This window comes from Equus caballus, unplaced genomic scaffold, assembly GCF_041296265.1.
Source record: "Equus caballus isolate H_3958 breed thoroughbred unplaced genomic scaffold, TB-T2T haplotype2-0000448, whole genome shotgun sequence".
Taxonomy (NCBI): domain Eukaryota; kingdom Metazoa; phylum Chordata; class Mammalia; order Perissodactyla; family Equidae; genus Equus; species Equus caballus.
Window position 1 is genome coordinate 1 of NW_027221892.1, and position 114,583 is coordinate 114,583.

The 114,583-nt window shown below is 43.5% G+C and overlaps 3 protein-coding genes, 1 long non-coding RNA gene and 2 pseudogenes across 16 annotated transcripts; 3 read left to right on the forward strand and 3 right to left on the reverse strand.

Annotated features, from left to right (window-relative positions):
• Positions 1–17,467: 17,467 nt before the first annotated feature.
• Positions 17,468–76,936, reverse strand: LOC138922086 (uncharacterized). Of its 12 annotated transcripts, none has more exons than XR_011435170.1 (6): positions 76,686–76,936; positions 48,792–48,968; positions 20,337–20,397; positions 18,734–18,762; positions 18,305–18,410; positions 17,468–17,926 (listed from the first exon to the last, which is right to left on the reverse strand). XR_011435170.1 is itself a non-coding variant. In XM_070258917.1 (3 exons), exons 1-3 carry the CDS (start codon positions 76,934–76,936, stop codon positions 20,394–20,396), a joined length of 432 nt encoding a protein of 143 aa, XP_070115018.1. In that variant the 3' UTR covers positions 19,942–20,393. The 12 variants fall into 12 exon arrangements, 2 of the variants coding, with proteins under 2 accessions (XP_070115018.1, XP_070115017.1); XR_011435177.1 differs by lacking the exon at positions 48,792–48,968 and adding an exon at positions 73,680–73,867 and having other exon boundaries at positions 76,686–76,770; XR_011435175.1 differs by lacking the exon at positions 18,734–18,762 and adding an exon at positions 73,680–73,867 and having other exon boundaries at positions 76,686–76,770.
• LOC138922066 (ligand-dependent nuclear receptor corepressor-like protein pseudogene) lies at positions 25,269–30,338 on the forward strand (annotated as a pseudogene).
• On the forward strand, positions 31,514–39,804 carry LOC138922077 (large ribosomal subunit protein uL15m-like; annotated as a pseudogene).
• Positions 76,792–78,668, forward strand: LOC138922100 (uncharacterized). Its single transcript, XR_011435182.1, has 2 exons — positions 76,792–77,668; positions 77,783–78,668. It is a non-coding gene; the product is annotated as an uncharacterized lncRNA (long non-coding RNA).
• A 918-nt stretch (positions 78,669–79,586) lies between these two features.
• Positions 79,587–85,192, reverse strand: LOC138922092 (beta-Ala-His dipeptidase-like). Its single transcript, XM_070258927.1, has 4 exons — positions 85,025–85,192; positions 83,785–83,949; positions 80,017–80,171; positions 79,587–79,833 (listed from the first exon to the last, which is right to left on the reverse strand). Exons 1-3 carry the CDS (start codon positions 85,139–85,141, stop codon positions 80,148–80,150), a joined length of 306 nt encoding a protein of 101 aa, XP_070115028.1. The 5' UTR covers positions 85,142–85,192; the 3' UTR covers positions 79,587–79,833; positions 80,017–80,147.
• Positions 85,193–97,001: 11,809 nt separating this feature from the next.
• On the reverse strand, positions 97,002–99,971 carry LOC138922084 (ral guanine nucleotide dissociation stimulator-like). Of its 2 annotated transcripts, XM_070258912.1 has the most exons (7): positions 99,809–99,971; positions 99,542–99,595; positions 99,049–99,123; positions 98,452–98,484; positions 97,965–98,086; positions 97,655–97,758; positions 97,004–97,329 (listed from the first exon to the last, which is right to left on the reverse strand). In XM_070258912.1, exons 1-7 carry the CDS (start codon positions 99,869–99,871, stop codon positions 97,172–97,174), a joined length of 609 nt encoding a protein of 202 aa, XP_070115013.1. In that variant the 5' UTR covers positions 99,872–99,971; the 3' UTR covers positions 97,004–97,171. The 2 variants fall into 2 exon arrangements, with proteins under 2 accessions (XP_070115014.1, XP_070115013.1); XM_070258913.1 differs by lacking the exon at positions 98,452–98,484 and having other exon boundaries at positions 97,002–97,329.
• Between the last annotated feature and the right edge of the window lie 14,612 nt (positions 99,972–114,583).

Here is a 114,583-nt window from a genome sequence, read left to right on the forward strand (position 1 = left end):
GGCCAGACCTTCTGAAGTTTATCGTTCAATGGAGAAAGTTAAATGATATACACAGTCCTTAGGGAGTACAGTGTAAGATAGGGAAAGAAGCTGGTGAACAAAAGGCTTTAAAACACACACACACACACACACACACACACACTCACTCACACTCACTCCACTTTAATTCATAGATAACCAGAATGCAGTCGTACTGTTTTTTATCTTTCTTGTCTTGGATTTGAGTGCTGAGAATTTGGGGGGCTCTCCGAAATGTTAAATTGATGCTGATTTATTGAAAATGATAATGTGACATTTCACTTATGAGTCTACAATTATGTCAGGCTTTTAAGTACTTGGTTGTGATTTAAGTATTTGGTTGTGATGTTAATAGAGACTAAAACTATCTTTAGCTGTTATGTCAACCTAAATGAAGCTGGTCTGGGGGGCAAGCTCAAAAAATGAGTTTATTTGGGAATAGCCGAGGAATTGCAATTCTGGACGTGCAAACTATGGTGAACCATAGGCAAGTTGAAGAGACAAGGGAAAGTTAGTTTTTATTAGGTGTTAGGAGGAAATTAAGGAGGGTTATTTAGAATAAAAGTTCATTGGAGAAGAACAAGAGTGTAAGGTTGTGACAATGCGTTGTCGCTGCGGCAGGGACGGATCTTCCTTCCTTTTCTTAAAAGCAGGAGATGAAATTCCTAGGTGAAGATGTCCTCCGTTGCACCAGCAGAAAAGTTACATTCTTATCATCACGGATAAGAAGTTGGGACTGAGAGAATTTTATACAAATAGGCCTGGTTAAAATAATTCTTATCGTCCATCTTCTGCCAGTTAGGCAGGCAGCAGTGAGTGGTATGTACGTGAGAGGTCCCCCTTCAGGGTTTCATGACTCCATTTTAAAAGAGGTTTTCCTTTATTTTCACACTTACTATGAACAAAACATGTTCCAAGACACTACTAGTCTGAGTTTTTCTGTGATGTAATATGTAGAGTTCCAGGTGCCACCAGCGGTTCTATCAACTGACTTCCGTTAGTTGGGAGTAGGACAGCTCAATTTTATCTAGAGACATGCACAGCATAACAGCGTTTGGGTCAAGGACGGAGGGCATATAGGAGGGTGGTCCCGTAAGATTAGTACCATATAGCCTAGGTGTGTAGTAGTCTATACCATCTAGGTTTGTGTGAGTACACTCTATGATGAATTGTGTAAGTACGCTCAATGATGAAACTGCCTAACACATTTCTCAGAATGTATCCCCATCATTGAGCAATGCGTGGCTATATTTCTGTCATCCTCCCCTCTTAGCCAGTCCAATTGCTGCTATTCCTGCAAGATTCACCGAAGTCTTACATCCTCTAAGGAACCTTAGTGTTCTAATTAATCTCTTTGTCCCCAGATAAGAGAAAGAAAGAAATATAGTAATAGAAAAAAGACAAAATTAGCATTATTTTCAGAGGATGATGATGCTAAGGTGTTTTAAAGCAAAAGCCAACTGAGTAAATTTGAAGATTGAATTGGCTCTATTCAACAATTCATGAATTGAGCAGCATCCCAGCTAGCAAATAGAAGGGAGGTCCAAGGAGCTATGCAAAGTGGAAGGCTGTTATGGGCAGAAGGGACGGAATAAAGGAAGTTTCTAGCAAAGAGCAGATTCGGGCAAGATCACCTTCCTTTGGGGAAGAGTAGTGTGGGGATCTATGAGGCAGATTACTCACTCATGCCGACCAGGTAATTCCAGATTGACTAGTTAAAGGTCACATTCCTGTGAGAGACTGAAAGTGCAATTAAGTCTTGATTTATTGATGTGGGACTTAGCACAAGTGACACCATTTTGTTCCTGTTTTTTCTTTTTTAACAGTTCTCCCCCTTTGCATGAGACTCTTAGCATAACTTGAAAGATGTGATCAAAATTTAAGGCATTAGTGCCACTCTCAGCTACCGCTCTGTTGGTCTCACAGCTTTTACTGTTTCTCCGTGTTATAGTCACAGGTCATGAGGTTTTCTGCTGAATCCTGTGGTATTCACAGGTCACGACTTCACATTCATTTGCTTGATGGTTAGCAGCTGCAAACACGCATTTAAAGCTTTTGAGAGAATACAGTGCATCAGGGAGATTACTATGACTGTTACTGGTAGGATAATTCCCATGTCTGGAGTGCACTTCAGAGCCATGGTCCCCAAGACCCAAACCAATCAAAATCCAATAAGTGAAAGAAATACTCTGTTGAAGGAGTCACCTTTTTAAGCCAAGTGGCGCACTCAGTGATTTTATGTAACTAAATTTCAGCTTCCCCAGAAGTGTTAATCCAGGTGCAGCGGGTGGTGGCCACAGCACAGACACATCCTTGCTCAGCTAACAAATGATCAAGGGCTGTCATATTATCAAGAACTACTTTGAGCTGAGAGTCTAGAGATTTTCATTGGGCAGCTATTGCTTTAGCAGCGAATTCTGCAATACTTTCAAGAGTTAAGGAGGGATTTCTGATCACAGCCTCATTTGTACTCACTCCTAACAAAGGAAGTAGGGACCTGCCGAAAGAAGCACATCCTGAATCATGAAGGCCTCCTGGCAGGTCTTTCGAATTGGATGATTAGGGGAGTTGACCAATGAAGTGTCTTAGCTATTTGAGAACAGTTGAGTGGCACAGTTAGATAACCTAAGGGGCATTGCCCAGTTATGTGTTAGCCATCTAAGCATTTATAGGTCCAAGGAGAATGATCACCACCACCGATGAAATTAAATCCTGTTGGGGCGTAAACCATTACTGCTCAGGTGGCATTGTTCATGGGTTCCAGCATCATGAACAGATTGGAGTTTTTGATGATGAATCCAGCTGTCTGAAAGGTTGCTCTCCCTTAGTAATGCTTGGGAGATATGATGGTGGCATTATCTTGCCAGGCCAATGCCAGAGTAAAGGAAAGAAAGAGAGGAAGACAGTGTTTCATGTTTAGTTAAAATGGGAAATCTTGATCTGGTGTCTTGGGTGGAAGCAGTCTACGTCAATGTCAGCTGCTTCTCCTGCTCATCAGTTTGATTCAGAGGTCTTCAGTGTTTGTAAAGGACCAGAGGTCAGGAGGAGCTTTCTTCCACTGTGAGATGTGTAGCCAAGGTTTAAGTCCTGGAGGTTGGCTGCCATCTGGGTCGGGAGGAAGACCTAGTATATTCCTTTCCAAGGAGATTCAAGGACAGTCTTTGGTCTCAGTGATTCCAAATCAGAAGGATGGGAGGCAATAGGAAACATTCGGTTGGAGAGTGGTAGCCAGATATTTGAGAAAATTAGAAGAATTTAGGATCCAGTTCAGTTTACAGGTATATAACAAAACCTCAAAGACAATTAACAGGGTTAGAATCTAAATATCTACAAAGGTGCAAACATAATTTTTCTCTCTACAATTACCCCATTTTTTACCAAAGATAATCAGAGTAAAACTAATTTGTTTGTATTAAACTTGGCCTGATTATTTACATGAGTGTAGCAAGAATGGTGATTGACCACATAAGCTCTTTTAAGACTGCTTTGCTGGAACTTTTTATAAGGAATCTCAGATTTGACTCTTTCAAAGCCTCTGAGGCCAGGAAGCCGAGCCAAGTTTCAGGCAGTTCCTTACAGCTGTCTGGTCATGTCTGAATCTATGCATCTCTCTCTCAACTATGACATTCCAGTCAAAGCCTTGGTAACATAGCCAATGTTTTCAATTGTACCCTGTTAGAAGGAGAACAGATTCTTATTGAAATTATGCAAGTAACTTACTGTATTGCCATGAAAAGAACACTTGAGTTTCTAAATTCTGGAGGGATCATACAGGGAGAAAAAGTAAATGTTTCCTCTTTGTTTACAAAGGTATACTTTACCAATTGTAAATCATAGGTAGCTTAAGAGAAAAAGTTTCCTTAAATCTGGAAAAACAAAACACCAAAGAACCAGAAATGTTTCAAACAAGAAGTCGTAAAAATTGTAACTATCCTTCTCAGCTTATTCAGTCCCAGGTTATTAATTCTTGTTCTGCTTGAACCCAGTTGTTTCTTTTAGTTCTGGAAATTCTTTTAATCTTAAAAACTAATTCTAAAATTCATAAACATGTAGGAGTATCCAGGAATGTTAAAAAAGAAATAGAGTAATTGGCAGTTTATTGAAGGGGATTAGAATGCACCACCCAAAATATGCCATATGGATTATTTTGAGGTAAGGCCATTGAGAATCAACAGATACAGAAAGAAGCCTTCTTGGAGATTCTTTATCTGACTAAGAGCAGAAACTTCTAAAAGCTGAGGGCTGCCATAAGTCTCTTCTCCTAAGGGAGTTTTATGGCTATGAAGAAGACAGAAAATCGGCACCAACATGAGCCTGCACAAACAAATTTTAATAAATAACCTTTATCTTTCCTTAGTTTCCCCCTATATTTACCTCCTCACAATTTACCACCCTTAGAAGCTCAAACCTCTTTTCCTTTGTCTTGTCATTTCTTCACAAATTTATTTCCCTTTGTGAAAATGGTAACAGTCTGCCTCTTTAGGATTTTCATGTCATTTCTGAGGCCCCTCCACCATATGCATATGAAATAAACCTTTTTCTCCTGTTAATCTGTCTTTTGTCAGTTCAATTTGCAAGACCCCAGTTATTGAACCTGAGAAAGTAAAGGAAAAAATTTTTTTCCTCCTCATCAACATCATCTAGAATTACAAAAATTGCAAGAGTAAATTACCAATGTAGGAAAGGATAAGCAGATCAGGTCATTTACTGAATGCCCTTAGTTACTCAGATTTATTTCTAGAACAGAATTAAAACTCCAGGAAAAAAAAAAAGCACACGGGAGAAATAAGTACATATTAGAGGTGGCATTTCAAATCAGTGGAAAATGATAATTTTTCAGCAAATGATATTAAAGTAATTGGCTACATTTGGGAGAAAATTCAGGTGGTTCCTCCATTATTCCTCCCACCAAATTTTAGTCAGTATCCAGAAATTCAAATGACTAGCATTTACAAGGAAGTGCCCAACTTTTCTAATAATTAAAGAAGTACAAATTAAAACAATTTATTACTTTAGATCCATGATATTGGAAAGATTGGAACAAGCTTAAATTGCGTACACTGCTAATGGTGTGTGGTATAAAAGGGAATGACCCTGAAGAACAATTTGGGAAGATCCAGTAAAGTGGCAGATGTGCATAGCTATGACCCAGCAACTCTACTCTGGGGGCCTACTTTGGAAACCCTCACATGTACGTACACAGAGAGACATATAAGAATATTAACTGCAGCGCTCTTTCTAAATTGAAAACTGAGAACAACCTAGACACTCATCAACAAGAAAACGGATAAATTCATTTATATGTGAAAACACATTAAAGTACCATATATTGTTTCTTTCCGATGTTTTAAGATATGTGATGTACAATGAACTGCACATACCTAAAGTGTACAATTTGATAAGTTTTGTCTTGTTATATACTACTCAAACTATAACCACGATCAAAATAAGGAACATATCCATCACACACAAAACTTCTCTTGCTCCTTTGTAGTCTATCCCTGTCTCTTCCCTCTGTGCCCCATCCCCAGGAGACCTCTGATTATTTTGTCACAATAGATTTGTTTGCATTTTCTAACACTTCTTTCTCTCAGCATCACTGTTTAGAGATTCATCCATGTTGTTGTATCAGTTGTCATTTCTTTTATTGCTAAGTAGCACCCATTATATAGATATAACGCAATTTGTTTATCTGTTCCCCCGCTGATGGGCTTTTGAGTTGTTTGCGGTTTGGGGCTATTACAAATAAAGCTGCTATAAAGAATCTTGTACAAGTTTTCATGTGCATGTATGTTCACATTTCTCTAGAAGTGGGAGTACTGAATCAACTGGAAGGTGAAGTCTTGACTGTTTAAGAACCTGCCAAAATGTTTTCCAAAATAGTTAGTTTAAACATCTGATCAAATCTTTTGCCCATGTGATAAACTGGATTCTCTTATTATTATTGAGTTGTAAGAATTTTATGTCTATTCTAGATACAGTTACTTTGTCAGATACGTGTTTTGAAAACACTTTCTCTCAATCTGTGGCTGGATCGTCTATTTTCTTATGTGTCTTTTAAGGAACAAAAATTTTTAATTTTCATGAAGTCAAATTTATTGACTTTTCTTTTATAGTTTATGCCTTTTATTTTAGTTTATGCTTTATTTAAGAAATTTTTGCTTAACCCAACATCACTAAGATTTTCTCCTATATTTTCTTCTAGAAAATTTATAATTTTGGCTCTTATATTTAGACACTTATTATGATCCATTTTGAACTAATATTTCCATATGGTGTGAAACAACGATTAAGACTTTTTTTTGCGTATATGGCTCTCCAATTTCCTATCACCATTTATTGAAAAGATGATCATTTCCTCTTTGAATTCTCTTGGCTTCTTTGTCAAAAATCATTTGTCCACAGGATAGCCACATAAAAAGAATGAAGTTGTACAGCTATCTCATACCATATACAAAAATTTACTCAAATGGATCAAAGAGCTAAATGCAAGAGCTAAACCTATAAACTCTTACAAGACTACGTAGATTTAAATCTTTGTGACCTTGGATTAGGCAATGGTTTCTCAGATTTGAATAGACATTTCTCCAAAGAAGATATACAAATGGCCAATAAACACATGAAAAAATACTCAACATAATTAACTAATAGGGAAATGCAAATTAAAACCAAATGAGATACCACTTCACATCTGCTTGGATGGCCATAATCACCAAAGACAGGTAAGTGTTGGCTAGGGTGTAGAAAAATTGGAACATTCATGCTGTTGGGAATGTAAAATAGTGCAACTGCTTGGGATATTTTCCAAAGTCTGGCAGTTCTTCAAAAGGTTAAGCATAAAGTTACTCAGCAGTTTCACTCCCAAGTATATAACCAAGATAACTGAAAACGTATGTCCTCGCAAAAACTTGTAAACAAATGCTCATAGCAGAATGATTTGTAAAAGCCCCAAAGGGAAGCAAATGTCCATCAACTCATGAATAAATAACCAAAAAGGTGGTATATCCATACAATGAAATATTACTAAGCAAGGAAAAGAAATGATACATGCTACAACATTGAAAGCATTAAACTAAGTGAAGAATCCAGTCACAAAAGACCACATATTGTATGATACCATTTATGTGAAATGTCTAGAATAGGCGAGTCCATTGAAACAGAAAGTAGATTGGTGGCTGCCTAGGGCCAGGGTAGGAGGATTCAGGAGGAAATGGGGAGTGACTGCTAATTGATACAGGGTTTCTTTTGTGGGTGACCTAAATTTTCTAAAATTAAATAGTAATGATGGTTGCGCAACTCTCTGAATATACGAAAAACCGTTTAATCGTACATTTAAAATGCGTGAATTGTATTGTATGTGAATTATATCTTAATAAAACTGTTACTTTAAAAATCTATTGTCCATAAATTTGTGAGTCTACTTCTGAACTCTCTATGGTGTTCCGCTGGCCTGTGACTATTCCAATACCACGTTGTCTGGATTACTGTCTCTTTATGATAAGCTTGGAATCAAGTAGTTTTAGTCCTTCTACTTTGCTCTTCTATTTCCAAGTTGTTTTGGCTATTCTATATCCTTTGTAGTTCCATATTCATTTTAGGGTTGACTAATGTATTTCTTCAAAAGAACCTATTGAGATTTTCATTGAGATTCTCTCAAATCTACAGGTCAATTTGAGGAAAAATGACAACTGAGTCTTCCGATCCATGAACCAGTATCTCTCTCCATTTATTAAGGTAATCTTGGATTTCTGTCAGCAATGTTTTACACTTCTCAGTGTATAGTCCTGAATATCTTTTCTCAAATTTATTCCTAGAAAATCCATGTTTACGTTATTGAAAATGGTACTTTAAATTTCAGTTTGACCATTTCTTGCTAGACATAGAAATGTAACTAATTTTTGCATATTGACCTCGTATCTGCAATGTTGCTAGACTCACTTAAAAGTTCTAGTAGCTTTTATTTGTAGATTCCTCAGGGTTTTCTTAGACAATTATGCACTTGAAAATAAAGACAGTTTTACTTCTTTTCCAATCTGCATGTTTGATTTTTTCTTTTGCCTTACGGTACTGTCTAGGACCTCCAATAGAAGTGGTAGGTAAACATTGTTGCTTCATTCCAGATCTTAGGGTAAAAGCATTCAGTCTTGCATCCTGAAATATAATGTCAACTGTAGGGTTTTTGTAGATACTCTTTATCAGGTGGAAAGAATTCCCTTTTATTCCTTGTTTGTTGAGAGTTATTGTACTGAATGAATCTTTGTGCATCGAATGTTTTTATATATATATTAAAATGATTATTTTTTCTTTAGTTTGTTGATATGGTAAACTATATTAATTGATTTTAACATTAAGTCAACTTTGCATTCCTGGGTTAAACCCCACTTGGTCATGATATATTTTGTTTTTTCACTCAATTCATGATAAGTTGTTTGTTCAAAAATTGTGAAGAATTTTTCCATCTATTTTCATGAGGGATATTGGTTTATAGTTCTTTTTTCTTGTAATGTCTTTATCTGGTTTTGGTATCAGGATAATGTTGGCTACATAAAGTGAGTTGGACAGTATTCCTTCCTCTTTAAAAGTCTGGAAGATTTTGCGTAGAACTGGTGTACTCCCTCCTGGGATGTTTGGAAGAAGGTGGGGGGGGAATAGGGAAATGCTTGTCAAAGGGTACAAACTTGTAGTTATAAGACAAATAACCTTTGGGTCCTATTGTACAGCATAGTGATTATAGTTAATGATACTGTATTGTATACTTGAAATTTTTTAAGAGAGTAGTTTTGTTTGAGGAAGATTAGCTCTGAGCTATCATCTGCCACCAATCTTCCTCTTTTTGCTGAGGAAGATTGGCCCTTAGCTAACATATGTGCCCATCTTCCTCTACTTTACATGTGGGACGCCTGCCACAGCATGGCTTGATAAGTGGTTCCCATGTCCGTGCCCAGGATCCGAACCGGTGAACCCTGGGCCGCTAAAGCAGAGCACGCAAACTTAACTGCTATGCCACTGGGCCAGCCCCAAGACAGTAGATCTGAAGTGTTCTCACCACACACAACAAAAAAGTAACTGTGATGGATGTGTTAGTTAACTTGACTGTAATAATCATTTCACAATGTATGTGTATATCAACGGTTTGCATTGTACACCTTAAGTACATGCAATTTTTATTGTCAATTATACTTCTGTAAAGTTCGAAAAAAAATGTTTAGTAGAATTCAGCCATAAAGTCATCTAGGCCTGAAGTGGAAATCAATTTCCTTAGTAGGCATAAAGCTAGTTATGTTCTTTATATCTTTTTATTAAGGGTAAAAAACAGCTTTATTGAGATATAATTTACATACCATACCACTCACCCATTACAAGTGTACAATTCAGTGGGTTTCGATATATTACATTATTGATTTTTTAAAATTGTGGTAAAATATATTCAACATAAAATTTGTCATTTTAACCATTTTTAAGTGTACAATTCAGTAGCACTAATTCCATTCAAAATGTTGTGCAACCTTCACCACTGTTTTCAAAACTTTTTCATCACCCCCAACAGAAAGTCTGTAATTGTTAAGCAATAAGTCTCCACCCTACCCTCTCTCTAACCCCTGGTTATGTCTAATCTACTTTCTATTTCTATGAATTTGCCTATTCTAGATACTTCATATCAGTGGATTCATACAGTATTTGTCCATTTGCATGGCTTATTTCATTTAGCATAATGTTTTCAGTGTTCATCCATGTTGTGTCATGTATCAGATCTTTATTCCTTTTTATCATTGAATAATATACCTTTGTACATATACACTACGTTTTGCTTATCCTTTCATCTGTGGATGGACACTTGGATTGTTTTCACCTTTTGGTTTTAGTGAATAATGCTTCAATGAACATTGGCATAAAAATATCTGTTTGAGTCCCTGCTTTGAATTCCTTTGGATATATACTTTCAGCTTTCAACATCTGACCATGATGCGTCTTGGTGTAGCCCTCCTTTCATTTCTCCGACTTAGAGTTTGTTGAGCTTCAGGGATATATATTGTTTTTATCATATTTGGGAAGTTTTCGATCACTACATAGTCAATATTTTTCTGCTCTTTTCTCTCTCTCCTCTCCTTCTGTTACTTCCATTACACATAGGTTGGTGTGCCTAATGGTGTTCCACAATTCTCTAAGGCTCTGTTCATTTTTCCTCATTCTTTTTTCTCTCTGCTCCTCAGATTGCATAATCTCCATCAGTCTGTGTTTAAGTTTTCGGGTTTGTCCATCTTTCGGTTCAGATTTATTGTTGGGCTCCTTTAGTGAGTGATTGTCCAGCCACACCCTTGATGTTCTCTCCAGAACAGATTTTCTCATTTTTTTGTAATGTAGATAGGTTGAGAACTTTCAAATCTTCAATTTTGGTTTCTTTTTCTAACTTGCACCTCAGAACTCTTCCAGCCTCTACCCATTCCCCAGTTCTAAAGCCACTTCCACAATTTTAAGTATCTGTTACAGCAGCACCCTACATCCTGGTACCAAAATCTGTATTAGTTTGCTAGGGCTGCCTTAACAAATTACCACAGACTGGGGGGCTTAAACTACGGAAATTAATTTTTTCACAGTTCTGGAGGTGAGGAGTCCAAGATCAAGTTGTGGGCAGAGCTGTTTCTTCTGAGGCCTCTCTCCGTGGTTTGTAGGTTACCGTCTTCTCCCTGTGTCTTCACGAGGTCTTCCCTTTAGACGAGTCTTTGTCCAAATTTCTTCTTCTTGTTTGGACGCCAGTCATATTGGATTAGAGCCCATCCTAATGACCTCATTAAAGACCTTTTCTCCAAATACAATCACATTATGAGGTACTGGGAGTTAGGACTTCAACATACGAATTTTTCAGGAACACACTTCAGCCCGTGACATACTTCCTGGTATGGAACCTGCATCCTGTCAGCAAGCTGGGGTGTGGGTGCTCAGGGCCCAGTGTTTTCAACCTGCTCCTACCTGTGGTAGAGGTCCACCTTCCAAGTAGGGGCTACTTGGGGTAACAGAGCCCCAGTCCTCTTGGCTACATTTGCCTGGAATAGAACTTCTGCAACATGAAGCTGAGAACGTTAGAGACTGCAGCAGCCTGCTCTCCCAGGGAGAAACTCTCACCCTAGACTGCGAGCTAAGAGGAGAGAGAGGGTCTCATTTTCTTGTAAAGCTGGATCACTCCGACTTGTAGGAGGGGTGGAGGTAGGAGTGGGACATGGCTCAAATGGCACAGACTTGCTGTTCTTACCCAGATTTACTAGATTTTCCTGAGTAAATGTTTTTTAATTTGCTGTATGCCATTAGGACAATTTCCAGAAAATTTAAATTTAAAAATAATAATAATTTTTACCATTTTTTTTTTGAGGAAGATTAGCCCTGAGCTAACATCTGCTGCCAATCCTCCTCTTTTTTTGCTGAGGAAGACTGGCCCTGAGCTAACGTCTGTGCCCATCTTGCTCTACTTTATGTGTGGGATGCCTACCACAGCATGGCTTGCCAAGTGGTGCCATGTCCACACCCAGGATCCGAAGCGGCGAACCCCGGGCCGCCAAAGTGCAATGTGCGAACTTAACCACTGTGCCACAGGCTGGCTCCAATTTTGATCATTTAAATGATCGTTTCATGGGGAAATGTTCTGCCGAGCTCCTTATACCACCATTCTGGAAGTCCTGTCTCTATTACTTCTTGAGTCAACTTGGCTAGTTTGTGTCTTTCAAGGAATTTGTCTATTCAATCTAAGTCATTAGTTTGTTGGCGTAAAATTGTCTACTCTATTCCCATATCACTTTTAATGTTTGAAGGTTCTGTAGTGATGTCTTCTCTCTCTTTCCTGATATTATTTATTTGTGTCTTTTCTCTTTTTTATCCTTATTGGACTTGCTTGAGATTTGTCAGTTTTATTGATCTCAGACAAATCGTTTTTGGTTTAATTGGTTTTCTCTCTTTTTGTCATTTTTGGTTGTTTTTTATTTTTATTGATTTCTTCCTTTCATTTACTTTTTTCCTACTTATTTGGGTTTACTTTGCTCTTCTTTTTCTGGCTTCTTAAGCTTTAACCATAGTTTTGAGAATTTTCTTCTCTTCTCTTCTGAGTTTTTAATGCTATAAATTTTCCTCTAAGAACTGCCTGGGTATACCCCACAAATTTTGATATGTCATGCTTTCATTTCCATTCTATTCAAAATATTTTAAAATTTCTTCTGGGATTTCTTCTTTGATGCATGAGTTATTTAGAAATACGTTTAGATTCCATATATATGCGGATTTTTCAGTTATCTTTTTTAAGATTTTATTTTTTTCCTTTTTCTCCCCAAAGCCCCCTGGTACATAGTTGTATATTCTTCGTTGTGGGTCCTTCTAGTTGTGGCGTGTGGGACGCTGCCTCAGCGTGGTTTGATGAGCAGTGCCCAGTCCGCGCCCAGGATTCAAACCAACGAAACACTGGGCCGCCTGCAGCGGAGCGCGTGATCTTAACCACTCGGCCACGGGGCCAGCCCCTCAGTTCTCTTTCAAATACTGTTTTCTCTGAGTTTGAAAATTTTTGTAATTGAGGTCACGTTGGTTTTTAATATTGTGTAAATTTCAGGTGTACATCATTATATTTCAGCTTCTGTATAAGTTACATCATGTCCACCACCAAAAGTCTAGTTTCCGTCTGTCACCATATATATGTGCCCCTTTACCCCTTTTGGCCTTCCCCCACCCTCTTCCCCTTTGGTAACCACCAATCTGTTCTCTGTTTCTGTGTGTTTGTGTGTTTGTTTGTTTATATTCCACATGAGTGAAATCATACAGTATTTGTCCTTCTCTGTCTAACATTTCACTTAGCATAATACCCTCAAGGTCCATCCGTGTTGTCTCAAATGGCACAATTTCGTCTTTTTTATGGCTGGGTCGTATTCCATTGTGTGCATATACCACATCTTTATCCATCATCTGTTGATGGGCACTTAGGTTGCTTCCCGGTTGTGGCTATTGTGAATAATGCTGCAATGAACATAGGGGTACATGTATCTTTTCAAATTAGTGTTTTCGTCTTCTTTGGATATCTACCCCGAAGTGGAATAGCTGGATTGTATGGTAGTTCTATTCTTAATATTTTGAGAAATCCCCATACTGTTTTCCGTAGCGGCTGTAGCAGTTTGCATTCCCACGAGCAGTATATGAGGCTCCCCTTTTCTCCACATCCTCTGCAACTCTTGTTATTTCATGTCATTTTAGTAATAGCCATTCCAATGGATGTGAGGTGATATCTCATTGTAGCTTTGGTTTGCATTTCTCTAATTATCAGTGATGTTGAGCATCTTTTCTTTTCTTTCCTTTTTGGAGAAGATTAGCCCTGAGCTAACTTCTGCTGCCAATCCTCCTTTTTTTGCCGAGGAAGACTGGCCCTGAGCTAACATCCGTGCCCATCTTCCTCTATTTTATGTGGGATGCCTGCCAGAGCATGGCTTGAGAAGCATTGTGTAGGTCTGCCCCCGGGATCTGAACTGGAGACCCCAGGTTGCCAAAGTGGAAGGTGTGAACTTAACCGCTGTGCCAACGGGCCGTCCCCTGAACATCTTTTCATGTGCCTGTTGGCCATCTGTAAATCTTCTTTGGAAAAATGTCTGTTCATATCCTCTGCCCATTTTTTGATTGGATTGTTTGTTTTGTTGTTGTTGAGTTGTGTGAGTTCTTTATATATTTTGGAAATTAACCCCTTATTGGATATATGACTTGCAAATACTTTCTCCTAGTTGGTGGATTGTCTTTTCATTTTGTTGATGGGGAAGACTTTTAGTTTGATGTAGTCCCGTTTGTTAATTTTTTTCTTTGTTTCCAGTGCCTGAGGAGACATGGTATTCAAAAAGATACTGCGAAGACTAATGTTGAAGAGCATACTGGCTATGTTTTCAGCTAGGAGTATTATGGTTTCATGTCTTACATTCATCTCTTTAATCCATTTTGAGTTGATTTTTGTGTATGGTGTAAGATAATAGTCTACTTTCATTCTTTTGCCTGTGGCTGTCCAGTTTTGCCAACACCATTTATTGAAGAGACTTTCCTTTCTCTATTGTCTGTACTTAGCTCCTTTGTCGAAAATTAGCTGTCCGTAAATGTGTGGTTTTATTTCTGGACTCTCAGTTCTGTTCCATTGAGCTGTGTGTGTGTTTTGTACCAGTACCATGCTGTTGTGATTACTGTAGTTTTGTAGTATGTTTTGAATTCAGAGATTGTGATACCTCCAGCTTTGTTGGTTTTTCTCGAGATTGCTTTGGCTTGTTGTTAGTTTCTAATGTAATACCATTGTGGCCAGAAAGCATAGTTTTTATTATTTGAATTCTTTTACATTTATTGAGACTTTCTTTACGGCCAATCTTACAGTCTATCTTGGTCAGTGATCCAGTTGTATTTGGGAAAAATGTTAGGTAGAATGTTGGTTGATAGAGTTATTCGGGTCTTCCTTTACTGATTTTTCTGTCTACTTCATTTGTCATTTATTGAGAGAAGGGTATTGACATCTATAATAGTGGCTATAATTGTGGATTGGTGCAGTTCTTTTAATTTTATCATTTTCTGTTTTATGTATCTTGAAGTTCTGTCATTAGGTGAATATGTATTTAGTGTTGTTGTTCTTTTCCGTACAATTTGACAGTCTCTACCTTTTCATGACAGTCTCTATCTTTTCCTGTTTCAAAAATCTCTGCCTTTTGATTTTTTTTTACAGCATTCACAGTTAAAATGATTACTGGTTGTTGTGATTAAAGTGGTTAAATGTACCATTGTGCTATTTATTCATTCTCTCTCTTATTTGTGATCTCTTTGTATTTTTTTTCTGCCTTCTTTTAGAAGGCAGAAAATTTTACATTTTCTAATTCCATTTAATCTCCTTTATTGACTTGTTAGGAATAAGTCAATATTCTTTTCATGTTATCTGTACTCTTTGTTTTCTTTATTTTATAAGTTGTTTTAGGGTTTATATTAGACATCTTCCACTTATTGCGCTCTACCTTCTGATCATATTATTATCCTTCATGTATAGTATAAGCTCATTACAATAGTTTACTTTCATTTCACCTTTCCTAGATTTTAGGTTATTGTGGATATACATTTTATTTCTACATATATTAGTAACCCCACATGCATTGTTACATTTTTGTTTTAACCGGTCAGTAATGTTTTAAAGATGTTTAAAAATTAGGGAAAAGTGTATTTTGTATTTACTCACAAACTTTGCGTTTCCAGTGCTCTTTATTTCCTTGTGTATATCCAGAATTATAGTTGGTGTCATTTTCCTTCTGTCTGGAGGATTTTCTTTAATATGTATTATAATACTGGGCTGCTGGTGATGAATTTTAGCTTTGATATGTCTGAAATAGTATTTATTTCATTTTCATTTCTGAAATGTATGTTTACTGGATATAGAATTCTGGGCAACCATTATTTTTCTTTCAGCTCTTTAAAGGTGTTGCTCCGTTGTCTTCTGGCTTTCATTCAATCCAGTGAGAAGTCTGCTGTAATTCTCATTTTTCTTCTGTACACGTGTCTTTTTTTGGGCTGCTTTTACGTTTTTTCCTTATCACTGATTTTAAGCAATACGATTATGATGTGCATTGGTGTAGTTTTCTTTGTTTCTTCTGCTTGGGGTTCATTGAGCTTCTTGGAAATATGAGTTTATGGTTTTCATTAAGTTTGGAAAAATTTCATCCGTCAGTCCTTCAAAATTTTCAGTCCTATCCGTCTCCTCCTTTTTGGGAGTGCAGTTATATCTGTATTAGGGCACATGATGTTTTTCTATAGCTCGCTGATGTTTAGTTTTTTCCAATCTTTCCTCTCTCTCATTTTAGATGATTTCTGTTGTCTTTAAGTTCATTAATCTTCTTCTACAGTGTCTAACCTGTTGATAATTTTAACCATACTGTTTTTCTTCTCAGACATTGTATTTTCACTTCTAGATGTTTATTTGTGGTTTGTTTTGTTTGTTTCCTTTTAGATTAACAAAGGTTCTTTTACCATGCTAAAAATATAAAATATACCATCTTAACCATTTATGAGTGTAGCACAATTCAGTAGTGTTAAGTAAATTCATATTGCTGAGGAATAGATTTCTTTTACATCTTCCATATCTCCTTAAAATGCTCATCTTTCATCCTTCTTGAACATATGAACTATATTTATACTAAGTGTTTAAACATTCTTGCCAACTATTTCTGTCATCTCTGGGTCTGTTCATATCGATTGATTTTTCTTTTCATTTTAGGTCTTATTTTCCTGTCTCTTGCATATCTGGTAATTTTTTTTTGTCAAGTGCCACATAGTGTGAATTTTATTTTCTTAGTTGTTGGAGTTTCTGTATTTTTTTTCTAAAATATTTTCAGGCTTTGTTTTGAGATTCAGTTAAGCCATTTGTAATCAACTCTGCCATTTTGAGGCTTGCTTTCTTGCTTTGTTAGGTGGATCCAGTACAACTTTTAGTATAGGACTAATTTGGTCCCAACACTGATGTGATACCCTCTTGAGAATGTCCTTGTATTAGGAGGTTTTTTTTATTTGGCTAGTGGGAATATAGAGTATTACCAGCCCTGTGTGAGTTCTGGGATGGCTATACTTGAATCTTTCTCATGGTCTTTCACTGGCCTTGAGTAGTTTCCTCACACACCTGCATTGATCAGTACTCATTTGGAGCTCTTCCTGCGCAGATCTGTCTTCTCTCATACTTCATCCCATAAATGCTCATAAGATTTCCTTGTATGAGCTCTGTATCTTTAGCTCCTGGAACCAGCAGGCTCCGTTTGGGTACTTCCTGCCTGCACATAGCCTAAAAATTCTCTCCAGGCTGTAAGCTGGGGCAATAATATGGCTCACATCTTTTGTTTCATTTCTCTCAGAGATCATTATCTTTCACTGACTGTTGTCTAATATCTGGAAACCACTGTATGTTTTGTCCGGTTTCTTAGTTGTGTGTGGTGGGAGGATAAGTCTTGTTGTTTTCTTTTTAATCCAGTTGTGTTTACCCCATCATTGCTAGAACCCCAAATCTCAAAAATACTACATATTGATAACAGATACATACAGATGTAGTAAAAGTACAAAGAAAAGCACAAGAAGGATAAATTCTAAATTCAGAATAGTGGTTACTTCTGGGGAAGCTGGGAGAAAGAGGAATGTGATTAGGTATAAAAAGAGACCTATAGGGGGCCATCCCCATGGCCGAGTGGTTAAGTTCATGCTCTCCACTTCCACGGCCTGGGGTTCGCTGGTTCGGATCCTCGGCATAGACCTACACACCGCTCATCAAGCCATGCTGTGGCAGCCTCCCACATAGAAGAACTAGAATGACTTATAACTAGGATATAGAACTATGTACTGGGGCTTTTGGGAGACAAAAAAGAGGAAGCTTGGCAACAGATGTTAGCTCAGGGCCAATCTTCCTCACCAAAAAGCGTGCAAAAACAAGACCTATGACTATTTTTATAATATTTTATTTCATAAGCTGGGTATTGGGCACATAGGTATTTGGCTTAGTGTTAGTCACATTTAATATCAGTCCTGAAATATTTCACAATTGAAAGATTTCAAACAGAACAAAGGATTAAGTTTTTTAAAAAGACAAACTGAAAATGCTAGAAGAAAAAGCAGGTATGTCTTAGTGGTGTCTATAACCTTTTACTCCCTCTACAAATGGATGTATAATATGTAAGAAATAGTCTTCAAATTAATATTATCAATCATTCATAAAAAACATTGAGCCGGTCTTGTGCCCATTTCTTTGATTTTTGCTCTGAGAAGTTGATATGGAGAATATATGTATTTCCAGACTGTTCTTGACTTTTAGAAAAGTTTAAGGCACCTTGACTGAAGTGAGCAAACTAGAATCCTGAGTAGGGACAATGAGGTCACATTCTGTGGATTCATTCTTCCAGGTCTGCAAAACAGTAAGAAACCATTTCCTCAGTATTAGAGGGATCAGATAGCAGCAAGACTCGGAAAGCTTCACCAAACTGTCTTCTGTTTCTACCATATGCCTCCCAGAGGAACCAGAACTAGCAATTCTAATGGCCTTGCACAGTTGTAGGAGAACTCCTGCCACTACCATGCATGTATCTATGACTTTCCCTCCTTTATATTTTCCCCTGTGAACATGAAGGACTATAGTAGTAGTTAATTATGTTTTCCGAATATTTCTGATTCTCTGCCTTCCAGGACGTGGTAGGACTGCGATTCCCAGATTCTTGGTTTGGGTGGGGTCATGTGAATAGTTCTGGTTAATAAAGTATAGGTGGAAGAAATCTGTGTCACTTACAGACTAGAGCTTTTCATTGCTGGTGTGAGGCCCTTCAGAATCTTACTTCCTTTTGTCACAGCAACCTGCAAGTTTCAGTTTGGTGGCTGCTCTCTCAGCCTGGGTCCTGGAATTAGATAAAAACTAGAGTTCCCAGATGATCCTTGATGAGATTATGATACAATCAAGAAATAAACCTTTGCTGAGAAAGTGCTAAAAATTCCTTTGTATCATTCAGTTCAAATGTCCCTTCAGAGAGGCAATCCTTGACCACGCAGTCTAAAACCCACCGCAAATATCAGTTGCTGTCTAACACAATCCCCTGTTTAATTGTCTTCATAGTACTCTTTACTTTCAGAAATGGTTTTATTTATCTGCACTTCTTTATTCTATTCCCCACCCCCTGCCAAAAAAAGCCCCCAGAATACTCCATGAGAATAGAAGACTTGCCTGTTTCATTCACTGCAGTATTCCCAGCACTTTGAGGATAGAGAGACATGAAAGAATCAGATTAGCCTGATTTTTACAGGCCATGGTAAGTGCAATGTGAAGTCACTGAAGGGTAATGAGACTCTGACTACTTTTGGAGAATGGACTGGAAGTGGGCAACAGTGGAAGTGAAAGTAGATCAGTCAGTAAACTCTAGCATTGTTCTAGGCAAGATAAAGGGGGGTTGAACAAGTATGGTGTTTGCAGATCAAAAAGATAGGTCTTGTTTATGTGGGAATTAGGGAAGAGAAGCATCAAGAAGACTCTTAGGTTGCTGGCTTTAATAACTAGATAAATGGAGGTGCCATTTAATGAGATGGGGAATATAAGGGAAGAGCACTTTGGGGGGACTGTGGCAGAGAGTTGGATATCTAGAATTTCCTTCTGACTATGTTATGAAGACATCCTAGTCAAGATATCAATTAAACAGCTAGATACTGTCCATGAAAATAATCCATAAGCAATCTATAAACGAAAATATGGGTGAATTTGTTCTGAGCTGAAATCTGAGGACCATGGCCCGGGGCCTTTCTTCCCACAGGAAGAAAGGGCACCAAAGAAGTGAGGTGTACAGAGTGGTTATATACCGCCAAGCAGGACGTTTCACATATGATTGAAATGTCCCTCCCACAATAGTCACAAGATTGCCCTGTCGGCACAGCTCTTGATGGACACCGCAGGTAGTGGGTCTGCTATCTCAGAGGGCGTAGCAGGAGGCAAGTCTGTTGTCTCGAGCTGGGCAGTCACAGGTGAGCACAGCAATCAGTTTCTAGCCTAAGGAAAGACGCTTAAGCCTTAAGGAGATGCCAACTTTGGGAGAGGGAGGGAAGTTGCACCTTTATCTCAAGGGCCTTTGTTCTTGCCATAGGGAATATCTAAAGCAGATATACAATGCATGCTCAACAGCCACGGTCAGGCCCTTTTGGAAAGACAAGGTGAGGCCGAATTAGGTTTACACCAAATGGCTTCCTCATATTCTCCAATATATCCTATTGCTTGCCATTTTTATTTGTCAATACAAACAAGTTGAACTCAGATTTGGGATGCAGATATAAACCTGAGAATTTATAAACCATTTAAGATCACCTGTGTTGGGGAAGTGGGAGAATTCCTCCCCCACCCCTTTTTCTTAAGGTTCTTATGGCTGGTCAAATAATTTAAAAGGCAGGTTAGCAGGAGAAAAATCAAACAAAGTTTAATAGCATGTATACATGGGAGAAACTCAGGAGAAACAGTAACTCAGTCATCTGGCTGAGGCTGCCTGTTTAAATTTCTTCAGCTACAGACAAGGAGGATGTTGGGGGTAGTGATTTGGAGCTTCAAAGGGGAGGAAGGCAACTCCTGGAAATGGAAAAGCAAATGTTTGGTAAATAGAACTTTGATAAGAATGGGCTTAGCAAGGATCCTCCCAGTCTACCAGATACCCAGAGTTATCTAAGGTGATGGCTTGTCCTGGGGACTGGCCTTTATTTTAAATTTCTTTTAGTCAGTTGGGGAGAAGGTGGAATGTTCTTCCTGAGTCTTCTGAGCTTTTATTTTCTTCAGCTTGAAATAATCCACATACCAGAGTGGTGCATCTTGCGGTGGGCGGGGCGGGGGTGTGGGCATGCCCTGAACCCCATCACCTGCATAGGAAAAATAGATTTCAACATTTAGGGGTTAGATAGTATAAGAGGAGCCACTAAAAGTGAGAGAAGCATGGGCTATCCAGAAACCCAACAAGAAAAGTATTTCAAGGAGCAAGTACTCAACTGCTTTGAATGCTGCTAAGAACTCATTTAAGAGAACAGAGAATTTATATTTTTTTCAGCTTTGTTGAGGTATAATTAACATTAAAAAATTGTACATAGTTAATGTATACATTGTGATGAAGTTGGACAATATGCTTACACCCATGATACCATCACCACAATCCTGGTAATAAATATATCCATCACCTCCAAAAGATTTCTTACGTCCCTTTGCTTTTGTGTGTGTGTGTGGGAAGAACATTTAACATAAGACTTATCCTCTTAAGTTTATAATGTTGTAGATCTCTAGAACTTATGTATCCTGCATAACTAAAACTTGATGCTGAACAACAACTCTCCATTTTCCCCACTCCCGTCCCCTGGCAACCACCAATCTATTTTCTGCTTGTCTAAGTTTGACTATTTTAGATACCTCCTATAGGAGAAATCATGCTATATTTGTCATTCTGTGACTGACTTGTTTCAGTTAGCATAATATCTTTTTTTTTATTGAGTTAATGATAGGTTACAATCTTGTGTGATTTCAGTTGTACATTAATATTTGTCATTCGTGTTGTAGGTGCACCATTTCACCCTTTGTGCCCGCCCCCCACCCCCCCTTTCCCCTGGTAGCCACTAATCTGTTCTCTTTGTCCACATTTTTAAATTCCTCCTATGAGTGGAGTCATACAGAGATTATCCTTCTCTAACTGGCTTATTTCACTTAACGTAATTCCCTCAAGGTCCATCCATGTTGTTGCAAATGGGATGATTTTGTTCTGTTTTGCAGCTGAGTAGTATTCCATTGTATATATATACCACAACTTCTTTATCCATTCATCTGTTGATGGGCACTTAGGTTGCTTCCATGTCTTGGCTATTGTAAATAATGCTGCAGTGAACATTGGGGTGCATAGGACTTTTGGGATTGCTGACTTCAAGCTCTTTGGATAGATACCCAGTAGTGGAATGGCTGGATCGTATGGTAGTTCTATTTTTAGTTTTTTGAGGAATCTCCATACTGTTTTCCATAGCGGCTGCAGTAGTTTGCATTCCCACCAGCAGTGTATGAGGGTTCCATTCTCTCCACAACCTCTCCAACATTTGTTACTATTAGCTTTAGATATTTTTGTCATTCTAATGGGTGTAAGGTGATATCTCAGTGTAGTTTTCATTTGCATTTTCCTGATGATCAGCGATGATGAGCGTCTTTTCATGTGCCTATTAGCCATCTGTATATCTTCTTTGGAGAAATGTCTGTTCATGTCTCCAGCCCATTTTTTGATCGGGTGGTTTGATTTTTTGTTGTTGAGTTGTGAGAGTTCCTTATATATTATGGATATCAAGCCTTTGTCAGATATATGACTTGCAAATATTTTTTCCCAGTTAGTGGGTTGTTTTTTTTGTTTCAATCCTGTTTTCATGTGCCTTGAAGAAGCTCTTTAGTCTGATGAAGTCCCATTTGTTTACTCTTTCTGTTGTTTCCCTTCTCTGAGAAGACATGGTGTCCGAAAAGATCCTTTTAATACTGATGTCAGAGAGTGTACTTGCCTACGTTTTCTTCTAGAAGCCTTATGGTTTCAGGTCTCACCTTTAGGTCTTTGATCCATTTTGAGTTTATTTTAGTGAATGGTGAAAAAGAATGGTCAGTTTTCATTCTTTTACATGTGGCTTTCCAGTTTTCCCAGCACCATTTTTGGAAAAGACTTTCTTTTCTCCATTGTATGCACTCAGCTCCTTTGTCGAAGGTAAGCTGTCCATAGATGTGTGGTTTTATTTCTGGGCTTTCAATTCTATTCCATTGATCTGTTCACCTGTTTTTGTACCAGTACCATGCTGTTTTGATTACTGTAGCTTTGTAGTAAGTTTTGAAGTCAGGGATTGTGATGCCTCCCGTTTTGTTCTTTTTTCTCAGGATTGCTTTAGCAATTCGGGGTCTTTTGTGGCCCCATATAAATTTTAGGATTCTTTGTTCTAATTCTGTAAAGAATGTCATTGGGATTCTGATGAGATAGCGTTGAATCTGTAGATTGCTTGAGGTAGAACGGACATTTTAACTATGTTTATTCTTCCAATCCATGTACATGGAATGTCTTTCCATCTCCTTATGTCGTCATCCAATTCTCTCAGAAAGGCCTTGCAATTTTCATTATATAGGTCCTTCACTTCCTTGGTTAAATTTACCCCGAGGTATTTTATTCTTTTTGTTGCGATTGTGAATGGTATTCAGTTAGCATAATATCTTCCGGGTCCATCTATGCTTTTACAAATGGTAGTATTTCCTTAATTTTTAAGTTTGAATAATGTTTAATTGTGTGTCTATCTCGCATTTTCCTCATTTTCTTTATCCACTTGACTATTGATGGACATTTGAGTTGTTTCTATATCTTGACTATTGTGAATAATGCTGCAATAAATGTGGGAGTGTAGATATCTCTTCACAATCCTAATTTCAAGTCTTTGCATATATACCGAGGAGTAGAATTGCAGGATCATGTGGTAGTCTATTTTAATGTGGTTTTTTTTGGTGAGGAAGATTGACCCTGAGCTAACACACCTGTTGCCAATCTTCCTCTTTTTGCTTGAGGAAGATTGTCGCTGAGCTAACATCTGTGCTAATCTTCCTCTACTGTATGTGGGATGCTTTCACAGTGTGGCTTGACGAATGGTGCTAGGTCCATGCCCAGGATCTGAACCTCCGAACCCCAGGTCGCCAAAGTGGAGCACACGAACTTAACCACTATGCCATCGGGTTGGCCCCAGTCTTCCTCTATTTTTTGTACGTGGGATGCCACCACAGAGTGGCTTGATGAATGGTGTGTCGGCCCACACCTGGGATCTGAACCCATGAAACCCCAGCCGCCAAAGTGGAGCGAATGAACTTCGCCACTATACCACCAGGCCAGCCTCTATTTTTAATTTTTCTTTTTTTTGAGGAAGACTGGCCCTAAGCTAACATCTGCTGCCAATCTTCCCCTTTGTGCTTGAGGAAGAGTGGCCTTGAACTAACGTCTGTGCCAATCTCCCTCTATTTTATATGTGGGTTGCTACCACAGCATGGCTTGACAAGCGGTGTATGTCTGCACCCGGGATCTGAACCTGCAAACCTGGGCTGCAGAAGCGGAGAGAGCTGAACTTAACCACTACACCACTGGGCCAGCCCCTACTTTTAATTTTTTGAGGAACCTCCATACTGTTTTCCATAGTGGCTGCACCATTTTACATTCCCATCGACAGTGTACAAGGGTTCCAATTTCTCCACATCCTTGCCAACACTTGCCATTTTTTGTTTTTTGGTAATAGTCATCCTAACATTTGTGAGGTGATATCTCAATTGTGATTTTGATTTGCATTTCTTATCAGATTTGGCAATATGGAGGTTATTCATAGGAAAACGTATGAATCAAAGAGGAGGAAAAGAGAGTCCACGTAGAACTCTTTCAAGAAGTTTTGCTATGAAAGCAAGCAGAGAAATAGGCTCAGCTAGAGGGATTACGGGGTAAAGAAAAGTGGTGTTTTGTCTTTGTTTTTTTAAGGTGAGCGATATTACAACATTTTTTATGATGAAGAGACCATCCAGCCTGAGGAGAGATTGATGATGCAGTAAAGAGAGGGGATAAGGAAAACAACTAAACCCCTAAGTGGGTAGCAGACATAGGAGTCCAGATCACAGCTGGAAAGACTGAAGATTAACAGAAGAAAAGCCACTTCCTTCTCTTTAATATGATGCAGAAGATAAATGCAGTTGTAGGAAGGATTGTACATTTAGTGGTGGGATGTGGGAGAAGTTCCCTATCTCGTGACTTTTTTCTGAAGTGTAAAGGAAAATCATTGGCCAAGAGAGAACATACAAAATAGTCATCGCGGAGAGCGAAAAAGTAAGTTTTCTAAAACCCTGGAAAAGGATGACCAGCTTAAGGTTTGTGATCAGGAATTTAAAGAAAGCTTGTCAACCTGAAAGCCAGTTCTTTGTGGCCAGGAAAGAGGGCAATAATGAAAAGTGTTCTAGAGAGAGCAAATACAGTGATTGTTGTAGCTTCTTATTTACCCTAAATGATCACTTAAAGTGTATAAGTACATTATAATCTATAACAATGTTAAAGAAAATATATAGCTAACAGAAGTTGGCAAGTAGAAGGAGCAAAGAAGTGTGAGAGGTTAGGTGTGTAAGTATCTTCATCTCGCACAGAGTGAGGAGCTAATGTATAATTTTGAAAGTTGAAAATCCAAAAAAACAGATGTTTGAAGTACTTACCTTATTTAAATTATACGGTTTATCATAAAATAACTAAAATACTAAGAGGAAATAGTTTAAATTATCTAAATCCTCACCTGTCATAAGTGAATCCACAATGTCAAAAATTGATAAAACAATTAGTGATTGAGATCCTTTAATTTATAAATATGGAGGCAGTCACCGGAAGAAATAAAAAACAAAGTGAAAAGTAATTGCCTGTGGAGAACTTTTGTCCCTCATTATTATTTTGTATGACTTGATTTTTTTCATAACAAATGTATGCGTTAGTATACTTTAATAAAATTAAAACAGAAACTATTTAACTGCGAATGAAGGCCTTGAAGTCAGGGCCAAGCTTTGATACAACTGGGTAGGTTTTGTCGAGGTGACATTTATTTCCAGCCCCTTCCCGTGCCCTCTGATTGGCTCTCTCGGAATTGGTTTTCTCCCAGTATCAAAGGGATTCACTGCCCTCCTGCCCCTGGCTTCCTCCCGCCTTCACTGAGGAAAAGCACATCTCTGGTTGTTTTCTGCTCCTCAACTTTGATCATTACAAAATGAGTCTATTCTTGGTCTCATTCTTAAAATGATTTGTTTTTGGCGCTCCGGGGCTCGCGCCCCTGCCTCGTGCCTGCGCCGCTCGTATGTAAATGAGGGCGCGTGACGCGGGACGCGGATGGACAAGGGAAGAGAGAGAGTGGCCGCTGCCCTCGCCGCCCGGTGCTGGAGCCCTCGGTGCGCGGCGGAGAGGAGAGGATGCCGGCGGGAACTCGACTCTTGGCGCCACCGTCTCATGCACTGTGTAGGTTTTGAGAGTATTTTAGAAGGGCTTTATGGACCACGGCTACGAAGAGCCCTGAGTTTATTTGAAGGATTGTCTACCATCTCTTGATTCTTCACAGTCAACACCAACAGAGAAACTGTCATCTCAGGGCCAGTCCAACACTGAAAGACTGAATGCCAAGCAGAAAATTAGCTAAATGCACTCTTTCGAAAGAAAGACCTTCCTCAGAACTGTGATCCTAACATTCCCCTAGTTGCTCAGGAATTAATGAAAAAGATGATACGTCAGTTTGCAATTGAGTATATTTCAAAAAGTGGTAAAATTCAAGAGAATAGAAATGGTTCAATTGGACCAAGTCTAATATGTAAAAGTATTCAAATGAATCAAGCAGAAAACTCCCTTCAGGAAGAACAGGAAGGCCCCTTAGACCTCACTGTGAATCGAATGCAAGAACAAAATACTCAGCAAGGGGATGGAGTGTTAGATCTCTCTACAAAGAAAACCAGCATAAAATCTGAAGAGTCGTCCGTATGCGATCCTTCTTCTGAAAATTCAATGGCTGGGAGACTACAGAGAAACAGAGAGGACTATGTGGAGAGAAGTGCTGAGTTTGCAGATGGTTTGCTCTCAGAAGCTTTGAAAGACATTCAGTCTGGAGCACTGGACAGAAATAAAGCAGGCATACCTCAAAAAACTTTACTTCTCCACTTAGAAGCCTTACCAGCAGGGAAGCCTGCATCTTTTAAAAACAAAGCTCGAGATTTCAGTGATAGTTACTCATATAAAGACAGTAAAGAAACTTGTGCAGTGCTGCATAAAGTAGCCCTGTGGGCAAGAGCTCAAGCAGAGCGCACAGAAAAAAGTAAACTCAATCTAATTTAAAGAAAAAAATGAAAGCCTACAATATGAAACTTCACGTCCTACTGTACAGTTAAAAATTCCTCAACTACGAGTAAGTTCTGTTTCAAAACCACAACCTGATGGTCCTGGTCTGCTGGATGTTATGTATCAAGTTTCCAAAACCTCTCCAGTCCTAGAAGGATCAGCTCTCCAAAAACTGAAAAATATACTCCCTAAACAGAAGAAAATAGAATGTTCTGGGCCCGTAACTCACTCAAGTGTTGACTCTTACTTTCTACCCGGGGACCTCTCTCCTTTGTGTCTTAATTCTAAAAATGGAACAGTTGATGGAACCTCTGAAAATACTGAAGATGGATTGGATCGAAAAGATAATAAGCAGCCCAGGAAAAAACGTGGCCGTTATCGGCAGTATGATCATGAAATAATGGAAGAGGCTATTGCAATGGTAATGAGTGGCAAAATGAGTGCTTCCAAAGCACAAGGAATTTATGGGGTACCTCACGGCACTTTAGAATACAAGGTAAAAGAAAGATCTGGAACACTGAAGACTCCTCCTCCGAAGAAACTCCGAGTACCAGACACTGGGTTATATAATATGACAGATTCAGGGACTGGCAGCTGCAAAAACAGCAGCAAGCCTGTGTAGATTACTTGTTAGGAAAATGTTTGTACGTGTGTTTGTGTGTGTGTGTGTATGTGCACAGGTGTGTGTTTGTGTGTCTATATACACACACGTGGGAATTACAGATGCTCACTCTGACAGGAGACATGAAATTTTGCAGTTGAAAAACCACTTACATGCCTTTTGAAAAAAAGTTTTATTCAGGGTTTTCACTGTGGACAGAATTATATAGTTGCTTACTTAATTCTGATAGTTTGTATTTAATCCTTGTATAAATAGGTGAAAAAGATTGAGGTTTTCTTTAGTAGTCAATAGCATAAAGCGTTGTGGGAAAACAAGTAATTGTCAAGTGAAACATTTTTATAGGTGAAAGACCACCCCAGCCATTCAGTTAAACCATCTTATAATGGAAATATGATATTAATAGTTTTTAAACATTTTTACCTAACATACTTAGAGTTACTGTAAGTACGTCAACCAACCAATCAGAGTTTAAATACGCAGCTATCTCCATACTAAGAAAAATTAATATATACAGTATTAGGACACTACAGTGCATTCTATGAAATATGAAATGCACTCAAGTGCATCCACCAGGAATAGACAAGAAAACCTTAAATGATATGTATAATGAAATTTAATATTTATCATTTAACAGTTGTTGTAGCAGGAAGTTGGGGTTTATAAGGTATACACTTTTTGAAAAAAACTGACACATTGTTAACCCCAGGAGCTATAAAATCCTTTAATATAAGATGGAATACTAAGAACAAAAAGTAATTTAAATTTAATTATTAAAATAATTTAATTTTGTTTTTCATTTGAAAAATAAGCTAATGTGTAAGATTAGAAAAGAAAGTTGGAATGCAACTTAGAGCATGTTTATAATGGGCACAGAAAAAGCTTGAGAATGATCATTTTGGTTTAAATGTGCTGGTTGGTTGATGTTATGACTACTTTAAATTTTAAGGATTGTGATAGACTCCTACTATTGAAAAACCTCAGTGTAACTTTAATATATTTGCTGCTGTGACATTTCAAAACATTTTCAGTTTATCAAAAATGAATTACAGATTTCATTTTGGTGGGCGATACATTATCGTTTTGCTAATAACCAAATTTGCAGTTTGTTCAGGGTCTTAAATGGATTTACAAATATTTAACACTGAAGCTGTTTTGAACTTTCAGTAATGTAAACTCTACTAATTGGGCAGTTAGAAGCTGGGCAGTGCATTTTAACTTTTACTAGCCTCATAAAAGAGACCAGTAATTTTTATATAGCAGTTTTAAAATGTGGTTCAGAGTATCCATGTTGGATTTATGGAGTATGCCGTTTTAGTGGTAAAATGTTATAAAGCATGTGCCTCCATATAAAGATTGGGGATTTGCTTCATATGTTCACAGTTCTCCGAGTGCCCCTTTGCTCTGTTAAAAGTCAGGTTCTGATCATTTTTCTAAGCCAGTTTTCCTAAGTCCAAAAGGAATACTTAAAGCTGAATTTAAAAAATAAGTGCACCTTGTCAAATACTTGTGTTTTTACACTTGTGTTTGTGTGTATCTAATAATCACATATACATGTAATACTAAAGAGATTTTCAGCTATTACATTGAAAAACTGCTTACATATGTATAAGGAAACTGAAGAGAGGGAAATACACAACCAAGTAGATATTTGGTCTCTTCGATCTATACTGAACCCTCTTCAGCAATTAATGTTACCTGCATGCTAGGGTATGAATCCTCTCGCTCTTTTTTATTCCCCCAAGAAAGTATACATAATAGATTGCAAAACAGCAGATGTCAGGGTCATCTTTCTTTTTAAAGAATTAAGCCATATTTTGTGAGGGCCAGAACTTGGATGATTTAATGTATTTCCCCTCCCCGCCCCCCGCGCCCCCAGTGAAAAGCAAAGTTAATGTTTCAACACAATTTTATTGACCTCATTATACAGAATTTTACTTGCAAAAATTTGGGGGCTTGAAGGCATTACATAATATTTATATTGTATTGAGCTTTTTTATTCCTCACACTATATTTACATTAATAAATTGATTGAGAAGTTTATAGTAAAGGGATACTTACAGAACACTTTTATATCATTTAAAAGATGACCTGACCAAAAACTTGACAGGATTCATAAAATCAGGGATCATTTTGCTATTGACTTCACAGTGCTCAGTAGTTTTATAGGTAATATTATAGTTAATTTGCCGCGTTTTAGTACTTGTATTATTTATTTTTGGTCAGAAATAGTAAATTAAATATTTTTTGATAGTTTGTAGGTAATGATCAACTCCTAACTTTTAAGATTTTTTTATTTTTTCCTTTTTCTCCCCAAAGCCCCCCGGTACATAGTTGTATATTCTTCGTTGTGTGTTCTTCTAGTTGTGGCATGTGGGACGCTGCCTCAGCGTGGTCTGATGAGCAGTGCCATGTCCGCGCCCAGGATTCGAACTAACGAAACACTGGGTCGCCTGCAGCGGAGCGCGCGAACTTAACCACTCGGCCACGGGGCCAGCCCCCAACTCCTAACTTTTAAAAGAAACAAAATGTTTCTAGTTACTGAGTTCACTTTTGATCATACAAACTTGGAAAGGCAGGGAAATTTATGGCTTCCCCTTCCCCCCAGTGATTCCATTAAGATATTCTCTATGTTAAACTTTCAAAGTACTTTATAAATTTAGTTACCAGTTATTACTTATTAATTGACAATTTTCTGAAAAATCCAGTTTCAGCAGACTTTTAATGAAGGTGAAAGCAACCATTATGTGCTTTCTACTTATTTGAATGTTCCTCAAGTATTTTATATTTTTAAAAAAAAAGAAGGAAAAGAAAAAACGGTGCCTCTGTTTTTAGAAAACTACTGCTCAGTAAAGTTGTTTAAACCATTTCTGGTAGCTAATGATAATTTTATATTAAATTGTATACTAACTTTAGTGAGACTGATTTTTTTAGTTGTTTACAGTACAAATACTTGTATTTGTTTTTTAATTGCAGTATTTCCATTGTCACAGTAATTTAGTAAAACTCTGGCTGCCTTGATTTTGACAGATTTTGTTAATATAAACTGATTGTTAGGCAATTAGTTATATTTATGCATAAATCAATTGCTCTATGATTCATGAATTATTTATTACAATATTTTCTAATGAATTCATGTATCTGTCTTGTGTTGTACTGTAATTCTGTTCCTACTTTGTGTTGTTATATATCTAAATCTGATTGTATGAATTTTAATTGTTCAGTTAACGTGTTTCTAGGTTGTAATTTGTAGTAAAGCTCTTCAGTGCTTTTGCACTTAAATTTAAAAAATAAATAAAAAATAAAAATGATTTGGTTTTGGCTCATGGTAAAAATCAGTAATAATCTAATAACTGAAATTCCCTTCCTCCTCCTGTTCCCATCCCTGCCAAATATTATTTAATGTGTGATCTCATTTAGGGAGATTAGATGGGAGAGTTTTATATGCATGTTTTTGTTTTTTAATCTCAGAAACAGAGGGTTAAATTGATCAGATGCTTCACTGCACGGTGTATTAGTATTACGGTTCATACCAAGTACCTCATGTGATAAATTTATCCCCTTTTATTTTCATCCCCCTCTCTCATTCTCTACCCACCTTGAGAATTTTAACTCTAAATAATGAGCTCAAAAGAATTCATCTCTGTTGGCAGACTGTTAAGGCACTGGGATAGGTAGGGGAAAATTATTTGGGAGTGTGTGAGAAAGAGGCCTTCCCAAGGAACTTCAAATTACACCATCTTTACAGGGCTTGTTTTATTCTTTTTACGTAATGATTCAGTAGTCACTATCAACTGGGACTGGAATTAGGATGGACTTTAAATCTCTTGTTGAGATGTTTTCTTATGGCAAGGTCTCATTAACATCATTTAAACAGAGTATAGCACAACACCCCAAGCAGGTGGGTGCTTAGTAAGTATTATCATGCAGTGATAATGATGATGTAAAACTATAGGCTTCAGGTAAGGGTTGATGACTTATTCACCACACACCTTAAACTACATTCTTAAAACACAGATGAAACTCATTAAATTATTTTGACAGTTTTATATGCTTCATCAACATGTTGGATATGGGATAAACAAACGGCCTACAATTAACTACAAACAATTATTTCCACTATTATTAACGGATGTTCACCAATAGCATTATATAACCTACACAACAAAGAGCATCTACTTGCAAGAAATGCAGCACATTGTTTTTTATTTCCTGTATCTCATTTATTCAATACACATTTTTTCCATGAGAAACATTATTGGTGTTAACACTCATCCAAAAGTTCATTACTTAATGCAAACGATTTTCTAGGTAGAGAAAAAAATTGTATATATTTCTGTAGATGAGGGCACATTTTGCAACATATTTTGTAATTTTCCTCTCAGAAGTATGAAAATTCTAAAGAAAAGATTATGAAATATATTGAAGTGAAACCTCTTAAAGGCAGGAACTAGCTTATTTTTTTTCAGTATTTTCTTTTGTACTTCTAAATAGAGTCTGGACTTTATCTTCACATTGTTTTATAGAACTCATATATCTGTATTTTTCTTGAATTTGCATTATTAGGTCCACAAGAGACGTACTTTTTTTTTTTAACTTTTATAAAATACTCAATTTGGGAAAGTCTGTCCTACTCGATTTCAAACAACGTGGGAGCGAGATCTTGTTTGACTTCATCCACGTATATTTTTCAGTAACAGGTTTCAGTGTCTTGCTGATAAATATTGCTTAAATAAAGCATGAATGCAAATTTTTCTTTCTGTAGTATTTTATACTTGTTTTAAAATAAGTTGAAAAGGGTTTAATTAAACATAGAAGTAGCTCCCCTCCAAAAATTTCTCTCCTTCACTATTTGTGATCACTAAGAGGAACCAGAAAGAAAACTCCCCAGCGAGACAAGTGAAATATAAAAAGAATAAGAGAAAGAAAAAGAAAGGAACCTTGTTTTCTATACCACATTCACTTAAGACAAAAATAGGGAAGCTATTTTTTAGCTTGAAAATAATGTTATGTGTTCTATGCTGCAGATATTCAATTTTATATCCTAGGAAACACTACTGTTCTACTAGGAGGCAGTGTAAGTGTGAGTCCTGGCTCTGCCGCTTGTTGTGAGACCTTGGTCAAGCTACCCGACCTTGCCAACCCTTACCGTCCCGGTCCGTAAAAGGTAGTAACATCTACCTCCACAAGCTATTGATCGAATAAGGCTGACAACACAGCGATGACACGTGCCAAGCGCTCCTATGGCACCTGTCATCACGAGCAGCTCAGTGAAGTTCGTATCTCAGCGACTCGGTGGGTCAATGCAGTACACGTAGAAGCACACTGATGGGAATGCGTAGGTTGAATTTCATTACACAGGTTAGTATTAGCCAGGCATTTTACTAGCTGGACTCTGAGTATTGTTTAATCTCACTGTGTTTGATTAGCCAAATTCAAAATTAGTAATTCTGCGCTCAGGTTATCTCATTCTCCACGGCGCGGTCAGAGAAGACGCTGCCTCTTGAGGACCGCAGACCGCAGCGTTTGCAGTGCGCGTTTGCTGTGGCGGAAGAGAACACCGGACGTTCAAGCCCGGGCTCAAGCCACGATCTCTCAAACCATGAAGACATCCGCAGCGAATTTACAAAAAAAAAAAAAGGCAGAGCAACACCGACATGTCAGTCTTCTAAAGCTTCCGAAGCCGCTGCCGGATTCCAGGGCGCTGGCGCGCTCGCGGCACTGCGACAGGGGCGGGGCCGCAGCCGTAAAGCAGCGCCCCAGACCACGTGGGCTCCGACGCGGCCCGGTGCCCTTGGAGGCTCTTGCTGGGGGGTCATGGCAGGTTCGGTGCAGGGCAGTGGGTCCAGGGCTCTGGACCTGCTCCGGACCCTGCCCCGGGTTAGCCTGGCCAACTTAAAGCCGAATCCGGGCTCCAGGAAACTGGTAAGTGGCTGGTGGCGTTGCGGGCAAGCGCTGGCGCACGGGGCGATGGAAGCGGCCCTGCACTGCCCGCGCTTTCCGGGGACTGCTTACTCCAGAGGGTATTGGGATGGAGGTAGGGTTTCTGAGTCCCTGTTCTCCTTAACTGCAGAGGAAAATCTTCTCGCGTGGTGTCAACTCGTAATACGGTTTATGCTTAAAAGCATAATTATGCTAGGGCGTAGGAGCGAAGTCGCACTGCAAAATGATTGTCCCGTTCAAAATTGGAATTAAAATGAAGGACTTTTCCAGTATAGCTTCATGGGAAAGAGTTGAATTGATTTATTCCGTTAGATGTCTCTTCAAATCACTAAATACAGCCAGAAAAGCTGTTAGGTGACGTACTGTAATTTTGAAAATCAGTTCGTTGCCTTCGTGAAGTGACAGGAAGTAAATTAAGAAAAATGTTTTCTTTATAAATTAATCTTTAAATAAAATAATGTATGGGTAGCAATGACATATTTACAATTCCAAAATAGAATTTCTTAACTATCATGTAAGCTTTGTTTGTTGTGGATGTTTAACTCTAGGTTTTTTTCCGTTCGAGCCTGTTGTAGAACCCTTATCCCCATCCCATCCTTGGAAGTTTGCCTTTGAAACACAGCTTGCACTTTGGTTGCAAGAATTAGGTACATCTTCAGAGGCAAAGATGCTGATTTAGAGTGTTTGGACGCTAGAGCAGCTAGGACAGTGCTTGGCACAAGGTAGTGTTAGCTAGTACTGGTTGGTTGGATGAATAAATGGTGTAACAAAAAATATACAACGAAAAGATGAGATACAGTTTATAAAAAGGCATCTGTAGATCATAAAACTTTGTTCTTTCCTTTAGGAAAGACGACCGAGGGGGCGGAGAAGAGGTAGAAGATGTGGCAGAGGCGACAGATAAAGGAGAACGACAGAGAGGAACCCGGCCCCGACTGGGCTTTGAGGGAGGCCAGACTCCATTTTACATACAAATCCCAAAATACGGGTTTAATGAAGGACATAGGTAGGTTGTTCTGCTTTTTAAAGTAGAAAGCCCTGTTTTTCGCTGAGAATCACCTAAAAAATAGCTTGGTAGAAATTGATAGTCACTTTGAAGCAAACTTTTGCCCCTGTTCCTCTGAAGCATCTTTAGTCGTGCAATTAGTTTGGAATAGCAGGGAAAAAAGCCCAGACATTGAGCCTGCAAAATGGAGATAATGATGCCTGCTCTCCTGGTTGTTTAGAGGCTTAGCAATAATATATATAAAAACCTGGCTCATTGTGATTACCCAATAAATGACAACTACGATGGTTACTTTGAGTTCCATTAATGCATAATTCAGATAGTGGGTTAAATTTTCCCCAAATTTGTTTGTTGATTTGTGTAAATGAGTGAAGTAAAATGCTTAAGAGGCAAAGTATTTTTAGCAAAATAAAGGAAATACTGGTTTTGTGTCGTTACCAAAAATCAAGCAGTATAACGTTTCTGTTGTAGTCAGGAGGGTCTTATTTTGTTACCATCTAAATTGTTGGAGGAAAATAGAGAACAAAACTTTTAAGTTGATGTGGAGAACTTAAGAGGAAGAGAGTTGAGTTTTCCAACTGTTACTTTCTTGTTTTGTAGCTTCAGACGCCGGTATCAGCCTTTGAGTCTCAACAGGCTGCAGTGTCTTATTGATTTGGGTCGAGTTGATCCTACTCAGCCTATTGACTTAACCCAGCTTGTCAATGGGAGAGGTGTGACCATCCAGCCATATAAAAGGGATTATGGTGTCCAGCTGGTAGAGGAGGTAAGTCTGGATTAGTATTTTTGGAGTTAGATAGGAGGCTATTTCTGATTTTCATATAATCTATACTCTGCCTCCTTTGTTTTTATCCCTTTTGAATTGTTATAACCATTACATAGTGGTGATTGTGTTTATACTCAGTTGTGGTTTTAGAAAGCCAGCATGATCACGTCGAGGGGCCTCTGTTCCCATGGTCCGGGAATGCTCTTCTCCCGTGTGTCCGTTCAGCTTGTTCCCTCCCTCCCTTTGGTTCTCTGTTCAGATCTGATAATATCAGAAAGGTCTTTTTTGATTTTCTTTTATAAAGGAACACTCAGCCCCCACCCGCTTCCCCCACAGTCGTACTCTGTCTGCATTACTCTGCCCGAAGTATTTTTTCTTTGAATATATGAACACCTGACATTTATTACTAAGTAATGCATTTATTTTTCACTGTCTTCCTCAGTGTGATGTAAGTTCTTTGAGAGCAGGTACTGTGATTCATTCCTATGTTTGCAATATTGGAAATATTGGCTCATGATAATAACTCAGTATTTATGGAAGAAAGGGATCAAATCCAATTCTAATCGCAGTAAAGGACTTTTCTATTTATAGACATTGGCCAGGCATTTCATAAGCAAATAAACGTGTTGTTAATTAACTGCTCCTCCTCCTTGTTGTCAGTAATGTAACTGTGTGAGTAACTTAGTGTCCACTAGAGGGAGGCATATGTTTATGGAAAAACCTTTTAGATTCCTTTGAAAAAGTAAACCTTACGGATAAAGGATTTTCAAATAAGATGATTTGAAGATAGATTACCAAATATGCGATTAAGTCTCAGTATCCTACTCTGGGTGTATAAGGGAATGCACATGTAAATTGACATGGAAAAATCCGTGACCTCTTCAGCTGTTAAACTGCGCATCCCAGCAACTCACAGGTATGTGTCTATTAAACTAACAAAAATAATCCTGAAAACGACACCAGGGCAGTGGTTGTGTAAGTACAGTTCCACATCGTTTACAGCGCTGTAAATTGATTTCAGATTTGTAGTAAATAGTGGATAATAAGACTTTCTGATCCTTCAGCATAAAATTACCAATTTGGAAAGACATGTTTTCAAGGAAAAACAAAATAAACCTAACTGATAGAAAGACATTCCTAAAAATGCTTTTATAATACTTAAAATACTGCAACTAACCCCAATGTCCAAGGATGGGGAGTGGTCAAGCAATCTATGGAATAGTAATTAAAAATCACAAATTATAGGGGCTGGCCCTGTGGCCTAGTGGTTAAGTTTGGCGCCCTCCCCTTCTGTGGCCTGGGTTCAGTTCCTGGGTACAGACCCACACCACTCGTCGACGGCCATGCTCTGGCAGCAACCCGCAGACAAAATAGAGAAAGACGGGCAACAGATGTTAGCTCAGGGTGAATCTTCCTCAGCAGAAAAAAAAAAAAAAATCACAAATAATATGGCAAGACCTTACTTTATTGAGTCAAACGTACCATAATTATTAAAATGCAGGTCGGTATCATAGATGGAAAAAGTGTATCTTAGAATTGATGGAATATTTTTTAAATATATTAAAGGTTCATAATTAATAAAAGGAACTTGATTGGGAGCCAGCTTGTTTCAACCACACCAAAATAGGAAAAAATTCTTATCACTACAAAAAGAATGGTAATGATGCCATCTTTTTATTTTTGTCAGAATCTGTTTTGAAATTAAAATATAGCACATCCTAACTAAAGTGATCAAAAGTAGAACTTAAAAAAGTTCAGGACTACATTTTTCAGTGTTGACCATGGTAGGGAAAGGTAAACTTATTTTCTGTCAGTTTAGAGGCTGTAGTAAAGTCAATAATGAATGCAAAGTGAATTTCTGTTGTCCTTTGCTCCCTTTTTTCTTAGAGGGGGTGACCCCTCCAAAGCTCAGATATTTTATTCTTTCGCTGATTCTAGCCCACTCGTCCCCCTCTTTAACCTTCTCTTGGCCTCTTGCTTGTTAAGGGATAGGAAGATAAGTCATGATCTGTATCCTACAGCATAATGTTGTGGTTAAGAACACATACTGTGGCTGGACTGTCTGGGTTAGAATCCTAGCTTTGTGATTTTGGGCAAGGTATTTAACCTATCTGTGCTTCAGTTTCCCCATCTGTGAAGTTGGTTTAGCAATAATCCTGTCATAGGGTTGTTATGAGGGTTAAACAGCCAACTATTACCGAAGTACTGGGAATGGGTGCTTATATTGGTGTCTACGAAATACATCAAGTGAAAATATAGTCATCTCTGCTCACAGGGAAGGAAAATTGGTAAAAGAAGGGGGCCTAGAAAATGTAAAAGAATTTGATGTTATTTGATAGGACCTGGAAGCAGAAGTCTTTGAAGTAGGAATTGCTGTTACATTGTGGGCATTTTGGAGGAGGAAACACAGTGTAAAAAGGAAGCTTGCCATAGTTAATTTACTTTTAGCCAAGCTAGCTACTCACAGACTATTTTGACGTGTTACAGGGTGCTGATACCTTTAAGGCGAAAGTTAATATTGAAGTACAGTTGGCTTCGGAACTAGCCATTGCTGCAATCGAAGAGAGTGGTGGTGTCGTTACTACAGCCTTCTGTGATCCCAGAAGTCTGGGTAAGCTTGCTCCGCAGTCATTTTCTTCTCTCCCTCTTTGTCTCATGCTGGCTGCATGTGAGGATTGTAAAAGTCCTCATGGCTGTTTGACTTGCCGTTTGGACACCTCTGTTTTCTGTTTCAGGATTTCTTATTAGTGCTGTGGCTGGTGGGGCTCTGTCCTCTGATAGACCTCAGCCAGTAGGTCATAAAAAGGTTTTGTTTTTGTTTTTGAACACAGGGCTTAAATACAATGTTACCTATGTCTAGAAACTCACTAATGGTTGGTAACCCAGGAGTAACTCTGACTTTCAAGATACAAACTTTTGAAAATTAAGCATTTCCATTTGTTTACTTAAAACAAGCTTATTTAATTAAAAGAGTTCTTGGAATTAAGTTCTCATCTTGGTCATATTTAAAAATTAATGATTATAAAATACCATTATTAAAAGAAAACCATCATGTAAATAAAATAGTCAACATTTGCCTTTCTCTTTTTTTAATTTAAAAATTGTTTTAGAAATTCTATGCAAACCTGTTCCATTCTTTCTGCGTGGACAACCCATTCCAAAACGAATGCTTGCACCTGAAGCACTGGTGCCGTATTATACTGATGCAAAGAATCGTGGTGACCTGGCGGATCCGGCCAAATTTCCTGAAGCAAGACTTGAACTCGCCCAGAAGTATGGTTATATTTTACCTGACGTTACTAAAGATGAACTCTTCAAAGTTACTACTCGAAAGGACCCAAGGCAGATTTTCTTTGGTCTTGCTCCTGGACGGGTGGTGAATATGGCAGATAAGAAAATCCTGAAACCTACAGAGGAGAATGTCCTCAAGTATTACAGCTCATGAATTCCCTTCCAAGAAAGCAGAGTTGGAAAAGAGGACTGGAAAAGGAGGCCATGCGATAAAACAAAGAATTGGTGCGGTCACTGTGTTTGAGTGATGTCTACGACCTGGCTCTCAATAATACTTTCATCTTGGTCATTGTATTATTTCTTATCATAGTCATTGTCAAGGAAAGTCTGCCTAGCAATGGCTTAAACAAATTAGTTTTTTTCTTATTTTTTATCACCTAAGAAGAATTGGTAGTGACGGTAATAGCCATAGCAGTTCAATAATCTTGCAGTTTCTGTATCTGCAATTCTCATGGCCTCTCCCCAAGACCCTAAGATGATCACCATGGCTCCAGTAAGAATAACCTTAAAGGGCAGGAAGAAGCGGGGAGAATGGTTCAAGCTATAGCTGCCCTGTTCATAAGGAAGCAAAAGTTTTCTCATGACCACCCCTTGCAGACTTTCATATACATCTTATTATCCATAGCTGTGTCATTTGATTCCCTCTAAGGGCAATGAGGCTGACGCACTGAGACTTAACTATGCCTGCCTCTACAGTTGGTAGATGGGAGAGGCAGAACATCCTTGGGGATGGAAATTGATTAGCCAACCACTAAGGACTGCCAACGTCATCAAAAAAGTTATTCATTCAGTATATATTTGTTGAATGTCAAGTATTCTAGGTTCTATTTAAATAACATAATATACATATATTTTATAGGGTACTTGATATTTACAAAATATATTTTTATAAATATAAAATAATTAAAAATACTTTAGAAAAGGTGCACTACTTCAAAAAAAGATCATAATAGAAGTTTTCAATGTACATTTTTTAAAATGTGCTTTCAAAAACCGTACCTAGGCATTCTGGAAAATGTAATGAAAACAGGTATTGCAGTTTGAATGGTACTACGCTAGAAAACAGAAGTAAATAGTTGTAGCAAAAACTTGTAGATATAAAGATGTTTCTGTGAGAACATAAAGGGCTGATGTACCCATAATGCACATGACAGAGGGTTTAACAATGTGCTGCCAGGCACCGTAGCTTTTATATACTCGTTGATCCGTTGCTGCTGCTATTAAGTTGGTTTTTCTTACTAACGCAATAGGATAGACTTAGGGTAGATGATAATAACACATTGTGTTCTGTGAGACAATATTGGGCCGTGGAAAAGAGAAAATTAAAAGGGGCGATTTAATTTTGAAGTTACATATATGATCCTGAAAGAGATAGAGAAACAACAGGAATAGTATTATCTTATAATAGCACATCTATTTATTTGGTAAATTTAAGACAACTGTTTAATAGTATCTTTATTATGTTCAAGATTATCATTATTATGTTTAAGATATTATTATTATGTTTTTAAGACATAATTTTCACTCTGAGCTCATTAGTAACAGTATAACAAAAGTTGAGGCAAATTCATTTTTGTTTTCAATCTGAAAAAAGTCACTTTTGGAAGTTTCAAGAATGGAAAAAGTGCTATAAATGTGTTTCATTAAATTGTTCTTTTAAAAATGTATTTTGAAAGTCTACAACAATGTATGAACACACCATTTTACTATTAATTTCTTCTCCTGTACATATCCGTGAGACCAGAATAAAAATGGACTATTTTCCTGGCTAGATATGCATTTATTTCATAAAGGAGCTCCTAATTGCGAAAATACTTGGGTGAAACCATCATCTCCATTCTCTGGATCCATTCCCAACGTCAGATGGAGAGACGAATGTGACTGGATTTCACCTGTTCAGCTTGTAACCCCAACCTTTGTCTCCACTTGGAATAAAGTTGTGTACTTTCGCTATCAAAAGGAACTTCCCATTCACCATCTGGCCCTTCAGCAGTCCCCTAAGCACTAAAAATAGAAGTAAGACTAAACGGGTGAAATTAATTTTAATGATTTGTTTTACTTAAGCCAGTATTTCCAAGTATTGTCATTTCAATATGTACGTAGTGTACACTTAGTAATGAGATATTTGATCTTCTTTTTTTGTACTAAGTTTTCAAAATCTGGCTTTTACAGCATATCTCAATTCAGACTATCTGCATTTCAAGTGTTCAATAGCCACATGTGGCTAATGGCTACTGTGTTGGACAGTCCAACTCCAGAGTATCTGGGATTTAGCTGCTCTGTTTCCAGTTGACTAAAGCAGCACAGCTACCGTGACAATCAAGTTCGGTGGTGGGTTAAAATAGTTCTATATGAATTGATGTGCATAATGAAGATGCATGCCTAATTAAAATACAAAACCACCTCCCCTTGGAGAGAAATCAAGCAGGTACCATAAGCCAAAACATAGACCACACATCAGAAAATATTTAGATAATCATCACAAATCTGCTTTTAATTTTGAAATATTTGAAACATAACCAGCCAATATTAGAAGACTAACAGAAAATATTTGAAGTAATCCAATAGTACAAAATAGAGGCAATAAAAGTTATGAGTATTTAATAAATGTTGTGTTTAATAACATGGATAATATAGCCATGAAGTATCTTTAAGTAAAAAGAGTTAGAAGACACTGTGTCTGATATTACTTCATTTTGGTAAAATAAAAACATTTATCATTATTTGAACAAATACATAGTAAAAAACATTGAAAATGCTTATTTATGTTTTCTAAAGGCACCATTTTTTGTTCATAACAAAAAATAAAATAAGGCATGGCACTGTGCATGAGTAGCTAATCTGAAAAACCTTCCACTGTAAACGCCTGGATATGCAAGACAAATTATATCAAGCATTCTTGTACCTGCAAAATTGAGGTCATATAAAGGAAAGCACAATGCCTCGTTTTCCACAAAGGAGGAGGAGTTCAGAACAAGCTCAATGAGCATCCAGTGCTGAGGCTGGTGTACCGCTTCCCTAAGTTGATGGGTATGGGAGGATGGGTGGGGAGCTTCTCTAGAACCTAGAGGATTGGGTTTTACTATCCCTACTGGAAGAGGAACTCTGTACTGGGACCCTGAAGGATCCGTGTTTCACAATGAAACCCCTACAGTAAAACTAACCCTCAATGAAAAACTTGGCTGAAATAGAAACCCACAAACACAGGGAGTTGACAGACAAGTCTTTGTTTTTTTCTTGGACTCCAGCTGGGATTCCTCTAAGAATTTGTCACTAAATGTGTGCCATCCAGTTGGTGTGGCTTCAGTGTCCACCACAACTGTACCTAGGAAAAGTCTAGCCGAAAAATAAATATAAAAGTATATTCTAAATTAATTGCATTTCCGTAGCAAGAGAAACTCTACACCCAGGCTACACAACAGTTTCAAGATAAAGCATTATGAAGTTTTAGCTTCTAGTATAAATATAAATTTACAAATCCTATATTGGGGTTTCTATTGTTAGATAACAAATTCTTACAAAACTACTGGCTGAAAACCACCTTTCCATATACTTATGGGTTCTGTGGGTTTAGAATTCAGGAAAAGCATAGGAGGAAGCTTCTACATGTTGCATGGTGTCTGGGGCACAGGCTCGTGAAGACTTGACAGGTCAGGGTGACTCCGTGGCTGGTGGCTGGAATCAATCAGAGGAGTCTTCACATGTCTGTGAGTTGATTTTGGCTGTAGTCTGGGTCCTCAGTGAGGGTTCACAGGAGCACCAGCATTTGGCCTCTCCGTGTGACTTGGGATTTCCACTGCATGGTGGCCCCAAGGTTCCAAAAGCAAGCGTCTTTGCAAACAAGTCAGAATCAACATTGCCTTTCATGACATAGCTTCAGGAGTCCTGCAGCATCACATCTGCTATATTCTATTTGTTAAAAGTGAGTTACTTATATCAGCTGAGATTTGAAGGAAGGGGACACGGAAACTGCCCTCAATGAGAAGAGTGTTAAAGGATTTATGGACATATTTTAAAAACACCACAGTCTGCATTTGGGCTACAAATTATTTAAATTCCTCTCACTTGCAAAACATACTTACCTTCTCCCAAGACCCCTCAAAAATTTGATTTCATTACAGCATTTGGGTCCGGTTCAAGGCCCAGGATCTCATAATCTAAATCAGATCCAGGCCAGATTAAGTTCTTCAGATACAGTCACCCTTGATATGAAGACCTGTGAAGCAAAGAGGTAAGTTTTCTGCCCCCTCTAGCCACACCCCTCTTCCAAACATACACATCTGTGGGGATACAGGCATTGGATAACTGCTACTGATATACCCACTTAAAAAGATGGCAAAAAAAAAAATTTGTTATGTAACAGTGATACAGTGTCGGATACATATGCTGTGTATCCACAGCAATTCTGAGGTACACCCAGGTGCATGCTGGCAGTTCTCTGATGTAGGCTCAGCCCTACTCTCTGGAGGGTTTTTTTCTTGCTTTTGTTTTGCTTTCCCCATGGTGCTTGGCTTTGACTTCTGGTTTCTTGGTTCTGTACTCTGACAAGCTGCACGGTATTTCCATAGATAAAGCATGACAAATTATGAGCTAAAGATGCCAAGTTATAAGGCCCATTATGAAAAAACCTAACATGATTGAATGTAATTAATATCAACTGAAAGTAGGTTTAGAATGCTAAGAATTTATAAAAGTGGTATGATAAATTATAAAAAGCATATTTTAAATGATTAAGACACAATCTTAAAATCTGAAAAATAAGATACCACGAAGGGGTAGGTATAAAAAAGTAGAATTTTATAAACAAAAGTTTTATTAAAATTTAAAACACCTTACACGGGTAAAATAACAGTTTAGATACAACTGAAGACAGAATTAGTTAACCAGAAGAAAGGACTAAAGGGAATGCAGATTAGAGTGAAAAACAAATATGTAAGGTTTAATGAGCTTGTGGGATAAAACTGTATGGTCTAACATATCTAATGGAATGTCTTTGAGGAAAGGAAAGAGGCAATATATGATGTGAAAATGATTGAAAATATTCCAGACTTATCTTAAATCGTTAGATCCCAGAAGTATAATTACCCCCCAAAAGGATAAGTAACAATAAATCTATACCTAGAAATATTCTAAAGGAAATTTCAGAGTCAGATCTTACAAGCAGCCTGGGGAAAAAAGACAGGATAACTACAAAAAACAGTAAGCTTGACGTTAAAGTTAACATCAATAAAATGTCGAAAGATAATATTATATATTCATGGTGCTCAGAAAAATTAACTATCATTCTAGAATTCCAAGCCCAGGTAAACTACCATTAAGCGTAGGCATGAAATAGACATTTTCTAGAGAAACCACGAGGCAGGAGGTGTCTACCACTTATAGACATTCATAAAAGAACTTACAAAGGGTGTCATTTAGGAGGAGGGAAGTCTCCACACTAGGAAGGAATAGGATACTAGATCCAATGGGGATCGAAGAATCTGTTAGATACATGGGTAAGTCCAATTAAGGTTTACCCAAGTTCTGGAGATATAAAAAATTATGGAAAAGAAAAGTGTGTAAGACAGGAGGCAGTGGAGTAACTGGAAGTAACAGATAATAAGCATCTTGTATATCTTGGGAGGAGACTAATCATAACTCACTTTAGACATTCTTAAATGAATTACGGTTATTAAAATTGTTAAAATATCACAAAAGTCAGAGAGAGAAGATAAAACTCTGTTTCAGGAATATAGAAGAGAAGGGACTTTGAAAATTCTCTCATGACAAAAGCACTTAGAATATTGCAAACACCATTGTAAAGGTATACTGAAATGCTCATGATTGAAAGTGTAACACCTCGGCTCCAAAAACAAAGAGTGAATGGACAGCTGGAGTGGAAAGTGAGAGCTGACACAGCTGCTGTGCCAGGAGGCACGTCTGTATAGTGGTGACCGAAGGCTTGGCTGATAGTCGTCCACAAGACAACGTGTAAGTTCTACACTAGGGCTGAAAGGGAGCACCGATGCTTCAGCCGTGCTTGTGGCAATTGTTGATAGTGGTGATCAAAGGGCTTGAGTGCTAATGGTCACATAGGATGTGGGAATTTGAGCAACAGATTTGAGCATGAAGCCGGGACTTGCAAAGGATCTCTGCTCTCCGTGTAAATGTGGACCAAAAGAAAATGCCCACCTTCAATAGGAAATGAAAAGAAATATTGTCTGCTTCAGTTCTGGCTGTGGGAAGGGTAGAAAAAAAATTTTCCCCCTAACATTTTATGACCACATGCTTCCATTCACATGGATTTTTGTGCTCATATTTGTATTGCTTTACTTATGAGGTCTGGGAACTCAGACGACACAGGATTTCTGAGATAAAGTCGCACCAAATGGAAACTTTGAATCTAAAATAACAAAATACAAGAGGAAGCAAGCTATCATGATGTCAGCAGCAGACAGAAACAAATCGCATCACTAATCTGTCAAGAAAAGCAGAATAGAATTATTGGACGGAGACTATGTGGTGTAGACTGGCTAGCTGTTCTCTCAATGTATTTCATCTTCCTCTCGGATTCAGAGATGGAGTCATTACATCTCCAAGTTTCCCTTATGGTTGGCTATGGCCATATGACCAAGTTCTGGCCTATGGAATGTGTCACTTTCAGGCCTACTTGATAGAAACTTCCAAAATACAATCCTCCATTCTCAACCTTGCAGAATGGAGAGAACAGTATGGGTTTGGAGGAGGAGGATCCAAGATGTATACTCAAATAGGCACAAGGAAGACCACTCAGCCCCAAATACCTGTTGATCTGATTTCTGTTTGCAAGGAATACATGGCACAGAGACTGATTGCGTTTTTGCAGCAACAGCTAGCACTAAACAAATCAATAAACTATAAAATATGTGTAAGTGATTAAACAGATAAAAGAAGGAATTGAAAATAAGAAAAAGAAAAACTCTTTCAGTAAGGACCAGGCAGATTTGGAAAAGAACCAAAGTGAATACCTATAAATTATATGCGTCATCTTGTATATCTTGGGAGGAGACTAATCATAACTAACTTTAGACATTCTTAAATGAATGACAGTTATTAAAATTGTTAAAATATCACGAAAGTAAGAGAGAGAGAAGATAAAACCCTGTTTCAGGAATCATATGAAAGCCTGGGGGAGGGTGTGGTCTTTACTCCCAGGGATCATCATCTGTATTATTGATCCTTCAGCCAGTTGCAGCTATGTGACAGTGAGGTCCAGAGACGGTCCTCTGCTTCAAGCAAATTTGGAACTATTCCCTTTAGCGGCTGCCACTCTGATCCTAGATTAATCCATAAAAGCTATGATCTTAAGCATTTTCCATCAAGCTAATGAAGCTCAGCCATCAGGGTTCCTACACTTGCTTGCACTCCTTAAGGGCCTTGGGATAAAATCCAGCAGTTTGTTCACCTGGTCAGAGATTTTTTTGTAACGTTGAAATAGTTTTAAATGCAACTGACTCCTGTCTCCAACTCTCAACTTTCCCTACATCCCATATTCTCTCGTATCAGAAGGCTTGAGAACGACAAAGCTGACTTAGGGTATGACTAAATTTGGCTGAATGGCACTGATTTTTGTGGTTTGCAGTCACATCTGTATTAAGTTATTTAGAACAGATGTAGCAAGATGACCACTCTCCACTGTGCTGATTCATCCTGCACCGTTGTGACACAACAGTGTCACAAAATACGTCAGGTGCAGCGCATGTCCTTTTTTTCATTGGAGTAAAGGCTTCTACCACAGTTCCTCATGCTGTTGACTATTTCAATATTTTACAATAGTTTACATTTTCTTTGGGAATTTGGCTATTATGTGGAATATGTTGACTACAGAGCAACTTGAGTTTTTCTTTATCATTTAAATGTAATAAGATGCTCATTATACAGCTGTTCAAGCCTTGTAAGGTGAGTACAGCAAGGTTCTGAAAACTAAAACATATTTTTGCTGAATTAGAGGAGAAACCCATTCACAAATGAGATGCAAAATATGTATTTAAAAAGCTAATAAAGTTTGAATCCTCTATCTTAACTGAAATGACATTTGGAAGAGTTTCAATGAACCCTGTTAGAAGTGGCAGATTCCTGGTTGGGTGTAGGAAGTTGCTGTGGCTGGGTGGCACGGAGGCTCCAATATTTCACATCCCTCGGTTTCTGTGCCCTTTGCCATGTGACTTGCACCGTCTGCCAACTCAGCCCTTCGAAACAGGCCTAGACTTGTGAGCTGCTTTGGTCAACAGAGTGGGCAAATGTGCCAGTGTGCCAGTTCTGACCCTAGGCCTTCAGAAGCTGTGTGTGCCTGTGGAGTTGATTTCCCCTCTGTCGTGATCATGAGAACACGTCTGTGTAGCCTGTTGGGGGATCAGGAACCATGTGGAGGAGAGATGCCTCACTCCCCCTAGAGGACATTCCAGACCAGCCAGCACCCAGCTGACAAGCCAGCTGAATGCGGACACCTGAGTGAGCCCAACAGAGCTCGGCAGAGCCCGTCCGAGACCAGCGCAAGCAGCCAGCTACCCCCGAGACTGTGCAGAAATGGTCAGTAACAGGTTTTTTGTTCTACCCAAGTTACGTTTTGAAGTGGGTTTATTATGCTCGTTATTGTGACAACAGATGCCTGACATAGAGGGATGCATTCTTTGTTTTTGTTTTTATTAATGAAAGAAATAAGAGGAAAAACAGCTAAGAATTAGGGAAATATGGGAAATGTAATAAAATGAGCCCTAAACTTCATAGACATTATTCAAATACTGTAGTGGGCTGCACGGTGGTCCCCAAAAGATATGTCCACATCCTAACCCCTGAAATTGGTGACTGTTACCTTATTTGGAAAAAGGGCCTTTGCAGTTGTAGTTAAATTACAGATTTGAGATGAGATCATCCTGTAGGATCCAGGTGGGCCCTCAATCCAGTGACAGCTGTTCTTATAAGACACACACAAGAGAAGACAGACATAGAAGAGGGGGCGACGTGAGGACAGAGACACATTGGAGGGATGTGGCCACCAGCTGAGGAAGCTTCAGCCACCAGAAGCCACAGGGGCGTGAAGTGGATGCTCCCCGCAGTCTCTGCAGGGAACGCGGCCCTGCCGACAACTGGATCTGAGAATCTTGCCTCCAGAGCTGGAGGAGAGGACATTTATGGTTTTTTTAGGCACCCAGTTTGTGGCAACTTGTTACAGTGACCCTAGGAAATTAATGCAGGTACCCAGAAGTAATTTGTAGTCAAAACATTTTAGATTCTGACCAAGCCGCTGCCTCAGAAACCACACGAGCCTCTTATTGTCTGTGATGGTCTCTAGGGAATGAGCTGGTCAGGGTCAGGAAGGAGGGGCTCGAGACCTTCCCATCTGTTCACCAGCAGCGATGCCCTGACACTCACCTGAGCAGGGAACAACGCTTCCCCGGGCCGTTCAAGCCTCATTATCTTCTTCACCCTCGGATCACGGGATTATCCAATTCTTTCTCTACCACAAGTATCAGTATTTTCCAAGATTTTTGTATCTTAATGTCACGGTCATTAGCACTTCCTTAGGCCCATTCCTCACTAACTTTAGAAGCACATCCTGCTTAACACTGTTCAAAAATTATTTAAATACACTGTTTTCGTTGTCCCTCAGTCACAAACAAATGTAGATATTAATCAAACAGAATACTAATCTGTGATAGGAAAAAGCTGTAACCAAAGCCCTGTTAGACACAGTACGTCCGCTAGTTCCTGTGACTGCATCTATTTCTATTAGAATTTTATGGATTAAGCACTGAAGATCCTAAAAAATAATATTCATTATGTGAACAGCATTTCCCAGGTATGATAGAAATATCACTAGTGGCGTTTAAAATAAAGTTATCTACCACATGTTGGGATTTTTAAATAAGTATGTATTATTCAAATAGATATTAGGAAAAAATAACACACCAACCTATGACTCCACATGTATTACTTCTTATGACAATGCTAAGTTTAAAAAGAAAAAAGTGAGAAAGGGGCCGGCCCTGTGGTGTAGTGGTTAAGTTCGGCACACTCCACTTCAGTGGCCCAGGTTGGTGGGTTCGGGTCCCAGGTGCAGACCTACACCACTCATCGGCCATGCTGTGGCAGCATCCCACATGCAAAATAGAGGAAGACTGGCACAGATGTTAGCTCAGGGAGAATCTTCCTCAAGCAAAAAAAGGAAGCTTGGCAACAGACGTTACCAAACAAACAGAACAACAAACAAAAAACAAGAGTGAGATAAAATGCTGTGGTATAAAACACAGCAAAAACAATGAAGGAGTAGGGAAATGACTTAAGTTTGGAAAATGCCACATCATACATACCTCATACATTTGCTAATTTTTCAATTATGTAAATTCTAGGAAATCAATAAAAACTAACAATTCTTAGCCCTAAGATCATTATTAAACGAGAGTGCTCTGAAGATCAGTCTCTCCTCCACTGCTGGCAACCTTCACAGTTGGCATCACAAATCCTCATTCACCAGTTTTCACCTGAGTAGTAGCCTCCTTCAGATTACACCTCTAAGAAAGTACTGCAGCCTAATAAAACGTCCCAACTCTGTCACATCACACGTCTACATTCTGAGGAACAGATAACAGAATTATACACGTGGAGAAGGAAAACTGCAGAATACTAATTTTCTACATACTCAGAACCTGCCTTTCCTTTGAGATTTGGATACAGTGGCTAGAATCCATCTAACAAGAAGATAATGCCCTAATACCATACTGGTATAAAACGTGCACTTACAACTGGCCAAAGCACAACAGAAGTCTCTCTCTCGCTCTGGTAAACTTCCACGGCAGGTGTTCCTGGTCAGCAGGCGGTCTGTTGCAGGCCGACTCAGGGATCCTGGCTCCTTCCATCTTGCAGCTCTGCCCTGGAGCTTCCTCGTTCCCTGCATTCAGCTGACTGAAGAAAGCAAGCCTGGAAGCAGCAGACTCTTGATGAAGTATCATCGAGACGTGCTCTGAGACAATTCTCCATGTCCCAACCAGCTCTGCTTCCATCTGCTGACCTTTGACTTTCAGTATCTGGTCAGACATAACTAACAGTAGTCTTGCAATCTTGACTCAAAAGCAGTGTTGGGACCCAGGGCAGACTGCCCCCAAAATATGCTACAATGGCACGCTGATTATTTTGACTTAGTTATTTGAGAAGCAGCTGATGCAAAAATTGCACTTTGACCCTTTCCATTTCCCCCTGAAAGCAGCAAACGAATCTCCCATGTGAAAAACAGCTTCCTCACGAGGCTGACCCAACGGCATAAGGGTTAAGTTGGCGTGCTCTGCTTCGGCGGCCCAGGGTTTGCAGGTCCGGATCCCGGGGCGGACCTAGCACCGCTCATCAAGCCACACTGCAGCGTCATCCCACATAAAACAGAGGAAGGTTGGCACAGATGATAGCTCAGGAACAATCTTCCTCAAGCAAAAAGGGTGGGGCTGGGAGGGGGTGGAATTCAGGGCGGAGAGGCCTGTATAAACACACCTTGTTACTTTTTTACTAATTTACCACCACAAGTCCAAACTCTGCTTAGATTGCTTACTAATGAAGCACCCAAACCTAAGTATCTTTGTCCTGTCAAATCCTCACAAATTTAGTGTTTCTGTGTGTAAAAAGTATAAAAGCTGCCTGCTTTGGTCACTTCTGAGCGTTAATTTTAGGATCTCCCACGTGTACGCATTACATTCGAGTTTTCTCTTTAATCTGTCTTGTGTTCATTTTACTATGAGGCCAGCCACAAGAACTCAAGAGGAATAAGGGGGAAATTTCCCCCTCCCGGACAGGGGCATCTACCACTTCCACTCATACCTGCTTCGCCGCAAGGGAATCTGAAAAGTGAAACCTGGAGCTGTAGAACTGTATCTTATGGAAGGACAGAACCGATTTAGATGGACAGCTAGCCATCTCTGCCACATACCAATGCCCAAAAATTATCATATCGCTTGTCACTCTACCATTAATGAAGGCTTTGCAAGACCTTCGACAACCTTTTCTGAGAAACGCAACTGTCCCTGGAAGAGCATGCCTGGACTTACTACCTCCACGTCTGTAACACAAGGGAGCCACAGACAATACCAATCATTTATCAGTTTAGCTAATCAGCCAAACATGAATCCCTTGGTCCCACCCATGGAGAGATCCTGATTAAGAGAGTCTGGGGTAAGGACAAGGATCTGTAGTTTCAGAGAGCTCCCTGAGTGATTCTGATGAGCCAGATTTGGGACCCCCTGGAGTAAAGTCCCTTCTAACTTCAAAAAAAAATAATATAAACCTAACATATATTTACTAGACAGAGAGCTGAAGTGTGGAGAAGAGGGGAAAAAAGGAGAAGAAGGGTGAATGAGGAAGGAGAGTAAACAAACGCACTCAATAGGGATGTCACACAGGGATTCCAAAACAATCTCTCATGCAAAATGACTCTGAGGAATGTCACTTTTAGCAAACACTGCCTCCACCTCCCACCCTGAAATCCTAGGGTGTTAAACACCACCCATATGGAAAACCAGATTACAGACCCTGAAGATTCTTAATGAAAACCATTTGGTCTCATTTTTTGAAAGACTATAATTCCTACTACCTCTCCTCGAATGATCTAAATTGTCTAAGCTATTTGTAAAAGCAGATTACCACCTTAGTTTAAATTCTAATGGTTTTATAGTTATATGAACTTCTATAACTGTGATTTCTCATTCTAGAATAATTGATCCAATAATACGCATCAAATTCTGGTCCGGAATCCACGATCAGCAGAAATCACAAGTGAATTACACACTTTGAAAGAAGTGGTTTGTTGCTTGCTCTAGGTTTAAAACACAAAGTTTCCATTATCCTTAGTAACTGACAAGCATGCTGGGCTTTGGCTACATTTGATGATTACACTGCTATTATTCCAAATGCATCAAACAATAAATATCTTTTTCCTATTAGGCTTCCTATTACCTTACTTGTTTTTATTTAAAACTTTTCGTGTTTTTGTTTAAAGGGAGGAAAAAAGCATATAAGAGAAAATAAAAGAGAAATAGGAACATGAAACACATTGAAAAGCACTGGCAATTAAGACTGAGATTATCCAGCTTCAGCAAAATGCATCTGAAACTAGAAGAGCTGAAGTACTTAAAATTTGTTTTAAGAAGCCTATGTTCGGATCTCCAACAAGCACTACATGTGTCTCAAATGCAGACATCCCTGCTATGGAAGGACTCTCCTGGCTGTCAGCTTAGTAAGGGGCTGACTCTGCTGGAAAGCATGACATTACACAATTACAAATGCTTGACAGTTCATGTGGTTTAGACAATTTGAGCACTCTGAATTGAATACCAAACAAAAACAGTAGTGCTATTTGGTTTCATATCATTTGACTTATGGCTTCTGGAACATCTTTTAATTTTTTCTGTATTTGTTCATTTTAAGGAGTGACTGTCATACTACGGTGGCTTAAAATAAAGTTTACAATATAACCAATGTGTATCTAAGAAATAGTCCTCATAATATGAGATAATTATGATACAAAAACAATTATCAAAGGCTAGAAAACAATAGGCAAAGGGAGAGTCCCCAAAAGTGCCCTTTTTAGCAACCAAACTGCCTAAGCAAAGAAGTAAGATTTCCCAAATCCTATGGTGTGATCTTACCAATTTCTAATGAACTGGAAGATGCAATCCTTAAAACTAAAAACAAAATCCAATTACTTTTCTGCTTTAGGGACTCAGCATCTGCTAGAATGACACTCATATACGCTGGTTTAGAAACAAACCTACTAACATAAAGAAAGCAACTTCAAAAATGTGGGTATATACAGCCTTCCCTCTCCACAGTCTTCCACACTCCCATTCCTATTTTGACTTTTCCTTTTTGTCTCGAAACTCCAACGCTCTCAGGCATAACAGTCTTGTCTGGCTGTCCTCTCCCTCTGACCAGGTCTGACAGAGTGTTAGGAGTCAGCCAGCCTCTACCGTTTTCACCTCTGTATCCACACACACCTTTCCTCCCCTAGGAAACAGGAGGAGTCGTGGTACCAACCCCCATATGCTCACTGTGAGGCTCAATCCTCAGTTAACTGAGGATAAACTCAGTACGTAATGTCCTTAGACCAGTGTTTGGCACCTGGCAAGTGCTCAGCAAGTATTAACCATCATCATCATCAAAAACAATCTTCTGTTTGATATCCCTACTGCTGAAAGTACTTTCAGACCATAATGCTGCAAGAACATATCTTCTCCACCATCACCCCCACCAGATCTTTTTCATACAAACTGAATAGTCCCTGTGTAGACAGACTTCGCAAAAAGAAAAGACATAAGTGTATGTTTTTTAAAAATTTGGCAGGTACAAAAAATAATTTGAATATGTGCGAGGCACTAAGCATAACATAAGAAAACCCTGAGTACAGATCACAGTTTAAGAAAATTAAATTCAGGGGGCCAGCCCCATGACCAAGCAGTTAAAATTCTGCACACTCAGCTTCAGGAGCCTGGGTTCACAGCTTCGCATCCCAGATACAAACCTACTCCACTCATCAGCCATGCTGTGGAGGCATCCCACACACAAAACAGAGGGAGACAGGCAACAGATGTTAGCTCAAGACGAGTCTTCCCCACCAAAAAAAAAAAAGAAAAAAATTAAATTCCTATCTTTCAGTTCCGTTTCGGGATCCCTATCACCTTCTCTCTTCTAATAGAGCTACCCACTAATTTGAATGTGTTTGTAATTAATCTGCTTTATTACTTTGCCATATCTGTATTCCTAACAGTATGGACTTTTGCTTCACATGTTTCAAAACTTTAAAAAAGGAAAAATACTATGTGCATTCTTCTGGAAGTAGCTTTTTTTCCTCAATATGATATTCCTGACAATAATCCTCAGTGGTGCAGGTGGCTAAAATCCATTCAGTTGCACTCCTATAGGAATACAATTTATCCATTCTCCTCGGATGGACACTGCTTCCAGTTTTTGCCTTTTACAAACAGTGCAACTGTGAGCATTTTGTCATGTCCTCAGGCACTCACATACATGCGTTTCTCTGGGGCACCAGTTTGCCAATTTTAGCATGCATTAAACCACCTGAACGGCTTGTTAAGACTGAAAGCTGGCTCATCCCCAAAGCCTCTGATTCAATAGGTCTAGGGTGGAGCCCCAAATTTTGCATTTATAAGAAGTTCCTGTGAGATGCTGAAAACACAATTTAGAAGCACTGCTCCAGGATAAAGACCCAGGAGTAGAATCACTGGGTCAAAGTGTACATCCATCTTTAACTTTACTAGGTAATCCCAAAGTTATGGTACCAATTTACAATCCCACCAGTTGTGTGTAAGCATTCCAGTTATTTCCGACCTTCCTAAACAGCAGACATTGTCAGATTTTTACACTGTTGCCAACCCAATGTTATGAAACTATACACCACGTTGGTCCTAAACTGCCTTTCCCTAATTGCTAATGAAGTCGAGAATCTCTGCATGCAGGTTTCCTCTTCTGTGAGATGCCTACTTGGGTCATAGGCCCATTTTTCTATTGTTCTTACTGATTTGTCACTGTTTACCTTTCTAGATACAATCCTTTCTCAATAATACGTACTGAAAATATCTATTCTCACTTGTGACTTGTCTGTTCACTTTCTTGATGGTTTCTTTTCATAACCACAAGCTGTCAAATTAATGCTGTCAAAGCGGTCAATCTTTTCCTTTATGGTCTACACCTTCTGTGATCTGTTTAAGAAGCTCTTCCTTGTATTAGACTCACACAATTACTGTCCTACATTGTCTTCCAAAAATTTCATAGTTTTGCCTTCTGTATTTAAGCCTTTAATTCACCTGTAGTTGATTTTTCTGAATGATATGAATTAGAAATGTATCCCACTCTCAAGAAGTTTCCTATTGGCTAAGGCCCACAGATATGACCAACTATAACTTCAGAGAGGATAATGATTCCTGTTAACCCCTACCTTATTGAGGTTTATTCTGCTCTCTCATCGAGGCAAACCAAACACTGGATAATTTTCATACGGAAAACTTGGAGGGTTATTAGCAAATTAGTCAGACTATGATCCCCACCCCACCATACTCCAGGAAGAATCCTTAAAAATACCACACACACAAAAAAAGAGGCCAGCCCTGTGGCCAAGTGGTTAAGTTTACACACTCGGCTTCAGCAGCCCCAGCTTTTGCCAGTTCGGATCCTGGCTGCAGGCAGGGCCATGGCACCACTCATCAGGCCATGCTGAGGCAGCGTCCCACAGAGCACAACCAGGAAGGCCTACAAGTACAATACACAGCTATGCACTGGGGAGCTTTGGGGAGAAGAAGAAGAAAAACAAAGGTGCAAATCGTAAAAACAAAAAACAAATTTTTTTAACTCTAAATTTAGTCTTATTCTAAAAAACTGAAAGTTGAGCATTGGGGAAAGTGTGGCAAAATGAGCATTCTCAACAGTACTGGCTGGAATATAAATCTATACAAACTTTCTAGAGGGTTATTTGCAATATATCAAAAGCCTTAAAATACATATCTTCTTTGAGCTATCAATGACTCTTTACAGAACTTATCTTAAGGAAACAACTGAACAAAATACATATTTAGGAATATTCACCATGGAACTCTTTCTAATAGAAAAAATTGGAAACAGCCTAATCTCCAACAACGCAGGATGGGTTACAGACGTAGCTGCTGCAGCACATCCATATATGGTCATGCGCCACCTAAGGACGTTTCAGTCAACAGTAGATCACGTAGATGATGGCCATCCCATGAGATTAGTACCACAGAGCCTACATGTGTAGGAGGCTATGATAGAAGAAAATTTTATATATTGAGGTGTATGGGGAAGCCGTTCTGGTTTAAATGCGATTTGGACTAAATTTTATTTAAACCAAAGAAGCCTGACTTACAGCCTGTCAAATGTTCGTTGTATATTGTCCCAAAATAAAGAATGTACTCTTTTTTTTTCAATATTTCTTTTTCTGCTTTATCTCCCCAACCCCGCCCCCCCCGCACACAGTTGTATATCTTAGTTGCAGGCGCTTCTAGTTGTGGGATGTGGGAAGCCACCTCAACGTGGCCTGATGAGCGGTGCCATGTCCGCACCCAGGATGCGAACCCTGGGCCGCCGCAGCAGAGTGCGCGAACTTAGCCACTCAGCCACAGAGCCGGCCCCAGAATGTACTCTTTGAAGGTAAGAACCAATGCCTCTCTTCTTATGACACCAGTACTTTTTGAAGATAAGTGTCCTTTCCCATGACACTGGGGTCATGCTGACCCACTGTGTATGTACTCATCTATAACAAAGTATCTCCTTGAACCCTTGAGAGAATGTACCCCTGTCACACTTGATGTATGTCTGTTTGGAAATGGTATATAATGGTGCTGAAAAATCACTCTTCTTCACAGCACTTACGAAGGCTGCACTCCCAGGCTGCAGTCCTCAGCTTGGCTCGAATAAAACTCCCCGCTGTAGAATGACTATTGATTATTCGTGTCAACAGCTCGACCATCTAGGTTTGTGAAAGTACACTTTATGATGTTTGCACAATGATAAAATCACTTACACATTTCTCAGAACGTATCCCCATTGTTAAGCAAGGCATGACTATAGTGGAATACTATGATGATTATATAGCTGTGTTAATGTGGAAAGATGTTTCTAATAGTCTGGTAATTTCTAAAACCAGTTAACAAGATGCACATATGATATTCTTTTATTCTCAAATATTTATGGAGAGCCTTGTGTATGCCAAGCACCAAGCAAGTGACTGGTAAACAAAAAGAGATCTGTTCCCTGCTTCTAAGGAGTTTACAAGCTTTGGAGGGGGATGAGGGGGAGGGAGACAGGCCACATATATATCTTCCAACTGACTCCTGTTGGCATAATAAAGGGATATACGTTTTGAAAATACAGACCATTTCTATGTGTCTGTGTATCTATGTAATATCTGCAGCACCTCATCAGCATAGTCTACAAAGAGAACACACACACTCAGCCGTATGGACTAGGAAGTGGGTCAACAAGAGGATACTTGGAGCAACTGCCTTGTGATGAACTGAAGCACACAAATCTTCTACAAAAATGCTCTAGGGAGAATCTTAAGAAACGCAATGTAGTTATGGAAAGTCATCCACTGGAAGACAGATGCGAGACAGATCGCAGAACCACAGAAAAAGAATTGGAACAAAGAGCTTCCGCTGTTGACAATTCAAGACTAAGACTGACCAAGATCAGGTACAAGTTCTTGAACAAATAACTGTTCTTCTACAAGTCTACAGCTTTACCCTTCCCTACTATGTTGGGATCTAACAAATAATAATGAAGCCTCCAAGATAAGAAAGATCTCATAATTAGGGTCAGGCTCAAAGGATTCTGACATTCTATATTCATTTCATTTAAACATCTGCACTACAATCAGTAAACTTACGAGAGTCATTAATTACAAAGGGAAAATTTTTTTCTTTGGAGCACAGAAACATGTCAGACACCTCAACCAAGAGATCAAAAGTTAACATTCACCAGCGATAAGACCTATCTACATCACACATGTGCCAATATGATGCACTGAGAAGGGAACAACCTCACCACTGTGGTATTCTTGTCACAAATGCTTAACCCTCAATTTAATCATGAAAGAACACCAGATAAATCCAAACTGAGGGACATTCTGCAAAATAACTGACCGGTACTCTGGAAAAGTACCAAGGTCATGAAAGATAAAAAACTGTCACAAATTGGAAGACACCAAGGAGACACCATAACTAAATGCAGTGTGGGCTACTGGACTGGATCCTCGACCAGAAAAAAGACATCAGGGGTGAAACCCGAATAAAGACTTTATTTTTTATTTCTATTTTTTTTTAAAGATTTTATTTTTTCCTTTTTTCTCCCCAAAGCCCTCCGGTACATAGTTGTGTATTCTTCGTTGTGGGTCCTTCTAGTTGTGGCATGTGGGACGCTGCCTCAGCGTGGTTCGATGAGCAGTGCCATGTCCGCGCCCAGGATTCGAACTAACGAAACACTGGGCCGCCTGCAGCGGAGCGCGCGAACTTAACCGCTCGGCCACGGGGCCAGCCCCCCGACTAAAGACTTTAGATTAACTCTATCAACTGCCTGGTTTCAATAACCGCACTATGGTTACATAAGAGGCTAACAAAGGGACGCTGGTTCTAAGGTATACAGGAATTCTCTGGGCTAATTTTGCCATTTTTTTCTACTTCTAAAATTATTTCAAAGTAAAATGTTTGCAAAAGTAACTTCACATGAATGATAAAGAGATATGGGGGATCACTCAATAACTCTTACATAAAAATATGCTACCTCCTCGGGGCTGGCCCTGTGGCTGAGCGGTTAAGTTCGTGCGCTCCACTGCAGGTGGCCCAGTGTTTCGTTGCTTCGAATCCTGGGCGTGGACATGGCACTGCTCACCAAACCACGCTGAGGTGGTGTCCCACATGCCACAACTAGAAGGACCTACAACGAAGAATCTACAACTATGTCCTGGGGGGCTTTGGGGAGAAAAAGGAAAAAAAAAATATGCTACCTCCTCCAATAATTGTGCTAAAAAAAACCCAGTAATTGCAAATAAGGCGTAAACCAGAATAATCTGTAAGTATTCACTAAAAACCTGTGATTGGGATAATCTAGAGAGCCGACTAACTTTCCTAGGGCACTGAAGTCTCTCCAGATAAATAATCTACCTCATTTTCCCTATTAATCTTTTTTAATTCAATTCAACTTATATTTATTTAACATCTACTATGGGCATGGAACTGTGCTGGGGCCTGATCAGATTTTGATACATTAAGAACATTTCAGTACACAAAATGAGAAAGAAAAACATAGAGTAACAAAACTGGAAGGAACTTTTCACTCCCATACAATCTAGCAATCAATACCGGCACCCTTTTTAGTGTGATTGCTGCTAGGAGCTCAAGTGCATCCCCTTCAGCATAAGCGGTTCTGACCTCTACAATTATCTCCAAAAATTATCCCTGAAGATGCCAAAATGACTCTAAAACATACTCCATTTCTAGTACTTTTTTTCCATCTAATCATTATGTTGTTGGTGCATTACAGTACACAACACAAAATTAAAGAACTTGATTCTCTGAACGTCAAGGAAGGGTCAAGCTGGTATAAACCCACAGACGTTTACTTACTATCCTCTTAGAAGAGGTCAAAGGCAACATCACAGAAGGCCGGGGTTCTCAAAGTGTGCCCTCAGAGTCAGCAGCTTTAACATCACCCAGGAACTTGTCAGAAATGCAAATTCTCAGTCCCAGTCCAGACCTGCTGATTCAGAGACCCAGCCCAGCATCTGCGTTTTCACAAGCCCCCCCAGCTGACTCTGATGCACCATCAGTTTGAGAACCACTGATGGAACAGCAGAAAGACTGGCCCCGTGAATCCGGAGGCCTGATTCCAATCCTTGCTCTGCCACTAACACCTCTACAATGCATTAGCCGCTCAGCTTCTGTGGGGCTCAGCCTCCTGATCAGTGAGGGAACTGCAATAGCTCACTACCACAGTCCTTACACCCTAATTTGATAACCATGAAAGCATTCATTTGTATAAGGCCTAAAAGTGAAAACACCACTGCAGTATTTCACCACGTATCTCTCTCTTTCATCCAAATGAAACAATTAAAATTTCTTCTTGGCATCCACCAGCCTCTGAATCAGAGTTAACATAGCTACAATAATTTCTTCTGATTTTAAATAAAATTCTGTTTACTACTTTGCTGTAGCAAAAGCCATATAAATGCTAATTTTACAGTTTCCTATTTAGTTCTCTATCAAGTCTATTTTGGAGCAATTCCTCATAATAACAAAAATTCCAAGAAACCCACCTACTACAGACTGAATTGTGCACCCCCCCCCCCACACACACACACAATTTTGATGCCGAAGCCCTAATCACCAATGTGATGGTATTTGGAAATGAGGTCTCTGAGAGGTACTTAGGTTTAGATGAGGTCAGAACGGTAGGGTCTCCAAGACGGGATCAGCGTCTTTAGAAGAAGACGAAGAGAGACCAGAGTTCTCTCTCCATCTCTGCCATGTGAAGACACAGCAAGAAGGTGGCTGTCTGTAAGCAAGGAAGAGCCCTCACCAGGAATCAGCACCTTCATCTTGGACTTAACCTCCAGAACTGGGAGAAGTAAATGACTGTTGTTTCAGCCACCTGGGGTTATGGTGTTTTCCTAGAGCAGCCCACAATGACCAACACACTCACTCAAAATACCCCTCTGCTGTGGGCATAGTTCAGAAGAACTGTGCTCCAACCTCGCATAAAGAACGTGTGTGATCAGACCACTGAAGTACTCAGCAACTATGAAAGAGAAAGAATTTTAAAACGTACAGATCTAGATACTTCCATTACTAAGAAACACAGCTTAATTTCATCTCCTAGTCATGGATTTATAAACCGCGATTCTTCTCACAGCCTGTGGAAACTATGACAAAAACCTCTCAGAGGAGATGTGAGAAAGAGGGAGAGAGGAGAATCAAATAAGAAGAGTCCGTTTTATAAAGGTTAGAGAGTTCTCTTCGAACACAAACCTAGGTAGCACGAATGTGGGCAGAAATGTCCCATCAATCAAGTGAATACCCACTAATCCTTGAGACCTAACTCAAATGCTGTATCCTGCAAGCTCGCGCCACTCCTTCCCAGGCAGTCAGACATAAATTACTCTGTGCTCCCCTTTCTCCATTTCAGCACTGAGCAAAAGGCACTATACTTGTTTATGGATCTGTCTCTTCCACCAGACCTTGAAATCATCTAGGGCAGCGTGTTACTCTCTCCAGCACCTAGAATGGTGACTGGCATGAAGCAGTTTGCTCAAGTGGAGCCACTCTGCTTTGCTGAATACAAGAGGAACTCTCTGTGCTATCTCACAGCTTTTCTGCAAATCTGAGATTATTCCAAAATAAACAGGTTTTTTAAAAAAGGCACCAGGAGCCAGTGTATTATCAGTAATAATCACACCTGCCTTACATGTCACGCAAGAAGACACCAGCTACTAGAGAGCCTTGCCTCAGTGTTTTTCAGACGTGCCAGCAGGAGTCAGTAACCTTACATGTAGCAAACTTGAAAAACAATGAGTAACAAACACTTGAGACGCTAATCCTGACCTTAACTTTGGTCAAACTGTTTAACTTTAGTCTCAGTTTGTGAAAAGGGACTAGTAATTCCGACCCTACACGGCTGCCGTGCTACATGAAGTCTACAGAGTATACATCAAATGAGCTCTCCTAACGATGTTCTAATCAATACGTGTTAGTGACCTTCCCCAGGCAGTGTTGCATCTGGACTAACGCTTCACCGCAAACCAGGTGCATACTGTAACTAGTTCCACCGGCACGGACTGTAAAGTCCCGACACAATCACCATTCGGGCTATGATTACCTAGAAAATAATCCTACATATGTGTCCACAGATGCCAACCCTGCCAAGATGTCCTAGTCCAGAACCCCCCAACCCAATAAACAGGCTATTCAAAACTCAACGCAAGCGCAGGGGTCAGCAGCTCCTGGCACCCACCTCCCCCCGACTAAGCTCCAGAAAGCGGGCACGCACACTCAGGCCGTGCTCGCCCACTAGGAAGAGGTGGGTATCTCCAGGGACGATCCCGCTGCTGCCAACAGCGACGTGCGGCAGCCTGGGGTCTCCCGCTAGTTGCTGAGAGCAGCTGGACCCTGAGTGGCCAGGACCGTCCCCTTCCAGGCGTGGTGCTCTCGGGCACCAGCATCCTCAACCGAAGGAGGCGCGGGTGGCAGCAGCGCATCGGTGCGCTGGGGAAAACAGGGCGTGGGCGGGCAGCCACGGACACCACCGCCCGGACTAGAAACCCACACCGGGCAGCTCCCCGCCTGGGCGCCCGCGTTCCAGTCGGAGAAGCCAGGCGGTCAGAAGCGCCCCGACTGCGTGCAGGGGTGCGTGGGGCGCCCGGGGAGCCGCTCCCGAGCCGACAGCCCGGGCCCGCGGGGAAACGGAGGCCCGCCGGGTCCCCGGGAGCCCGGCTCGCGGAGCGAGCAGGTGACGGCGGGGGCAGGGCGGCTGCGACGCCGCGCGGGCGGCGGGCGGGTGTTGGGCGAGTCGGGGCGGCGCCGGGAGGGACCGGCGAGCGGGGGAGGGGCGGAGGCGGGGCGAGGAGGGAGGAGGAAGAGCCTAGGGCCCTGGCGGGACTCCCGGCGCCCAGCTGCCCGGCCCGAGCCCTCAAGCCACCGCCCCCAGGCCCCGCGCAGACGCTGGACGGTCCCCGCCTCCAAACCTCCCCCCAGGCCCGGCCAGAAAATAACTTCCCCGTTTGCCGACGGAATCGCTCCTGCTGGCCCCTCTGACGGACTCCTCCGGCTCGTCGTCTTCCGGAGATGAAACCGGAAGTCCCACCCCTCCCCAAGAGGAAAACGGAAAGCCGAAGGAGTCAATCTAAGGAAGGGGAGACGCAAACATGAAGATATTCAAAGAGATAGTCAAAAAGAAATGATATACTAAAAAACTGTTTTCATAGTTAATAGTATTACAGGTACAAAATTAGGTTCTGTCTCATCTACCATTAAAATAGTTTTAAAAGCAGTTATTTAAACAATAGACTGAAACATACATTTAATAGGCATAGAACATGAATGGATCATTTTAAAACAGAGAGATGTAAATTTTTAAAAATTAGATAAAGAAGTTTGGCCAAAATAGTTCATCAAAAACTGCCAAAAGCAGATTATGAGAGTTTCCATCCATTAAATGAGCAAATACCAAAAATCTAATGCTAATGGTTAGAAGGTGCAGTAAGCTGGACAGCACTCACAAGTGTCAAATGGGTCAGACTTTCTGAAAAGCAATTCAGTTGTATCTAAGAACAACTTTAAAACCTCATCATTCACTTTGAAACCCAGTATGTCTACTTCTAGGGGCCTGTCCTAAGAAAATAATATGAAAAGGTTGCAATGATGTATACAAAAAGATGTCCACCACAGGGTCATATATAAAAGTAAAAAACTGAACAACCAACGTAACAAGCATTAAAAAATGGTCATATAAACCAACATATGCATGCATACGAAGTATTATACTGCCATAAAAATATCTACCAAGAATATCTAATGACAAAGAAAAACACTTCTCACATGATTTTAACCAAAAGCAGATTTTAAAATATTATGCATAGCACATTCAGTTGTGTAATACCCCCCCAAAAAATCAAAATATTAAAGTGGATATGGGTAATTTTTTTTCAGATTCATTAGAATTTATTAATTCCTCTCAATTTCCTACAACGAGCATATAATGCCTTGACAACAAAATTTAGAACTATTTTTAAAGAGGTTTGGGGGCTGGCCCGGTGGTGCAGCAGTTAACTGTGCACGTTCTGCTTTGGCGGCCCAGGGTTTGCCAGTTTGGATCATGGGTGCAAATATGGCACCGCTTGGCAAAAGCCATGCTGTGGTAGGTGTCCCACATATAAAGTGGAGGAAGATGGGCACAGATGTTAGCTCAGGGCCAGTCTTCCTCAGCACAAAGAGGAGGATTGGCAGCAGATGTTAGCTCAGGGCTGATCTTCCTCAATTTGGAAAAAAAAAAAAAAGAGGTTTGGTTTTTTTTTCTTTCACTTCATATACTTCTGGTACAAAATACTAAGCTTCTAACAAACCAAACCTTTCACAAATAACAGCTACGAAGTCTGGATAAAATACTAAAAAAATAACTATGTGATGGCTCTGGAGACTAAACAAAAGCTGGAAGTTTTTAGTGTGGAGTCAAGGCCCAAAGCAAGCAAATGTCAAAAGGTAATCCAGCACGCCTCCCCTTTTGGGAGGCTTTACCCAGAGGATATCCAGGGTCGGAGACCACTGACGAAAGACAGGCAGCTAAATCACAAGGGAAAAACCAGTTGTACTTCTGGATCAGAGGGAAAGTGTCCGAATGCAATGATAGCCACAGAAGAGTAAGAAGTAAATACCATAAAGGAGAGAGCTAAAGGAACACCTGAATCTATGAATAAACCCAGAAAACATAAACCATGTATGAACAAGAGTGAAAGCAGATTGCAATTAAACACCAGGAATGAGATAGGAGTGGCTGACTACTGCAGACATGACAGATAACGATGTGGTCGTAGTCAAGTCATCCGCCTGCTAAAATGAAAACACCAACAATATTTAAAGCAACACAACAAAATCCAGAGACCACACAACATAAAATTCAAAATGACCAAAATTACTTGAGTTAGGAAGAGTCAGAAAACCGTGTCCAAATCTCAAGCAAAAAGATGTATGGCAAACATGATGGTCAAAATGATGGAATTATTTTAAAAGAACCATACAGTAGCTGTTACAACAATATTAAGTGAAGTAAAGAAAATATGTTTGAAACAAATGGAAAAAAAAATAATAAATTTCAGCAAAGAAATAAACATTATTCTTTAAAAAGCCACATGTTAATGTCAGAAACAAAAGATAAAATATTTAGAATAAAAAAAGGGGCTTAATAACAAAATGGAAATGACAAAGTAAAGAATCAGTGAGTTTGAGGACAGATCAACAGCAATCATCTAACAAAAAGAATCTAAGGAAAAAGACAGAATTAAAAAAAAAAGTAAAGAGGGGCCAGCCTGGTGGTGTAGGGGTTAAGTTCACGGACTCTGCTTCAGCGGCTCAGGGTTCATGAGTTCAGACCCCGCATGAGGACTTACAACACCATCATCAAGCCATGCTGTGGCAGCATCCCACATACACAATAGAGAAAGAATGGCACAGACATTAGCTCAGGGCCACTCTTCCTCAGAAAAATAAATAAAAAATAAATTTAAAAAAGAAAAGAGACTCTCAGGGTCCTATCTGAGGACTACAAAAGGTCTAATGTATAACTAATTAGCTAGAGTCCCAGAGGAAAAGAGAGAGAGAGAAAGAAAACGGAGCAGAAGACACTTCTGAAGAAACAACGGCTTACTCAGGAATATCCAGCTTTGGCAAAATAAAGAAGTCAGTGAACCTTCTCAGCAGATACAAGTATAAAACTGCATAGGACTGTCAAAAGCAACAATTTTATGATTCTGAAAACCATATTCAGGCAACGAGTGGAAAATGCACTTTATCCAAAGCCCTAGGTAAGAGGCTGAGAAAGGAGCACTTGCCTGGGAGACTACCATCCCCGCGACTTGGTGAGAGAGCATGCTAGCTCTACCAACACATGACTGGCACAAAAAGAGGAGCTATGAGCTAAGGTGGTGGAGGGAGGAAGCTATTTGGAGCAGGCAGCAAACCTCTATCGCTCTGTCAGCCAGAAGGGACCAAAGTTGGTGGGAAGCAACCAAAGAAATCTCACAACATTGGTCCACAGAGGTATGAGCCCAGTCTGGGCAACTGTCAGACTAGCAAGAAACTCAGCAAGGAGATCCTATAAATGAAAGGCCAATAAAAGGACCAGATGAAGTTCCCCACACATGCCTGGTTGACTAAGCAAAGAAACTTCGAGGGAACGTGGTAGACAGTAAAAGCCCCAGAACAGAGGCTTGGTAACTAGGTAAACTTTGAATGTGCCCCCTGTACACCCACAAACAGAAAGACAGATGGCAAAGATCATAATGGGCTCAAGGTGTTTGACTACAAATTCTGCCCAAATCATTGTGTGACCATTAATTCTTACATTTACAGGGGAAACACCCAGAGAGTAAAGCAAAATACAAGTAAGCAAGCATTTAAAAACTGAACATAAACATCAGTGTCTGTACACCACAGGGAGATAAAATTCTATGCTTTTAAGACCATGCAAGTTAAGGGAAAAAAAGACATTCTAGAAAAGTGCATCAAAATCCAAACTTTCCACATCACACTATACAAAATGTCTTATTTTCAACAACAACAAAGAAAGAAATCATAAGCTGTGTTTATAAGAAAATATAAACTATGGTCCAGATTCAGGAAGAGAAAAACGTCAATGGAAAATTGGCCCAGATGTCAATGTAGCAGAGAAAGTCTTCAAGTATCTCCTGTAAAGAGGTTCTAAGAACTCTTTCAAATTTTCAAAAATTTTTTAAAAATATAATAACAGTGATTCCACAAATAGGGAATGCGAATAAGGAAATGAGAATGATAAAAACAACCAAACAAATGCTAGAGATGAAAAGCACTATAAGAGAAATGAAAAAATTATTACATGGGAAAACAGCAGATTTGAGAAGGCAGAGGAAAGAATCAGTCAAATTAAAGATAGAATGATATTAATTATCGACTCAGAAGATTGGAAATGAAAGAAAACTTTAAGGAAAATGAAAAGAGCTTCAGAGACCTATGGGACAATTTGAAGTATTTCAACAAATGTGCAGTAAGAATCCCAATAACAGAGAAAAGAGGGAAAGGGGTAGAAGAAATATTTTAAAACGTAATAGCTGAAAACTTTCTAAATTTGATGAAATACATTGATCTACAGATACAAGAAGCTTAACAAACATGAATAAGTACAAACACGAAGAGAGTCACACCTACAAACATCATAGTCAAATTACTAAAAAGAAAAAGACAATAAGAAAATCTGGAAAGCAATCAAATCCACCACATACAAGGAACAGCTACATGTTCAACAGGTGACTTTGCATCACACTGAGGAGAAAAAAATACAAATAAGAGCTGACTTAGAAGAAATAACAGAGGCCGAAAGCCAGAATAATAATACAGTCAAAGTGCTGAAAGAAAAACCATCAATAAAGAATCACATATCCAGCAAAACTATACTTTAATAATGAAGGGGCAGTAAAGACATTCCCAGATAAATAGAAGATGACAGAATTCATGTCAACACAGAATAAGGCAGTAAAGGAGGAACAGACAAAGAAAACACAGGAGACGCAGAATAATAAAGAGCAAAATAGTATAAATCCAACCAACTACATTACATTAAATGTTAATAAACACTACAGTTAAAAAGAATTATCAGATTGTATTAAAAGATCAAAACTATGTGCTAAGCATAAAAGACACAATTAACATTCAGAGACAAATATATTCAAAATATAAAACCTGGAAATGATACTCTCATGCAATCTGTAACCACAGGACAGCCACAGTGGGTAGATGAATGCCAGATCTAAGAACAGATTTTAGGAAGAAGACTTACTAAAAGTGAAGAGGAACAAAGAAGTGAAGGCATAAATACCGGATAAATACAAGTAAAACTACTTCCATTCTCGTTTACATAGAAAATCCTCAGGATGCAAAATACACACATACACACACACACGCCCACACTAGAACAATTAAATGAATTTAGGAAATTCAAAGGATAAAAGGTTAATAAACAAAAATCAATTGCACTTTTAAATATTAACAGCATGCGATTTGATTTAAAATTGTGCAAAAATAAATTTAACCAAAAAATGTGCAAGGCCTATGCACTAAAGACTAGAGAACACGACTGAGAGAAATTAAAGAAGACTCGATGGCAGTTTCTTAAAAAGTTAAACACAGAGTCATCACATTACCCCAGTCATTTCCCTCCTAGGTAATTACCCAAGAGAAATGAAAACACGTGTTCACACAAAGACTCAGACAACAGCACATACGACAAGATATAGCAAATTAATTTACAGTGACAGAAAACAGGTCACGGGTTCCCTGTGGCAGGCAGGAAGAGGTGGTGGGCTGCAAAGAGGCATGGGGATACTTAAGGGGGTAAGAGAAATGTTCTTTTATCTTGATTCTGTAGATGGCTTCAGAGGTGTATAGAACTGTCAAAACCCATCAAATTGTGCACTTTATATAGATGCTGTTTATTGTATGTAAACTATTCTGCAATAAAGTTTTTGAGCAAAAAAATAAACAAAAGAATAAGTGAGTGAATGAACAAGGGTTTTAAAGCAAATAAGCATTATACACCTGTTGAAAAGGAAAGAATAAAATTTAAATGGTGAGGAAACTCTGTAAACAAGTTACACTTTTTAAAAAATCTCTAGTTTTGTTTCTTCTAATTTGTCTGTTTTAAGTCTTAAATCTGTCTTGAGCATAAGGGGATAAAACCTTAACAGGTTATACTATAAAAACCAGTCATAGAAACAAATCATTTAACTATGGCTATATAAGGAAAATGACCTCATATCTCATAGATTGTTTTTCGATCTGTAGAAATAATTCAGTTTTACTGCTGAAAGCAGTACCAGCTATCAGATGGAAAACAAGTCAATTTTATCGTCTGATTCATCTTGAACACATCACGTCTGCGTAGCCCACAGAATCACAAAATGTAAAGCTATTACAGCACTACAGTAGAAAAAGCGTCACTCCCTAACAGACTCAAGAGTATAGTCTACACTTGCCATCTCCCTGTCCAAAACAATGCTGGTGGAAACAGACTCCTCCTGAACAAGAATTGTCACAATAAGTAATTGCACTATGAAACTGAATGACTGCGTTTTTATTACCATTTTCATACAGAATTTTTACATACTTAAAATTCTGACCAGAAAGGTTAGATTAGAATCACCTGGGCCAATTTGGAAATGCTAAAAGATATGTATGGACACACACAAAAACACACACTTACACACTCTCTCTCTCAGTCACACACAGACATGTTTGTTAGTATATATATTTGTTTTTAAAAGGTAAAGATAACAGTAACATTAATAACAACAGATAGTACCTCTCTCTATCTAAATATAGAAACATATCGCAAATGTATAATACTGTCCTAGTTTTGCTTTACTGCCAAATAAACAAAGCAATTAATTCAGAGGGTGTCACTGATTCCTAAACTCATCATTCATGAACTTGATTATTAACGAAATTAATAATGAATAAATAAAACTGATATACCTAATTTCTTCAAAATTGATCACAATAAAAAATGCCTGCTTTGATACTATAATTGAAGTAAGTTATATAAGAACAAATGGATAATATAAGCCTTGTCTATTAATTCTTAAAACATAAACCATTTAAAAGCATTCCTGAAATCAGACAAAACAGTTAGACCACATCAGGAGAGCAACGAAAACAAAATGACCTGAATCGTGATGCAGGGAAACACGAACACCTCAGCTATCAAAAACTCACCAAGGCAGCAACATCACCCACCAAGCCTTAGCTAAAAGTAAGAAACCTGCCCAAAAGGGCTTGGAGCGGCAAAACATATTTGAAGAGATGATGTTTGAATTTAGGTACTGGGATTGAAGGTGAGTCTCTAAGTTCCTTCCTCAGATCCATCACCCCTTCCTGATACTTACTGATAAACCTGATTCATTGGCTTCTTATCGATGGCAAATAATGGAGAGCAATTGTGCTACTCTAGACAAGATCACTGATAGCAGTGAAACGGGAAAAGGGAAGAAAAACTAGAAAAAGCAGACAGAAAAAATTAAAAGTAATCAGGGAACATTCAGATATTTAAAAACACCCTTCTCTGGGTCAAAATGCCCAGAGGACATGATTTCTTAGAGCCCAACATGACAACGCACAAAATAATAATCCTAAGTCACTGAGACAATATTAAATCAGGTTATGGAGAGGTTCCAAAAGTTGAAAACTAGGAAATTAATTTTTTCAAAGGTTCTCACGAAAATGATTAAATTTAAAAAAAAAAAAACAAAAAACAAGAACATCATGAGACATAAGTCCCCAATGATTCGGGTCCATCCACCAAGCCATCTAAGCAGTTATGGCTGGTGGGCAAGGCCTGCGCGTGCTCCATGGCTGTGCTCTGCTGTCCTCAGGCCTCAGGCTTGCTGCCTCCTCCAAGAACCAGACTGCCAACCCTGACACTGGATTAGCCCTCTGCCTGCACATTCCCATCTGCCCCCACCACAGTTCTTACTACTCTGCGTTACAACTGGCATGTGACCTTCTTGAGCAGAAGAAATAAACTCTTTCACTAGCATCCCAGAACCCAGCACAGTACTCAGCATATAGTAGGATTTCAGTAAATACGATTTTTTTAAACTTATTAAAAAAAACTTAAGCTATGCTCTATCTGCAAAGCATATTTTGATAATAACAACAGACACCCAAAATATGCCACAAGAGCATAAAGTAAGAAGTTCCTGTTGACTGCTAAGATTAGAAAGTCTTCACAGAATGGACAGAGTTCCAACCACACATTCAAGCTCAGGATGAATTTAACCAAATGGCTAAAAAAAGTACAATGGTCCCCCCCTTACCTGTGGTTTCACTTTCTGCAATTTCACTTACTTATAGTCAGCAGAGGTCTAAAAATATTCGATGGAAAATTCCAGAAATAAACAATACACAAATTTTAAATTTCTCGCCATTCTAGGTAGCGTGATGAAATCTTGTGCCATCTAGCTCCCTCTCACCGGGGCCGTGAATCATCCCTTTCTCCACCGGATCCACGATACCCGCCTGTCAGTCACTCAGTAGCCCTCTTGGTTATCAGAGCGCCTGTCAAGGTATCACAGTGCTGGTGTTCAAGTCACCCGTATTTTATTTAATAATTTCCCCAACGTGTAAGAGCAGTCGTGCTGGAAATCTGGATATGCCAAACAGAAGTTATTGCTGTTACTCTCTTACTTTGCCCAATTTCTAAGTTTATCACAGCAGTGTACATGTCGGAAAAAACGTATATGCAGGCTTCAGTACTATGCAGTTTCAAGCACCCACTGGGAGTCTTAGAACGTATCCCCCCCACATAAGGGGGGACTACTGTATTTCGGGAGACAGGGATACTATAAGCACAAGTAAAAGAAAACGAGAGCAACTGGGTAACACATAGGTTTTCAAAAATGGCAGCAGTGAAAGGTAAGGCTGGAAAGACAGGCAGGGCTGCAGAGGAGCCAAGAGGGGTTAACATAATGGAACTTAACAAAATGGAGGTTAACATTACGGAGCTTCACACAATGGCATGCTCCAAAGGTCACACGGACACTTAGTCCTCCAGAGTGACTCCCTCTCCGCAACGTCCAGCAGTTTCATTGCATGTAGAATACATTTTGCAAGTAAGAGACAAAAGAAAGACAACAACTTTGCTATATGATTCCTCATGTCAACACTGTTTTACCCTGGACCAAATCAGAGAGTTGATACCATAAAAAATACTTCAAAACACTACGTGATGTTACGAGGAAACTACTGGCAAAACTTACTTTCGGGTGGTGATTATTATCCAAACCACACGTGATAAAATACTACTCATCATAAGAAGTGGTACTCTTATAATACAACTGCTATGCAATTTTTTTAAATTCTTCAATTTTGAAATCAAGTTGAAAGTATTGTGTCAAAAGACAGTGAAACAACTATCATTAATCTTCAAAACTGACAAACAAAAAAGACATATAAACAAGTGCCAGGATAATAAAAATGGCAGTGTTCATTTTTTAGAAGAAAAAAATAAATTGTACTAAAATTATTAAGCTAACAAAGCAACAGAAAAATATGAGCAGAAAAATGACAGTTATCTGCAAAATTCATAAATGCGTCTTTTGTATAACCATAATGATCATATTTTATGCTGTCATTTTGCATTTAATTGCTCACCCTGGTACTTTTCTTCATAGAAGCCATCGATATCCCACAGAGCCAGATGCTGAATTGCAAAAACATACTGTGACCATGGACTTATAAGAAAGTTACTTTGCTGAGCTGTGGTGTATGACAAGTTAATTTTTGTAATTACACTTCTTCCAACAATATATGAAGCTACTGCCTATGATTAGCCTATATTATTCAAAAGAGGCAAGAAAGTATTCTCTATAAAATACTAATCAGATTTTTTAAAGACTTCAGCTGATGTGAGAAAGTTAACTTTTCAAAAAGCTTTTCTATAAGACGGCCAAAAGTAAAAATCACCACCTCAGCTGAAATATATAAGCAGATTAATATGTTAAGGCATGACTATGTTTTCTGAATGTTATTAATACATAACGCCAAGTTATTTCAAGCCTTTAGGAAACGTCACATGCTAACCTTGGTCTTTTGATCATTACTTTTAGTTCTGCTATATTATGCTAAACATAGTATTCAAAGGATAAATCCATTAACCGTCATTTAGAAAGAAATGGCTATTGCACAATAATCTATCCGCAGGGCGTAAATTGTTTTAAATTTAAAATATTTGCAATGACGGTCACTGTCACATACTCAATAGTAATAAAACAGTAGGACATCATACATTGCTAAAACACAGGCTATTCCCTATAATATAGTATCTTTGTGCACATACTACAAAATTTGGCAGCTATTATGTTTTGTTTTATTCATTAAAAGAGAGCAAATGACATTTCCCTTTTAATAAACTTCCCCCATGTTGAAGCCAAAAGAGTTATTTAAAGATTAATGTTAATTATCAGGACAAAACAACCTGAGCCAAGTTTTCCAAATGCCTAGGTCAAATCTGCTCACTGGAGGAGGATATTTAAAAAATAACTATGTAATATATTTTTTTTTAAAAACTCTATCACTTAGAGACTTAAAATTTAATAGAAGTTATGTTTTAATTACATAATACTAACAAAATGGATATTTTCACTGCATTATACAAAAGGAACGTAAGATACTAAAATGCTCTAGATAAATCTGAAGTTTTCCTCAGGATTTTAATAAATATATAATGACCGATTTTTTTAATGTGTAACGTCGTTCCCACGTCATTTCCTAATCTAAAGGGGTTTGTGTTTGTGAAGGTGTCAACTCAATGTATATTCAAGACTTAATAAAAAGTCCTAGAATTTTGAGAATCTTGGAAATCTTTTATTTCAAATCCCTCGTGTGTTTTTTTCCTAACTTGGACTGCAATTTGAGATATGCTATTTCACGGTTCCACGTCTGCTTAGAGATCACCAACTCAGACACTGATCGTACAACAGGAGAAACATAAAGCACACAGAGCTGAAACACAATCACCAATAAAGCAAATACCTGGCCTTTCGGGTCCTCTTTGTTCTGACCCCTGCTATTTAAAAGGGAATGATAAACTCTGCAGACGTCATCGGGCATATACTAAGAAGGAACATGCTCAAATCCCAGCTATTTGTATTTTTCTTTCCCCTGCCCAGCCTCGATCTTCCTCCCTGGTCTACTTCATTCATTCTGCGTGCTCTCCAGCCACCTCAAATGGTCCAGGGACTCATTGCCTTTATTTCCAGTCTCTACCTTACTTCTAATCTCAGCATCTCTTCCTGGATGACCTACAGATATCAAACACTCAATACAACCAAAAACAAATTCATCTTGCTCTCCTCTCCCAAACCTGCTTCCATGGAGCTAGTCTGCCAGCTCTCTACACAAAGATCAGTGCTCTAAACTATTCTTAGTTCCTCCCTCTCTCACCTCCTCCTTCACTGGCCCTTAATCCTGTCCTTTCCACATCAAAAATGTCTCTCCACTCTATCCTCTGTACTCTACTTCTACTGCCTTATGTGGAACGTCATCAACTCCAGCCTCTCGCGTGCCTCAGTGGCTCCAGGGAGAGAGCCTCCTCTAATGGGGCCTCCACAGAAAAGCCTCAGTTACTGAAGCGAGCTTCTCACACAGCCCCTGAGGACAGTATTCAGTGTCTGAATAGCTGTGCGAAAGGGAATGGTACCTATTAAGGAAAAGGGACAACACCAGAGGGTGGGAGATCTGACAGCTTTGACGGTTTCAACTTGACCATAGGAAAAAGTACCAAGTAAAGCACACAGCCTTCAATTCAAAGCCCTTGACAAACTAAACCTTGTCCTCTTTCGGCGCTTCTCCCTCTTTTAGGCCCTGCTAAGACCCACATTAGGCTGCTGACTGGTTCTCAACCAGGTGTGCCTTCCAACAAGCTGCCCTCTTTGCCTAAAAAGCCCTCTCCTCCTACATCCGCACAGAGAACTCCCATGGGTCTTCCACGTTGCTGTGATATTTTCTGTGACTTCTCCAGGCCAACCTAATTACTCCGCCGTGCACCTCTGGCACTGACAAATGTTCTGTTGCAGCCAGTATCTTGGGACTGACTGCTGGGGTTACTGAAGATTACAAGGACAAGAAGTGGGATGGTTTACTTTTTGTGCCTAGCACAAAGACTTTTCAAAAACTTCATTAATTTTAAATGAAGTGAATTTGTTGGAACATAAAGCATTTTGGGAATTTAAATAAACGGAAAATAATCATTTTCTTTAAACTTAAAATGTTTGACAAGAAATGAAAAAGGTAACAAATTAGTTCTGGAAAAATGCAAACTAATTCCTATACTCCCATTCTGAATCAATCTTACAAATGGGACTAAAAAGAAGGAAGGAAGCGCCTGTCTGGTTTTTCAAGTAAGAGAAGGCAAAACCAATATGGCAGCAAGGTAAGGTTCTGCCTGCTCCACAGAACCCATGGTACAGAATCCATGTTTCCGACCTCTTGTTGTGCAGAACTCTCACGTTGCATGTATTAAGGCTGGATTTAAAGACTGTAGAGTAGTCTTAATAATCTGTGCAGAGACAGCATTTTATAGTTTCTAAGCCACGCTCACACACATTATCTCATCAACTACTCAAAGACACATCATTTCTCCACTTGGAGAGGAAGAAACTAAGGCCATTTTCCTACAACTAATACATAGAGGCTGGAATATGAACCCCCAAGAATTCTAACACTAACTACATTGCCTCCCTAACAACCACATTTTAAAGATGTCCAATACAGGCCTCAGAACACTAACCCAGGACACATACATGATGCATGCCAGGGCCAAACCACTCACCTAGCGTTCTTCTGAAGTTCACAATAAAAAACAGAATGAATGAACATTAATAAAATGGTTCACTTTTGGAGCCGTCCCAGTGGTGTAATGGTTAGTTCATACACTCTGCTCCAGCAGCCAGGGGTTCGCAGGTTCCAATCCTGGGCACGGATCTAGCACCACTTGTCAAGCCACACTTTCGCAGTATCCTACATAAAATAGAGGAAGATGGGCTCAGACGTTAGGTCAGTTGACAATCCCAAAGTTATTAAGTGTACAAGCAAAAAGAGGAAGATTGGCAACAGACATTAGCTCAGGGCCAATCAACCTTACCAAAAAAAATATTTCACTTTGAAATAGACCTTAACGAATAACTTTGCTTTAAATTATAACACTACATATTATTACATTTTACACGTTACTACATATTCCATAGACTATGTAACATAACATAGTCACAGATTCTAGCAACTAGGACGTGGAATCTTTTGTATTGGGAGGGATAGGGCTAAGGAGGAGTTGCATTATTCTGCCAACCAAAATAAGCAAGATTACAATTGGATACTAATTAAAATCCAAATTTAATTTTGAAGTTTTGTGCCCCCTCTCCATGAAATGGGTCCATGAGGAATGGACAGAAACAACTCATATCCACTTGTCTAATTCTGACAGGACATCAGATAAAATAACAAGAGTGCTACTTTAAAAGACTCTGCCCAATTACCCAGTAAAATGAAGGATTTATCACATTCATTGAACTTGGAACTATTCCTTCTTATACAACTAAGTTTGACTGCTCTGACTTTTATTTTCAGAGACTGTTTTTCCCTTCTCCACTCAGGTTCACTACATTGATTTAAAATGCAGAGGGCAAAACTCAAAGACAATGACTAACTCATTTTGATTGTCAACTTGTAAGCTAGTGAACATTAGTAAACATATTAGATACTAAAAATACAGTAGTAAAACTTATAGCTCTTTACCACTTAAAAAGCATTCTTATTATCTCATTTGACGCTAGCATCACTGTGAGGTATAGTTACAGAAATATTACTCAAATTTTTCAATAACACTCAGAGAAGAGAGGTGATGTTGACAATCCCAAAGTTATTAAGTGTACAGCTGCCTCGGCCCATGAGGACAGTATTCACACTGTCTGAATAGCTGTGGGAAAAAGAATAGTACCTATTAAGGATAGAGGGGGAAAACCTAAATTCAGTAAAAACATTATAACATTTCCCCAAACTACACTATTCAATTATTTTAGATATGATCATTAGAAAAAAAAATGAAGAAAATGTATAATTACACATTTCTACTCAGTAAGAGAAATCTGAATTAATTAGAATTTTAAATTGAAAATATTAAAACAAAAATCAATACTCCTACACTAGAAAAAATGAAAATTAGAAATCTCATACCACACTGGAAAAGTTTATACCATTTCTTCAATTTCATTTTTCTATTAATGTGTGTAAACTCTGTAGAACTAGCCAAAGTAATTAAATAAAATAGACATAATATCCAAAAATCATGAAAGTTTATACATTTTGGTAAACTTTTAAAAGTTAAAATTTATCTTTCCTAATTGAAAACTGGGTTAAAAATCTATCACAAATATACAAGTACAAAATTGCAGTGAAAGTTCCATCTTTGGTATATTCACATGAACAAACAAAATAATTATCACCTCTTTGAACGGAAGTTATAGACTTTTTCAGGTCAAAATTCTGTTAAAATATAACTATTTGAAGTGTTCAAAAATTTGCATTAATGTTAATATGGCAACATTTTAATGTGGACAATAACAGAAAAACGTCATTCCCTCCACAGAATTCTGCCTCTAGAAGTACATTTAACAAAGTTGGAGGAAACAGGATGCTTGTTGATAGTGACAGGCTTATTTCAAAACCCAATTATATCTGTTCATTCCCTTTTGCTAATTAAAGCAAAAGGCATCAAAATCTCTCCTAACGATGTTCTAATCAATACGTGTTAGTGACCTTCCCCAGGCAGTGCTGCATCTGGACTAACGCTTCACCGCAAACCAGGTGCATACTGTAACTAGTTCCACCGGCACGGACTGTAAAGTCCCGACACAATCACCATTCGGGCTATGATTACCTAGAAAATAATCCTACATATGTGTCCACAGATGCCAACCCTGCCAAGATGTCCTAGTCCAGAACCCCCCAACCCAATAAACAGGCTATTCAAAACTCAACGCAACCGCAGGGGTCAGCAGCTCCTGGCACCCACCTCCCCCCGACTAAGCTCCAGAAAGCGGGCACGCACACTCAGGCCGTGCTCGCCCACTAGGAAGAGGTGGGTATCTCCAGGGACGATCCCGCTGCTGCCAGCAGCGACGTGCGGCAGCCTGGGGTCTCCCGCTAGTTGCTGAGAGCAGCTGGACCCTGAGTGGCCAGGACCGTCCACTTCCAGGCGTGGTGCTCTCGGGCACCAGCATCCTCAACCGAAGGAGGCGAGGGTGGCAGCAGCGCATCGGTGCGCTGGGGAAAACAGGGAGTGGGCGGGCAGCCACGGACACCACCGCCCGGACTAGAAACCCGCCCCCACCGGGCAGCTCCCCGCCTGGGCGCCCGCGTTCCAGTCGGAGAAGCCAGGCGGTCGGAAGCGCCCCGACTGCGTGCAGGGCTGCGTGGGGCGCCCGGGGCGCCGCTTCCGCGCCGAGAGCCCGGGCCCGCGGGGAAACGGAGGCCCGCCGGGTCCCCGGGAGCCCGGCTCGCGGAGCGAGCAGGTGACGGCGGGGGCAGGGCGGCTGCGACGCCGCGCGGGCGGCGGGCGGGTGTCGGGCGAGTCTGGGCGGCGTCGGGAGGGACCGGCGAGCGGGGGAGGGGCTGAGGCGGGGGGAGGAGGGAGGAGGAAGAGCGAAGGGCCCTGGCGGGACTCCCGGCGCCCAGCTGCCCGGCCCGAGCCCTCAAGCCACCGCCCCCAGGCCCCGCGCAGACGCTGGACGGTCCCCGCCTCCAAACCTCCCCCCCCCGGCCCGGTCAGAGAATAACTTACCCGTTTGCCGACGCAATCGCTCCTGCTGGCCCCTCTGACGGACTCCTCCGGCTCGTCGTCTTCCGGTGATGAAACCGGAAGTCCCACCCCTCCCCAAGAGGAAAACGGAAAGCCGAAGGAGTCAATCTAAGGAAGGGGAGACGCGCGTCAGGCTGAGAGCCTGGCGGCGTCTGACCGGGAAGGCCACCTGGCACTTCCAGCGGCTCCCCGAGCGGGTAACCCCCGGGCGATCCCGCCTCCTCCCTCTCCATCCCTCCTCACTCCACCCCTTCGCTCGCCCGCCCGCGGTAAAGAACCCCGAGGGCGGTGCGGGAGAAACGGACGCGCCCGGGCCGGGCGGGAGCCGGAGGCCTGCGGGCCGGGCGGCCGGCCTCCGCCTCCACCGGCCCAAGCGATGCCCGGCGCCTCTGAGGCCTCCTCTAACGGAGCGAGGTTTTCCTGCTGTGCCAGGCGCGTGCGCACCTCCGGGTTAGGAGAACAGCCTCTGGATGCTCCTAGCAGGGGTCCTCAGAGTCGCAGACCCTAGGAAGCCACGAGCCGAATTCGGATTCTAACGGGTTCTAATGAAAAATGCAGGAGGATCGGGGTCCAGTTCTCAGAAGAGGGGGCTGGGCTGCGCTGGGCTGGGCTGGTGTCTGGCTAACACAGAGGCTGAGGGAGGGATGCGCTGGAATGAACATGTGGAGCGAGAAGAAGCCCAGACCAGGTTCTTTGTGTGTCTGTGGCCGACTGCCTTCCTCCAGCTGCAAGTGCAGAGAACGTGTGTCACCACAGGGCTCTTGCACTGTCCAGCACACACTCACGCAAGGTTTATTTTTATGAATACAACGTAAAACCAAGAACATTCCCAGTCCTCGTTATCTTCCATAAGAGCATCTACCAAATCTAACTGACAGTCCAAACCTGGACAGTCCCAAACCTGACATGTTGCCCTCCTTCAATACGATGACGTCCCCTCCTGATCATGTCACTATATACTCCCAGTAAGTATACTGGGTGGTCATCTTTATCCATGTGCATATGCTTCTTTGGTAAAATTTTTTAAAGCAAATACTTAAATTTCTCTATCCCCAACCTCTTTGTCTTCTTATTACTAGTTAATTGGTCTTCTGGCTAATCACTGGGCGGATTTCTGTCATCCCTCTGAATGTAATCTATCTGGAAAATACTTCCTATCTGGCTCCCAAACCACAGCAAGACCCAGGTAGCCACATGGCTTGGGTTTGGGTAGAAAACGTGGACCCATCAATGAGAGCTGGGGAGACCCATCATGACCCGGGGAGGCAGAAAACCACGGCTCTGGACTCAGGCATCCCAGGGTTGGAATCTCCTAGATTCAATGACCTCATTCGTCCTCCTCCTCTCCTCACCTGGTGGCAGCTGAATAATTGACCAAGACACTGCAGGTCTCAGAGATTCAGCAGGAATGCAGATCAGCAAATACATCTTCTTATTTAGTGACTTGGTAAAACTGATGTTCCCTTGCTCAGAAATGGTTATATTTTACAACCAACTTTTGTTAATTGACTACTATGAACACCCTTGTTAAAATATAAATTGGCGTCAGAAACCTCGTGTACAGTTAGTCCTTGGGACCTCTGCCAAATACATCAGGTAGGTCCACGGAATCCGAAAACCTCACAAGATTCAACCAAATCTGGCGAGCATGGACTGTGCTTAAATAGTGACGAGTACCAAACACCTGCGAATATTTAACCAAGAGGACTTGATGTTGTCCAGCACCAGAGAAGAAGTGGCTCCTTATGGATGCCTCAGCGAGGCTGATGCCACAGGTGGGTCCCGTTTCTGTGACAAGAGGCAGGGTAAGCTGGCCCCATGATCCAGCCGTTTTAGACATGACGCAGCAAGCTTTAAAACTGACATTTCAAGCACCCACAAAGAGATGGAATGTGTGGCACTTTGTTTTTATTTGGAATCATAAGAGAAACATTTTTAATAAACCCTTAACTTCTTCTCCATTAATGCTATTTAAATAGTGAATTCATAAAGACTGAAGTGATTTGTTTACTTATACTTAGCTGTAGAAAACTTACGTGCTTTTGTTTATTTGTTTACACCATCAAATCCAATCAAGCCAAACAAGATGGTCGACTGAAATGACTGATGAATGCAACCTGAGCTGACAGCTTCAAATTTGGGATGTGTTACTGATGTCAGGTTGATCAGTTCTCTGTCTAAAATTGATGCTATTTAAAGCTTTGAACAATTTAGATGTAGTCACTGAGTAAAATCCCAACGGGGTGAGAGAATTCCATCAGGGCTGATTCTGCTGTGGTGAATTTCCACGTGCGCAGGTGTCAGAGGGAGAGTGGCCTCTCCCGATGGGGTAGTGAGACAGAACAGGATGCAGGAGGGGCGGTGGGCTGGCGTCACTCACAGCAAAGGTAAAGAGGCTTAGAATAAAGATAGACGCATCTTCTCACAAGGAATCCCAAATGGCATAAGAGTGTGAATATTGGTCATTTCTGTTTCAAAACTTTTCAAGAAAGGAAAAAGTGAAGGGGAGGCAAGAAGTGAATATGTATCACGCTTCAATAACTCATCTGAAAATGAACCCCCAGGGAAATCATGGTAGTCGGTGGGGTAGACCAATGTTTTTATTAACAATATAAAAGGAATGTGTGGTGAAAGCAACGGTGACATAAGTACTGACAGTCAGTGGATGAATGATTATGTGTCCTGAGCACCTCAGGACACAGCAAACTAGAGCAATTCCACCAATCAAATGGCAAGAGAAGTCTAATCGAAGAACCCTCCTTGTGCTGGAAGGGCAGAATGAGTCCAGTCCGGGGACTACTGGGGCCAGACTTGGGGAAATCAAGTTGTTGAAGGTAGCTGTGACTTTAGAGAGGTGTGCAACAGAGACATTAAGCCATTTCCAGTGTCTCTACCTTTAAAATAGTTTATTACTGGTCCAAATGTCCAAAGACGTATTAAAGAGGGAAAATATTGTTTACTGGACAGAAATTCTCTGGATATTTAGATTCTATTCCTGTCCAGGGATGTGAGAGAGGGGATATGTCAGCAGCTCAGATGTAAGCTGGAAGGTTCCCGTCGTTGTTAATGCAGCTTAGCCGTCTCTAGGAAAAAGGCAGCAAATAATTGGGATCCTTCTATGTAGTTCCACCTAACAAAAGAAGAAATAAAGAGAAACTGTTATTTCCATTCAAATAATGGAGGAAAAGTAGTCTACAATTTAAACAGGAAGATTTGATGACATAAATTCAATCTAAAATATGCAGCATGTCGGAAGGTTACTGATGTGGACACCCTGTGGTTTGCACACTGAGAGATCAGCCCCCTCAAGAACCTGCTCACTGTTGATTTTCTCCTTCTGCGCGTGCTCTCCATCGTCCACAGTGCCCAGCGGGAGCATCATCACACTCTTTTGGATAACATCCTGGAATATATTGGCAATTGGTGTGGTTGATCCATCCCGGATCATATCTGGTTCTGTTCCAAACACTGAAACACAGGAAAAGAAGGCATTGAATAAATTAATGAGAAGACTACCCCCAGTGATCTCCGCAAATGTCGTGTTCACTTTATCTTTCTTTCTTTTTTTTTTTTTTTCCCACCATGAAATTTGGTGGCTGGGATAAGTAAGCGTCCTGATATCATGCAATTTATATTCTAAAATAGTCAATAGAGTCAAGAAGAAAACTGTGGTTGCCTTATTTACTATTATCTACTTTCAAAAAATATTTTTAAATAATATTTTAAAGTAACGTTAGACTTACAGAAAAGTTGCAAAAGTAGTACAGAGAGAGTTCTCATATATTCCTTACTCTGCTTTCCCTAATGTTAACATCTTACATAACTATTGTACAATTATCAAGAATAGGAAATTAACATTGGATAATATTATTAACTAGACTCAGCCTTTATTTGAATTTCACTCTTTCCCTTCTGCTGTACCAGGATCCAATGCAGAATCCCACACGGCATTTTGTCATTGCTCCTTAGTCTCCTCTTGTCTGTGACTGTTTCTCAGTCTTCCCTTGTCTTTCATGACCTTGACCCTGCTGAAGAGTACTGATCAGTTGTTTTGTAAAATGTCCCTCAGTTTGGGTTTATCTGACGTTTTTTCACGATTGGAAGAGGTCATGTGTTTTTGGCCAGAGTACCACAGAAGATGTACCTACCTACTTTTATGGTTGCTTCACGAATTAAGTATTAGAAACACTAATATTAAATATTAGGAACACATTTCTTTGGTGTTTTGTGTTTCTTTTGTAACCAACATATGAATAAATCGCTGTACTCAACTTTCACCTGAATGTTGCAGTGTTTGTACTCAACTTTCAAGGTATCCCAGGAAACAGTTTTAATGGATATCCTGGGGTCTAGAAAGAGATGAGTTGAAACCTTCTAGGCTATAGGGAAAGTTGCCAGAGATGGAGTGGGAATGAAAAATAAATGAAGACACAAAAGAGAACATGCCGTGTCTTCTGGATCCACAGAGCAAGGCGTGAATGTGAATAAAGATGATGTACACTCGTGCATTGCTTAACGACAGGATACATTCTGAGACATTCATCGTTAGGTGATTTAATTGTTAGATGGTTTAATTGTTGTGTACTCACACAAACCTAGGTGGTATAGCCTACCACACGCCTAGGTGATATGGTGCTAATCTTATGGGACCACTGTCATACATGCAGTCCGTTGTTGACGAAAAACTCATTATGTGGCAGACGACTGTCCTTTGTTGGCAGGACTGGTTTAGCACACAGACAGACAAAAAGGTGCCTTATGCATTCCTGCATTTTCCTGTATTTCATGTCTTTACTGTTGAATTTGACATTTCAATCACACATCTCTCTTCAGCTGGCATTCCATTCAACTTCCTAACTCTTCTTCCTCTTTTCTTCACCCCCAAATTTTACTGGTAAAATACTGCTACAATTGAGGGCAGTGGGGATGATTGTGTAGAGAAGTATGGCTCTCGGTGTTGGACTTGTCCTCTAATTTTTGACGTCTGTGTCCCTTGTACTCATAGACGCAGAGAGTTAGTGCTCCAAGGAGGTCTGGAGGCCATTAAACCCAGAGCTCTGTGACCGGGAAGAGCAAGTCCCCACAGGGCAGCCCGGTGCCAGCTTGCTCGCTCCACTACAGTTTAGCTTCTTCATTTTTAACCCCAGAGGACTTCCTTTACTTTCGTGCAAGTTCAGCTGTGCTTTTAAAAGTTTTTATGTATCGGCCAATATTTCCATGAGTTTTGCAGAAGGAGGGTTGGGAGGTTTCCAAGTCCATCATTTTCCCCCAAATTCAGGTCTCCAGAACGTGAGTTTGAACCCTGGCTTCGCTACTTCTAGCTGAGTGCCCTCCAGCAAATTATTTAATCTCTTCTCGCCTTAATCTGCACCCCGGGGAGGGCTGTTGGGAGGATTCATGAGACAGTGTGTGTAAAGAGCCCTGAACCACACCGTTTACCGTCAGTAATGCAGCCCATATAAAAGGAGAGTCCACAGTGAAGTTTTAAAAGTGTCTGCTTTATCTACAGCCCCACCGGGTACCACCCCTTGTTCCCAGTGTAAACCAGCAATCAAAATAGCATAAGTCTAACCTGTTTTGATGGCTCTTTTTGCTGCAAGATACTGATTATCTTTAATATTTGCGATCCATGGGTGTAGTCCTAGTGCCATAGAAACAACCGTCTGGTTGGAACGATTTCTTTGGGAAAATATATATTCAAGATGCTGCTTTACCTAAAGGTAACATTTTCAGTTGTAAGAGAAAATTTTGAGTAGCTCTCATAGCCTTGTATCAAGAAACTGATTGGAATCCCAAGCTGACGCATTCAAGCGTTCTGATTTTCCCTCAGCTCTTCCAGAGGGAGGACGCGGAGTGAGCCGGGTCTCCAGGACGGAGAGCTGCGCCCAGTGTGAGGAATGCTTGCTCTCACTCCCACCCCTCCCGAGACCCCCCAATCCCCCCTCCCGTCCCCACCCCTCCCCGACCACAGTGTCTCACTGTTAATGTCGGCTTATTATGAATTTGGGTAATTATGAAACCTTGAATGATATTGTGGGTAATACAAATATGATGAATGTTTGAGGTAATTATGAAACACAACACAAGTAGAACTTCTCAATTTGAATATCCCTCTTTTTGGACTTATCAGTATCTTAAGGAATATTTTGGGAACATTACACACTTGGAAATTTCCAAAAAGTGGGAGCAATTTCACGCTAAGCTGTGAAGGAGGCTCATTGACAGCATCTTTCTCTCTCCCCTGGGCTCCATTCCGGTTGCCATTATGGAAATCCACCAGAGAAAAACTCCATACTCTGAAATATTCATCCCTTCGACAAAGATTTAAGGCACACCTGTCACGTGGCAGGAACTGTTCTAGGTGCTGGGACATAGCTGTGAGCAAGACGAAGACCGTCCTGCGCTCATGTAAAGTGTGTGCTGTGAGGAGGAGGAACAGTCCATCCAGAAAGGGAAGGAGGGAGGAAGATGGAAACAAAAAGACGGAGGGACGCAGAGGGGAAGGAGGATCTTTGAGAATGTAATTAGCGCTAAGACGACGATAAAAGCGGACAGTGGATGGAGAGAGGGCGCCGAGGTATTCCTTGAGCTCCCTTCTTCAGAGTCTACCTTCTGTGCAACTTGAGGTACACTGATGATAGGTCGATACTTCAGGCACGCACCTCCTTCCAGACACAAACATTTTCATTAAGGTGGCTGCTTTCAGGGGGTTCATTTCAGACATCATGGACGAACCAACGCTGGGGGTAAAGATTTTCCGGCTCAGTCCAGCCGTAGACAAGTAGCTTCTCCGTCTGTGTGTAAAACCCATCTTGCCTTTTTATGCACCATTTAGTTTTCAAAAATTTCCCATCACTCCAACTCCAAATGGTTATTTGTCTGATGACTGTAATTGCATATAATTGAGGGAAGAGATTTTTACTGAACAAAAATCCTGTTGGTTTCTTGACATTTGTTCCAGTCCCTTCTGTATTGGAAAAAAGTGATACTTCAATGCTAACAACTGAGTTGCTCACTACTGTGTGGCATGTGGCTCTCAGGAACGGCGCTGCTGGACAGAAGAACAATGCACGTTTGTTACCTGTGTTTCCACCACGGACATGTTCATGTGAGGGACTAGACGGATTGAAAATTTTCCTACAACTCGGCCAGGTATGACTGTTTTAGCTCCAGGCTCCTCAAAGGCGCCCTCAATCCCGTGAATAGAAAGAGATGGGTACCTCCATAGGTGCATTAGAATTTCCTCCTAAATTGAAATAAAAGTATTTTATTATATGAAAGAATGTTTAATTAAAACTCAGTTGAATTGTATTGCTTGCATCACCAATTTCTGTACATCTGTGACACGGTTAATGGCAAGTTAATTATCGCCTCACTTAGATATGTCTGGACAAACAGTACAAGTGGACTTTCCCCTCAGGACACGAGATCTCTGCTGCCTTCGCCTGCCCAAGCCACTCCCATTGGCGAGGGCCCCTCGTCGCTGAAGTTTGCAGTTACTAGATGGCAAAAGGGCCCTTTCAGAAACTTGGGTTCATTTATAAATTTCTATCCCAGTCATTGCGATGATAATTTGTGTGCTAAATGTATTTTATTTTTCAGAAGGCTTCAAAGAACTCTGCAGATGTTTGAGCCAGTTTTCAATCTTGCTATGGCCGCTGTAGAGCTAGTCTGAGGAAGAGCTACACTTCATGATAAGAAACTCTATCGCTCTCTTCTGCATGCTTCTCCCTCTCTTGGCTGTTCCCCCAGGAACCAGCCATAGCTAGCAAACACCCTAGCAGGCAAGCGTTTTAGAAAGGAGGAGGAGGAGGAGGAGAAGGGAAAAGGAAAAAATCTAAATTTGCCAGTAACGCTTTCGGCTTTGGGTCTACTTATTACACCAAGGCAGCAGTGACGTGGCAGTCTACAGATTAGCCCCTAAGTCTCTTGGTTTTGTCTAGAAAAATGAACAATTAGGGTCATGGAGCTGGAATAACCTCAGACTATCCTCAATCTTTAAACAGTTAGGGAGCCCAGCTCACCGGCTGCAGGCCGGCTTGGGATTGAGTCCAGAAAACTGATTTGGAAAAACGCATCTGTGAAATGAGCAATTGCTCCACGGTTAGGTGCCTGAGTCCGGTGCCAGTGGGACCCCAGATAAAGGTCTGCTTGATCTAGACCACAGGGAAGTGGCCTTGAAAGTGAAAGTCCCCCTTGGAATTAACATCTGCTTTCAGTTCTAAGATGTGCAGATAAACAGGACACAGTAAATTAAGCCTTGGGAAAATATTTGTTACCATCATTCTTTGTTCAGATTATCCATCAACTTGTGATCATACCTTGGTGTCAAACAGAATTTTCTTAACCTGGCTGCTATTCCGGTATTCTTCTAGGTCCAGGTCAATGGCTTCGTACATTTTTTTTTTCCTCTTCAGTAAGAGGAGCCACGTGGTCATAGATTCCAGGGATCAGAATATGACCCGATGAGTCTACAAGGCTACCTACAAGATACACCCAGGAAACAAAGCCACACGGAGTCACCGGTATGCTGATGTTCTGGCCCTGGAGCAGGATCACTGGGGACTCTCCTGGGCTTGCAGCAGACCTTGTGACCGGCCCTGGTCCCCACAGCAGGGCCACTGACAGCAACTCACATCCCAGAGGTGATGGTCAGAAGAAAGAGCTGGTCACCAGGCAAACTCAGCCTGACTTGGACCCGCGTGAATGTCCACCTTGTCAATGGCGGGATGAAAACACACGGCTCTGCAGTAAATTCCATTGGGTATGACTTACCTGCATTATATCCCAGTTCTCAACTCCACCTTTATATCATAAACAAGCTTCTTTTTTTTAAATTTTATCTTATCCTGAGTTAAAAAGTAACACGTTCATTATTAAGAAACTTTTTTTTTTTTGAGGAAGATTAGCCCTGAGCTAACTACTGCCAATCGTCCTCTTTTTGCTGAGGAAGACTGGCTCTGAGCTAACATCTGTGCCTATCGTCCTCTACTTTATACGTGGGATGCCTACCACAGCATGGCTTTTGCCAAGCGGTACCATGTCCGCACCTGGGATCCAAACCAGCAAACCCCAGGCTGCCGAGAAGCAGAACGTGCAAACTTAACCACTGCGCCACTGGGCCGGCCCCCAAAATTTTCAATATATATGTTTATATATATATATATACACACATACCTGAGAAACTGAAAACCATCACTCCTTCTCAATTTTTCTCCTCCTACATACACCATAATAATATAATAAATACTCATCTTTAATCAAAAGCATCATATCCCTGAGGTCTAGTCTATGAGATATACATCATGACCACAAAAGCCTCCACAGTGAATAAGAAGATACTCAAATCTGTTCTTTATGAAAGAGTTTTGGACCGATAGGAATGGGAGAAAATCATCAGTGACTATCTATAAAAGAAACAGAAGTCAAGATTTAGCAAACACTGCTCAATATCTTGAGAAAGTACTTATCAAAGATACAATGCAACTAGCAAGTAGACGAACAGAAATGACAGGAAAATGTCTCCAGGGCAGCCAACTTAATCCCCATTCAAGTAAAGACACTTCATAAAGATACGCTTCATATTCTTGATGGGACAGTCTTTCTTGACAATATCAGAAAATTACTGCGAAGCACTGTACTTTCAAATCTTTCTGTTAAAGTCGATAATTACAAAGCACAGAGTTGAAGGCTCTATGAGGATGGATGCCTTCCACCTAGTGATTGGACACCTGCTGTGTTCTAGGCCCCAGAGGAATGAATACACAGGACAGCGCTGTCTCTGACCACAAAAGGCTAAATATCAAGTGTGACCCGACATGAGCAGACCACCAGGTGGCTGGCTCTGTAGAGACGCAATCAAAGCCAAGGTAAACACTCTACCAAAATCTACAGTAGTGGGGACGGCAGTAGTGCGATACATAACGGGCTTCCCAGCACTCTGAGAATGATCATAGACAGCAAAGCCCTGAGGTCTGAGGGTGTCAAGGGAGCAAAATGTGAAGCGATGTCATCACTGTTCTGGTTTTCAACCACATCCTCCTTGGGCCCCCTCTCCTGGTCCTCCGAGGACTTTGCCCAGACTTGTGTAATCCCACTTTGGGGACAGTACTGCAGATTGCTGTGCATGCATCAGCCTCCCTGCAGGTCCTGAGTTATGGAATTCTCCTCATTTAGCCCAATCAAGCATGTTGTATACTGAGTAAATGACACAAACTCATTAGTAAAATTCAAGTCAAAATAATAAGCTGAGCACTGAGCGATTGGGACTGTCACTGATTGGCAGTCCACCCTCTAGCACCCTCACCAAAATCAAAACAAAACATCAAAGTACCGCCAATAATACAATCACTAAGTCTTCCCTTTAGGGTATGTCCCTCAACTTCTGCTGGCATTCTTGTGTGGAAGAACAGAGCTGCAAAGATGAATAAGAGACAGACCCTGCTCACAAACCAGCCAGAAAGATGCAGGGTAAAGAAATAACTCTGGGTCCACGTGCAAAGAGCTCTAAAGAGGGGCAAACCGTCAGGAGCACAGAGAGCACACGGTGAACCAGCCAAGGAGGAAGCGTCAGGGAAGACGACGGCATCGCAGTGGGGCCTCAGAGGTTGAGTAGGAGGCGACAGGCACAGTCTCAGTGGTGAGAAGAGAGATGCATGTCTGAAACATCCAGATTGACAACAACGAAGACCCGAAATACTCTAGCAGCCAGGATGCTCAGTGTCCATCTTATGACACTGAGCTGTGACATTTTTCCTGTCAATTTAGCTGGTGTTACCAGACATTACCACAGTGCGTGTTTGTGTATTGGGGGATTCAGATGTCATTAGCACATTAGGCTGTGATTTGAGCAGCACGGGCTCTCCACATGTCACTGCACATCTCCCGTAGAACTGCCCGGCCCGGTCCTCGGTGTAGGTTTCCACCTCGGACCCTGTTTTCTCAGGACACAAAGCAGCCATCCCAGCTGCTGGCTCAGGCTGTGCCAGCAGACACACATCCTGACAGGAGAGAAGCGACATGTCCTCCTTTTCCTTCCCTTTACATCCTACGGCGCCGTGATAGTTGGTGCGTCCTTCCGGGCTTCAGAAACAGTTCAGACCTTCACCGAGCCTTTCCAATCTAAAAACTTCTTGCCTTTCCCCTCACTTTCCACCAAGGGGGTCATCTCCTGCTATGTTGATGAGTTAGATCATTACAAGAAATACTTGAGCTCACTGCCGCAAAGTCTACAAATATCCCACCATTCTTAACCATCAATGACTCCTCTCCTGATTCCATTGAAAATTCATCTTGATCCTTGGTTTAGCCTAATTGTCTCCCTTCTTCCTCCTCTCTAGAGAAGTTTTATTATTGATTCCAAACGTCATGTTCTCTGCTAGCAATCTCCCCTCCCCTCCCCCATCGAATTCCTTTCACTCATTCAATCTCTTCATTGTTGAAACAACAGCCTCTCCTGAACCCATTTCTCTCTAGTTCTCGCCCCACGTCTTCCTTCCCCTTCACAATGAAGCTGAAAGATCAGTGTTCATGGAATTACCAGCTCCTCACTCCCCCACACTTCAGACAATGGTCTGTGTATTAATCAATCTTGATAATATCACAGCTATCTCCCCATAATTAAATCCAAAGAGTGTTTCTGCATCTTTCTATTACTTGGAACAAACGCAGAACCGGGCCACGATTTTCTTTTGGAATGATTCCCTGTCCTCCGTTTCTCGACATCTCAGGCTCCTGACTGCCTGTGAACCAGCTCACACTCCCTGGTGTCCTTCACAGGGTCCTTCTCACACAGCACTATTGCGAAAGCTCAGGACTCAATGTGAGCCCTATTCTCTCCATTGACCCTACGTTGTCTCAGTACTCTTGTGCATTTCTTCTATTGCTTCAATGCCTTCCACTGTTATCTCTATGATGGCGATGTCTAAAAACCACGTCCAGATCTTATTTCTGAGCTATAATGCTCCAGGTGTATGTTATAGGCACCTTAAGCAAACATATTTCCAACGGAAGCTGTTAACTCCCCCTCGCCAACTAGACACCCCTTCACCTCTCGGTCTCCGATCTCGTCTGATGACTACAGTTGACATCCAGGGAGTGATGTTTAACGCAAACTCTCAGAACCACCTGACAGAACAAGCACTGCTGCTGCCAGCACACTGAGCAGTCACCCTTCATCTCCGCCCCAGGATCCACACACGTATTCCTACTCTATACTCCGTTTCAGTTCAAAACGTCAGGTCCTCCGAGATCCCTTTGTTCAAACTGCTGCTGAAGTAAGCCTTCCCTCCCCGCCTGTTGTCTGGTGACTTTCCCTTCAGGCCACTGTGGAACAAATTAGGACATTCTTTTGATTGCATATTGTGTAACCTTTGAAATTGTCTCAAATAATAGTAAAATGATTATAATCACAGTGGATATTTGACAACTGAGATATGAAAGTAGAGAGCAGAATCCTGATTTTATAAAAACAAATGCATGTTGACCTCTGCAGGGAAAGTTCATCCTCTGTCGCACCAAACAGCATCATCCCAGGGGATGAGACAGTGAAGCACGAGGCCTGTGCTCATTAAAGAACAAGGTTCCTGCCAGGAGGCCAGAAAGTTTGTTTTTCCATTGTTTCACCTCACAGTTAGACGCTTTGCGTGCCCTACGTGAGCAATTCATTTGATTTTTTTTGTTTCTTTTCCAGATTGGCGCCTGAACCAACATCTGTTGCCAATCTTTTTCTTCTTCTTCCCCTTCTTCTTCTCCCCAACCTCCCCTCCCCAGTTCATAGTTGTGTATCCTAGTTGTAGGACCTTCTGGTTGTGCCATGTGGGATGCCCTCTCAGCATGGCCTGATGAGCCGTGCCATGTCCCTGTCCAGGATCCGAACCCTGGGCTGCTGAAGCGGGGCACGGGAACTCCACCACGTGGCTGTGGGGCTGGCCCCCCAACTCATTGAATTTAACATGTGCTCTCTCTCTCTCTCTCTCTCTCTGGGTTGTCTTGTTTCAGTTTCGATGGGCTGGGGAGTAAGGTGAACATCCCTGAGGACTCCCCTTGCTGAGTGGACATGTGTGGTCCTGGTGAAAGCCCTCACCCAGTGGGGCTCCTAGAGATGTGACTCAGGGCCACTAATTCCCTTTTGGTGCCTGGCAAACTGGGACTCATCTTCCTCTGTCTGCTATTTGCTCTGTATTATGTCTGCTCCTTTGGAAGACAAAAATTTGTGTCCAAAGGGAAAGTTCCAGAAATGCTTCCAGGGATGATGATGGGACTTTGATTTCCAAGTGAGTATTTCTGGCATCTGATTCAATTCCGTTGTCCTTAATCAAAAGCTGGCTCGTTCTGGATTGGTTCCATCCTTTCACAGCGATAGCACCATCTTCTACGGTCATTACCAAAAATGATCATTTCGTTTGAAAGCTCTTCCCTTAGAAGCCACTGCTGTGTTAGTACTTTATCAAGTTAAAACACTTAATTTTACATGCCTGGGTTTCTGTTTTGGTTTTTTGGTTTTTGAAAGCAGCTGAGCATGTTTGAACTGAAAATGAAAAGTATTTATTATGGAAGTACCCATGCTACCTCATTAGGATAGAATAGGACATATCATTTATTTGTTATAAGATGCGAAAATTCAGAAGTTTTCCCTTGATCGGTAAAATTGCCCCTCTCAAGAAAGGTTTTTTTCTTTATGTTCAGTAACTTATTTTGGAGACCCACGGGGTCATGTCCAGTGAGATAGTTCTGTTGGAGTGAGGATAGTGCTGCTACAACCTGTCCTTCGTGCCACCTGCGACATGCCCTACTCTGCACCAAAGACCAAGGACGGTCCTTCTGAAGACAGGGCTATGTTTGCATTATGAGTTGAGAGATGCTGAAAAGACCTCCTATGGTTTCCCTTATACCCTACACTACACAAATAGACACTTATGCTTTTAAGTCTTGACATTTCATCTCGAGTGTCTGTTAAAACGTGAGTATCTAGGATAGAAAGCGGCTGTCCTCCAGAATCTTACCAGGGTTTCCTGCTGGCCACTTTGGAGGACAGAGCAGAGTGACCCACTAGGGGAGGGGCGCATGACTGCCGGGCCTTGGGGAAGAGCTGACCGGAAGCTGACTCACCAAGGACTGTCCATGCTTGTCTTGGTTTGCAGTGACAGCAGCTGAACGCAACTTAAAGGATTTTAATTTGCATGCAGCTTTGCACAACAACTTTCCATCTTACTTCATCCTCCTTGCTTCCTGTGACATTTGGGGATGGCATAGTTTCAGGGATTCACTGAACTCGTTTACAGTGTTCAAATAGTCTTGTATGATGTGTGCGCTTGTTAATTGAGGTATAATTGACATATACTTTATATTAGTTTCATTTGTACAATATAATGATTTGCATGTATCGTGAAATAACCACCACGATAAGTCTAACTAACGTCTGTCCCCAGACGTAGTCAATATTCATTTTCTGGATGAGGACATGTTGTGTTTTAAGGTGCAGAAGAATCGGTAATGATGTCATACTTTTCCGTATGCAACTTGATGAATTTGAACATAAGTGTCCACCCATGAGACCATCACCACCATCGAGGCCATAAACATATCCATCATCTACCAAAGTTTTCTCCCACCCCCTTTACTATTATCATTATTTTGCTTTAAGAACACTTAACAGAATATATACTCTGTTAGAAATTTGAAGTACAAAACACAATACCGTGAGATTGCTACATTATACGCTAGGTTTAATTTTTAGAGGAACCTCCAGACTATTTTCCATCATTACAGTATTAGTTTACGTTCCCATCAACAGTTGCAAGGCTTCCTTTTCCTCCACAACCTCACCAACATTTGTCACCTCTACTTTTTTTGATAATAGCCGCCCTAACCGGTGTCAAGTGATATCTCCTTGTGGTTTTGATTTGCATTTCCCTAAAGATTAGTGATGCTGAGCACCTTTTCATGTGGCTGTTGGCCATTTGTGTGTCTTCTTTGGAAAAATGGCTATTCTACTCCTTTGCCCATTTGTTAACTGAGTGCCTTGGTGTTTTTGCTATTGACCCGAGAGATGAAAAAAGAAAAAAAAATGTCCAGGCATTATGGATGCTTCCCAGTTGATGCAGATGATTTTGTCTTTATGGTGATGACAAAATATCGTGTTGTGTGCTTTTTCTTCAGCAGTTATCATAAGACTAGCAGTAGAATGGCAAAGCAGATAATCAGGATCTCCCGGGTTTCCAGTTTTACAACACAAATAAGACGAGTGGTAAGGAATTTTTGATTATTTCAAGGAAATTATTGAGATCACAGTCCGTGGAATGTAGGACTGACAGGTCCACGAGGAAATTAAAGTGAGGACATGGTGATCTGGCATCACTTCCGATCTGAAGGAACAGGTATCTTCTGTATGAATGTTTGAAGACATATTGGAAATCAGGAATTTGTGGTGGATGAATACATTTTCTGAAGGGTTTATTTCTTTATTTAGGAGGAAGATTACCCTGAGCTAACATCTGTGCCAGTCTTCCTCTCCTTTGTCCGTGGGATGCCTCCACAGCGTGGCCGATGAGTGGAGTAGGTCTGCACCTGGGATCTGAACCCGCAAACCTCAGGCCCCTGAAGCAGAACACACGCAACTTTAACCACTCAGCCATGGGGCTGGACTCTAACTTATTTAGTTGTGAACATGATCGTTTGGGTTATGTAAATATCAGGACCTGGGAGTGAGTCGCTAAGAGTGGGGTAGTTGATAATGTCACAATTGATTTAGACCCTAAAGAGGCTAAGAGCAACAACTGGCCAATGGGTTAACCAAAGGAATAGTCAGAAAACACAGAAAGGATGGGAATTGGGATCTATAGTAAGCTGGGGGATCACGTGTCCTCAGAGAGAGTGCCAGGACTTGCACAGGTGAGAATGGCAAGAGCAATAAAAGAGAATAAAATCACACTGAAACAAGGAGGGGGTGTTACGAGACGGGGGAGGAAAACTGATCTGGAGCAGTCCTGAGTTTTGACCTTGAGCTTTCTGTCCTTGACCCAAATCTGCTTGACGATGTCCTGGGACACAGGTCAGAAGAGCTCCAGAGGGAGAGAGGAAGGGTGGAAGTATAGGGAAACTGAGATAATTGTCCTAAGAAGCCATGCTTCATTTCTCATTTGGGTCCAGTTTCATGATTACTTTTACAGGATGAGAGGAAAAGAAGTGATGATGGTCAAGTCTTCGCAGAGGAAGCTGCGTGATCGTGGGAATCAACCCAAACCAAAGCCCGGATTAAGAATTCCCATCTCTTTGAGGATGCGCAGTTACATATTCAGAAGGCCAGTTACTAGAATGCCATCCCACCCAGCAGTGAGGGGTCGCTGGGAGAGCACGTGGCACCAGCCCCAACAGGTCTGCTGGCAGGAGAGAAGTGGCAAGCCCTTTGGAACTTGCCGTAGCCTTGCAAAATTGCACCTTGCAGCAGAGGTGAATTCCTGCGGGGTGCGCTCGCATGGGGTGCCCCGTCCAGTCCCATACACACCCCTGCCCTTCCTCAGATTTGGCAGAGATGATTCTGGGAACTGGTCTGGGCATCCCATAGCTCCACGGCCAACAATTGCTGGTGACTGTGGAAGATCTGAGCAAACAGGAGGGGACGGGGAAGAGGGCGGGAGAGAGCGATTGTGGACAGGCTCAGCAGCCAGGCAGAGAAAGTGAGCGCCCAAGAAGGATGTGCTGACAGCACCAGGAAAGAGAGGAGACGCTGGTGCCCCTGAGATGGAGCCCGGCACTTCACTGACGTCTCCTTGAAGGGTCCCACGTTTTCTTGCTTGAGCTCTTGCAACTTCAAGACATACCAATCCTTTTCTTTTATTAAACTCCTCTGTGGGACGTAGGAAGCATAGACAGGGATTTCTTGTGGAGGAGAGACTGGATTTCAGCTGAGTAGAGCAAGGAGGGCTTTCCGTTTCACGGTGCTCTCGCATTTTCCTTTCCGAAGTATATTATTTATCTGCGCTTGAAAGTCACAGAGAGTTACCGATTCGCGGGATGATTCCGTTGTCGCCCTCACAGCGACACAGTAAAACCTACCTAGTCGGAATGGATCATTCCTTCTGTGCAATACTCCGGTAGACTCCAAAGATCATTTCAAAAGCGCTGGTATATCTCTGTTCTCAAATAAGAGGTCTGCTTCCAGGTCTCCATTTTTCTGCTCTTTATTGCATGTTAATTCAGAGTTGCAAGGAGGAAAGACCACATTTGCCTCAATCTTTAGATCTCTATGTGCTGGAAATTGGATTCACAGAAATGGACAAGGCCTTTGAGGGATCGTGCTGTCAACAGAGACCTTTTCCGGCATCAGCAACGTGACAATAAACCGCTGCTTGTTAGGACTTGATTGTCTATTGGAGGGATGGAGCTTGCAGTATTATGGAAATCCTCTTTAGAATTGCTTACCTTCACGTGACAGATTTATCAGTTTCTGAGAGTGATGTGTTAAAATAACCTAGGGTGGCGCAGGGCTTAAACTGGCCCACTCCACTTTGGAGGCCCGGCATTGGCACGTTCGGGTCACGGTTGTGGACATTCACACCGCTTATCGGGCCATGCTGTGGCAGACATCCCACGTGTTAAATAGAGGAAGATGGGCACAGATCTTAGCCCAAGGCTAGTCTTCCTCAAGCGAAAAAAAAAAAAAAAACCGAGGAAGATTGGCAATGGATGTTAGCTCAGGGTGAATCTTAGCCCTTGGGCATCTTCAGCTGTGGTCATTTGCAAAATATGTAGACCATGCATGTACTGGGCAAGCCCAGGCAGGACAGCGCAGCCGGCCTCCCGCCTGGGTGCTTGGGGCTGCTTGTTGTGGAGCCTCTGCTGGAACCGTCTGGGTGGATTCAGTGCAGAGAATGATGACAACGGACTGCCTTGCTTCACCCTCAGAGTTTCCCCTGAGTTTTCTCCATCTTGACATGCAAAGCAGACACTGTCTGGAGCCCTCGTGTTCCTCTGGGACTCGGGCTTCCCTCTGCTCCTCAGCCTGGAGAGGAGGAAGCCCACGTGTGGACTTCAGGAGATTCCTGACCGCGTTTTGTGGGCTAGCACGTCCTGGGCTTGAAGTCCCCAGGGAATGAGCAGAATCCAATCCAGGTAGGACTGCCATGACCCAGACCCTTCAGGAAGGCAGGTTATGGTCCCCTAACCAGGCAGAGCACCATGACCAGCCGCGGGGTTTGTGGAGGGCGAAGGGAAGATGAAATGGGTCCTGGAAGAAGGTGCTTATAAATACCAGCTACCGAGAGGGAACCAGCTGCAAAACCGTGCATTTGAGGAGTATGAGTATTATTTCTTGATTCTGTTTGGAATAAGTTAGAGTGCATGATATATTTGTGTGTGAGTGAACATATATATATAGCTCTCTCTCTAAAATTTATATCAAAGTAACATAAAGACTGATGAGATACAGGTGCTGCACATGTGGGCCTCTTTTTGCTGGCGATCAGTTCATTTTTGGCCATTGGAAGCCCAAAGAGGCAGCGAGTTATTGTCCTCTGCCGTCTGGTAGGCTCATGACAAACAAAGCGCTGCAACCAAAGGGTCGGCTCTCAGGAGCCTCACGGCCCTGTGAGGGAAACCCCTTGGACACGGTGTCTTCCTCCTGGGCCTGCACTAGCCTTGGGACTTGGCACTTCTCTTTCTCTGTGGCGGGAAGGTACAGCCGGCTCCGGCTTCCATTTAGAAAGTCACCTTCCTGGATGGCTGTGCCATACCAAGAAGGGCCTGGGCTGCTGGGAACCAGCATTTCTCCTCAGCTGCTGGCCGTACTGAGGAGGCCTCCCTGGCAGGGTTCACGCTGCTGTGTGTCTGGGTGACACTTGCAGCCATCAGAAAGGAGGGGAGAACTCAGAAGGGCCAAGCACTTCCTGTGGTCCTAGTCTTACAGGGTCTTTCCCGGGGTGGGGTGGGGGGGGGGCGTTCAAAATGCCAGGTGGTAACCCTCTAGCTCCTGGTCACCGGGTGGGTTCTTGGAGTGAGCTCGGAGCAGTGTCTGCTCACCACCAGACTGGAACCATTTAAGTGTTTTAATTTTGTCAGGCTGTGTTTACCCGTCATCCGTTTGCTTGCGTTCCCTGCTGGACCCCTCAACCACCCTCCTCTCACGACTCATCTCTGAAAGCTTCCAACGGGAAAGGTTCACACCCACACCATAAACGGAGCATAAGGCTGGGCAAGAGAACACAGCCCTCCGAGGGGCTGCATGGTTTATAGGCTCAGGTCCTCCTGCCCCGTTAGGATGAGTCAGAAACAACATGCCTGAGTGTGTGAACAGGTGATTGCCTGAGACCACACACCTCAGAACCACAGGGGCCCAGATGTCACCCTGGGCAGCGAGGGAGAGTATAGGTCATTCTTTGGCCAGGATTAGGGTATCTAATGTTTGCAAAGCAGACTCCACCCGTGATCCGTCAGACCCTGCCAGGGAGGAGTGGCCACGAGGTACGGGACAGAGAGGCCGAGGCATTCGAGGGAATTTCTGCCCTTCCAAGAATTGCAGAAGGAAGTGCACGGAGGCAGGAAATCCTGGTGGACAAGGAGCAGTGATGCGTCGGGAAGGATGCCCAGATGTAGCCTTCAAAGCTGCATCACAGATCTGTCCCCCTGGATACCAAACTTGCAGGGAAAGGAATTCAGAGCCGTGGACCAGGATCCCAGAGGATTCCAATCCAGGTGAAGGGTGAACATGGAGCCCCCAGAGGGGCCGGGGGAGGGAGGGTCCTGCCTGCCCTTAGTCCATCTGCACATGACCTTCTCCGGCCTTGACCCTCCACATGCACGTTTTGAGCTTTTACATCGTTCTCTGCACTTAGAGCTGCTGCTGTCCAGAGCCTCATTAGAAAACGACAAGTTCCTAACATCTGGTGAAGAGGAACCTCCACAAGAGAAGCCGAAAACGTGGCCTCTCCTCCAAAGGGGTGGAAAAGCAGCCACTGTCCTGGGGCAGGTCGTGGTGCTGGCCCGTGCCATTTTAAAGACACCCGCATTCCAGTGGTTGTTGCTCTGCCTGTGAAAGTACCTCCACCCTCTAAATGCCAGGAGCTCTGGGTGCTGTCTCTGCTCCTGGCCCACGTGAACCACACTGAAATGAAGCCGTCCTCTGAGTAAGGGGGGGCGCGGAGGTGTCCCTCAGTATCCAGGGAGGGGCCTGGCCCTTCTCCCTTCTCTCACATACAATAAGCCGAGACCCTGCAAGATTTCTTCATTCCAGGAGGAACGCGAGAGTCTGTGTCTCCTTGACACGAGCACAGGAGGGGAAAGAACCAGACCGTGACTCGCAGGCTGGAACAGAAACAGGATTTTAACATCAAATTCAAAACTAGCACTAACTACTAACACGAAAGAAATACGGCCCCTTCCCAAGTGGTAAACAGGCGCTGGGGTGGAGCTGCCAGGCCTGTGGGGTGGGGTCGTCCCCTCCCTCTTGGGCTCCAGGGCTCCCAGGAAAAGGCTTAGAATGTTCTTCTCCCCATCAGCATGGGAGGAGCCGGCCTGGGGCCCCGCGTGTTTCCCAGCCGCGTCCCCGCCGCTGAAGAGCAGGCTGCACTCGAGCTGTTGGAAGGACCGGGATCTGCCACTGTTGCTGGGTTCTGCGTCAGGGGTCTGGTGACTGAAGAGAAGACACTGATGATTGGGGGGGTCACACCAGTATCCCAGCCCAACACCTCAGCCCCACTGCATTCTGCTCCAAACCTTGTCCTGAGTGTTCAGTCAACACTACCCCATTGTCCCTGACATGGGAGCTGGCATTTCGCTTCACCCATTTCACAGAAGAGGAAGCTGAGTCCCACAAAGGTCAAGGGAATTGTCCCTCACAGGCCTGGTCAGCAGTGGAGCTGGGATCCCCGTGCCGGCTGTCCATCTCCCTAGGCCCGTGCTTAGCCCGAAGCTTTCCGGAGCCCCTGGCTTCAGTCCCTGCCTGTCTGGACACTCACCGAGCCCTGAGCTGAGAGACGCGCGGTTCTTCTTGGGCAGGAAAAACCGGCGCATCTTGCCGGCCCTCTCCTGTGGGGGCTCCAGGTGGCAGGACAGGCTGTAGCTAAAGGACAGAGGGGACTTTTCAGCTACCGGGAGCCACACCTCAGGTGACCCTCCCAGAGACGGCCAGCAGTTGGAGTCCCAGGGCCCCACGGGTGACCATGCGACAAGCCCCGGGACTGACCCGGAAGCCACGGGCACGGGCTCCCTGGAGCTGGCCATCAGAGAGAGTCCGCCTTGCCCTCACCAACTCCTGCCCCGCCTCACCTCTCATCCTCGCTGAGGGGCTCCATGGCCTCGAACCAGGCCCCAAATCGCTCCTCAGCCTCAATGTGGTAAAGATGGACTGCCTCCTGGAGCAGGAAGATCTGCTCGGTGACTTTGAATTCCTGGGAGAAAGGACATGATGCAGACGGGGCCTGGGTGGGGGACCGTGCTGGGGACTCAGACAGGTGAGAAGAGGGTCAAGGAGCTGGTCTGGGGTCTTGGCCCACATGGGAACCCTCCTTCCCTCCAATTCCGTGCAGGACTTGCTCGTTCTCACAGTTGGCTTGAAATAGCTCCTCCTGCAGGAAGGTGTCCTTGGTGCCAGCCCCTTCCCCCACGCACCAATGGGACGGCTTTCCCAGCTCTGGGTGCCGAACTCTCCCAAGGAAAGCAAGGCCCAAGGCATCGGGCCAGAGAAGGTCTTCCCCGGAGGAGTCTCTGATTGCCACAGCCCCACCCTCCGCACGGGGAGGCCACAGCTGCTCACCTCACTCCTTTTCTCAAAATTGATCTCATTTCCCTGGAAGGCAGAGAGCCAAAGCCCATGAGCAACAGCCCCCTTAGCCCATAGCTAGCCCCCGTCTCCACCCTTTCTCAGGTTGCACTACCAGCAGGGTCGACCAGGGAGCAGGCGCTACCAGAAACGGGAATGGGTCCCGGGCAAGACTCTGAGCTCCAGAGCAAGGAGGCCACGGGGCTATGGCTCAGGGACATTCTAAGACAGCCCTCTCTGACAGACAGACAGACTGAGGCCTCAGGCAGGAAGGGATGCTCAGCCACTCGTGTGCTTCCTGCCTTGGAGGGGCCTGGCTTCACTCCCTGCAGGGGCGGGGCCTGAGGGAGAGGCTGAGTCCAGCTCAGACACACCCTCCAGCAGCTCCGCAGTCAGGCAGCCTGGACTGGCGGCTCACCTGGATCCTATATTCACTCATCACTAAGATGGCCATGACACCCAGCTCCCGGGGTGGCTGTGAGGCCCTCACGAGAGGACTCTGCCAAGGGTTGTGAGCTCAAGCCTCAGTGCAAGTCTCTCCTCCCAAATCTCCGAATCCTGATCCCCAGCTCCACCTCCAGGCTCACTCACCTCCAGGTAATCCTCCATGTTGGTGTCCAGCAGCAGTAGGTAATTGAGGAATGTGCCAAGGAAGGGGATGAGCCCCTGTGCCAGCGGGGTGGAGACGGTGATGAGATCCCGCTCTCAGGAGCCGTCAAAGACCTCTCCTCCACTCCTCACCCCAGCCTCCTGCCCAGCCCAAGCTACCCACCTAGGCGGCCTCCCCCCAATTTCCTCCTCTTCTCTCCTCCAGGAACCCCAAACTCCTCCAGGCACCTCCCAGCAGCCGGCTCTGGCAAAACCCAGGGTACGTGGTCCCCGCCCCTCCCTGTCCCAAATCCGTTGTGCGCCCATCCGTTCCAGGCCTCCTCCTGGTCACTTCCAATGCAGGCATTTCAGGTCTGTGGCACCAGGAGCAGGGCTGGAGGAGAAAGGCTCCCTCTCTGCTGGTAGAGACCTCCGGCTAGGAAGGGGAGTCCCCTCTCCTGCGACTCCTGGGCCCCTCCTCCACAGGCACCCTTACCTTCTGGGCACCTGTGGGGCCCGTCTCCAGGCTGGTCAACATAGAGGTCGCCTCCTGCCAGGGTGTTGACAGGGCCAGTGAGCCGACGCTCCCCTCCAAGTGTCCTCCCAGACCCCTCCCAGATCGGGGACCCTGGACATGTGGCCCCAGTCACCTGGTGCCCCTGCGGCTCCCGCCTCCAGGGTGCTCTGATTCCAGAGCCATCCCAGCTCCAACACTCACTCCTGTGTGACCTTGGGCCCGCCCAGGCCTCCCTGAACCTGTTACCTCGTCTGGAAGGTTTGACGAACTCTGTCTGCCTCCCACAGTCTCCTGAGGCCCAAGCGTCATCTGACCGTCATCACTGCTCTCCGCTCAAGCCTGCCTCTGGAGCCAGGTCCAAGCTCCCCACATTCCTCCCCACCCTTGAGCCTCGGCACCCACTGTGAGGCCTGCACCACGGCTCATCTCCCTCTGGCTCCCAGATGAGGAGACCAAGGCCCACACAGGGGCAGGGACTTGCTCAGGGGGCCCCAGAGGAGAGGCTGCTCCCCCTCCCAGCCACAGGCCCCTGTCTCCTCTGCCTTCACACCACCCTCTGCCCAGCCGCTGACCACAGTGCTGTCCTCGGGACTCTCAGGCTGTGTTCGGGCCCCCAGCTGGGCCGAGCCACGGATGGAGGGAGATGAGGTGTCTCAGGAGGCCTGGTCAAGTGGCTTCTGCCAGCCCCAACGCCCAGGAGTCTCTGATCCCAGGCCGAGGCCAAGGCCTTGCTAAAGCCCTCAGCTCCCTAGGATCCCCTCAGGGAGTTCCCCTGCACAGAATTCTTTCTTCATCCGCTCAGGATGGGGACCCCGAATGCCACGTCTGACTAGCAGGGGAGGGGGCGACCAGGGCACTGCGGGGTGGCATTTCCTTTCTGTTTTACGAGGAAACTTCTGACGTCTGGGCGGGAAGGATCCCTGAAGAAGCCATCAGTTCCCTGGGCACTTGCCCTTGCCCTCCGGGGCACATGTCATCGCCAACAAGGACCTGGGTGAGCATCCCACTGGGACTGTCTGCAGCGCCCACTTTAGGGGCCAGAGTGGGGAGTCACCGAGGGGACACAGATCTGTCCCAGGTCCAGTGTCCGTCCCAAGGCTGGGAAGCCCCTGAGTGCCCCCGGCCCGTGGGATCCGGCAGTGCCCATCCCTCAGGCAGGCAGGGTGCCCTTCTTGCGAGGCACAGTGAAGACAGAAGGAGCAGTGGGGCCCTGGCTTCCTGAGCACAGACTGGGCTGACTTCGGAAGAAAGGAAGCCCGCCCACTCGCTCCAGCCAGTGGCCAGGAGGAAGATGCAGGGCAGCTGATGGAGCAGCATGGAAGCCAGACACCGGCACCTTCTGCCAGGTCCTCAGCCTCCTGGAACAGTCCAGCCCGCACCATTCTATCCCATGCCCCTGGCCTCCTGTCCCAAACTGCCCCCACCTGCCCATGGAGCTAGCACATCCCTCTTCCTGTCCATCTTTTCCTGACCAACTTCACGTGACAGGAGAACCAAAGCTCATCCTGCCGGGTCCCCTCCCCTCTCGCTCCCCCTCCTTCCAGATGTGCAGCCTCCGTCTTACCTTCACCAGCTGCCTCCTGCTCACCCACTGGTCTTTGATGAACCTCTTCAACTTTCGAGAGCTCTTCCTGAGGGGAGAGGAAAGGAGGAAAGAAAACCCGGGGCGGTTGAAGGCGAAATGCCTTTGGCTGAGAACCCGGAAGGTTCAAAGGGCCTGGGGCCTGGACGAGGGTTTTCCCCGGGTTCTTCGGAGCTCTGAGGTCACCGTGGGACTCGGGTGGAGGCTCTCCTGCGGTCACCTGGGGCCTCCATTCCCACTCCGACTGAGCACATTGTTTCTAACAGCGTTGGTTGCCGATGAGGGCTCCGTTGCTGCGAAGTACACCCTTGGAAATCTCCAGTGTGGCTCAATCCAGGATGTGACAAGGGGGGAGCCACTGCCTAGGGTCTCAGAGAGTCTCAGAGACCCGAGCAAGGAGGCCAGTCCCCATCCCTAGGGTCCGCTGCCTCCCAGATGGTCCTAGCTGAATGAGGGGTCCATGGCAGTCGCACGGGGGATGTCTGGTCCGCCCTGGTGGTGCTTGGATGGAGCACGGCCTACCCACCTGGCAACTCGTCCCCATGTCTTTTGCAGACGGCTGATGGAGGGGCTCTGCAGAGCAGACACGATGGCACGCAGGGACGCATAATTTCCAAGGACTCGGCACTCCTGAGGAAGGGAAGGGAATGAGCTGCGACGGCGGGCTGGAGCCCTGCTTCCTCTGGCTTGTGTCCCCTCGTGGGCTTCTGCTGTCCTGGATGAGGCAGATGCCCAGGGAAGCGAGGGAGGGCACACCTGGGAGCTGATGAGTAACGCTCGCGGGCAGGAAGATTTTAGCTCAACCCAGGGCGGGAAGGGAGCTTCCCACCACTGGGACCAGCACTCAAGGTCAGCAGGCCCTTGGCAGCAAGGGGCCTAGGACTTTGCCGAGGCCCAGACCACCGACTTCAAGGCTGAAAGCTGCGAGAGGAGAAGGGGCAGTCCCCCTGACTCCAGGGAGGGGCTCCCTGGGCCCTGCCGCTACTGACCTTGGCCACCTGAATCCACAGCTCGACGACTCTGGCCCTGTCCTGGGCCGTCATGCTGAGGTCCCCAAGGCACGTCGTGATGACGCAGCCGGACACGTGAAGAAACTGGTTGATAGTGGCCCGAACCGTGGGAGCCAGGTACTCCTTGCTCCCATTGGGCCGCTGGCACCACACAAAACCCAGGCAGTGGCGGGGCTCCACCTTCTTGAACAGCTCCTGGGGAGGATGGGGACTGTCACCTGACCCTGCCACACCCGAGCTCAGAGTCTGCAGGCCCCCGCAGCCCCAGGCAGGAGGCACTGGTCAGCTGCAGCTCAGGAACCTGAGGAGGTGGCCTGAAGCTTCTGGGAGTCTCTGGGTTTTGTCTGTGTCCGCTGAGGCCGCCCAGCGCAGGATGACCGAGGACCCAATAGGGGCGGGGAAGAGAAGTCCCATTGGCTCGCAGCCCAGTCTTGCTTCCCCCAAGCACCAGAACACGGCTCACACCTGCCCATCTCAAGGGGCATCTTCCACCCGTTCTCATCACCCCCTGGTCCCACTCCCCTTTCAGCTGCACGTTCCCCCGAGGCAGCAACAACCATGGGCTTTGTTTGCCTGTCTTCCATGTCGGTAAGGACGCACTAGGTGTCTAATAAGTACGGAGGCTGTTGAGGCCTCCTGGGCCGATGGGTGAGTGACCCAGGACTTGGCAGCACTCCAGTGAGCTTCCCTCCCCCACCAGAGGGCTATTCTCTGCCCCGCTTCCTCTCTGTTCGACCTCATCCATCCGCACAGCCACTCTGCCCAGCAGGTGCCCGCCCTTGGTGTGCTCTCTACTGTCCATGTGGGGACAGCAAGGACTTGGGGGCCAGAAGGTGGCCCAGGTCACCCGGTGGGTAAGTGGGGGAGCTGTGACTTGCACCCACATCGTTGGATTGCGGCTGAGGGAACAGGAGGTCTGGGGCAGCTGATGGCCCACCAAGGCGGGCCCCACCTAGCCCAAGAGCCCCGCTGCTCACCGCATCCATCCGGGTCAGCTGCTCGGCCACCAGCTTCGGAGGGAAGTCCAGCAGCTTAGGCCTCTCCTCTCTCAGCTCGGCGCTCGCTTCTGCGGTGACTTCGGCAGCTGGAGGCAGAGATCGTCCAAAAGTCAATGGCGCATCTTGCTCCAGCTCAGAAGCTGGCACTGGGGCTGAAGCTGATGGCGCTCGCTCCGGCCCTGGAGAGGCCGATGGAGGTGAGGCTGCTGGAGGTGAGGCTGCTGGTGGTGAGGCCGCCTCCAGCTCCGGCGCGGAAGGTGGAACTACAGCTGGAGCTGCCTCTGGCCCCGGAGCTGGCCCTTGCTCTGGCTCTAGAGCCGGCAGGAGCTCTGGAACTGGCGCTGCAGCGGGAGAAAGAGAAAGTTTCACCTACGTACCCGACTTTACAAGACAGGAGAGACTCCGCTGTCTTGAAGGGAACCCCAGCCCGTGAACCCCACCGCAGACAGTCTTCCCAGACTGCTGTGCCCTCACCTTCCAGCTCTGCCCTCCTGGGCCCCAGATGTTGCAGCTGGACCTGGGGAAGGTAGGCAGGGCCTCCCAGGTGCGACCCAGGCCAGATGACACGCAGAGAGGCCAGCCGCATCCTGAAAGAGGGAAAGGGCGTGGGCTCCCAGAAATCCTGCATTGGGTCCAGCCAGGTTCCCACCATAGAAGACGCGGTACTGGGCGGAAGCAGTTGGGCCACAGAGCCAGAGGCCTGGCCGTCGCTTCCACACTGTCCTCCCAAGGCACCCTGCTTTGGGTCTGGGCCCTGTGCCTGCCCCTTTCCACCAGGGGGGAGTCCCACCCCGGCGCTGACTCCTGTGTGGCCATCCTGGCAGTGGCAGGCCTGCTCATCCAGCAGGTGGAACACGGGGTTTGTGTGAGTCTCTTCTTCCCACTGCCACTCTTCTCGCAAAGAGGCTGGACACAGTCCAGCCCAGCCCTCCACGCCCTTGTGCAAGTGGACTGAGGACTGAGGCCGATGTGTGAGCGGCTCGCTAACACCCCTTCTCTTCTGGGCCTGCTGGTGGTGGTCAGAAGGGGTGGCTATGGAGAAGGGGAAGCGGAGGGAGACGGGACTGTGGTGGGGATGGGTCGCCAGGGAACAGCTCAAGCCAGCCTCCCCTCTGGTTCCCAGGGGCTCTGGGACCCCACCCACAGCTCTCTTTCACTCCTATCCCCTTGCAGTAGAAGCCATCAGACCTCAGCCCTCCCAGAGGAATCAAAAGATGAGTGAGATCAGAGTTGTGCCGGGCCCGCCCCAGCCACAGTCCTCTGTCCTCTTGTTCTCCCCCAGCCCTGTTCTGTGGAGACAGGAGGCCCTCGTCTGGCACTCAAAGAACACTCAGGTCTTTAGTTGGCGCTGGGGTCCATCATGCATGAGAACGTGGGAAGAGGCCTCCAGTCGTAAAGGAGCATAGGAGGGCATCCCCTGGGACAGGCGGGGGACAGGATCTGTGGATGATATGGTGTGTGACTATCTGAGTCTCAGGCTGCTGCGGGGGTCCAGGGGCTGTGTCTGCTTCATTCACTGCGTTGTGCCAAGTGTCTCTAAAGCTCCCGCATGTCACAGGTGCTTAATATACAGTGTTCTCGAATGAACTCCAACCAGAAGCATCCCCGGTAGCTGAGTGGGCCTGGGGCCCCTCTGCGGCCCCGGAGACCCCTCCTTGGCTACTCCAAGGACCCGCCCCACGACCAGCTGCATGGAATCCCACACTCCCTGCCAGAGTGCTTTCCGTGTGCCTTTGCAAACTCAGAAAGGCCCCATCCCAGCGATGGGGGAGCAGACTGCTCTTCATCGGGGAGAGGGAAAGAATAACCAGGAACAACCACGGCACGTCTCTCAGCCCCTTCTGTAGAGCCAGGCCCCAGGGAAGCACCTGCCGTGGCTCATCCCATTCGTGCCCACCAGAACCCGATGAAGTTTATCCTCTCCCACTCCACTTTGCAGAGGAGCAATCGAAGCTCAGAGAGATGGAGGGCCGTTTCCAAGACACACAGCTGGCAGTGGGCAGAGTCACCACTGTGCTGAGGAGGGGCTGGGCACTCACGTAGCAAGTAGGTGGTCCAGGACCCCGTGGGAGGTGAGGACAGCCGCGCAGTCAAACACGATGGTGGTGACGTTGGCCATGTTTCGAGGCGCCAAGGCTGGTCCTATGGACGGCGGCAGCCTCTCCAGCAGGCCTGCCTGGAGGGCCCGCATCCTGCAGGCCTCATTCCGCTGCCCGAGTGACTCTCCGCGCTGGGTGAGATGAGGAAGGACACAGAGTCACCAGCACCAGCGTGAACCTCCAGGAAGTCAAGGTCTGGAGGTCCCCCAGGAACTGTGAGCCCCTCAGGGATGTGTGCAGAGGAGGGACAGGATTGCCCACAGCCAACCGGTTTCCAGGCTTGAAAAGTCCAATTTGAGTTTGGGCGGGGGGAGGATTATACGATGAGTTCCTCAGGACACTTGGCTGGCTTGGCAAGGACAGACCGCCCCGCACCAAAGCGTGCATTAAGAGCACTGACCAGCGAATCCAACACAAACATCCCCATTCTAGAGATGAGAGGACGGAAGCTTCGGGCTGCCAAGTGGCTGCTCAGGGTCCTGTGGGTCGGAACTGAGAACCGCCCTAAGCCAGGGCTGCAGGACTCCCCCGCTCCCCCACCTGAGGCTTCATGTGCTCCTGACATGAAGGGAAATGTCTGGTGGGAACCTCAGCCCTCCCCAGTCGGGAGACAGTGCACGGGCAGACAGACGCTGTGAGGATCTGGCTGACTACAAGAAAGGACGCTGGTTTTTCTTTCTTTTACACGAAAGGGAGGTTTGAGACCCTCGTTACAGAGGTTTCAGATTCAGAAAATGGCAGATTTCAAAGATGCCCCTGGCCGAGTGTGAAGCGCAAACATCAGTGTTTTGTCTACTCCGCCTAGGGTTAGGAAAGAGCGACTTCCCACCCTCCTAGGTAGCTGGTGAGGAGGCGTGGAAGTCCAGATTCCTTTGGGACTGGGCCCTTGGGACACTCCAGTGGGAAAGCCCTGGGCGGGTCCAGGGGAGGGCTCCAGATTTGACTCTGGATTGTGGACACACCCCGGTGATCTCAGGGCCCCGGGTGTCACTCACTCTCCCCTCAGTCCAGCCCCGGGCAAGGTCGGTGGTCTGCTGCACTTGCCCCCTGTCCAGGGAGATGGAGCCGTAGGACCCATGCGCCAGCTCCTGGACCATCTCCTGGGTGGAGCTCTGCAAAGACAGCGTCCGGTGGCCGCGGCGGCAGGTAGCAGGGGCCTGCCTGCACTTGCCCACAGGGGGAAAACTCTCCCGCACACCGAGCACAGACAGAGGGGCATCCGCATAGACCTCCAGACAGGGAGCGAATGAGATGACACCTCACGGGCTTGGGATTCACCTACGGGTAGGGCGGCTTGGCTCCCAGCACTCACCTTCCATCCTGCCAGCCACCACCCGGGATATGAACACGACATACCGCCAGGCTTCCAAGCCCTAACCGTCTGCTCCCGTCCAGGGTAGCTCCACGCTCATCCCTGCCTTCCGTCACTCCATGCCCGCCAACACACACACACAATAAGGGTCAAGGGGTGTGGGGCTGCCCGCATGGGAGGGTGGGATCACACTTGTGGCCTGACCCGGAGTGGCCCGCCCTGGGCTGCCTTGTGTTACCTGAGGGTTCCTTCTTCCGAATGGCCTGAGGTCTTGGAGGTGCGGTCTCAGCCAGTGTCGACAGCGCTGGAGAAGACTGTCATTGTTGGCTCTCTGTGCGCCAGAGCCTCGCAAAGAGGGGATACACGAACACATCCTCCTGTGTCGAGTGTCTCTGGTCAAATGGGCTATGTGTACAAAATGGCTGCCTGGTGACCAGAGTTCTAAGCTCTGTTGGGGTCGGTCGCCAAGGAAGTGAGGTCATGTCTCCAAGGTTCCAGGATGGGGGGCCCTTCCCTCCATCAGACCCACCCAAAGCCCCCTCGGGGCTGTTGACCGCTCACCCTCCTTGCCCGTGTCATCTCCCGAGCTGTACAGAAAGTTCCATCACAGCCCTCCCCACAGCTCCTTGGGATCGGAACCAGCGCCCCAGCTTTGAAGAGAGAGCGCCCAGTTCGGATCTCCTTTTTCCTAGCAGTTCTGTGTCCTGGAAAAGCCACTGTGCCTCTCAGGGCCTCCCCAGTCTCCCAACCTGCACGATGGGATGGCGCTAGAAACACATTCCCAGGGACGTCTTCGGGTGGACATGTGATAACGCCTCCCATATCTGGGAGGTGGTGCCGCCTGGGTCTGGTCCCCGAACTTAGAGGTGGAAGAATTACAAGAAGGGGTGGATGCAGTCGGGAATACCTCTCCAAACAGGCCTGGATTCCAGCCGTGTGATTTGGGAAAAGTCCCTGCCCCTTGGGGGCTCCTTGTCAGGTCTGCACCTTCAAGGGTTGGAAGTTCGAGGAAATTCAGATATTGTCATTCACTAGCATTCAACCTTTCCCAGTCTCCTGTTGGCCGTAGAACCAGACCCAAGCGCCTCATTGTCGGCCTATGTGGTGGGCAGCCTCCACCAAGGCTCCCAGCGCTCCCTCCCTCCTGCTGTGCACATCCTTGTGGAACCACTACATCCTGAGTAACTGGTTTCTGAGCAATAGAATACAGCCCAGCTGATGGAATGTCACATCCAAGTTTTAATTACAAAAACTCTGTCACTTCCCTCTTGCTTGCTTTCCTGAGTTCCCTCCCTTTATCTCCCCCTCTGTTTCCATCTCTTGCGCTCTCTCTCTGTCACATTTCTGGAAATGAGATAGCAAGTGGCGATGATTTCAGTTGCCCTATGTAGAGGCCAAGGGAGGCGAGATCTGAGGGAGCGCCCAGCCAACAGTCACATGGAGACTCAGACTCTCAGTCCCAATGACTCCTGACACCACCCGTGTGAGTGACTTGGGAGCAAATCCTCCCCTAGTCTAGCCTCAGTTGAGACTGAAGGTCCTGCTTCACGGAGACCTGGAGGCAGAGGCTCCCAGCTAAGCCGTGCCCAATGCCTAGACCACGGAAACCGGGAGAAGTTCAATATTCGTACTTCAGAGGTGCAACTTTTGGGAGCAGTGTTGTGAGAGAGAAACCCAAATGAACGCAGACTACCGGGTTCCCCGGTCTGGCCCCATTAACCGCCGCCCCTGCCGCAGCTCCTGTTGCTTCTCAGGCTCCCTCCAGCCGCCTGGGCAGCTTTCTGACCTCCTCTGCTCACGCTCACTTCTGCCCCAGAGTCTCAGCACCAACAGCGCCTTTCCCCCGACTCCCTGTTCCCGGACCTACGCAGGCGTGGCTCAGTCTTGTCCTTCTGGTCACAGCCTAGGTCACTTCAGTGAGGCCTTTCAGAATCTCCCAGGCACAGTCTCTGCCACCACACATCTCACATCTGGAAGCGTCTTCAATTGTTTCCTCCTTCTTGCTCCCATTTGGATAAAGTGAGCCCAGGACGAGGGGCTGTCTGCTTTGGCTGAAGGAGACGTAATTCCTTCTGGTTACCCCGGGCACACGGCTGTCTCCTCCAGGCTGAGTTTTTCCCACCACCAGTCCGTCGGGAAGGCGCACTAGCCTTCCCTCTCTCCCGTGGGGCAGGTGTCCCAGGAACACGGTGAGCCGTCCTCTCTCCCTGTCATGCAGCACCAGCCCCTCACCCCACGGCCAGAGAACTAGCACCCGGTCTGAGACTCCACCACATCCTGAATTCAGTTACTGCTGAGACCCTCCCATCCATTTGGGGATTCCCTGGTACCTCCTGAGGGCGTCTTTCCCTGAGACCCCACTCCCAGCCTGCCCTTGCTTATTCCAGTAACAATGGCCTTTCCTCAGAGCCCCCCCAGTCTGGAGAAGAAAGGTGTTGAAAGGTTCTCCGTGTTAATTTTCAGGGCCGGGGGAAATTGGTAGAAGTAATTTGGGTGTTTCTGTGCAATAGTTCCCAGGAAGAAGATTCAGCCCTAAAAAGAAATGAACTTCTGACACATGGTACAACGTGGATGAACCTTGCAAACCTTACGCTCAGTGAAATAAACGCAACCCAGAAAGACACCTATGATACGGTTCCCCTTACATGACGTGCCGAGCACAGGCAAATTCATCGAGATGGAAGGAAGAATAGAAGTTCACAGGGGCTGGAGCTGAGGGTCATGGGGAGGCAGTGTTTAATGGGGACAGAGTTTCTGTTTGAGATGATGAAAAGAAGTCTTGGAAATGAACACGGTGATGGTTGCGCAGTATTGTGAATGCATTTGATGCCACTGAATTGTCCACGGAAAAATGGTTCAAATGGCCAAGTCTAGGTTATGCATACTTTGCCACAATCAAAAGGCACTTAAAAATGCAGCGGGGGGTCAAGATGCAGGTTCTGGGGCCCTCAAGTCAGCATATGGGCCAGGTAGGTGTCCAGGGTCTGAGATCTTGGACCCTGGTGAGGCTCTGGAGTGGTCCTGATTGATGCTAGTTTACAAGTTCAAAGTAACAGGATTGGAGCAATTTCACCGATTGGGGGATAAGAAAGGAAACAACTGCATTCAGTCCCATCCAACGTGGAAGAGACCTTTTTCTTAATGGGAAGCAAATGTCAGTCCTTCAAGGAAGTCACTTCTCAACGTCTCTACCCCTCCCCAACCCCACCCGCTACTCCCAGAAAGACGCCGCAGTGCAGAGCTCGGGTACCGTGGTTGTGGCCTCATCCGTGAGTCATGTTTGGGGTCAGATCCCCTGTTTTCCTTCCCCAGCCGTGTGACCCTGGGCATGTCACTCAACATGACTGAACCTCCATTTCTTCAACCGTAAAATGGGGAGAATCATCCTGGTAGGGAAATTATGAAGGTCACAAGACTTTCTCAGAGGAGGTAGCACATGGCAGAGGCATTATGCTGAGAGCCGCGCCCCACAGGTCACACGTTTTCTGATTCTGTTGATACGACCTTCTCAAAACAACAGCATTATAAAGATGGAGAACAGATGAGTGAAGGCCAGGGGCTGGCCGGGCAGATGTGACTACGAAAGAGCAGCACGAGGGAGGGCTTGTGGGGATGGGACAGTTCTGTGTGTGGATTGCAGTGGTGGTGGCGCAAATCTGCATGTGTCATAAAATGGCATAGAACCGCGCGCGCGCGCATACACGCACACGCGCGCACACACACACACACCGCCCAGTGAGCTCATGTCAAACTAGCGACATCAGAAGTCTGCGGTCTGTGGGTTTAACACTGTCAATTCATGTCCTGGTCGTGACACTGTACTAGAGTCCCGCAAGATGTTAACCCCCGGCAGAAGCTGGTGGAAGGGTCCAAGGCACTCTGTACTATTTTTGTTGCAACTTCATGTGCTTTCATATTTATTCAAAGGGAAAAGTTAACAGTGAAAGACACAACAGGACACAGCCTGGCACGTAGTAAGTGGCAAACAACACGGTTCTCGGTGACAATTCTTTGCGATTGTAATTGCACGTTCATTTCCAGTCTCTCTCCATACACAGTGACCTTGGTGAGGGACGGACACACCTCACTAACGTCGTCTGCCCTCTGCCCAGCACAGAGCACGCGCCCACTCAATATTTGTCCACTAAATCCCCCGTGGTCCCTGCGCCAGGTGTTCTTACGTCCACGTTCACGGACCCTCCACGACAACCTTAGGCAGTGTTATTCTTCGTGCTGGGCAGGTGAGGAAACTGAGGCACAGAGAGGGAAAGTAAATTGTTCCAGGTCAACACACTGGACCGACGAGGAGGTGCCATGCCCTGCTCTGGAGGAGAGCAGAGGCTGTCCATGGCAGCTCCAGGGTCCCTCACGGCGGCTCCTCTCTGCGACTGCCAGGTCCTAACTTTGAGGCCAAATAGCTTGACTTCCTAGAGGGAGCTGGAGAGAGAAGTCACCTACCTGTGGCGCTGGGGGGGGGGGGGGGTCGGTGGCACCAGTGGGTTCTGTGGGAGGAGCATGGAGGTCACAGCAGCTGAGGAGAAATGGTCTGGAGTGAGACCGGGGACTCCGAGGGGGGGCATGGAGGCCACCGCGTGCATCTTTCCTATCCAGCCTGAGCCACTGATTGCGGGTCCTCTGGCTTCTTCTCCCGTGGGTGCCCTGGGATGAGGAGATCAGTCGCTCTCCCTAAGGGGCCTGCAGCACACGGTCATCAGAGCCCTGAGGACTCACCGCGGGGAGTGAGGGCTGAGGTCCGCTGTGTAACCTGCTGTGAGAAAAGGAGACAGAATTGGCATGCAAGAGGGGCACGAATGTCCAAAATACAGCCCGAGGACCAGCAGCCCCACCCACAACTGACACTTCCAGTCTACACGGTTCCACATTAGGATTTAGGAGCAACTATCTCTTATTCCTAAAAGGCTGACAAATCAAAGATCCAGTCCCTGTTTTCATGAGTTTGCAATTTATGTGTGAGATCAATGCGCTAACCTTGCTCGAACATGGGTTTGCAAATTGTGCTCTTCAGGTTCCAGAGGTATTTAGAGGTGCTGGCAGGGAGAGAGAGGAATAGCCAGACTCTTGAATGCCCATTGGCTTCAGAGGGATACTCTCTTTCATCTGACTGGAGAAAGGCTTCTGTGCCTCAGGCAAGGGGACGAATCACAGCCCCAGAGTGCAGAGCTGCAAAGGGAAGAGAAGGATTCACAAAGTGCAGGGCCTTGGGGTCCCTGAGCCTTGAGGGAGGTTGCTCAGCTGGAAGACTAGACACACAGGATGGCTCCTGAGGAACACTGGAGAGTGCACATCCTCCTGGGGCCCATCCTTAGCTTCAGTATGGGGTTACTAAATAGATGCTCCCCAACGACGTAGAGGCTGTCGCTGTCCAGGATGAAGGAGCCCAGCTGAGTGCCCCCACAGGTCTCATGTCTCAGCTTCCGTGACAGCCCCTCTTTTTCCAGCTTAAGGCCCACAGTGTCAGGATGGTGAGTGAGGACAGTATCATCTCCGCCGGCTGTTGCAGTTTTCTCAGGCCTGGAGCTGGAGGGACACAGGCATGGGGAGGTGGGGACCCCAGGCAGGGGCGCTGAAACGCCTCCCTGAGGGAGGGGACAGAGACAGCAGGAAGACTGACGGGCAGCTTGGAACAGCCTTGGTGCTGGGGGAGGGTTGTAAGTGAATAGGACAGCCAAGGTCCCTGAACACAGAGGACGTAGCACCTCCAAATGTTGGTGTCGGTGCTCAACTCTGAAAGGACGTTCATGATACGGCAACGCACACCCTAACAACAAAGCATGCGGCAGCGAGCGGAGGAGGACTCTGGGCACAGGACCAGGTGAAGCAAGGCAACATCAAGTTGCTTAAATTGCAGCTCTGCCACTCACTTTCTGCATGCCTCTGGGTAAGTCTCCCAACCCCTCTGGCTCCTTTTCTTCATCTGTCCAGTGAGGTGAGAGTTCAGACCTCACAGCACTTAGCACTAGTAACCGTTCGATGAAAAGCGGCCATTTTCCTTAGGTATTAATAGGGCCCGCATTCTTGGTGTCAATGGACCTGGCAGGGAGAGAGACTGAGCCTTTTGAAGGCAACACTTAGGGCAAGCAGCCGTCCTGGGATGGAGGCGGCGATTGGGCTGTGTGGGATCTCAGAGCCAGAAACATCTCAGGGCCAGTGGAAAGGGAAGACACGCTGCATCACGGCTGCAGGACAATGGCGAGGACCTTTGGAGCTGGGTCGTTTCATCCTCAGACAAACGGGTTCACGACTGGGAGGTTCACACGAGGGCTGAGGCCACCCAAGTGCTCCTGCGGGGGTTCCCACGTGCTGGGGTCCTTCTCACAGTTGGGTGTAAGAAAGGGTGCGAGTCCTTTACCGCTTGTTGTCTACATGTCGGGACCTTTGCTAAGCACTTTTCATTTTCATCCTCACACAAATTCCTCTCCCCAGTGAGAAGCAGAGTCTACTTCCCCATCTCTTGAATCTGGGCTCGGCCACATGACAGGCCTTGGCTAATGGATGTTAGTGAATGTGACGGAAGCAGAGGCTTGGGAAGCACGTGTACACTAGGGCTTGCCATTTCTTGCTGCTCCTGGAACTCGGAGCAGCTCAATGAGCCCAAGGTGCCCACTGGGGGATGAGAGAATGTGCGGGAGACCCGAGGTCCGCCAGCCAGCGGCCGACCGCAGGCACATCAGTGAGCCTCAGCTGAGATCAGCTGAGCCAGCCCCGGCAGGAGAACTTCCCAGCAGCATTCAGAACAAATCACTATCCAGCAGAATGTGGGCTAAATTGGTTCTGCAGAAAAGCAAACTGAGCCCTTCCGATTGACCGATGAGGTGGCCGAGGCACAGAGATGTTTAGCAACTGGTCAGGGACACACAGTCTTGAAGCAGGGAACTAGGATCGGAACACAGGCCTGTCAGACCCCCCAAAAACCATGTGACCACTGTGCTCTACTGCTCAGGAATCCTTCTGGGGGCGCGCAGACATAACTTGGTCTGTAGCACATGTCACATATTTAACATTCTGCTGGAACTAGGCATGTTACACAAATGGTTGAGCTGGTCAGGACGGAGCGGTGAGGAAGTGGAGAGTGTGCATCATGTCTACAGCATGTAGAAAATGTGCAGGGTCTTGACTCACGAAACAAAGAATTCCTGAAGGCGGAATTCAAATTTCAGGACTCCAGTTTATATCCCATGACTCCAGACTCACATGGCAGGATTAAGGGATGGGGAGGCCCAGCCTGGGTCAGGACACAAGCATGAAAAAGACTCATAGACTTGACTTTTTTCTTCTTTTTTTTGAGGAAGATTAACCCTGAGCTAACATGCACTGCCAATCCTCCTTGTGTGCTGAGGAAGATTTGCCCTGAGCTAACATCTGTGCTGATCTTCCTCTATTTTATACGTGGGATGCCTGCCAAAGCGTGGCTTGAGAAGTGGTACATAGGTCCACGCCTGGGAGCTGAGTGGGCCAGTTCACCGGAACCACAGACCGCTGAAGCAGAGTGTGCACACTTAACTGCTACGCCACCGGGCCAGCCCCCATGGACTCAGTTTTAAAAATGAATCTTCAGAGCTGGGGTACGACAGGTTCCACGGCATCAATCAAGCCTCTATATCAGGTTCCTGGAAACTCAGGGGCTCTCAGATCCACACTGGGGCCAGATGAGGAGACAGGGCTAGAGTCAAAGTCATGACTAAGATCCAGAAAGATTTTCTGTCTGTTCAAATAGAACCCACAAATGTGGACACGTACAGACATTGCTACATTCATGCATTCATTCCAGCAAGCAGCATAAAGCGAGTGTCAACTAGGTACTTGGCGCCAAGGTGACAAATGCATAAAGACTGAATACAGCAAATGATAGTAAATTCCATGAAAGAAATACTCAGGGTGATATGGGAAGAGAAAACCTGAGGGCCAGGTGTGTATTCAGAAGTGCTACTTCATAGAAGGTGGTCTGGCAAGGTCTTTCAGAGCAGCTGATGGTTGAGCTGAGATTTGAACGGCAGTGAGG

What these genes read in the sequence shown, in the direction of transcription:
- LOC138922086 (XM_070258916.1), bottom strand. Translation starts at nt 73,726, where the DNA reads ATGTTCATTCATTCTGTTTTTTATTGTGAACTTCAGAAGAACGCTAG. An exon ending in GAACTTCAGAAGAACGCTAG is followed by an intron (nt 61,452 to 73,679) that starts GTGAGTGGTTTG and finishes CCCCTTCCTTAG; the next exon opens with ATTGACTCCTTCGGCTTTCC.
- LOC138922092 (XM_070258927.1), bottom strand. Translation starts at nt 85,141, where the DNA reads ATGACCACGTGGCTCCTCTTACTGAAGAGGAAAAAAAAAATGTACGAA. An exon ending in AAATTCTGTTTGACACCAAG is followed by an intron (nt 83,950 to 85,024) that starts GTATGATCACAA and finishes ATTTCAATTTAG; the next exon opens with GAGGAAATTCTAATGCACCT. An exon ending in TGTCCGTGGTGGAAACACAG is followed by an intron (nt 80,172 to 83,784) that starts GTAACAAACGTG and finishes CCTGTGTTTCAG; the next exon opens with TGTTTGGAACAGAACCAGAT.
- LOC138922084 (XM_070258912.1), bottom strand. Translation starts at nt 99,871, where the DNA reads ATGACGCTTGGGCCTCAGGAGACTGTGGGAGGCAGACAGAGTTCGTCA. An exon ending in CGTCAAACCTTCCAGACGAG is followed by an intron (nt 99,596 to 99,808) that starts GTAACAGGTTCA and finishes ACACCCTGGCAG; the next exon opens with GAGGCGACCTCTATGTTGAC. An exon ending in GTCTCTCAGCTCAGGGCTCG is followed by an intron (nt 97,330 to 97,654) that starts GTGAGTGTCCAG and finishes TCTTCTCTTCAG; the next exon opens with TCACCAGACCCCTGACGCAG.